General features: G+C 37.2%; 1 protein-coding gene and 1 non-coding gene across 2 annotated transcripts; both read left to right on the forward strand.

Annotated features, from left to right (window-relative positions):
- The first annotated feature begins 48005 nt into the window (after positions 1–48005).
- LOC118152539 (U6 spliceosomal RNA) lies at positions 48006–48112 on the forward strand. Its single transcript, XR_004741295.1, has one exon. It is a non-coding gene; the product is annotated as a U6 spliceosomal RNA (small nuclear RNA).
- Positions 48113–58105: 9993 nt separating this feature from the next.
- Positions 58106–120373, forward strand: TNIP3 (TNFAIP3 interacting protein 3). The gene is made up of 12 exons (XM_035293031.3): positions 58106–58234; positions 77055–77141; positions 81488–81568; positions 83832–83897; positions 85549–85680; positions 87805–87933; positions 92167–92283; positions 95267–95392; positions 99741–99791; positions 100638–100736; positions 103949–104009; positions 117736–120373. The coding sequence occupies exons 1-12, from the start codon at positions 58202–58204 to the stop codon at positions 117765–117767; spliced, it is 1014 nt and encodes a 337-aa protein (XP_035148922.1). The 5' UTR covers positions 58106–58201; the 3' UTR covers positions 117768–120373.
- The last annotated feature ends 1523 nt before the right edge of the window (positions 120374–121896 follow it).

Here is a 121896-nt window from a genome sequence, read left to right on the forward strand (position 1 = left end):
CTCTGGCCTGTTTGCCCCTTGGCTCTGGGTTTTGAGTTTTCCTGGTAACTTAACATCCTGGTTCAATGTTTTGACTGGGTTCTGTACTCACTGGCAACTCAGACATCCTGGCCTCCCACAGAGCACCCTGATGTCCACAGTTCACCCATACGACACTCTAACAGTGCTGGAAGCTGAAGCTCGACTTGGGCTGAGACATTTCCCATGAAGGCTTTAGTGACTGCTACAACAGTTGCTTTCCAATTTCTGCTTGTTTTGAAACTACTTGCTAACTTGAAGAAGTTATGTATATTTATAGAAAGTTATCTTCTAATTCTAAACTATGTTTGCACTAAGCCTCACCTCACTTTGTTTTTTCCCCATTTGAACTCTTAGTTTGGGTACATCCATTGGGAATGACCTTGGCAATTTATCCAAAAGGTGTATGCAGAACTTTAAGTGACGGTGTGAATGATTCACAGACTCTGAGGCTCTTTTATTTTTACTTATCAACCCCAGAAGGCTTTGCTTAGGTGATAAGGTGGAGATCTTTTTCTGAAAGAGCTTTAGGAGTTTTTCCCATAAGAAAAGCAATCAAAGTGAGAACGGAGCCCAGCTTTCCAAGGATTACTGGCCACAGCTCTCTTCATGAGCAAAGGACCAGAGGACATGCAGCTGCGAGTCTTCAGGCTACCCAAAAATGAGCAGGGACAGGTCTCCAGAGTCACTCCCTCAGAAAGGCAGTGTAGCATGGCTTTGTCAGAGATGGGAATTGAGGAGCCTGGGCGGGCAGGGTGCTAGGCAGAAGTTAGAGGAGTGGTTTCAGAATGAGGAAAGAAGGGCTTCAGACTTAACTTGAGAGATGTCAGAGCAAAAGAAAATAGGGGGTCATTTGCATTATTTGTTTATTTTTCTTAGAAGTGGGTCTGTGGGCTGTGAACTGGATATCCTTCAAAGTTTTCCAAAAGACAAAAGTAAAACTAGAATTAAGTTTTAATGTTTAATAGTTGTGCACATTTTAGTACCTGATAGGGCAGTCTATTAGTTTTGCTGTGTAGCAAATCACTCTAAAACTTAGTGATATAATATAATAACCAATTATTTAGCTTTCAATTTTTGCAGAGGCTGGTGAGGCCAGGCAATTATACTTTGGGGCTTGGCTGGCTTTAACTACGAGGAGAGTGATGGGGGTAGGGGAGGCACCTAAGAATATGTCTCTCCTCTTGATAGAAGAAACTAAAAAGTCACATTGCTTCTTTCATCAAGAGGTAGAATCCATTTCTCCAGGATTTGAATCTGGAATGCCCTTTTAATTTGCCTTTGGCCAATAAAATATGCAGGAAGCAGAGTTGTGCCATTTCTGAGCCTATGCCTCAAGAGTCCTATTCCCATTTTCTCTCTCTCTCTCTCTCTCTCTCTCTCTCTCTCTCTCTCTCTCTCTCTCTGTCTTTTCTTTTTAGAACTCTGCTAGTTACCAATGAAATATTAATGAAATTTCACTGAAATTTGAATTGCAATTTTGGGGAGAATGCATGGTTCAAAACTGGCTATTTCAGGTAGAGAACCAAACTTACACAATATTGGGTTGCTTCAATAATTTAAGGAAAACTCACTATCTGTCTTATGAAGTTGTAAATCTGTCATTTTTTATGCAACATCCGTAAAGTACTAAATTTCTTAGGAAATGACAAGAGTATAGGTTGATGTTATTACCATTATTATTATTATTATTGAGACAGAGTCTCGCTCTGTCACCCAGGCTGGAGTGCAGTGCCATAATCTTGGGTCACTGCAACCTCCACCTCCCAGATTCAAGCAATTCTCCTGCCTCAGCCTCCTGAGTAGCTGGGATTACAGGCAGCCGCCACCATGCCCAGCTAATTTTTGTATTTTTAGTAGAGACAGAGCTTTACCATGTTGGCCAGGCTGGTCTCGAACTCCTGACCTCAGGTGATCCACCCACTTCGGCCTCTCAAAGTACTGGGATTACAGGCATAAGCCACCATGTCCTGCCCTATTTTTGCTTTGATTATCACAGGCTTACTGCTCTGCTTCACTTTTATAACCCAGATTCCATATGGAGGTAGCTAATTCTATATGACTTATAATCAAGCAGGCTTTTGAACCATGTGCATAAAGTATTTTTAACATAAACTGGAGAAATTCATAGAAAGCACTTCTCTAAGATCCTAAGGAACTACTTTGAGTTTTGTTAGAATACTCGTGACACAGACAGCACGGAAGCCTCAGAGTATGAGAAAACCAACAGTCAAATATGAGATTCCAGACCCCAGCTCTGGGGTAGCTCTTGGTCTCAGACATACACAAATCATGTAGAATGGCCTCACTGCCCAAGAACAAGTGGTCTAGAGTAGACAGTGACCGAGATTCACATTATTTCCTGTTCCATTTGGAAAGCAATCACATGGATCAATTGGGAGAGTGACAAAAATATGCTTGAAGAAAGAGAAATAGCCCAAGTCCAAGAGGAAGACACTTATAGCCAAGGGTGGCTGAAAAATCTTGATATTCCCATACTAGGATGAAGTAGGAAAAGATGTTTCCAATGGCCCTTCAGGAGCAGGACAATGAAGGAGGTTCAATTTGAGAAAATGTGGACATTGAGAGTTGGAAAGAATGTAAGTTTGCCATAGTTTCTGTAGTCAGACCCAACAAACAAGAACCTGGGGGTAGAAATAAGCAAGTTCTCCAGTTCCAGTCGGAAACACCTTCCCTATTACTTTACTCTCCAACCCCACAATCCCAATCAGGCTGGTTCTCAACTTGTAGACCCCATTCACTAACTTGTCATCATCAGGATGAGATGAGTCACAAACGGAAGGGCCACTTATCCCTGGAATTCACAAACCCTGCCATGGATAGGTAATGAAAACACTAACTCCTTGATAACATTCTGCTTCTTGATGTGGGTGCTGGTTACAGAGGTATATTTAGTTATTGAAAACTCATCAAGCTGCAAATGTATATGCACTATTTCTATATGGCATGGATCAATTTAAAATGTAAAAGAGAAAAGGAAAGATTATCCCCTAAATGCTTTCAACATTGAGGTTTGAAGATAGCCCTGTATTTCTTTTAACCACATTTAAAAGGGACCATCTAGCGGTAGCTTGGCTTGTAACTGTGAGATGATGTTTTCCAGAGAAACAAATAGTCTATTTCATATTACCTGTGGCCCCAGCCCCAGAGTGCACTCCTTTGCCCAGTCCTAGGAATGAAAGAAGGAATCATCCAGACACTGCCCTGATGAATCTGGCAGAGGGTCCTGAGTGCAATGACACTGACCAGGAAAAACAGATTAGGATCCCTGCTGGCCTGTGAATAGAAGGGCTCTGGAGCGCAAAATGAATGTTGACTTTCTCATTGTGGAGGATGACATAGGTTTTACTGCAGTTTCACCAGAAATGCTTCATAACAATTTATTGTGAGAATTACAGTCAAGAGAAAAAAATTATTACATTCTTTGGAGGGTCCTTGCAGGTAAATGACCCAATCTATGGAAAGTCAGGTTCTATTAGTCCTGAAGAGGACTGGGCTGTGTTTTTATGGTGACTGAGACATCACACTACTTTGGTGGGGTCTGGATATATTCAAAAGAAGTAAAAGGCAGAAAGAATTGAAGTGAATGCAGACACTGAATGGGCGGAGAGAAATTGGAAACAATTAAATCTTTTAAGTTTAGCTTTGGATTGAGTTTTCACTCCAACTGACTTTAGAAATTCTTGGTTTGTTTGTATAAAAGTCATAATAATCACTGTATGAGATTGTGGGAAAAACATAAGCTTCTGAGACTCTCAAACCAGGGTGTGTTGGGCCTTAGATTCTACATTGCTAGCAATTTTCCTGGTAATACCAGTACTATTGATCCAAAGACTCCACTTAAATATCCAGTGTATAATAGATGATTAGAAATAATTGCTGATCATTATTTTTAATCATCATTGCCATCAAAATCACGTGTGAATTGCTTCCATTACAGTTAATTATACACCACAACAATGATAATGTTATTCAATTATACTATAATTGTAAAATACCGATTTCAGCAATAAACTCTGTCCATATATGCTTATTGCTTATATTACACACTCTTTTTAATATTCACAATTTTAAAAGCAGGAGACTATGAGAGCCTGTTGAATTTATGACATTATTTCATCTCTCTGTTCATTATAGTAGATATAGAAGATCGTGTGATGTATTCTTAGTTTTTCCCTATTAGACATATTATTACCAATAAGAATACTTGTTGGCTTCATGTAGTAACAAAATATTATGCCTTGTATAATATCAGTTATTATGTGTATAGAGAAGATAAATATTAGAAGAATATGCACCAAATTTTCTGAAAATCACTGTCATCTTTGGAAATCACAGCTAATAATAGGAGTTACTTCTCCCTTTTCTTCACATATATAGCTTTATACTGCTTAAATTTTGCATGATTCTTATGTTTTACATTTGTAATTTAAAATATTTTTAAATAATTATTATTTTGGATCTTTGGCTATCCTTGACTTTCTAGAATCCTAGCATCTTTGTAAAATGGAGAAAATTTTCTTAAGAGTGAAATATTTCCTCTTAATGTCAATGTTTTTACAGCTCAATGAAGTACACAAGAAGACAGCTTTTCAAAAGGCCTAATTACTCCTTTTCAGGAAATTAAGCATTCATTTTATTTTAGATTGTACTGGGAGTCACTCTTAGGTCTTTAGAACTTTGGTTTAATATTTGAAATCATTTATATTTTAATTCTGTAAACAGAATCAACTCAGAGTATACACACTATAGAACAATGTGAGTGTCATATTTTTGGGATATTTTTTCACAACAATACAAAGGACTTTAAGAAGACTATTGATTTTATGTCATAAAACCAGTCAAAATGGAAATTTATTGTTTGCTATTTGGGGTGATAACAAATTAGACTCTTTGACTGGGAAGGGGTTTTTAGGCACTATGTATACCAGCCTCATTTTTAGATAAAGGAATTGAAGCCTCCAGGGGTTAAATGAATCTGATATGTAATAATTATGTTAGAACAAATGCCCTTGGAGAATAATGCATTGGTTTAAATTAAACTTCTATATATAGATTTCTCTCCTTGGTGTATACAATTACTTTCTATACAAGCTTTAAAATTTTTGTGAGTTTCAAAGTGCTAGAGGTAAAATTTTACATTTGTTATGTAATCTTTTGGGTCTTTTGGAATAAAACAATGAGGACTCCTCTCAAACTTCAGCTTAGTGAATGACTTTACCTTAAAATATCCATAATCAGTTGAGTAGCTGCTTTTATAGTTCCAGAGTTCCTATCAATTCCCAAGTTCATAAACCCCACAGTACCGCAGAGTTGGAGTGAAGATCTGAAGATCATATGAAAACAACAGACTGTAAATGAAGGCCACAGAAGGTGGAAACCACAACTTAACATCAGAAGTTATTTTTTCCATTTTAGGTTCTCAGTTGAAAAAAATAAACTGCTGTAAAAAAAATGTCCCTTCAAATTAAGTTTAATTAACACCACTGTATAGGGCTTCTAATACCCAATCTCCATTTTCACATGGATGGAGAATATGTAAATTATTCAATATTGGTCATTCAGATTTGGTCCAAATTTGGTCCAGATTTGGTCCAAAACACCTGATTTCTAAGTTAACGCTCTTTGGGTGGTAAGATCAGAATGATCAAAGTCAAATTTAATGTTGAAAACAGGTACGGTTCCTGAAGTTGGATGAGCAAATATATATGTGTGTACTAAAGCCAGAAAAGGATATAGTGTTATGGTGAGGGTAGAAGTCGAAGGGCCCAAGTGTCAAAGAGTTTTCCGGGGACTTCTCTGTCAACACCTGGGGTTGCCTTTTAAAGATCACCATGTCTTTTGGGTATAACTGGACTTCGGTCCCAAACAGCTGCATTTCTGATTTATCCACATCCACATTTCATCTTCTTTTTGTTTTTATCCTCTTTAGAAAGGAGATTTATGCCCATCCTCTGTCCCAATAATTTGCATGATATATCCTCCTCTGGCAGCATTTTACAGAATAAAAGTTGACCACACTTCTTAGGAAAGAGCAGAACTGTGATACTTTAATGATTTAAATCATGTGTTGTTATATCTTTGCTATCCACATCAGAGTAAAGAACAAAAGCATATGTACAGTCATGGAAAAGAATGTAGCAAAAAGGCACTGAACTATTCATTTCTCTAAAATAAGAGTCATCAAATATTGAAATCAGCTAGCCATACTTCTAGTTTGATAGGAGTCTGAATCTGTGAGAAAAAAATGCCATTTTTTTTTTTATGAAGAACAGAAAGCCCAGACTAACACTAAGGTTTGTTCCTAATGAACTGAGCTAGGAGAGAGTAGAACACAAGCCCATAATATTACCCTTCTAGCTGAATATCCAGTCCAGCTGAGGCTCCTAGCACAACCACCTCTGTCCTTAAAGTTATATTACAGGTGATGTTCTGAGGTTGCCATGGGAATATACTCTCTACTTTGCCTCTCTCATCAAAACAGTAAAGACCAAAGTTTGGCAAGAGTCTATGGCCTCCATCTTGAAAGACTCCAGAGAGTCATTACATGTCCCTAATCCACAGAAAGCTCTCACCTAACAGACAAAATCTAGATGGAACACTTCCTGAGGAAACTGTATTTAAAAGAGACAAACATTGCCAGGTTGGCTTTACCACATTTTGTAGAAAAACCCTGCGGTGGTGAAGACTTTAAAAATAATTCCCTCAACTGTGACAACCACATTTATTGTCTCCACTCAATCTCCATTTCTTACCCATGATTTGGAACTTGGATGATGGGAGCCTGAGAGGAAAAGGAGCCTGAGTCTGTGATGAAGAGAGAGGGAGGAGAGTGCCTGGAATCTTGCCAGAAAGCAAGCATGTGGAAGCACTTTGCCTGTCTTCCCGAGGACACCTGCGGACAGCCTACACACCAAGCACACGGTGAGGTCCATGGGAGTTTACTCTTGAGTGATGCATTCAGCTCATCCTCAGAGACAAGTTGGGTTTGCCCTTTCTCAAGCCTAATGCTTGGAAATGTTCTTATCTTAGGCTCTTTAATACTCCTGCTGAATAAAAGAAGAGACATTGAATATGACTGCTTTTCCCCCGACAAACTCTAAATGGCCTTGTCTTACTTCACTCGTCTCATTTTCTCCTTTCCACTCCCCTTTCTTTCAGAAACTTGTATGCTCAGACATGTGAAATTAATTTTGGATCAATCACTTTAGACGCTAGTCTTCAAGTTTTATTAATTTTTTTCCTAACTCATTTCCTCATTTTTCCCTGAAGGTAAATCACTAAACAAATACTCTATTGTGAACAGTAAAAATCATTTAGTTGGCATGTTGCCAGTTTCTGCTCACAGTTGATGTCAAGTGGCTTAGATGTATACAAGAAGCAATACAGTGTTTTATGTTTGAATAATGTACTGATTTCATGATGGTGTTCAAGAGAGCACAGTTTCCCTTCTACAGCTAGAATGGTGAGAAGCAGTGATAACAATGTCTATCTTTCTGTTTTTAGACTCTCCTTCTCCCCCAATAACAGTTCCATGAAGTAAATAAATATGGTGTCTTTCTACATTTTCATTTGACTAGCATCACCATCTTCACCCATCAATCCCATAGTTTGGGGGCTTTTTGTTTGTATTTTTAGAGACAGAGTCTGACTGTGTTGCTCAGGCTGGACTTGAACGCCCAGGCTCAATTGATCATCCCACCTCAGCCTTCCAAGTAGCTGGGTTATCCTATAGTTTTTGGATCAGTTCTCTGAAATACAGTTCTATGCTTTCCTGCCACACTTTAATTATGTGATGGTCAAATGAAAAGACACATGGCTTAAGACAAGATGGTCTTTCAACACACTTCATGAAAATTTCAGTTCTAATAATAGCAATCACATCATGCATTTGCATAGCATTCTGTAATTTTAAAAGTACTTTCAGGAAAGGAAGACATTAGTTAGATCTGAAGATTCCAGTCTGTAAGGATGACTTAACTTTTAACCCCCTTGCTGTTGGCTGGTGAATTTCTCCTTGCTCTTTTGATATTGCACTAAAACAGCATATTCTTGTGAAACATTAAGTAATTAATTTTCTTACATGGAAAGAAACTAACAGGGTAAATGTCATTTTGTGTTCATTCAAAAGGCTTTTTAAAAGACATATTCAAATACTTTGGGGGACCTTGAAACAAAGGAATTTTCATATCAAATATATTTAATTTAATAACTCAGGTTAAGGGTGGGCTGTTTACCTCGTAAACTCTGTTTTAATTTTCTTTTTCAGTTGAAGGTATATGCAAACTACATTGTATAATAGACAATTTTTTAAAATGTTGAAAATACAGAAACATAAAACACTGTACAGAAAAAGAAAATACAGTAAAGAAAAATATAGAAAACACTTACAGCTTTACCAACCAGGATTGATATTTACAGCATTTTGTAATAAAAAAGGTAATGTTGAGGCTCCCTTTGTGATTCACTGACTTTCCAAAGCACGTTTGTAGAAGTGGAAGTCTGGAAGGGGATCATCATTGTCCCTCTGTTTTTCTGAAGTCACAATCCCTGTTGTGATGAGAGCTAAACAATCAAACTTTGAAACAATGTCTCCTCCAGCATATTGCCAGTATACTCTGCCATTTTCTTAATCTTAGCATGCCTGTCTGAAAACCGAATGCTTCAATACAAGAAAATGGTATAACTAATCAATAATAATCACTATTAGGCACTTCATCAGCAAACATTTTATTCCCAAACTGGTACAAGTTTCTTTATCACTTTGGAGAGGGTTGCCACTACTAATGATTATGCAGACTGTTTTCTGGTGTGATAAGAACAATAGACATCATTCCTAATGGTGTAGTGCCAGTGAAGCAACAGAGAGACTCTCAATATAATTTCCCCTCTAAGTAAGAAAACACTCAGCAAGTCCTATTTTTAAAAGGTAATGAACTTATTTCTAAATTACTTTAAAGGGGAACTGTTTAAATGTTAACCTGGGTGCTAGCTCTCTCAGGAAAAGAAATAGGAAGATGAAACGCAGGAACATTCCTAGAAATGAGTGTGTGACCTATGTGGTCCTTACAGTAAGTTATACTAATTCTAAATTTATGTTTATGTGTTGTGGCCCTATTAAGCTGATATGACTTTTCCATTAAGTGGGCAGGTAGATTTCCTGTAGTACCCCCGATTGCCTGAAGAGGTATATTGTTTTCTTGTGTTTCCATTACAACATAGAGACTAAGAGGGAATCCTCTGTGGTATTTTCACATAGGTTGTGAATCTTTTATCTGTAGGTTGTATTTGTATCTGAGAGGTGAATATTAATAGTCTCTTGGCAACAGAATGACTTTCTTAAAAAAGGGGTTTCCCTGTGTATGGGTGGATTAACCTTTCAAAATACATGTTTCTACTTAAACCACTTAGTTACTGTTTGATTCAAAGAGTCTTAAAGACAGGTCTTCGTATTAGACCTTGTAGTACACTTACCTACATCTGAGAGGGACTTTCAGGATAGAACATGGTGAGTAACATAATGTCTTATGCCTTTACTTTCATTTCGCTTACTTACCAGAGTTGGCTGTAACTTAGTTACTTTCCTAAATGCATAAAGTTCTCATATTAAAAAGACATATCTAATTGATCATAAGCTCAGTAATATTAACAATTAAGATATGGTTTTCTGTGTTCCAGGCGAGAAGTTGGACAGAACTTGTTGTAGATGTAACAATGCATGTTTTTTCTTTAAAACTTTTATTTTAGAGCTTTTATCAGTTGGCTCCTTTGTGCACATCAGATACAATAAACTTTGGAAATGACACATTTAATGATGTGAATGTTATCCTATTTGCTTTATTACTTCTAAAAATCCTATAAATAATAACTAAATGTAAGTACTTATATAAATAATTATGCTTTCCTTCTTGGGATATTCCAAAGTTGAACAATCTTGATTAAGCAATGAGCAGAGCAAGCATCCATTTAGTGTGTTCCTCTGCAAGGGACATTTTTCACTGTGTTCCTCATGGTGCTATAGAATCACATCGATGGGGAACACAAACATTCTAAAAGAATGCATTTATGAATATAAAGTTATTGGACTGTTTTATTAAAAAGTCAAATTTTCCAAAAGAGATTAGAAAATAAACTTACCTAGGAATAATTTAAATGTGAGCAGTTACATTATCCTGCAAGAGAGGTTAATTTTAAAAGCCAGCAGTGGACAAATGTAGACTAGATGCCTGCGGGTGCAGTGTCGATATTTTGTGAATCTGGTAACATTTGCTTTCTGGCTTAACCACAAACTCCCTGCTGTGCCATGCTGAGAACTTCATTCTTATTAGGGATCTCGGTCAATGCCCTGTGGCAGACTCCCAGAGTGTCCTTTCAAGTGGCACTGCGTGCACAGACCTGTCCCCATAGTGGAAGGCCCGAATCAGGCCTTAACCCAAGGAGCAAGCAGTAAATATTTGTGGAATGGATCAACATTAATAAACGATTTTCAGATATGGTCTTCTCAACTTTTGTAGTCTATTTTTTATATCAGAGTTTTAATAAATGTTTAAAGTCTAAAGGAGAAAAAAGATGCCTTTTCATTTTCTTTCCTTTTCACTCTCTCTCTTTCTGTGTGCCTCTGTTGCTCTGTCTTCTCTATGTGTACCCCTGCCTCTGTCTCTTTTCCTGTCACTCTCTTTCTCTGTCTCCCTCTGCCCGTTTCAGCCCCTCTCTTTTTTCTTGATCTCTGTCTGTGCCTGTTTTTCTTTCTCTCTGTCTTCGCCTTCAGCTTGTTCTTACTGTCTCTCCAAGTATATATTTAATTATCATTGGCTTCCAGTACAATTCTCTCATTGAAATTTGTGGCTTTTGTACCATTTCCCAATTTTAATGAGGCATAAATGAGGAAGAAATAATAATTTTTAAACATGGAAAATTAACTGTTAAACACAATGCCTCTGTTAAAGGAAGCTAAAGCACATAGCTGCCAAAGAGACTTGCGGCTCAGTGTAGAAGAGACAGGCAACGTTCCATCTACGTCATCAATCAAAGTCCCTGAGTCCTCTAAAGTCCTGGGGACCTTCTTGTCCAGGTGGGGTGGGGGGGTGGGCAGAGGTGGAGAAGGTGGGAGGAGGGGAAGGCAAAGGTGCTTACTAAGGTTTTGACCAACTGAATACTTCCTGCTGAGGATAAAACCTTAGACCTCACTTTAACAGTTAACTTTTAAAATTTACTCTTTAATATTTTACTCCTTAGCTCTTTTTCTAAACACTACTTTCTTATTAAGATCAGATAATGATGAATTCTTGGAGGAACACCTGTTAGTCACAGTTGTACTCCCATCTGTTTGGAGTTGTGATGGTTTGGACCTTTCAAATATTTGTTTTATGAAGGATAAAGACTGTAGAACAAGAAAAACCTTACTTTTCACATGTACATCCACAAGTCTTAAAGAAAAAAGTGAGAATAAAAAATGTCTTATGAAATTGCATAGAGAATGAATAAAAAATCAATTTTATTTGAAAACATGGCCAACATTAAATATCTCCATTGTTTTGAAACAAAGACACCACATCAGGGGAAATTATTCTAGCAGTTGCCAAGCACAAGCCAAACAAATGAATCCCTTGATTAAGCTAAGTATATGAAAAACCTTGGATGACAGTCACAGTGGGGTGGTTAGTATATAGTTAATAGATCATTGTGATAAGTAATAAAAATTAATCATTCTCTGCCTTTGCTAATATGACACGTTTAAATTCTGCAAGAAGAAATGACATAGTATATAATGCAGTATTAAGTGGTATAGTTAATAAAATACATTTGAAGGCAAATGATCCCTTTCTCAGTTTTCAATTACATGTTACATTTCAAATATGGTGAAATGTTTCCTTTTGATGTGAATAAATATCGATATATAGATTACAGTCAGATGACTCTCAGACACAGTGTATGCTGACACAATGTATTCAGTATGCTGTTCAGTATGTTGCCATGTTCTTTTTTTCAATATTAGGGAATATATTGTCATTTTCCCCACACTCTTTACTCAAAAATCTTCTGGGAAGATGGTTCACACTTTTTAAATTACAAAAGGCAAAACAATTATAGATATTAAAATAAGAGAAAATTGTTCAGCTTAACTTTAAACTATAAAAATCAAATTTTATTTATAATGAAAAGAAATACCTAAAATCATTTAATAGAAAAAAAGAGTAGAAAGATTATCAACTTTAAAATGTTTGTAGACAAATTAAAACCTGCCCACATACAGGGTAAAAACAGTAAGATGAATTTCTAATTAGAAAGTGTTCTGCCACTTGTTTAAAAGCAAGAAAAATATTTTTAAAATATCCATGGACATTAACATTAAGATATAATTAGTCTGAAAGGATCTTGAACTTTACAGGTAAAAGCCGAAGTGTGGATTCTGTGTCTGAACTCTAGTTCTCAGGGATCAAGTCTCATCTCAACTTTTTTTTTTTTTTTTTTTGAGACAGTCTTGCTCTATCGCCCAGGCTGAAGTGCAGTGGCAGGATCTCAGGTCACTGCAATCTCTGCCTCCTGGCTTCAAGTGATTCTCCTGTCTCAGCCTCCCAAGTAGCTAGGATTACAGGCACCTGCCACCACATCTGGCTGATTTTTGTATTTTTAATAGAGATGGGGTTTCACTATGTTTGCCAAGCTGGTCTCAAGCTCCTGACCTCAGGTGATCCACCTGCCTTGGCCTCCCAAACTGCTGGCATCTCAACTTTTCATTCTCAACAGAGAGTACTAATTAAAATCACAGAGCTGAGATCAGTCATTTTTATTCATTATTTTAATTGAACAGTCTTCCATTTATTTTCATCTGAGGAATTGAGACAGCATAGTTCTTTATACTGATGTTTGTTGATATGGGGATAATCAAAAATGTAGCCATGGGTGGTTAGATTTAGCACAACTCATTGATTTTAATAGTAATAATAATATATTTTTTGGAAAGAATCATCTCTGATATGGCTTCTATTGCTGAAAATTTGATGGAAATCGGAATTTATTATATTCTTTCCTTTTAGTTGCTAATGATCTGTTCTGTTGACAGGAGTAGAAAAACTGGTACTACAATTAACGCAGATACCCTACTGTGCTAGATGGATAGCGAAGCTAAGAAAAATATTCACAGACACAGCTTTGGCTTCTGCTCTTCATGCTCTGAATCTAATAAGGCAATGATGAAATGCAAGTGTGATAACAAGGCATTTACCTCTTCTTCCAGTTTCTGTGCAGCCCTGTAAGCTGTAAATAAATGTGGTAGAATTCAAATCTTATTTAATATTCAAAATCCACTTGAAGGCAAGTAGCAAAAGTGATTTTTTTATAGGACATGAATATTATTGAATGTTATTATTTATAATCATTTTCAGCTACTTTACCATGGAAATAATGAGAGCTTCTATACAAGACTAGGTTTAATTTGGTTGTTACTTGCTAAGCTGCATTCAAAATTAATGTATAGTTATAAAACGAAAATTATTACTTCAGAAGAAAATCCTGGTGTGCAAAGACTTCTGGTAAATTGGCTCAGGCTATCCTTTACTTCCAAGTGGGTGGGCATCTGCCCGGAGGAACTGGTACTGTTAGCAGGAGGTTAAGGATGGGCCGAGGCTGGTACACCTGTAATAGACGTGCAAGCAATCCATTCCTAGTTTCACCTGAAATGTATTCTCATAAAAAACACATCCTCCACATTTTCATGATTTTCAGCAGAACAACTAACTTTCATAAACAATAACATATATAGTAACATTCACGTCCCATAAAAAATCATTCTCCACAGGCTCTCCAGTAAGGTTTGAAGACTAAACAAAATTTAAACTCTGCCACATGTATTTGGAGCGTACGATTTGCCATGAAACTCTAGAAAAGTCATCTTATAGTGAAAGCGAAGTGGCAGTTGCTTGAAAATGCAGTGTCTTGTTTAATCACATGGACTTTTCTTTGAAGACGGGAAGTATTATCCTTAGTTTGCAGGTGAGGACATTGGGGCTCAGAGTGTTTAAATAATATGCCCAAAGACACATAGCTTGTTCAATGTGACAGACAGATTGGATGCCACATCTTTTGACTCCAAACCCAATCATCCTTCCAATACACATCTGAAAAAGCGAATTTGTAATCTGTGGAGTTTTGATGACATTTATCAGTAGAAATCTTCAGTACAGGAATATTCCCAAATAGAGCTGAATACTCAGGACAAGGCTATGCTCGTTTTTCTGCTAAATGAAGGAACATTCAGTGGAACACTAGATCGTCTTCACAGGGTAAAAATCTCACTAATATTTCACTAAGCTTCTAAGATACATAAAGAGCAATATAGCAATGTTGCAAAAATCCTTGGATGACCAATTTTTATAACACGTAAGTATCAGGAGCACTATTCACTACTATAATGTACAATCTGTTCCCATTTCAGAGTCAGTGAGAAACATTCAGGGACAAGCAAATATAGCGATAGCCCCAGTGACAGACAGAATCTTGGTCTCCTGACTCCTGATTCTGGAGCTTTTCCACTTTCAGTCTCAAATGTCAGTTTTGCGTGTAGAAGAAATGCAGGTGCTCTGATGCAATTGAGCTACAGAAAACCTGTGGTGGCAAAAACTTTATTGCTGTAAAATAAAAAGACTTCTTAGAATGAAATATCTGATGAAAGTCCCCTGATTTGACACCTTTCTAAGAAATATGAAATGGAAAAAAAAGTTACAGCTCTTTTGGGTTGTTCTTTCTTTTGGTTTAGCCAAACGATGTGTAGCCAAAAATCTCTTTCTTGTTCTCAATTTCCCTTGAGCCATTACTGTAAATGAGAGTGGTGTGTAATTTTCCTCTCTTCCAATTTCTTCCACACCGTAATCAAAGGTCCTTAAATACCTGCTAGGTGTAGGAATCTTATTTTCTAGAGGAAATAAATGAATAAAAATGTGTAACATATGCTTTTTTTAAATAGCATCATCATATTCTTAAAAACATTGAGCATTTGCCTTTAAAAAATATTTTAAGGCTGTTTTAGCTTTGTGCTTGTAAATTTAGGTTAGTTTTATAGTCACCTGACCTGCTTTACTGTTCCTGTTTCTAGGCTAACTGAATTCCTTTTTCTTTTTTAATATTTATGGAGATACAATGACTGATAAGGAGCTTTAAGGATAAAGCTTCTTGAACATACAGACTGGCTGTTTTATATATTAAGACTGACTTAGACTGAATATTAGAGATATTATTAGAAAAGTATAACCAAGAATTTATACTAAAAATATTATAGTTCTTTACATTTCTTTCTTACCAATAGTAGCAAGGATCTCAAAAAGGCTGTTCATTATTATTCCCATATTGGCAACCAATATCTCATGTTTGAAAATTACAAAAAGCCATGAGAATTGCTAACAGTAAACCACAAATTTTTAAAGAGGATTGTGTTTCATTTGTTCACATTGATTTTTTTAAATGGAATTTTAATACCTTTGGGCAGGATGTTTCTTCACTTATTCACCACAGCCCTTCTCACCACTGGTCACCAATTTATGTCAGCTTCCTGACTCTACAGGCATTTTCTCACTCTTGACTGAACCTATTGCTCTTTGTCATCTCCCACCCAGTAAACTCACGGCAGGAACGAATCCTGCTGTCCATTCGCCTAGTAAAATACACAGACTGGCACTCAAGGCATGCTAAATGCTCACGGCTAAAGACATTCACTTATTTCTGCCTCTAAAAGTTAAGTGGTATGTTTACCTAGGATCATCTTTGTTTATTCCCCCATGTTACTTATGACAATTTTGCTTTTTTTGCCATTACATATTTAAATAAAATTTATATAAGCCATTAATATACATGAGTACAAAAAGGTTAAAAAATATTTTTTCAATACAATTTAGTTTTAGCATCTTGGAAACATCCAGTAAAGGTTAAGTTATTAAATATGAGTTGGATATTGGTAATGGCAAAAACAAAAAAACACGTGGTTGATTATCATAAAAACCTAAAAGCATTCTGTTTTCAGATTGCTTTGTGTCTTAAAATTTTTGCTCCCTTGTAAAGAAACTAAAACTAGAATTCACCAAGGATTTATTGTGGGTCAGGGAGCACATGTGAACAACCATTAATAAATAGATCATTTCTTAGAAAAGAGAGCTTAGCAAATGATGTTCACCTATATATTTTCAGTGACATTAAATTAATATGGTGTTAATGTATTAGTCTTCATGAGTCCCAGTTTGAACCAATATTTTGATTAACTGACTACCTACCTGTAGGTCTCTCATGTGATCAATAAGAAAGCTTTTCGTGTATTCTTAAATGGTACAATGTCATTTCTAAAAAATTAATATAAGTGCTTTTATATCTATAAGAATGTGAATGTGCATATATGTATGGTTTTCAGTGTATTACCTTACAGAATCTTTATTATTTGTTATTTATGGATATAAGAATAGTAATTTTCATGGTGGTTTAGTATCCAGTGAGGACATTCATTATAAATGTATTGAACCTGGTTAACAATTCATTTTTAATTTAGTAAAGACAGTGAAATGAAACAGTTTCCAGGTAGGTATTATGAATTGTAAATTGTATGACCCAGAAAGAAACACATTTTATATAAATAAATATCCCTTGTCAGCTTCTAGTCCTTTCTACCTTAAGTAAAGTTTTAATGCCTTTGATTGTAAATTACATTTGGATACCTCTCAATGTATAACATAGACTTGACTAGCACAAATATATAGAATAGTACAAGAATGCTTTAGTAATTTTTAACGTAACATTCTCAAGGTCTGTAAAACCTATTTGAGAAAACTTTGACTGTGACTGGTAAACCAATACCCTGCCCTTGAATCTGACTTTAGATATCCAAGTATATTAAAAGTTGTCACCAGAAATGTAAGAAAGGTCATAAAACTCGGTTTACTTCCAAAAGTAAGTTTATCCTTGAAAGTTGGGTTATTTTGGAAGTATGGATTCTATAAACTTCTGCTTAAACAATCAAACAGCTTATGATTTTCACTGATGTACTAAAATGCATCCAAGAATAGAGCACATCTTTTGGCTAAGTTAAACAAAGTAACAGCTGCTTCTTTAGCAATATAGGAATTGCTTTAAAAAGAGGAAGAGGAGGAGGAGGAGGGAGGAGAAAGGAGAATTAATCAAATGATGGAAACAAAGACATGAGTTTGCTTTTAGCTTCAGATGATGCTATGAACCAGTTGAGTACTCTTACTTCTATGATTTTTAATTGTAAATATTTTCATTCTCAGAAATTGTATGTGGCTGGAGCTAGGGAAAGTAGTAGATACCTGTAGTCCCAGCAACTCAGGAGGCTGAGGCAGGAGAGAATTGCTTGAGCCTAGGAGTCTCAGCTACTCAGGAGCCTGAGGGAGGAGAATTGCTTGAGCCCAGGAATTCAGAAACACAATGCACTGTAATGGTGCCTGTGAACAGCCACTGAAGGGCAATATAGTGAGACATTGTCTCAAAAGAGAGAGAGAGAGAGAGAGAGAGAGAGAGAGAGAGAGAGAGAGAGAGAGAGAGAGGAGAAGAAGGAGAGGAAGGAGGGAGGAAGGAAGGGAAGGAGGGAGGGAGGGAAGGGAGGGAGGGAGAGAGAGAAAGGAAGGAAAAGAAAGTAAGAAAGAAGGGAAGGAAGAGAGGGAGGAAAAGAAGGGAGGAAAGCATGAAAGAAAAAAAGAAGAGAAAGAAGGAAGGAAAGGAAGAAGGAGGAAAATTATCTTCTCCATGGAAACAAAATGATAATACAATTTTAAGTGATAGTTTAAATTTGATTTTAATATCCTGGATATTAAAAAGAAGCCCAAAGCAAACCATTGCATATAATACACTAAAAATATCTGAGCAACCACTGTTATCCATAGTAAGACCTATTATCCCAAACTGTTCATTGTCAATGCCACTTATTTTTCATTTTATCTTCTGTCTTATACAGTTAGGTATTATTCGTTTCTTTTATTCTTAAAGTATTAGGTCCACACCATGAGCTAAGTGTCATGCTGGGTCCTAGGGCCACAAAAATAAAAAACACCTGTGTATTTTGCCTCCAAGGCTTGTCATCCTATTTTCTCAGCAGGATGATGAATTCTTTGATGGTAGGCAATTATATTTTTATTTGAAATCTTAGAGTCTAAAACTAGAATTATTTAGTTCGAAGAGGCTTTAGAAACAATAATTTATACTAACTCCCATATACCAAGCTTTTGTAATATGACCAAGAGTCAAGATGGTGAATTGACCACAGTTATTTGCCTCTTCCTTTCTATGACTCTCTTAAATGACATCTATTAATATATAGTGTACTAACGACATGCCAGGCACTACTGTGTGAATTTTACACACATCAACATATTTAACCCTCGTAAGAGCCCAGTGAGGCAGGAACTATTCTTATCTCCATCTCATATAAAGAGAAACAGAAGCATAGGATGATTGTCATCTCCCGGTTAAAGAGTCACTGGAGGAGCAGGAATTGGACTGGGCAGTCTCACTTCAGAGCCTGCTCTTCATCACTGTGCTGCTCTGTTTCTGTAAATGCAAAGAAAAGGAATTTTCAAAGGCCACTTATAAATGAGGGAAGGAAGCCAGCTCCACTATTTTTAAAGCTAACTGAGATTACCAAGATTGATTTTCTTTATCTTACCAAACTTCAACCTGATAATTTAGCCTATTCCAAAAATTTTCAGAAGAATGGATCATGGTTTCTAGAAGTTATTTCAGAAGAGGGATCTCAGGATTTAATTCGTAGCAGCTTGGTTGTAGTAGAGTGGATGTGTTATGATCATGCTTCTTATTAATAATGATTACATACAAAGGTTTCTTGTCCCATGGATAACAAACATGAATAAATATGGGCAAAATAATGGCTTCTTGGATGACTTTGCAGAGTAGAGGTTAAAAGCCACTGCCATGAGAGAAAGGGAAGATCTGTTGCTTTTTATCTCAAAGCTAACAAAAATAGGAGTATTGTAGGCAGACACTATGCAATCGTAATAAAGCAGTAGAAACCTGACTGGTTTTATTTTAAGTACTTTGGGATGAAGTATCTGAGAAACCCATCTTGAATGGGCAAAGGTTAAAAGGAGTCAGGTGCCCTGTTGTTCGTTTTTCTTTTCACTGCAAATGTTAAAAGGAATCAGGTGCCCTATCATTCCTTTTTCTTTCCCTGCTTAGTATTCAGATAAAATTTGCTTTTATGGAAGTCTACTGTGTTCTACATCTAAATTAGAATCTGTTTCAAATATTTAAAATGTTTAATAAGGTAGAAGTGTTTTGAATTACATTACACGAACAATTAATAAAGCACAAGCAAAGGTACCTGAAGCATGCTACTAGACTTGGGAGTTTAGACACAGCGTCGCCTAGTTTATTGTAACAGGTGTTTTGCCACTGCTTGTTTGCATGTCTCCACACCAGTCAATCAAAACTTAGGAAGTGCATGATCGCCTCACTAGATTGATTTTGTGGTTTTGCTCAGTGAAAAATTATAGGAGAAAGAACTTCAGCAGAATTCCTTATCTTATGGTTTAATGCCACCCTGACTCATAATTTGTGGAGACAAAGTTCAGAGAGGTACACAAATGTTTTGCTAAGTCCTATGAGACTTTTGAAGTCGTTGGTTTACTCTAAGATTTAAAACAAATGAGGCACTGGTATTGAAATGGCTCTGTGTGCTCAGGCTGGCTTGATTTAATTTATTTGCTCCTACTTGAAACAGAAGCCTTTTAATTGCTGAGTGTCTTTTTAAAAATTGTCTCCTTTGTCACTATTTGGTGAGGAAAACACCTCTATCTGTGGTAATGAAAAGACTTTTCCCCAAGGAAAACAAGAAAACAAGAGAGGAAGGGTAAGAGGAGGGGAGGGGAGGGGAGGGGAGGGGAGGGGAGGGGTGGAAGGGAGAGGAGGAGAGAGGGACAGAGAGGCAGAGGGAGGGAGGGACTAGATAAATAAACTATTTGAAGTTATAATTATGCCTGGGATGTTGACTTTTCTGATTATCACTGGTTAATATTTTTACTTCTTGGATAGAAATAATAACAAATGTAAAATTCTAGCCTAGGAAAAGGCAATTTAGGAAAGAAATACAATGCTCAGTAAAATAATGTCTTTGAGACAATATCCATCTTGACTCTTTCCAGTGCCTCGGATATTATTTACAAATCTTAAACTATAAAATTTTAAGTCTGGAGATTTCCCTTTGTACATGCCATTGTTGGGGTGTTTACTACCAAAGTCCAAATAATACAATGACATCACCTAAGAAATGTAGTTTTATGAGTGTGTATCTGTAATGTAAAAATTTTGTAGATTAGTTTTAAAATACATTAGTATTAAAAAAATTAGTGTCTAATTTTATTTCAAACTTAAAATTTCTACTTTATAATTTTCAGTTGTGAAACAACAATAGAAAATCATGACTAGGAGTCAGATGGTTTGGTATCTAATCCTAGATCAGTCATTAATTAGCCCAGTCATTTGTTTTCTCTGGACTTCTTTTTCCTCTATTGTAAAATGACGGCATTATAATTTCTAGCCTGCTCTCCACAGGCTCAGACTCTATGATTCCCTGATACTCCAGGACTCCATGTGTAATTTTGGATATGCCAGGAAATTAGCATTTTAAAGGCAGTTTTTGAAATAGTGAAACAATATAAGACATTTTTAAAACCTTACTACAAATGTGTTTATTAAATAAATATTTAAAACTTCGTGTTTCAGAAATGGGCACTCATTGCAGTCACTCTATGAGATAGCACATCACTCGGTTTCCTCTTCAGCATATTTGCAGAATTGTATAATGTCTCCAGTATGCCACATAAACCAGATGGACAGTTTTGCAATTTTGCATATTTAAATGATAGCTGTATTAGTTGGTGGTCCAATTCTTTCAACAGTCCAGAAATGCATTTGCTTTCATCTAGTAACTGGCTACCATGGTGGTAACAGATGACTTTTAAACAGCTGTCACCAGCTGCAAACAAAACAAAACTTACTCTCCCACACTATGTACAGCTAACTTGCCAATAGCTGAAATGAATCTTTCCTGGAGCATTTTAACAAACAGTTTTTTTTGGCGGGGAGGAGGGGTTGTTGTTACAATTAAACAGAAACACATGAAACTCAGACAAACTGGCTTCATGTTTCCCATAGGCCTACATCTTAAAATTTCTAATGGGTTTACAGCAATTGGTGGTTTCCAGATGCGTTTAAAATGTGTTAATTCCTATAGGAATTGGCTTTTAAAGCATACACAAATCTTCAAATTCTTCAATCTTAAAATTCTACTCTAAGTCCCATGAGGTACTATGTAGTCTGCATAATATTTGTCCACAGTTTGGTGATTAAGTTGCCAAACTTAAGTGCAACTTAATAATAAATTTAAAACATGAGAAACAAATTCTGTCTTAAGTACAATTAATTTTTTTCTCTTTTTTTATTGTCCCGTTATCACTTCCCTCGTTACCCTGAAAATTATAAAAATGATCAATCACTCCTATTGGAGAAAAAGCTGATATGAGTGGTCTTCCTAGAAGAAAGCTGCTGGCACCTGGGTCAGTAGGCACCCCTGGAGAACTCATTCCTAGACTGGGGTTAATTGAACTATAAACATGTCAGTCTGACAACTTTCACCATTCATGCTGTGTGTGTTGGAATGCCAAGCTTTCTTTTACTTAATCCTGGACAGTTTCTCCCTGTCATGAGACTCTTCCTTGACTCACTGAGCCTGTGTTTACACCTTGTGTTTTAACTTTCATCGAAACTAGGCAGAAGGCAGGCTTGTGGTCTGTCTTCTCATGTCTGGCAGGGTTGAAAACAAGACATGAGAATAAAAACATGGCTTTTGATGAAAAATGCATTTAACAGGTAGTTTTCTTCTTTGGTGACTGACATAGTTAACTTCCCTTGAGATGCGATTGAGCCTCATGCCCTTCATATTTTTTTTTTTAGATTCCATGTGGATGCCTCATAAACAAAAATGAAAAAAGTGATGATAAACTGATAATGTTCACCAATCAGTCGGAAGATTCTGAAAGGTAATAACAGTTTATTTGGAGATAATATGCTTCTAACACTAATATTCTAATTAGAGCACTTCTGCTTTGTGACAATGATAGTGTATTAAGAATAGAAGAGAAGCTGTCTGCATGGAACTATATAGAGCAGAAAAGGAAAAGATGATGGGTAACAGTATGGCTTATCTATCTCAACATATTTTCTTTTATTGCTATTCCAGGGGCAAAAGTCATGGTAGGTTATGAAGATTATTTGCTTTTTAAAGTATTTGTAAATTTCCTTTGACAAGCTTTGGTGGATGGTTTCTCTGTAATTGCACAAATTTTCTCCTCAGAAACAACTGTATTTCACCAGTGAGGTGGAGGAGTAGCTGTATCTTTTCTCTTTATTTGCTTCATCCTTAGCTCACCTGAAGGAGGGTGTGAAGTTTCACAAGTTCCTTATGAAAAAATCCCTAACTTAGGCACTTTCAACATTCTATCAATCTTTCAATGTTTTTCTCAAGCCTCATTCTATTTGTTGGTTCATAGAGTTATTTCTTTGTGGTTGTTGTTGTTTAATTTGGCACCTTTTATGTGCAAGATATTGAGCTTTCTCCTTGCAAAAGAAGAATCAGATTCAGACCCTATCCTAAAGCTGCTTGAGGCTGAAAAGTCCTGCACATGCCCATACATAATATATGGCAGCATGTTCTGCCTCATAAAAGAGGCACAAATGAACTGTTCTTGGAAATCAGAGGGAGGTGAGATTTCCAGAGATTGGGATAGAGATACATGAAGAAGTTGTTTGACCTAATTTCTGGCAAAGAGAAACTGGGGAGAAAGTTAGAAAAAGAGAAGGAAAGACTATTCCAAGCTGAAGGCAGAATGTGTGCAAAGACGTGGTGGAAGGAAAGTCGTGCATTTGTGTCAAGATCAACTAACTGTTTTGGCTTCCGCACGTGGTATGTAGTAAAAAGAAGGAAACTCGGTTGATAGTCTCTCTTGAGTGAGAGACTAAATAGCTCAGAGTTTATTCTGTAGGCCAATGTTTCCATTTGCAAGGTCAAAACTTCTATTTTGTGATACCTTTAAGGTGAAAGATAATTTAAAGAAATAATAATAATTAAGTTCTTAAGTCCATGTTTCTCAAACTAGGGTTCGCAGATCCTGGGCTTCTGGAGTCATATTCCTAGATTCTCTATGAGAATCTGTTCATTAAAAGAGCCTCATCTATACTTTCAATATGAAAATCATGACTGGACAAGGGGTACCATTAAGAATTTTGAACCAAGGATTTCCAATAGGCTCCTCTAGGAATAGTATTTAAAATTAATTGGCAAGGGAAAAGACCTGAAGCTCAAATAAATATAGAAACATTGATTTCTCCCATTCACCTCAATCAGTTACATTCAGAATCTTTAACAACATTTTAGCCTTTAATTTTATACAATTTAGCATTTTCTTGTGCACTGTACTTTATTATTCTATAACTGTGCTGGGTGTGTAAGTCTTGCCTCATCAACATGATTTTATCTACCTCAACAGAAAGGCTCAGCATACAGCAGAATATTCCTCCTGAAGACTGTGGGTCTACAGTAAGCACTGATCTATTTTATATAAATTTTAATAAAATATTAGTAAAATTGAAATTTACATCACAAGTCATTTGAGAATGAAGTTATTATATTCATCACCTCTAAGATACTATAGGCATTACAGAAGCAAAAGACATATGATGTTGAACAACTTCTAGGAATGATGACACCCGTCCTCCTTTGGTAGTGCAAGCATACACTTGGCAAAATTTCCCAGTTTAAAAAGTAAAGAATCAAAGAAAAAAGAAAGGAAAGAAAGGAAAAGGGAAGGAAGGGAGAAACCTATTGTTTCTAAGAGGTAAGGATTATCCTCACCCTGCCATTCCTCCACATGCACAAGCCATTTCCTTCCACATGGAGAATTCTAAGGACTTTGTGTAAGCTCCTGAGTCCCTTTCTCTTGCCTCCTCTCCATAGCCAGCAATGCATATTACTGCTTAGTTCTGTTTACCAATGATGAAAATTATGTAGAATTTAGTAGTTAACATATTTTTTTCTACAGTGGTTAAAAATTTGCATTTCTGAAAGAAATAGAGAGAGCTAGGTTCTTTGATAGTAACCTAAAATGTTCAGAAGATGGGTTTCAAGTTGCCAACTAGTGTATATATACCCGGAAGCACAGAGAGAAGGATGAGGGATGAGGCAGTGAGGCAGGGGCCATTTGTCCATATCTTTGTCTGAGGGAAGTGGCAAAGAAGAGTAAAGAAGAGAGGTGACAGCAAACTGGGCAGGAAGAGAATAGTGAGCACCTGAGTCATCTTTCCCTCTATCACTCCTGAACTGACTCCTTTATCATTGAAGTGTTTTAGGTCCTATAAAGGTTCTTGCCATCTCTCTAAGTATTCTACATTGATATTATGGTTGCCACACCAGGCTTCCTTTCAAAGGAAAATAAAAGAGAAGAAGAAACAACTTTGATGTCATTGTGGGGGATTGTCAAAGTAAACATGCTATTATATAGTTTTTCTAATTCCCTTTAACACAGTCCTGAAGCTATTGTTATTTAAAAAGCAGCCCCACTCAACCTGTATGATCCTGGGGTCATCCTTTTTTTGAAGTACTCTTATAAGGCCAGTTCCTCATTTTAATTTTTCTAAAGCAGATGCTTTCCTGTCCTAACATTTGTTGTAAGAAGAATGTTTTTTAAAAATGGATTATGCATTCAGAAAATTATAATTATAACCTCACCAGAAAAACTACTATGATTCATTTTAGCCTGAAGGAGAGTTCATCTCAGAAGAATGAGATGAATTTGTGTTCTCATGAAGTGACCCTTTTACGTGGCATCAAACTCATTCACAACAGCAGTCATTCAACCTAATATCAAACAGGATCGAATGCCATCAGTTATTCATGCCTTCTGGTAATGATATAGTGGCTTTCAGATGTACTTAAGGAGCTCTGTGTCTTTCTTCATATTCAAATCATTCAAATGTCTTTATGTAAAGTATTGGTGTACATTAAGAAAATTAAGTACTTTTGTCTTTTTTTCTCCATGTGACTAGCATCCTCTCTTCCAGATGCAGTATTGAGCAGCCAAACAGCTGCTGGCTATTAAAAGTCCCTTAAAGGTCCATTTTTTCCCCATAAAAGGAAGAGAAGTGTAGGAATGTTTATGGGGTGACAGGCAGATGTTTTACTTGTACTATGTATGTGGTAAGCAAAAACTAAAATGATCTCTTTTATGATATCATCAGCATTTTTACAATTCTTTTGGCCTCTTTATTTTTAAGCCCCTTCTTACCTGACTTTAAATTAAACTATTCTGGAATGGCGGAAGAAAGAACCATTTATACAGCTGTTAGAAATTCAGCTATCTCACACTTTTTCATAAAGACAGACATCCCCGAAAATGTACCTTCGGCCCTTTAATATTATTTTGTTAGTTAGAAGAGAAACTTATAGTTTGAAAAGCTGAATGAAAGTATTTTTCTTTTCACTAAACAAGCAGCAGAACTGATGAATAAGTATTTTTAATGACACGCAGAACATCATAGACCAATCATAATTTTTTTCATAAATTTTACTAATTTATTTATTTGCCATTCAAACTTGTTAGTTTTTCAGAAATTGCATGACTTCAAACTAATAAGCATCAAAGTCACATTGGTCTCTGGACAATAGACTAAGTTTGTTCTCTTTCCACACTAAGAAAATAGTCTCTCAACTTTATTTACATGTAATATGTTAGATGAAATTAAGTTTTATTGAATGGATAAATTCACAGAGATTCGAGACAAGGAGCTTTGGGACAACTTGTGCTTTGACCAGGCTCTATAAAGCACATTTCAGAAAAGCCTCTTCCACGCAAACAATGCCCACGGGATAAACACAGATTTCCATTTTCTGAGGCCTATCTTATACAGAAGATCCAAGAAGATATTTGGAGTATATTTTTTGTTCTGTCTTTAATATTTTATGCATCAACTCTTGGATTCAATGCAGAAGTCACTTGTAAAGCTATTACTGTAGAAGAGAAAGTGCTTGGGAGACACTGTTGGAAAGAATAGCAAATTAGAATTTTCCCAAGAATCGACTTAGCATTTTTATGGAAAGTGCTGGTACTGTCTTCCATCATGAAATTGTGTGTCTAGAGACTGGAAATCACCCAACTTTTACCTCAGTGGAAATGTCTTCGATAAAAGCTGTGGCAGCACAGAGCTTGCTTGGAGGTCTGTACTAGGCCCCAGGCAGGTCATAGATAACCTATAGCCAGCTGAATAAATTATAAGTCTGTCCTTTCTGTGTGTGGTGACTCTAAGGAGTTGCTCTCTTTTTGCAGAAGGCTTCAGAGTTGATGCTGAAGCCATCTCCTCCGAGTTGATAATTCAATATACAGACCCTCCACGGCAGTACATTCTGTTCCTGCGGCTCAAATTTGAAGCAGTTCAAAGCCAGTTAATATAACAGAAGGTATTGCATTAGCAAAATTCTAGTTTTCAGGGAAATTTGGAAATACCAAATTCACAACTCTCTCTGCTACTCTGACAGGAATTTTTGTAAATGCAATATGTGAAGAAACAGTGGGGGAAATGAAGGGACTGGAGTTTGGAAAATTCAATTAGGCTTTGGTTTGAATCTTTTTGTTTTTATTCCTTCAAATAAATTGAAATTTTAAATGTAATATCCTCAGTGAGTTGGGCTTTTTATCTGTTATAGGCTTCCACTTGGGGTACTAATTTCTCTATTCAAACAGGAGTTTAGAGTGTAGGCAGGTTATATTGAGGATTTGTTTCAAATACCTTTTTAGTCCTCTTTTTAGTAATTTATATCATTTGCTAGTATTTATATTAACACAAGACTCTAGCTATCACTTCATATTCTAAATATTCTGCTCTGTTAAATAGGATCATAATTATTTAAATCATACCTCACCCCTCTTTCTAAGCCAACTGAACTAGGGAATTATTTTTCTGATTCACATCTAGGAAATTTCTATGCCAGGGGTATTTCTACTTTCCAAGCCCAGTCATTTTCATTGTTCTAACCATAAAAATAGGTTCCTTCATTCTCTTTATATTACCAGATCAGGGTTTTCAATTATTACAGAAAATACCAGCACACTAAAATGCAAAGTAATATTTACTTTAAGATCCAAACTGGGGCCAGGCACGGTGCCTCATGCCTGTAATCCCAGCACTTTGGGAGGCCAAGGCAGGTGGATCATGAGGTCAGGTGTTCAAGATCAGCCTAGCCAACATACTGAAACCCTGTCTCTACTAAATACACAAATTAAAAAATAAATTAGCCAGGCATGGTGGTGGGTGCCTGTAATCCCAGCTACTTGGGAGTCTAAGGCAAGAGAATTGCTTGAACCTGGGAGGCAGAGTTTGCAGTGAGTTGAGATCATGCCACTGCACTCCAGCCTGAATAACAGAGCAAGACTCCAACTCAAAAAAAAAAAACCAAGGATCCAAACCATTTGATGATTTATATTTTTTGTTTTCATTTTTTGCTGTGCTACATCATACTTTACTTGTTTTAGAACACAACAGTGGGCTGTGTCCTGATACACAGAGAGTTAAATATAAATATTAGCAACACAACTTAGGTGAGTTTTACATTCCATACTGTTATTATTATTAATGCTTGATGATCACACTGCTGGGAGCACTATTATTTATAATCAGACTGTATATTTATGTGTGTAATGTTTTATACAATTTGGAGAGTCTTTTCACATTTTAAATCTAAATTTAGAGTGGGTTACAAAAAACCTAGAGAAGTAAATTGATTAAGTGTTTTTGCTTATTTCCAATTTTAACCATATCTGTTGATTGGTTAGTTGCTCTTATAGCAAAAGGGCCCATCACAGTGAGTGGCACATGGCACGTGCTCTGAAAACATTGAATGAATAAATAAGTGGAAGCTAATTTAGCTGTAAGGTAGCTCTATTCCTATTCTAAATAGAGCACTTCTCTGATCATTTTAAATTAACTTACCACTCTGCCATCTTCTAATCCTCTTTGCCTTTCTCTTTCTCATTCTTTTATTGAAAATTGTTTTTATTTTCTTATTATAAAATTAAAGGACGGGTTATTAAGTCAGTTCCTTCTGTGTGTAGTACCTCTAAAAGGTACTGTATTTATACAGATGGCTTTTGTGTTTGCAAAATACAGACGAGGAAGAAAATAAAACTAGGAGTTCAACACCACCCGGGGTAACATGGTGAAACTGTCTGTAAAAACAAAAACAGAAAGCTCCAGGATATTATCACACAGGCAAATATACAGGGAAAGTAAGCTGACAGAACAGGAATGTGTCAGACCACAATGGCAGGGCTGGGGGCAGGCCTGAACTCTGATCCTTCTTTACCATCTCTGCAACCATCATCTTTTGTTGCAGGTAGGATTGGGATTGGCTTCAAGTTTCCCTCCTATAGATCTGACTGGCTCTGCATTACAGAAGCGGAGGGCTGGGCAAACACCTGGCTGGGGGGCATCCTGGAAAGGGCCTACTCATCCTTGGGCCTCTGGCGGTCCACATCCCTAGACGAAGGCAGCCAGACATTCTGACTTTTATGGACTCAAGGCACTTTTGCCTTCATAAGCTCCTTTCCTCCATTAAATAAATATATTTAAAAAGAAAATAAAACTAACCTTTTGTCCCATCATCTAAGGTAACCACTGATAGAATTGTTCAGATCTTTCTCTCCCTCCCTTGATTTTTTTTTCTTTAAAAATGAGACCATAGTGAAAGATTTGTTTCTGAAACATGTTTTAGTAGGCATATAATGAATATTTTCCCAAGTAAACTTTTATCTGTAGAGTATCCACTTATATAGTTGTATCAATATTTATTTACCAATTCTCTGTTTGAGACATTTAAGTTAAATTCAGTCTTTACTATCAAGAACAACGCAGCAAGAAACATACTGTATTCAAATGCTTGGGCACATTCACTTTCTTTTTTTTCCTTAGGGCAAATTCTGGAAAGTATAGTATCAAGTTATATAGCTGTATCAAAACTTATTTACCAGTTTACTTACCAGGCACTGGCTGCCTTTGTTCTGGACTATATTTCCAAAATATTTATAAAATAAACACCTTTGGAAGTTAAAAATAATGTTTCTTTCTGTGACTAAAGGGCACAATTGCTTACAACCTCGGAAGATAGTGTCACCCTTTGTTGCAAAGGCAGACACATTTACGGTTCAATGAAAAATATCCAGATTCTCTAAGACCAGGATTCCTCTCTGGTAATCCAACTCACCATATAGCTAAGTGCCACCTGGCTCTATTTTCAGGAAACTGTGGAAATTTGGGAACTAGTCCAGTTTATCAAAAAATACTGATACAGTGGATAAGCTTTTGCTTTGAGCAATAAAGTCCTTTTTCTTTGACATAAAAGTCTTATCTCCTTTGCCAGTTTGCGTGAAACAATGATAGACTAAATTACTAGCTTGTATGTAGGGTAGTCTCAGACTCTTCACAGTTCTTGACAACTGCCTTTGTTTTCATACCTGGTCTTTGGGTCCTCAGGAACCAGTTCTCAAACATGTCTCGAGTATTTTCCTACTTAGAATGAAACTTTCTCTCCCCTTCCCCCTCAAAGAATATATAATATATTCTCTTTAAAAAACAACAACTCAATATTATGAGTATGTTTCAAATAAATACTAAAATAGAGAGAGCATAATGATGAACCCCTTAACCATCACAACCGCTTCTGTAACATTCAATAGACGGTCAATTCTATTTTCTCTATATTCACAGTTACTACCCCACCCTTGGATAAATTTGAAGAATATACAAGTTGCCTAGGAAAGGCAAGAAAAATTATTAATTTATTTACCTATTTTCAGAATGCTGAGGACTCTTTCTGGGGAGATTTTATTGTTCATCACCATTAGACCCCCACAGCTTGCTCATCTTTTCAACCCAGTCTTCACCAGGCCTTGCTCTGGCACAGTTTCCAGTCCTGGCCAAATTTATTGACTTGGGATTGACATTTGAAGTATTCTTCATCTCCTTTGCTGTGGACCAAATTGTGTCCCCATAAATTCATATGTTGAACTCCTAACCTCCAATGTGACTGCATTTGGAGATAGGGCCTTTAGGAGGTAATTAACGTTAAATGAGGTCATAAGGGTAGGGTTCTGGTACAATAGGATTAGTGCCCCTATAAAAAGAGATGCCAGAGACCTTGCTGTTTCTCTCCACATGTGCCCAAAGAAGAGGTCATGTGAGCACACTGCAAACCATGAAAAGAGGCCTTAGAGTGAAACCTACTTGCTGGCACCTTACTCACAAATTTCCCAGCCATCAGAACTGTGAGAAATAAACACCTGTTGTTTACACCCAATCTATGGTATTTCCTTATGGCAACTCAAGAAGGCTAAAACACCTATTTATGCTACAGGTGCTTATTAAGGATTTTATTTGCTTTTCTTATTGATCTATTTGATTTCAGAGGCTGTGTGGAGGGATTTGGCTTAAGCCGCTATTAATATCTATTAGGCATCTGGAAGTCCAGGCAATATATTGGAAAATATTCCCTTAGGGAACCACCAATACTTCTATTATTCAAGATATCATTACCAAACCTGGTTCAAATTAAAACTATTAAAAAATATTCCAGAAAACAAAAACTTGTTTTATTTCTATGTAATAGTAATTTTACTTTCTTTATTATAAATTATAATTCATTAAAGGACGGTGAAATACCTTTTCATCCGTGGGTTCAGGGTAACACACACCTGCCCTTCTAAGCAAAGTTGATAGCAAAAAATTTATTTAGATGCAAAGAGCATCCACTATCTCAATGACACCATTTAAAATCAGTATTGTGGTTAAGAGTGTGGTTTCTTGAGTCAGATTCCCTGAGTTCAAATCACATTTCTTAGGTAAGTTTAATCTAAAACCTTAAATATATTTCAAATTTTAATAATTTTCTCTTTTCTTAGAAGCACTCCTGTAAAATTCAAAAAATTTTGATATACATTACCAAAAAAAGTGCCACCAACTAGTTTTTTTAGAGTAAGAAAATATAGGAAGTACCTAGAATAGTTTTTGGCCTGGAGTAAACTTCAATAAATATTAGTTGAATGAGTGAATAAAAATTGCATAACTAAAATGATTAAGCCAATAAAATAATATAACTGATACTATCTCTTCCTATTTGGAATAAAAAAATAGGAGATCTTGAATCTTGTGCATTTGCTTACTGAAGCTTCAGAGGTACAGATATGTCTGGTATTTGCCATAACTTTATTGGTCTGAGTTAACAAGGCTAATCTGGAGGCTAATTATTTCCTCTGGGCTCATAATTCCTTCTAGAGCTAATGCTGCTTGCTTCAGTTCATTTAAGCATCCATTATACCCAGTGTGACATCTTTTTTCTGACCACAGATGTGTTTTTTTTCCCACAACAACTCTCCATGCCAGCTATGTGTCCAATAATTCAATTCCGCATTTACACTACCAGAAATTAGTACAGACCCCACAGGTTAAGGGCTCAGTTCCACAAAACTGCCCCCACTTAGGCGGCCAGTTGCAAGTCCAGTGACCACTCATACTTCTGATGAACAGGCTACAAATTCAGAGGTTACTACAACTCCCCCCTCAGGTTTGGTAATTTATGAGAAGGACTCACGGAACTCAGGAAACACTTATGTTGACAGTTTGTTATTAAGAATACAACTCAGGAACAGCCAGATGAAAAAAATCCAAAGGGCAAGGCACGGGGTGAGGGAAGGAGCACTTTCACAGAGGTTCTTGCCCTTAACAAACCTATCTTCCTAGCACATCAATGTGTTACCAACCTGGAAGCTTTCCAAATCTCCTTGCTCAAGAGTATTTACATCCATACAGAACTCAATAGACTTAAAGTTTTTCAAAAGAGTATTTATATCCCAATCTCCAGCCCCATCCCCTTCCTGGAGACCAAGAATGGGTCTGAAGGTTCCTACCTTATAATCACAAATTTGCTCTTTCGAGTGGCCCCATCCTGAAGCTGTCTTTGGACTCCACCCTAACAGACTTCATTAGCATAAACTTAGGTATGGTCCAGAGGACTTTATAGCTAAAATAACAAAAGATAGTCATTCATATCACTTAAGAAATTTCAAGGGAATCAAGAGCTCTATGCCAGGAACCAGAGACAAAGAGTATATTTTTTATTATATCACACCCAGTTGTAACAGACCAGTGGATATTTTTTTTGCCTGTTGCCTAGACAAAGCCAATTTATCAAGACAGGGAAATTGTAATAGAGAAAGGATTTATTTCAGGCCTAGCCAGCTGAATGGGAGATCAGTATTATTCTTACTCAAACCAGTCTCCCTGAAAATTCAGGGATCAGGGCTAAGGATAATTTGATGAGTAGGGAATCAGGAAGTGGGTACTGTTGATTGGTTGGGTTGGAGATAAGTCATATGGATTTGAAGCTGTCCTCTTGTGCTGAGGCAGTTGCTGGGTGGGGGGCACAAAATCAGATGAATCAGTTTATTGATCTGGGTGGTGCCAGCAGTTACATCAAGTACAGGATCTGTAAAATATCTCCTCCTGGGTTTTACAACAGTGATGTTATTCCTAGGAACAATTGGGGAGGTTTTGAATCTTAGTATCTCTGGCTGCATGATTCCTAAACCATAATTTCTAATTTTGTGGATGATTTATTAGTCCTACAGAGGCAGTCTGGTCCCCAGGTAGGAGGGGGTTTGTTGTGAGGAAGGGTTGTATATTAGTTTGTTTTCATGCTGCCGTTAAAGACATACCTGAGTCTGGGAAGTAAAAGAAGTTTAATTGGACTTACAGTTCCACTTGGCTTGGGAGGCCTCAGAATCATGGCAGGAGGTGAAAGATAATTCTTACCTTGTGGCAGCAAGGAAAATGAGAAAGATGCAAAAGTGGAAACTCCTGAAAAAACCATCAGATTTCATGAGACTTATTCACTACCACAAGAACAGTATGGGGGAAGCCACCCCCATCATTCACATTATTTCCCACTTTGGTGGCTCCTATAACATGTAGGAATTATGGGAGCACAATTCAAGATAAGATTTGGGTGGGGACACAACCAAGCCATATCAGGTTGTTATCATCTGTGTTTCAAAGTTAAGCTATAAACTGAATTCTTCCCAAAGTTAGCTTGGCCTACACACCAGAGTGAACAAGGTCAGCTTAGAGATTAGAAACAAGATGGAGTCAGTAGGGTCAGATCTCTTTCACTGTCTTAGTTTCCTCAGTTAAAATTTTTGTAAAGGCAGTTTCAAATTTTTAGCCTTCTTGTCTAAATTGCTGCCCTCTATGTGTCTGCCATGCCCTAAATCTGCAGGCTTGTTTTTATTCACTAATACCATTGGTTAAGTAGTTAAATAAAGCATTTAAACATCACTGAAATTATGAAATAATACAGAGTAAGATTTAAAGATATATAGAATCTACATAGCATTAATAGCCTAAACCATTACCATTTAACTACTATAAATCATTCATTGACATATTCTGGTTTCTATGAAACTTTAATAGATTTAAACTTAATGGAATTTTTCTTCATTTTCCTGGGATTGTTAGTTGCTCCTTTTAATTTAGAAGTTTCTGCTTTACAACTTGCAACACTTAATGTCTATTTTATGTTTCGAGTTAAAATATGTCATTGATCATTGTTTCTTACTGATCTTGAGGCTTTTTCCTCTGTACTTCTGAACAAGTCTCCAAATATTCAGGGCTCCTTCATCTTTATTCTTCAATTTCCAGTATTTAACAACAGCGACAAATAAACAGCAAACAAAACAAAACAAAGAACCCCGGATTACACACACTATATTTTCAATAATACGATCCCATGACTATTCTTTTCCAATGAAATTATTTTCCTCTACCTGATCACTTTTTTTTTTTGCCTTAGCTCTTTGCCCTTTGGAGTCAATATTTGAACTTATTTCTATTTTAAATTGAAAAGTTGACCTTTCAATTTATGTACAACTCCCATGAATTCAAAATTAGATAGCTCTGTACCCTAAGGAGCTTAGTGCAAGAAATTAAACATGGCTGGGCTCAGTAGCTTACACCTGTAATCCTGACACTTTGGGAGGCTGAAGCAGGTGGATCCCTTGAGTCCAGGAGTTTGAGACCAGCCTGTACAACATGGTGAACCCCCATCTCCACTAAAAAGGCACACACAAAATAAATTAGCTGAGCATGGTGACATGCACCTGTAGTCCCAGCTACTCTGGTCGTAGCTACTCAGGAGGCTGAGGTGGAATGTTCTCTTGAGTCTGGAAGGCTGAGGCTGTAGTGAGTCATAATTGCACCACCACACTTCAGCCTGTGTGACAGAGGGAGAACTCCAAAAAGAAAAGAAAAAAAAAAAACAGGATATAACAAATGTAACATGTTAACACCTTTAAATAAATTTATATTTTAGAAGTCAGAACCATAAATTTATGATAAAATTCCTGTGAGAATAATGAATAGTTTAGAGATTATTTTTCAGGAAGAAGTTGATTATCCTCATATATAACTTACCTGAAAATCAGGGAATAACAGCTCCTTCCTAATTGTGTTAAAGTGAGGATTAAATTAGGTAACACATGCAAAGTGTTTAGCAAAAGATTTATTTTGATTAAGGCTTGTGTATTCATCTACCTAATCAACATGTCTACTGGAGAAGCCTAAAAGACATTCCAAGTAAGAGTCTCCTAAGACTATTCTAAGTTTGTTCTTCTCTTGGTCTTCCCTGTCTGATATTGCTTGGTATGGTCCCCACTCAAATCTCATTTTGAATTGCAGTTCCCATAATTCCCAGGTGTTGTGGGAGGGATCCAGTGCGAGGTGATTGAATCATGGGAACGGTTACCCCATGCTATTTTCGTGACTGTGAGTGAGTTCTCACAAGGTCTGATGATTTTATATGGGGCTTTCCCACTTTGCTCCATTCCTCTCCTTCCTGCCACCCTGTGAAGAAGGTACCTTTCTTCCCCTTTGCTTTCCACCATGATTATGTTTCCTGAGGCCTTTCCAGCCATGCAGAACTGTGAGTTAATTAAACCTCTTTCCTTTATAAATTACCCAGTCTCAGGTATTTCTTCATAGCACCATGAGAACAGACTAATACATGCTCTCAATAAAGAGCAGCTTCATTATTTCCAGTTGCTTAATCTGAAAGAACTCAGAGGCATCCTTGAGCTTTTTCTCTCTTTCCCTTTTCCCTCCTACTGGCTAAATTCAAATTACACCCAGAATCTCACCTTTTCTCTCCACATCCCTCACTACCACTCTGTCCAAACCACTAGCCTGCATAATTTCAAGAGTTTCTTAAACAGTCTCAGTACCTTTATCCATGCTTCCCTACAGGCTGTTCTAAACCCAGCAGCCAGAGTGATTTTTCCAAACTATGTCACATGATATCCCTCCTTTGCTGAAAACCCCCATCCACTCAGAGTAAAATGCAAAGTTTTTACAATGCCTACCAGCCCTCCTTAGGATGCTCCCTTTTACCTACCTAGCGTAATCTGCTGCAACTCCTATTCTCACTACCCCACTCCAGTTGTACTTTCCTCCCTGCCTTATGTTGGAAAAACCAGGCAAGCTCTAGTCTTAGGGATTTTGCACTGGCTACCTTTACAGGGAATGCTTTTTCCCCAGTAAGCTGCATGGCCCATACACTTCCTTCAAGCCTTGCTCAGTGGTCACCTTTCAATAAGCCCCAACTTTGATCACTCCATTCAAAATTGCAATTCCTACCTCCCCAGCTAACACCTCATAACCCTGATTTCACTTACATTGCTCTGTATTTCTTCTATGACACCTACTACTTGTTAAAGTGCTAACTAGACAAATAACTACTACAAATGGAAAAGGGAAAAAATGCCAATAAAGAAAAATCAGCCAAAAACCAGAACTAACAATCACGGAAGAGCAAACCAAATGAATAATGAACATATTGAAATATGATTAATATCACTGGCAATTAGGAAAATACAAATTGAAATAATGGAATTCTTTGTTGGCAAAAACACCAATAACACCTAGGACTGACTTCAGTTGTAAGAAAATAAGAATTCTTACATATAGCTGAAAGAAATGAAAATTATTTTAACCAATTTAGAAAATAACCTAGAAGGTCCCAACAATCTAACTTTGGTAAATCTATTCTACATAAATAAAATACTAGGATGTAAGAATATATCCAGACAGGTATTTCTATTGTACATTGAATATAGTGACAGCAAGAGGAAAGAGTAAAAAAAAGCTTGCTATTCCATCATAGAGAAATGATTAAGTTGTGAACCTCTAAAATCTGAGACAGGTCTCAGTAAATTTAGAAAGTTTATTTTGCCAAGGTTGAGCATGCACGCCTGTGACACAGCCTCAGGAGGTCCCAACAGCATGCGCTCAATATGGTCAGAGCACAGTTTGATTTTATACATTTTAGGAAGACATGAGGCATCAATCAACATATGTAGGACAAACATTGGTTCAGTCTGAAAAAGGCAGGACAACTTGAAGCAGGGAGGGAGCTTCTAGGTCATAGGTAGATAAGAGACAAATGGTGGTATTCCTTTGACTTTCTGATTAGACTCTACAAATGAGGTAATCAGATACGCATTCATCTCTGTGAACAAAGGGGTGACTTTGAATAGAATGGGAGGCAGGTTTGCCGTAAGCAGTTTCCAGCTTGACATTTCCCTTTAGGTTAGTGATTTTGGGGTCCTAAGTTTATTTTCCTTTCACTAAGTGAATTTGGTCCGTTCATAATTTTCAAATACTCTTTGACTATTTAAAATGATTAGAGCAATACGCATGAAATGATGGAATAGTCAGAGATGTTTGCATGAATGCAAAATAACAAAAAAATCAGGAGAGGTATATATAATACATATTTGTTTTAATATTATATATTTAATTTATAAACTATATAAATATTTATATTTTAAAAACAGAAGAAAAATATGTTGTGTATTAGTATATATATTTGTATATACACATACATATTGTGGAAGATGTATCATGGAAGAGTGATGTTAATACTAATTATCAGAGAAGAGTGGAACTGAAGGAAGCATAAGAACATCATTAACTTTTTTGTGTTCTCTATCATTTGCTTGTTAAAATGAGTGTATTTCTATAATGTAAGATATCCATTAAAAAATAAAACAGGTTACTATTTGAAAGTATGTGGTCCAATAACCTGATAAATAAGTTTATGTATTATATCAGATGACCTAGATTTTTTAAAAATGTTTTATTTTAATAGTTATTTGGGGAACAGGTGGTGTTTGGTTATATGAATAATTCTTCAAGGGTGAATTCTGAGATTTTGGTGCCCCCATCAACCGGGCAGTGTACATGGTACCCAATATATAGTCTTTTATCCCTCACCCAGTCCCACCCTTTCTTCTGAGTCCCCAAAGTCCATTGTATTATTCTTATGCATTTGAGGCCTCATAGCTTAGCTCCCACTTATGAATGAGAACATATAACATTTGTTTTTCATTCCTGAGTTACTTCACTTAGAATATATTTTGTTCTTTTTATGGCTGAATAGTATTTCATTTTATATATATATATATATATATATATATATATATATATATATAAATATTTTATTATACCTATCTCACATTTTCTTTATCTGATTGACTGATAGGCATTTGGGTTGATTTCATATTTTTTGCAATTGTGAATTGTGCTGCTATAAACGTGCATGTACAAGTATCTTTTTCATATAATGACTTCTTTTCCTCTGGGTAGATACCCAATAGTAGGATTGCTGAATCAAATGGTGGAGCTACTTTTAACTCTTTAGGAATAGTCACACTATTTTCCATAGTGGTTGTAGCAGTTTACATTCCCACCAGCACTGTAAAAGTGTTCCCTTTTCATCACATCCATGCCAACATCTATTATTTTTTGATTCTTTGATTATGGCCATTCTTGCAGGAGTAAGGTGGTTTGCATTTTAGTTTTGATATTCATTTTCCTTATAATTACTGATATTGAGCATTGTTTCATGTTTGTTGGTTATTTGCATATCTTGTTTTGAGAATTGTCTATTCATTTCCTAAGCCCAATTATTTATGGGATTGTTTATTTTTTCTTGCTGATTTGAGTTCCTTGTAGATTTTGGATATTAGTCCTTTGCTTGATACATCGATTGTGAAGATTTTCTCCTACAGTGTGGGTTTTCTGTTTACTCTGCTGATTATTTCTTTTGCTGTGCAGAAGCTTTTCAGTTTATTTAAATCCCATCTATCTTGTTTTTTTTTTTCTTTTGCATTTGCTTTTGGGTTCTTGTTCATGAAGTCTTTACTTAAGCCAGTGTCTAGAAGGTTTTTTTTAAATGTTATCTTCTAGAATTTTATGGTTTCAGGTCTCAGATTTAAGTCTTTTGTTTATCTTGAGTTGATTTTTGTGTAAGGTGAGAGATGAGGATCCAGTTTCATTCTTCCACATGTGGCTTGCCAATTATGCTAGCACCATTTGTTGAATAGGGAGTCCTTTCCTCAGTTTATATTTTTGTTTGCATTGTCAAAGGTCAGTTGGCTGTAAGTATTTGGACTTATTTCTGGGTTTTCTATTCTCTTCCATTGGTGTATGTGTGCCTATTTTTGTACCAGTACCATGTTGCTTTGGTCACTAGGGCCTTATAGCGTAGTTTGAAATTGGGCAATGTGATGCCTCCAGATTCATTCTTTTTGCTTAGTCTTTCCTTGGCTATGCGGGCTCTTTTTTTGATTCCATATGAATTTTAGGATTGTTTTTTCTAGTTCTGTGAAAAATGATGGTGGTATTTTGATGAAAATTGCATTGAATTTGTAGATTGCTTTTCATTGTATGGTCATTTTCACAATATTGATTCTACCCATCCATGAGCATGGGATGTATTTCCATTTGTTTGTGAGATGACCTAGATTTTTATCTCAATGCTTCAAAATAATGTGACATTTGAAATAAATTATATGATTTTGATGTTGGAGTTTATCTAGGTAGTTTCTTTAATTTACACATGAGGAAAATGAGATCCTCATGTACTAATACATAGCACATTCTTAGTATGTAAATGTTGAATAAATGAATATGTGTATTAATTAATATACAAATGAATAAGCTAAGTAATTGCCCAGATCATAGCTAGTATTCTAAATCTAGAATACAACTCTTCTGATTTCAGGTCCAGGGCTCTTCCCACCATGACACAGGATTGGGAGAACAACATGCAGACATGTATTGCATGAAGCTCGATGGGTTTAGCTAGAAAACTCTTACAAACATTCTAGCTCTAAATTTGCCTAAGGCAAAAATTATGAGGCTCATGCTGTAGAACCATATTTATGTCTTCTTCTTAGAAAAGCTATTGTCTTTTATTTGGGGAATTTTGTTTGATTTTGAGACATAAAACAGAATGCTTTGAAACTAATTTTAAGCACATGAGATACAAAACAATGCCTTGTAACCAGATGATCCACCCAGGATCCTGCTGCTCTGTAAAAAGTCAGCCATCAGCCACATGCCATCTTGCATGGAACATCCTTGTGATTTCTGCAGTGAGTCCTCCTGTGATCATTACAAGCACTAAATAAAGCATCAGTATGGCCACCCAGTTGTCCCCTTTCATGGCATATTTGATTAACGTGTTTTCTGGACTTTCCTCACACCTCAAAACTTTCTTTCCTGCCCCCTACTCATTCAGACTCATCAGAAGCATCCATTGACATAGCTTAGAGTCCATTCATAAATTGATCATGGTTATTGTATCACCAAAGTTCCCACTTGACCTTCAACTCCTACTCTCTTCCCCAGCACACAGTTCCGCTTTTACTGGTATTCAGAGCATCTTACCAAAAAGTGACCTTTACTTTCACTCTCACCAAGCAGATCCAAAAATCCAGTTTCACTTTGTGACACTTCTCTCCAGGTTTAGTTCTACCCATGATAAGTGATTTTCCAGTACAGTTTTGTTTGTTCTCTTAACAGAGCCTGAACAGAGGACTTGAAATGGCCAGCTGAGCTGGGGTTCCAGAAATCTGCTGGATAAAAAGGAATAAAAAGCTCTCTGAGAAAATTGAAACAAAAATAAACAACAACAAAGAATCTGTTGAGAAAAAGATAGCCAAGGTGCCTGATTGCTGGCAGTAACTTCAGGATCACTAAACCAATAACTTTGGCAGTAAGTGTTAGCCACAGTTCTCTTTAAACTAGCTTGTTCTGTCATAGGAAAATACAGCAGTTCATTGGTAGCTACTAAAAGCACCACAGGAGACCGCTGGTCAGGGCATGTGTGCTCAGGGGTCTCTATGAATCCAGAGACTGCCAGGGACCCACAGCTGCCAACCATCAAAGCTCTGTGTAAAGATGAAAAACGTTGCTCAGAAATATGGAAAACCCCTTCAGCCTGACAAGTCCTAACTAGGTATAGTTTTGACACATTGCGTCTAAATAAAGTCTACTGAGGGCCCTACTATAAAGTTTTTGAGAAATCCTGGACTGTAAATATTCCTCTTCTTAGTGGATTATGCAAAAGGGAATTTGTACATTTTGTAGTATCGCTGTTGAAACTCTTCTGCAGTTTTCTCAGTTAACCCATTGTTCAGCATTCTCAGGTGTGGTTGGTGTTACCTGTTTGGGTAAGAACGATGGCAAGAGGAAGTTCCTTTAGCATGTCTGTGCCCATTTGGGGGCAGTAAAGGAACCAAGTGAAAGCAGTCAGAGTGTTGGCAACATACAAAAGAAAGAAATGCCAAATGCCATCTCAATTTTGACAGATAAGGGCTCTGCCTCTGACAGTGGTTTTTGAAGGGATGCAGTTCCCAGGTTAATGCTAGCTTGTGTAGTGCCTTTGTGTCATTGAGAAAAAGGCATGCTTTTTTCTGAGCGTATGCAGCCCCACACAAGGGCTCTTGGCTTGGCAGGTAGAGAATGGGCTGTGTCCCAGCCTTCGCTCCTAAGCCAGGTGCTCTTACACAGCAACCTACACAACTGTCCTCAGGTACCTACCCTGAGAAGTTACCTACTTTGATGCCACCTTGTAAAGATTAGGCTTCCTTGGTTTCCTTTCTTATCCGAGGGTACCAAAAGAATGATGCTTCTCTGGGCATTGTGAATTTGTGTTTGCATGATCAGCTTTCTCTTCTTCAAGCCATTCTTCTCAGGCTGTTGAAGCTTGGCACACACACTATTCTTAATTCCAGTTAAGAATAGAAGAATTTGGGAGATAAAGATCAGTTCAATAATAAGCTTAATCTCAGATCTCTCAGCTTGTCATGGATTGAAATGTTTAATCAATGGTTCCCGGGTGCCACTTCCTCCTCCCATTCATTGATCCCTGCTCGTAACCAGGGCCTTTGAAGTCCTTGTTTTTCCTACCCATCTACCTCTGCCAGAAAGGGGTATTCCTGGGCTAGAAAAGTCACAAGATTCTTTTCTTCTAGACCTCATGCCTGACTTCTCTGAAGTGAAAAGTGCTGTCTAAGTAACAGCCAGCTTTTTAGGTATATCTTTAAGCTTAGTGTGCTGGTAGATAGTATCAGTATTTTACAAACAGTTTTCCAGCTCTAGCATCCATCCCTTCCTGGCTCCCTAAAGTTGTATCACCACCATCTCCATGAGTGTGTCCCAGGTTTCCCTAGATTTTCTGGTTTTGTTTTTTGTTCTGCTTTATTTTTTGTTTTGAATTATCTACTCCTTCTTTCTCCTTGTTCAGTGCTTTCAGCTGGACTTGCCATGCCACATCTGTGTTTTCTCAAGTCCTTTGTTTGTTTGGTTGGTTTTAGGATTTCACCAAACTTTCCCTTAATTGTTTACAACTTTGTATCTCTGGCCATCAAAAAGGATCTATACCCCTTTCAAAGATCTCTTTGAAAGGTTTACATGTTAAAGACAGTCGCTTTCTCATTATCCTCTCTAATTCTTCATTTTTATTTAAAAATTTTAGATACCTCAGAGCTATATGTATATTTTATGACAGCTCAGGCCATCATCACTTTGAAAGAAGGGACTGTTCTCATAACATATTCTATGATTTTGTTAACACTCTCTTTGAACTTATATTTTCCAGACACATAAACCAACTTTAAACATTTTACCTTATGGCAACCCATCTTCTTGATCAGTTGAGTTGGCCTTCTAGATCTTTCAAGCCATATTTATTAAGAAACTTGTAGGTAAATTCACTAAGTGTGTTTAGAGGCAAAATGATGCTACAGTTTTTGTTGTTTTTAACAGAAATCTTAAAATGTGAGCTCCGCAAAAACAGGGATTTTTTTTTTTTTCTGTTTTGTTCATCGACATAACATGCTCACCATCAAGAAATGCATCCATAAGAGGTGCTCAGTGGTTATTTGCCAAATGAATAATAAAATCTAGTCACTGAAAAATTTTGCACTGTAGTTCTGTGAGAATGATTTCATAAGCAAACAATCTAAATGCCTTGTAAACCTCTTTGCAACAGAAAGTTTCAGCCATGTATATCAAATCCACATCTTTTGGGTTATTTTGTTCTCTAAATGCAATTCTTTCAGTAAAGGTCATGTGCTAATTTTCAGCCTATTGCTATACATTTGTGCATTTTCTCTGTAGTTTATTCCTTTTGCCTTAGCATTTTGGTTTGAAGAGTCCTAAGAATGTCGTTGCTTACTTGCTTTTAGAAGTAATTTCAAAAAAACAACAATAACAACAACAACAAGAATGAAACTTCTCCTAGCCAAGGTCCTTAAGAAAAAATAATATTTACACTCACCCAGAAATATGCTTATTATCCACATCCTTTAGTTCTTTTCTAGGATCTATTTTTAAAAACATGACAGAACATTTTCATATTTACTAAATGTTTAAAATTGTCTTTGCCTGTAACCTTAGTGAATCTTTCACATGTGTGTTTAATCAGTCAAGCAAGATTTGTCATTACAGAAATTTTTATTTCCATAGCGTAAATCATTTGTATAGTAGTGAATCCATGCTGTGACCTTCCACCGCTCGCTGATAAGGACTTTAACTTTCTTATATGGCTCTCCTTATTGACAAGAATCATATCAACAATCTTCATTTCTCTTTCATGGTGGCTGATGTATTTTGAGGAGGATTTCTAACTTTGTCCCCAAATTTCTTCAGAATTCTTGGGTAATTCCCAGGTTTTTGTTTATGTTTAGCTTTCCATCTAGGTTTGAAATAGATTTACATGTTAAAGACAATCTCTTTCTCATTATTCTCTTTGATTCTTCATTTTTCTTTAAAAAAAAGTTAAATACTTCAAATATGTATTTGAGCTTAAACCTGGGTGTTTTTTATTGTTTTTGTTTCGTTTTGTTTGAGACAGAGTCTTGCTCTGTCACCCAAGCTGGAGTGCAGTGGCATGATCTCGGCTCAGTGCAACCTCTGCTCCCCCTTCTCCCACGAGAAGCAATTCTCCTGCCTCAGCCTCCCAAGTAGCTGGGATTACAGGCTCCCACCACCACGCCCAGCTAAGTTTTGTATTTTTAGTAGAGAAGGTGTTTCTCCATGTTGGCCAGGCTGATTTCGAATTCCTGACCTCAGGTGATCCACTGGCCTTGGCCTCCCAAAACACTGGGATTAGAGGCATGAGCCGCAGTGCTGGCCGGACTTAGGTGTTCTTAAAGAGAACATTGGTTTAAGAGCATCCAAAGTCTTTAACAGTAAAGCTAAACCAAGTTTCTTAACTCTTAGCAGCCATCTGCTTGCTATTTATGAGTACAACTTTTATGTACCACCAATAAATAGCCTGCTGCTTTCTAGTTGATGTTTTCCCCTTTTTTGGTGTATTTAACACATTGTATATATATTTTTAAGTTCATTAAGACTTTGAATCAAGTCTCTTTGTGCTTGTTCTTGAATGCTTTAAACTGAATTCTTATTCTACCCCTGGATCTTTGAGTGAAAGGAGAATTTTATTTCTTATGTATTTTAATGACCTGATGAAACACTAATCAGAAAAAATAAAACACTATGTATCTCTGATCTCAATTTTTAAAATACATATATAAATAGAAAATATGAGCAAATCTATTATGTTTATTCTAAATTTTCTACACTGAAATTGTGTTATTGTAACAATTATAAATATATACAAAAGATTAAAGTATTTCTTTTTTCTATTTATTTATTCAGCATTTGTTTAGCCTTTGCTAAATATTTATTGTTATCTTGGGTATTAATGTATATTACTAAGGAATTTTTAATTCTTTTCAACTTCGAAACTGTATATACTTTATATCTCAGGTAATTCCATTAAGAAATTTGTAATTCCATTAAAAAAATAAATGTGACAGATTCTTTGGTTTTCCAAATCTCACTGAAATTTCACGTTTAATTGCTATGATTTCTACTACATAGCCAATCACACCCAGTTGCTTCCTGTACCAATTCCGGAATTTTAGCTCTTTAGAACCAAATATTGTATGCATTCATTTATTTTCTTACTTAAAAAAAACTATACTTTTTACAGGAAAAAACTTATATAAAGACCTGCCTCTACCATTATCTCTAGTTGTTCTGTTCTAATTCTTTACCTTTAGCAATTTACAAACACAGGTTTAAAATGGATTTTTATCACATTATTAGTTTTAGACTCAAAAGCTATAAAAAGAAAATATTACAGATCTTGTCAGTTTCTTTCTGTGTACAGGAAATGGATCATTTATTCCTGAGTAAATGCAGTGGTTAAGAGCTCACCTCGAGCAAATTACTTAATCTCTGTGAATCTCAGTTCCCTCAACTCTAAGAATAGGGAGAGAGTTTCCATCTCCAGAGGGCCTTCTGCTGACTGAATGAAATCAAGCATATGATGTTTAATGCAGTGCCTGGCTCCATGAATCTTGCCATCACTGTGACTAGCCTGGGCAGGAGGTCTGTTTGTTTGTATGTATTTCTACAAGCATCAGCAACCTGAGGGAAAGTGTCATTTCTTTAGCAGAATGGTACTGTTCCATCCTATCATTACTTACAAAACCAGTTCACTTCACCCTCTGCTGGTCCCTGTTCTTACTCCCCATGCTATCAGCCCTGGTCGGTTTATCTCTGAAATGCCAGCTCTATGTGAGACTTGCCGTTGCTGCCATCTAATCTAACTTACCCAGTCTTAGGAATTTGTCTTCTAGCCTTTGTATAGCTGCATTACTACGAATACTGGATTTGCTTTTATGTCAATCATATGAAGAGGATAATGATGAACAACAATTTTATTCTAGATAACTGTTTTAATTTCCTGGTCTTTCACAGTGTCATGACCCTTGTTAATTCCCATCTGAATTTGATTGTTGACATGCTACAATAAACAAAGAGAACCAGGTGTTTTTGGCATTTCACCTAGGAAAAAAATGGTTCACTCTCTATACTGAGAAATAAATAAAGTCAATAATTTTTTTATGTTTTATAACTTTTCCAGCCAAAAGTAATGCTGTGATATAATTCCATTTTAATCCATGTGTGGCTGTCTGATGTCAAGGCTCACACCACTGTTTTTTAAAAAATAATTTTTAAAATTCTCTTCTGTACACATTTATTTCTTCTATAATCTCATCCGAAATTATGAGCACACAGACAGTTGATTTTGAAGGTGTATGGGACTTACACAATGAGGTTTTTAAAAAATATTTATTGGTTTAATTAAAAAGGTTTTTTTTTTTTTTTTTTTTTTTTTTTACAGAGTTTTGCTTTTTCACCCAGGCTGTAGTGAAGTGGTGTAATCTTGGCTCACTGCAACATCCACTTCCCAGGTTCAAGGGATTCTCCTTCCTCAGCCTCCTGATTAGCTGGGATATAGGTGCCCACCACCACGCTCAGCTAATCTTTATAATTTTGGTAGAGACAGGGTTCATCATGTTGGCCAGGCTGGTCTCGAACTCCTGACCTCAGGTGATCCACCCACCCTGGCTTCCCAAAGTGCTTGGATTACAGGCATGAGTCACTGAGCCCCGCTGAGAAGAAGTCTTTGTGTGTGTGTGTGTGTGTGTGTGTGTGTGTGTGTGTGTGTTTCCTATTTTCCATGGATGTCAGCACTGACTCACATTTCCAAAGGCAGGCTTCTATAATCTGAGGATTCCAACAGAGCCTTTTTGCTTATTATGAGAAGTCCACAGGGAGATGAAATGCCAGCCATTAAACAAAACAACGGTGAAGACATTCAAGGTTAGGGTTTTGTTTGTTTATTTTGTGCTTTTTACTATGTGAACTTTAAGTATTATAGTGGGAGTATTTCATTTCATTTTCTAGAATCCTTGGGCTAGAACACACTATCACAGTAATTTGATGCACATAAATGTTCTTTCTCCACATCCTTTTAGAAAAACAAAACAAAAACTAAATCATCTTCGTTGCTTTGGTTTGCACTAATTTCATAAACCCCAAGAAAGATTTATTGTTCTGCATCTTAGTCCTGCTACATAATCAAATGCTCATTTCATTTTTATAAAATGATTCCTACATTGAGCAAGAGATAATTTTAAGTATCAAATCAGATCTCATTTTTTAGGTTTAATATTTTAATTGCTTTTTTGCACTTATAAAATAATTTAAAACTTACCAAAAATTTTTAAGAAGTGTACAAAAATAGTTTTTCCTCAGCCATTTGGAAATAAGTTACCACTAGAAGTTTAAAGTTTGTTCTGTGAGCAAGAAAAAAAATTAAATTAAAAAAGGTGCCACTGGATGATTTAGTATACATATCCTATAAACAAGGACATTCTCCAATAATATCATAAGATAATCCTCAAAATTAGAAAATGAACATTGATGCAGTACTACATCTAATCCTCAAACCCCATCCAGGTTTTGCCAATTATCCTATTAATATCCTTTGTATAAAAAAGGCTCCAATCCAGGATCTTACATTACATTTGGTTTTCATAGTTTTTAGTCTCTTACAATCTGGGTCAGTTTCTCAGCCCTCATTTAACTTTCATGACCTGATAACTCTAAAACATTCTAGACTTAACATTCTCTAGAATGTCTCTTAATTTTCTTTTGGTTAATGTTTCCTTGCAATTAGATTCAGGTTTTATATTTTTGGCAAGAATATCACAGATGTGATGCTTTATTTAAATCCATTTTATCATGTGGTCATAGTTTGGATTTTTCTCATTACAAATGATTTTAACTTTGATCATTTGATTAAGGTGATGTCTGCCAAGATTCTCCAATGTAATGCTATTCTTTTATATATCCCCTATTATTCACTACATACTTGGTGGTGGGAGTATGAAATTATGTAAAGATCCAATTTCTTATCAGATTTTCAGCCACTAGTCTTAGCTCTATTGATACTTCTTACTGAGATTATTACTACGATAGTTGTCAAGTAACGATTTTCTAATACATAATGTTCTCTACACTTACCAGTAGGCATTCTAACATAAAGAAAAGCCATTTATGTTTATTTTAACATTTTTATCTGTATAGATTAATAATTCCTACTTTATTTGATGAATTATAATGTATTCTTATTATATAATTTGATGTCAAAAGTATACCATATTTGATCAATTCTTTAAATTCTTCTTAATTTTTGGCACAAAAAGAAATTCCAAGATCATCAGTTTCACATCCATATGAAGATCACAAAGGAAGAGAATGAATATGAATTATTGCAATTTTTTATAAAAATCAGCTTACATATGACAATGTAATGTCTCTTCTCACTTCTCTGATAGCATGTCCCAATACTTTGGTATAGCTGATAAAGCAGAAAACACTTTTTGTCAGATTCCTTACATTCGTCTTTTTTAGCGATGGCACAAAACATTCTGAATCAAATCATAATTGATTGTTATTACGTATAGGGTAATTCTACATAGGTAATGAAAACTGTTTCTGAAAAGCTTCTACAGAGCATATAGGAAGAAGCTATTGGATGTAAGTCTATCATATAAATGTCCAACAATGATTGCAACTTTAAAACCAAAATAATTGTTCTCACTTCAGCAGCACATATACTAAAAGTGGAAAAATACAGAGGAGACTAGCACGGCCTACGTGCAAGGATGTAATGCAAATCTGTGAAGTGTTACATTTTTTAAAAAAGAAAATAAGAGAAATATTTTTTATTAAAAGTTTTAACATAAATGAAACAAAAGAAATGAGCTATAATTATTACTCACATGTACACCACACATTGTCTACACTCATACCCGCCCTCCTGAATTCAAAATGAAAACCTCAGAAACTATTTTCGACCTGAACTGAGTGAAGAGTGCCCTCTGGAGGCATCATTAAATCAATGCAATCTTTCCAATAGCAGATGCACCCTTTAAAGCTCCGTAGAAGCTTTTCAGAAGCAGTTCTTGTCAAATAGGTAGAATTCCCTACACAGAATAACAACTGATCATTATTTGTTTCAGCATATTTTGTAACATCTCTAACAAAACTAACGCAAAGTATCTGACAAAAATTGGCTTGTGCTTTATCAGCTACACAAAAAAATTGGGAACGTGCCATCAGAGATGAGAACGGACATTAATGCTGTTTTATAACAGTTTGTGATCCTCAGTAAGCTGTTATGACATATTCCAAATATTTCACACAGAAAGAATGTCTTCAATAATTTATTCCATTATTTCTTGACATTCCTTAACATCCACAGACAGGTCGGGCGTAGATTGAGATTGGCGAACTGTTTTAGCAGTCAGTCTTCACTTGGCTCTGCATCTTCTTTGTATAATATGCACACAAACTCAAAAGACAAAGGAAATTCCAATGCATATGTGAAAAAAATTCATATTTAAACTGTTGTTTCAAATAAATGTTATTTAATGATTACATAGAAAGTTAATGTATTTCTATTATAAAATTTTTAGACAGATATAGTCATAAAAATCATGTCTTTCTCACCATCTTTACCATAATTTCAAAGAATTTGAATAAAATTATTTTTATCAATTTCTGTGTCTTAAAGAAAAAAGTCCTTTCAAATATTTGTCCCTATGAAACTCAGCCTTCACAATATTGGTTTCAGTTAAGAGAATAATTTTAAGATAGTAGTGTTTTGTTATATGATAATAATCTTTACTTAAATACACAGTTAACAAATAACAGTGAGATACTATGGAAAATTATTAGACATGAATCAAAATTTAGTCCTCATCTTCCTAGAGAATGTCACATCTTGGAACTGTCTAAACATTCAGGTAGAGATTTGAGAGAAACATTTTGATAAGTTAAAGGACAACTATAGTTGACACAGGATGTGGTTACATGAGGTGAGTGTATCAGACATAACTTACATACTCTATTTCATTTTTCCAACATAGACACAACTGTAAAATACATCATTTAAATGTTCTTATTGAAATGCCTATTTCCAAGAATGTTAGCAATAAAATATATAATTTTTCTGTGCATGTATAGCCAGCTTAACTTTGCTCTTCTCCAGGTGTTCATCAATAAACCCATCTGGGTTTATTTCTACTGTAGGACAATGGCGCATTAACAGGTGATACAAATGTTAGCGCAAGTGCCAAGTTTTTCTTCACCTAAATATAAGGGCTCAGCCTTGTTCATAAAGTTGGTTAGGAGCTATGTTTTCTAGTCTCTAAATCTTCGATTGTACACTCTTTAGAGTCTCTGCTTCTTCAAGAAAATAGAATTTCAAATAAATAAAAAATAACCTTAATGATAGCGTGCCATACTAAAATAACAACAACAAAGGAAGCTTCCCTCTGTTGCCCATATTGCTACGAGGCTATGTTCTTTCTGTGTTCCTGTCAGAGAGTAAATTTTGTGTAATCTTCAACTTTGGAGTAAATGGTAGTGAGAGTAACAGTGTTTGACCCTCTTCTTAGATTTGTCCTTTTTCTCTACTAGGGTCCTGGGTCCCTGGATAGAAGATCATATCTTAGCATAACATGATCTTCCAGGCTTACACCACCCATGAAATCGAAGGTGGCATCATTTTTCTTTGAGCTTCTATTAAGAGGCTCTCTGAAAGTTTGTTAGGAAAGTATTGAGCTCAACACTTCTGAACTCCAGGATACCTCCAGAGCCCTGCTTACTGACGTGGACATTCTGTGCTCTGTAGCAGACAGGTGTGTCCCTGTTACACCACTCCGCTGTTGAGCCTTTGTCGGCCCTTTTTCCCAGAGGTGGATTTACTGAGGCTGAGAAGACATAATATGGTAATGTAGATAGAGTGCGTCTGAAGAAGATAGAGGACCAGCTGGCACAGGACTTTTCAATGGGAGTTCTCTTTCAATATTATCTTGTATTTGATGACTTCAGATCTAGTTCTTGTTAATTTACTCTCTTGTCAGATACTTAATAATCACTGTGAGGCTCTGAAAAATAAAACGATTAGCAGGTTAAACCCGTCTCTGCCTTCTTGTGGTTTATAATCCAAAAGATATAAAATGCAAGTAAACCTGACGGGCAAAAAGGACAAGATATGTGTGCATCAGAATATCTTCTGTTAAAATACTGTGTTTTTCCAAAGTTCTATATTCTGTTTTAACCTGTCGCTCTGTTTTGTGAATGAGATTGTGTCACTCATGCAGAGCAGTCCCAAGAAGAAGGCCAAACCTCTGTCAGCAGGATGCCTGTAGGAGGATGTGGTTTCTACAGAACTCTGTTCACTCCTTACCTCTCATGGGGCTTGCACCAGCACCTGCAGCCGCACTCTATCTCTGCTCCAAACTGGCTCCTCTGCCTGCACGGTCCTCCTGGGCATGGCCACAAGAGGTTTGGATCAGGTTTGCGGCATCAGTACGGTGACCTGGCACATCACAAAAGCAGAGAGGAAATAAACAGGGAGCCAGCCAAGAATGCAGATTGAGGGCAATAATGGAGCCCAGGTTTATAAGAAACATCCCCCCACCCCATTCTCTGGGCTTTCATTTCAGACATGCAAATACAATTCTTCAACATCTATTTACATTTTTAAACCACATAGCCTTGGGTAAAACTTTAGAAATGTTCCTTCTTGTCCGAGGACAATGCTACTTTCCAAATTCTCTGAGCAAACCCTTTCTCTTCTACTATGCTCTTAAGACACAACTATTAATATTTCCAATTACTGAAATAATTAAGACACCTGAACTCAGTCATCTAAAACACACATACACAGGGTAATTTATGGGCTACTTGTTTATTCCCAGAATCACCAGGGGCATACTTACAGTACTAATCATAATAACAAAAAGTAAAACCTAAAAATTGCTGCTTGATTAGGATCTTTTACACAACCCTTCTCATTCTCGGTCACCTGGATTCCTGAGGTTTGAATATCTGGAAGCATTTCCATTATAGAATAATCTACTATCAATTCTTTCTCTTCTCATATTTGAAGATGAGCTTTGTTCTCCAGGGTCTTTCCTGAAAATAACGGTTTATGACATAGATCAAAGTAGAAAATGTGACCTCGGCCATGGACTGGGAGGAAATGTGGCATTTGAGGTGGGTGAGTGTGTAGAGGAAGAAGGAATGTTACCGTCCTAAATTCTTGTCCTGACTTTGCTGTCTATCACTTAGCCCCGCTGAGCCTCATTTCTTTGTTATCTAAATGCAGGAGGCCAATTAAACAATTTTCAAGTTATTTCTAAGACTGGTTATCTGTTTTTTCTATTGAATGTAATTATTTTTCTCTAGAATTTTTATTACTTAGCAGTACTAATGAGGCAACCATACCATGTAACCATGAAAACCAAGTCTGGTGGTTTGGGGTCAACTCGAAATTCCATGGTCTTAAAGTACTGATGTCCAGGGCTGTTAATGCATAATTAAAAAAAATTTAAAACATCATGCTCATGTAAACACAAAATGACCCATATTCAAGGTTTTATTCAATGCATTAATTAATGACGTATCCTGAAATATAAGACAGCTCATTCCAGGAGCATTTGAGGAGCTGGATATTTACAGGCAATTTAGTAGAGAAATGTTAGAATATCATGATTAGATACAAAACTGCCATACAAGGCAATAAACCATAACCTTTTAGATTATCTTCTCTACTAGACAGGATTCTACAAGTTAACAGTATTTAGGCTCTAATCAACTAGTAAAATTTAAATAAACAAACATTCGATGAGCTCATTAAACAATGATATTCAAAAACATATTGTACCTTTAGATGATTTTTTGGAGACTTTTGTACTGGAGACCTTTGAACAAGTAACAAAAATATGAGGGCTCCAAATATACCTAAAAATCATTGATCTCTTTCTGTGTCCTCTCTTGTTGCTCACGGAAATTATGGGGCAGATTGTTATTACCCAATGTTAGTCTGGGAAAAACAGCTCATAATAATATAGAACTTAGGGGAAATTTCTTTTAAGTTTTATTGTCAAATTGGTGAAACCTGCTATCCAACTGATAAAATCTAATTCATATTAATATCATTTCTATTTAATTTCCATATTGATTTATTCTTGTGAGTGAAGAGCAGGAGGGAAGGACAGCAAGGAAGGAGATTTCTTTCCATGTAAATTTAAAATAAGCTATGAAGAAGCCAAGATCCAACAGGTATTTACTGAATTTCATTTATTTCTGTCACCCTCACCTTAAACTCTTAGCCTAATAATATTGCCTTCATAATTCTCTGTTCATTTATAATTTAGTAAAAATGCCCCTTTAAATCAAGATTTTAGTAATAGTATTTGGTTCAAAGAGTCATTTCTGAATTTTTATAGTTCCTGCATGATTAAGAAATAAAAATAAAGAAACCATAATAAAAGTATACTCTTAGACCAAAAAAAGTAGTCACTTTTGAAAGTGGCTAAAGTTGGATCAGGGCCTTTAAGCTTTTGAGAGATACAGAACTTGCTAGAGACCCTATCTTCAGGAAGAGATGATAAACACATAGCACACATATTATTTTGTATTTAATTTCATCGAATTCCATTCATTGACCCTGGTCAGAAATATAAAAGGCAGACCTGATCCCTGTATCTTATCTCCCAAGCCTCTTTGAACATCTGACTTTACAAATCAGCTCTATTTCAGTTGGAGGAACCTATAGTTGTTTTCTTTAGCACTACATCAGAAATGCCTGTCAAAATGGAAAACCTAAACAAATTCTTTGGAACTAACACAGCCCCCATAGTCCTGCTGTATTAACAATTGCTTTGGTCACTAGGATCCCAGATATAGAATAAAAAGTCACTGGCTTCAGCATGAATACTTACCCTCCTCTCCATGAGTCAAGTGACCTGGGAGAACGTGCTTAACCTCACTGATGCTCAAGCTTCCCATCTGAAAAATATGTGTGATTAAGAGGTAGGGTCCAGAGCAGAGACCACTGGAGCCATAACTCTCAATCAGTTGAGCAGATTCTGGGAACAGATCCCAAGGTGGGGACAACTATGTACCCACAGAACTAATGCAAGGATTATGTAGGATCTGTTCTACTAATGTTTAAAAGATGGGTAGGGTGTTTTGTTGTTTGTTGGTTTGTTTGTTTTACCCTAATGCAAACCTCAGGTCATAGTGTTATAATAAGAGCACAACACCGTTGGATGCAATTATTAAGTGATCTAAATAGAAAAGGAGGATTTTTCAACTATAATTAATTTTGCCTTTCAATTCTCAGAATGTTAAGCTTTATAGGAAAAAAATGAAATTTGATAAGTACTTTCTTCTGTGAAACAAATCTAGGTCAAATTGAAATTTATGAAACATAATGAATTTCACTAATCCACAAGAGAATACAAAATATTTTCATGCATAAATTCTTACATTAATTAAAGAATAATCTAAAAGATTTCCTAAGAATGCTATAAAACCCAAGTAGGTGACATAATTCTCTTTTATTTAAAGTGTTTCCAAACTTTTTGAGTATATTCTGAACCCAATTGAACATTTTTTGTGCTTTTCTTTTCTTTATGGTGGTATACTAAATTTATGACTCCTGCTTTCCAAACTCGTTTGTTAGAACGTTTGGTAACATTCCAGACCCTGAGAATAGTAACAATAGTATCAATCACTGAGCGTCTATGGCGTGCCTGGCACTGTGCTGGGCATTGTACATATGGCATCACTAATCCTACTGACAGCCTCACAGTGTTACATTGTTTTCCCCTGCTTACAAAGCAGGCCAATAAGGTTCATAGAAGCTAAAAGACATATACTAGGTCCCACTGCTACGTTCAACTCTAAAAGCATGTTTATTCTACTGCATCACAATTCTTCTTTCAGAGGCTTCGTATGTAAGTTCTGATACATATTCATAATAGTTGCATCATCTGTAATAATGGCAATGAGAAAAGACCGTGAGTGCAAGTCCTTACTGTGCTGTAATACCTGGAGCTCCACTCCTCCTGTGTCCTTTCAGTTCCTAGCTGGATTCCTGAGTGCTCAAAACCTACCCCTCCCACAGTGGTCAACACTGGCACCCACTCTCTCCATAGGTGTGATCAAAGTCCCCCATGTCGGATCACAACCATATGGTTCTCTTTTTCTTTGCTGCCACTTCTCCTCTTCCTGTAGTAGCCAAAGTCTGTGAAGTTGTAGCCACCACACTGAGTCTCACTGTACACCAAGCTCAGAAACCCAATATCCTCATGAGGGCCCATCCCTCTTTGATGGTGGTCTTGACAGGCGTGTGCTGAATCAGGTTCACATGAGAGGACCCAGGGCTCCAGCTCTGAGGCTGAACCTTCACCACTCTGTCCAAACGAAAAGGAAACAGTAACTGCTGGCTTCTAAAGCGCTCGCCACTGAAATTGAAACAATGTGAAAGTCATCACAGCATGTGATTTTTTTCTGTGAAAAGTCAGTGCCTTGCAAAAGTGGATACTCAACTGTTGTTTAATATTGAAGAACACATATAATACAAGTATAAAAGAACAAGGCAGCCGTGAAGGCAATACCAGCTGAGCTTGAGCGTCCATTCTGAAGCTGCTGCCAGTGTTTCCTTGCTTACTGCTCTGTGTTTCAACTTTATCAGTCCCATGCGTTTGAGGTTATTTACATATATTTTAGATAAGCACCTAATTTATTGGTTAGATTTTAGTTAATAACTAGGTATTTTGAGATAAATCTCATCCTGGAGTCATATTTATTCAATAATAAATCCTTATTGATGTCCTACTATGTGCTGAGAAAGAGCAGTGAATAAACACAGACAAAGGCCTTTCTTCTCTCCTGGGACAGATATGGGGCAAGGGAGGAAAACAGTAAAGAAACAAGAAACCAAAATAATAAAATAAATTCAAAGAAGAAAATAAAATAGAATTAAGGGAGAATAGTGATGGGGCTGAGAAAGCTAGTTCAGATGGGCTAGTCAGCAGAGGCTTTCATGATAAAATGACATTTAAGCCAGTACTGAATGAAGTGGAAGAGTAAGTTTTGCAGAAGAAGATCAAATGCCAAGGCCTGGAGTGGGAACTGTTTGGCATTTTCCATAAAGTTTGATGAGGCAAACGTATCTGGAAGAAAAATAGCAGAAGACAGTAGATGGTGAGATTCCTAAGAAAGAAAACGAGATCATCTGATGACTTGGATATCATAACAGGTTTTATCTCCAAATGATCCTGTCTGGGATTGAAGTGTCTCAGTAACTTATTTGTCACAAAGGGATGCAGTACCAGAAAGCCCTGTGACATCTTGGCAGGCAAGTCTGGTTCAGAATAGATTCTAAAGCTGCTTCAGGAGCTTAACATTTAGACTAGTCCAATTCTGTTGCTTCTTGGGGATCTAATTAATCTGAAGGATTTAAGGCAGTTAGTAAACAAATTTTGTGACTTTCCTCCTCACCAGTTTGAGGAAAACCTTGAAGATAGGTCCAAACTCAATGTTACGCATATGCGACATTTTGCACCATGAAGGATTTGCCATAGACCCAGTAGCCCATACTTTACAATGGGATCATAAATGGCACATGATGTACAGACATTTCACAGCCTGAAAGAAATAATATAAATATGAAAGTCAGCTGAGTGTGGTGGCTCACTCCCGTAATCCCAGAACTTTGGAAGGCCATGGTGGGAGGATCACCTGAAGTCTGGAGTTCCAGACCAGCCTGGCCAACATGGCAAAACCCATCTCTACTAAAAATACAAAAAAATTAGCTGGCATCGTTGGGGTGGGGCAGGGGCGGAGGTTGCAGTGAGCTGAGATTGCACCATTGCACTTCAGCCCGGGCAATAAGAGTGAAACTCAGTCTCAAAAAAATATAAGATAAAATAAAAATATGAAAGTCAAGATACATATATGGGGATTTTCAATTATAGATAACAGAAACCAAGCAAAGCTAGCTTTAAAAAATAATGAGAGAGAATTCATTATAATGACATGAAGTGGTTCACAAAATCCAAAGGTCACAAGGTAGTCAGGCCTTAGAAGGGGCTGATTCTGAACTAGAAAATTGTCAGGGCTGTCTCCATCTCGCAGCTCTGCATTTTTTGACCCATATGCTTCATTCTAAGCTCCCTCCACACAGAATAGAATCTCACTGGCCAAACTGGGATCAGTTGTTTACTCTTGGGCCAATCAGTTATCATCAAAAGGCAACTTCAAGTCATATCAATAGAAACATGGCTGTCAGAACCTCCTCCTGCAAGCCACTCTCAGCAAAATGGTGGATTGAGCAGACAACCCTAGCAACCTCTGCCATACAAGGCATTTGATTAGGCCTTTCATCTACTTATTTATTTTATTTGGAGACAACTTTGAGAAGTACTCTTGCAAAAACACTTCCAAGGGGTTATTTTCAGGTGGTAAGATATGATGAGGCAGGCTATATATATATATACAATGTAAGAAAAAAATCACACAATTAATGCATTTTTTATTGTGAGTTGTGTTTTTAATGAGAAAATTTCTCCATCATACCAACATGGTATAAAGCAGTAGTCACTAGTCTTTTTGGCACCAGGCACTGATTTCATGAAAGATAGTTTTTCTATGGACTGGGGCTGGGGTAGGATTACATTTATTGCACATTACATTTATTGTGCACTGTATTGGTGTTATTACATTGTAATATATAATGAAATAATTATACAACTCACCATAATGTAGAATCAGTGGGAGCCCTGAGCTTGTTTTCCTGCAACTAGAGGGTCCCATCTGGGGATAATGGGAGACAGTGACAGGTCATCAGGCATTAGAGTCTCATAAGGAGCACACAGCCTAGTTCACAATAAGGTTCACACAACCTAGACCCCTCGCATGTGCAGTTCACAGCAGGGTTTGTGCTCCCGTGAGAAACTAAAACCACCGCTAATTTGACAGGAGGTAGAGCTTAGGCAGTAATGTGGGCGATGGGGAGGGGCTGTAAATACAAATGAAACTTTGCTCACTTGCCTGCCTCTCACCTCCTGCTGTGTGGCCCAGTTCCTAACAGGCCCCAGACTGGTGATGGGGGTTGGGGACCCCTGTATAAAAGAAAAAGAAAAATTTGATTTCTGTAGGAAGCTCTGGTTTAAATCTTGGTGTTATCAGCTAATGGTCATGTGACTGTGAGCGACTCCCTCTGGGAAGCAGTTGGACTAGATTCTCCTTAAGGGGACTTCCAGAAACTCTTCAGCTGTAATATATTATTTCCATTTGATGACAAGTAGCTTCTTAGGGATTTGTTTTCAGGTTAATTGAAGACAAACAACGAAAATGGTGGTTGTTTCTAGAATTCTACAGATCTGAGTTTGAACTTGGCCCTGCCAGTGCTTCACAGTTTGACTTCACTTAAGTTAGTAAGTTAGTTAACTTCTAAACACAAGTTCGCTTGCCTGTCAAATGCCGGGGACAGTAACTACTTTAATAGGTTGCTGTACACATTGAACAAGAAAATGCATGAAAGAACCTGGCTCACTGTGAGTATTCAATTCAGTTTGTGCCATTGTTCTCAGACTGTAAAAATTTCTAAACTTTTCCCTATCTTCCTTTATAAGTGAGAATTAAACTCTAATGCTCTTTCAGAGTGCTCTCACGGCATGGACTAATGAAAACATAATGAGATTGGAGTTTGGGAGATCATGCAGAACTATCATACACAAATAACACCTCCATGTCATCCGTAAACTCACTCTACGCCTGAATAATTTTTTATTACCTTTGTATAATGTGACTTTCCCATGTCTTTCTGGGCAGATGTGAAAGCATAGAGCTGGACAAAAAAATCCAGGATCTGATTGAGAGAAATGCTTCTCCTCATCCAAAACGGGTCACCCCCGAGGCTATGCCAACTCACAGAAATCCATGTTCTCCAAAGGTAAGAAAGCACCTTTTTTCTCCGTATCTCAATTGCCCTTCAACAGCTTATTCACCAAGAAGAATTTGCAGGGACAGTCCCCAAGTCATTTACAGTCAGCCATGTACTTCCTTGTCAGCTGAGAGGATAAAGTGAAGCAGTGTAAAACTTCTCTCACACAGTCATTTCCTGTTACTAAAGAAATTCTTCAGCAGAAGAATTTGCCGGCACTTTCCAGTTTAAAGTGTCCAGGCAGCTGTGACTACAAGAAGGTGAGGAGCTCATGCTACTAGAAAGGATGTTTATTGCAGGGGCAACGCTTTTCTGGGAAGAAATAATACGTTTTGAGTAACCCCATTTAAATTGGGTTACCAAAATCAGCATAAACCATGTCGATGATTTTTTGTAATTTTTTTTGTTTTATTTTGTATTTTTGCAAGAAAAAACAAGGTTTCACAGATTAAAGAAGTTGTTTGACTTTGAACTTCCACTTGTTTCAGGATATTTGTCTATGGTGCTTTATATAAGCAAATCAAGCGTAAGCTCAAGCTAGGAATTTTACAGATGACTTTCTAGACATGCATCCTATGACAATATGCACTCCTAAACTCTGTAGTCCTCTCAATTAAAAACTATCTTTCATGATTCTTATTAAAATGTGTGTGTGTGTGTGTGTGTGTGTATATATATATACACACACACATATATATATATATTATGAGTGTGTTTGAGGGCATGGTTGGCATTTTAAAAAGTAATTTATACTTCCGCTTAAAAATAACATTAGTTCTTCTTTCCAAAGAAGTTCATTCTCAGTGTGGAAAATGTATGTGGATAAACACAGAAAAGAATAAAAGTCAGCCAGAGACAGATTCACTGTATAGATAATGGATCTTGGGCTCCCTTAAACAAATATTTACTTTTATAACTAATTTTCATCCATAAATTTGTTTCTTTTTTCTTTTAAAGGAAATCTCAGAATTGTATAGGCCTCAGGCCTCACTAAACATGAATCTGGCTTTGAAACCACCAGTAGGCTCACCACCTATAAAGAGCATCTCTCAGCATTTGGAATGCTCTGTGTTTTACCACACACATGTATGCCCACATCTGTCTTGTTAACTTAACTCTTTTCACTTAATATGCTGTGGATACTCCTGCACCTCTTTCTTTCATTCATGTCATGAATGGTGTTGTGTGCTTTCTGTATTTAGGCACTTTAAAAACTTACTTCTTCCTGAACAGGTTGTCTTTATTTCAGAGTCACGGATGAATGTGTACTAATGGTTAAGAGGTCAAAGAAGACCTCTTTCTTCCATTTTCTTCTGTTCTCATCCCAATTCCAAGCCCTCACATATGTACCTCTGACTCCCAACTAGAAATTTATTCCTTCATGGAAATGTGTGCTTTTTCTAGCCACATTCTTGTTTAACCCCAGAAAGAAATTTCATGGTCTTAATTTTAATTTTCTCTCATACCCTCATCCTCATATCCTCTCATTACCATTCTCTAAGACCCATTTGATCATGACTGACCTTCCTTGCAATTCTGTTCATTTGTCTTCTTGTTCCTTCTTTACATGATAAAAACCTATTCTACATCCTTATTACCATCCTTTTAAATACAGGTTCTGCCTCCTTCTGGGACTTCACTGAAACTTGTGTCTCTCTCTCTCTAAGATACTGATTCTACTATGATCTTATTGAGAAAATGTGCTCATTCTCCTACACTTCACACTTCCAGGCAAAGGTCAGCAGATTCTTAGCTGATGTTCCTTACTCCTTGGGTAGGGGGTGAGACCCAAGGAGTAAGGAAATTGGAAATTGGGGAAGCTATGAAATGACTGTTGGAAGGCAGGGAGACAGAAGAGAAAAGTGAAACTAAAATACATTGCACAGTAGTAGTGAGGACCGAGTTGAGTTTGAAAACCACCACTGTATGATAAGACCAATCATTTAATAGTGTGGGGATTCCTATATCTTCAATATCTCCATCACCTCTCACCAATTTGAAATATGTACAATTCTTCACTTCAAACATATATGGGACCCCATCTTCTTTTATGGATAATGTTTGAACTCACTCTTACACATCATAGCCAAGCTCATTGTTCACAGCATCCAAAATTTTTCCACTCCTATCACACCATTCGTAACCTCTATCTGTATAAATCCAATGGTCATTTTGCATTTTACTTCTCTCTTGTCTTCTCATTTGCATCTGATGTTATTTAGTCATTCAGTTTTCTTAAAATGTCTTACTCCATTGACATCTATAGTATGAATCCCTGGACATCCTCACCACCCCTCCCCACTTTTTTTCTCTTGTTTCTCCTTCTTACTCACCTTCACTGGCTTCCCTTATATCACCTCTTGTGCCATATTAGTGTTTCTCAAGAATCTGTCCTAGGCTCAATAAAGTACAAAATATATAACGATGACTCCAGACACATGTACTTACTAAACATGGAGTGTTTTTCTACATGTACTCTCTTTCCACTCAGTATTTCCTGAGTGAATTCAATATATTTCCCACTGTATCTGCTTGTCGTCTCTCCCTGCCACCATCACACACACACACTTTCTATGTTGGTGAATGAATCACTAGGTGCCCAGTCATCCAAATTTAAGGGAATCCCTCAGGGCCACCATGCTGCACAACTCAGGTGGCACCATTCACAGAGTAGTGCCATCTTTCCTTCACTCTGGACCTTCCCTAAGGGCCTTGTTTAATCTGCTTTTATTACATCTCTGGACTTTTTTCCTTTTTCTTCATTCTATCAACATAGATCTTACTAAAGTACTTAAAACCTAAAAGTGCTTAAAACTTAAAAGTAGATCTCTTTACATACATCATTGAATTCAAATGCCTTTGCATCATCTATACAGTCCTTCAAGATATACCTTCTGTCACGTTTAGAACCAAACATTAGAAGAAGGATATAACACTAGTTGGGGTAAACACGTATTGGTGTAAATGCTTTATTTTGTTTGATGCCTACAACAACACTTAAACAACACTTTAATTTCCAAATGAGAAAATTAAAGCTCATGGAAATTTTAAAACGTTGCCTAAATTCACAAACTTGTATCAGGATAGAAAGCCATGTTTGTGCATATTTTTCTTATAGTGTTTTATTGTCTTCTATATATTCTGCTACTTTCCAAAGTGCACCCTGTATTCTAGCTACCCATAAGCCTTTGACAAACCATGAAGTTTCCTGTGCTATCATTTCACTTGCTGTTTACTCTTTCTGGAAATCCTTGCTTCCTTGCCCATTTGATGAACTGCCTTTTTATGGCAATTCAAACTTTCTTGTTTTGAAACCTTTTCGTCCTCTCTAGTCCCACAGTGTTACTCAGTCCCCTCCCTGCTTTGTCCTACATCTTTATTTTCTTTGTATGCCATTTATAGACTTTATCATTTTGCTTTTGTAATCACTTACATATTTATGTGTTTTCTTTCATATGGATTATGAGAGATTCATAGATTTTTTTGAGGATGGGGTGCAAAGTGTTCCATGAAGGTCTAAAGTATTACAACATAGAATTTTCTAGAAATCAACAGTAGTAAACAACTTGTTTGGTTTCATGAGACATGCTAACACTGAATATACAATCAATTTACCTTATAATGCCTCTACAAATAGTTCTCAGCGTCTGCAGGGGAATGTCAAATGTATACTCATAAGCTTAATCTCTCAGTTCTTGTATGGAAGCTACCATTTAGTCTTGTCCATCTTGGTGTCATGAAGTTATCGACTGCCAAAAGTTTTCAGATGCTCAAACTGTCCTTGCTTCTCAAAGTTTGCTGTACCACTCTCAGGAGCACCATTGGTTATCACTCACTGTGTCAAGTGTCCTCAGTGTGGAATATGTCTTCAGGAACTCAAATGCAACCAAACATTATTGCTTTTGCGACCAACGTGGAGAGACTTCTTTTCCAACTTTAGCTTGCACATCCAGTGCTTGCCAGAGGGTCACAGTCCTTTCAGTTTGTCCTTGTTTGAGTTTTAGCTGCTGTCTATTGAGTGCCTACTCTCAGCCAGCATTTTGCACAGTACTTCCATTCATTAGCTCATTTAATCTTTAACCCTCTACAGATGGGGATACTGGAGTTCAATGAGGCTAAACAATTTTCTCATGATCGTACAGCTAACAGGATTTAGATTCTGGACCTAAACTCAAATCTGTCTAATGAAAACAATTGCCCTGTACTTCCTAGATTTAATTTTCCCTCCCTCACATCAGAGTTATTTGAAAACTAGGCCAGAGCTCTGGCTGGTGTCAGGAACAATACTGTCATCAGACTAACTCCTCTTCGAGCTTGAAGCACCACACTTGGATTAAGCCACTGTGACTTGATTCTTAACCAGCGTAAATTCTCCCAGAACAACCCCCAGGAGTCTCCCATCTCCATCCCAATAGACCACTGGCATAACCTCCTTAGTTGTCCTCTGCAGGTATTTCAAATATTTGATTCTTTTAGTAAACGTGGCTTAGTTTCCAGGTGGAATCTCTGCTGAGCTGCTATTTACACAATAGCACTCAGCAGAAAGAAATCTTATATTCAGAACAAAACAAAGACATTCACATTTTTGCTGTGATATTAATAGAAAGGAAAAAATATAAGAAATTTCTATTTAGTTAAGATGAGAGTGAGCCAATCATAGGGACTGTAGTTTTCACACTGAATGAAGTTAGCCTTCTCTCATTTTCACTCTGAATGAAGTTAGCCTAAGAACAATAAGATAGATTCCCTTTTCAGAAGCAGGAAATTAGTTTCTTTATGATTTTGTGGGATGTGAAGGGTGTGACTGAATGAAAGAGATATGATTTAATGAACAAGCCTGAGACGTATGTCAAGTTCCCTTTCTGATCAACTACTATTGCCAAGAATACGTAAGGAAGAAGAATTACCATAAGAGAAATGAACAGACTGACTCATGCTTTGAGGAAACAGAAAATTGCTATTGATGAACATAAGGAAGTCCATGAGCATGAAAGAGGCTTTTATATTCTGGGAGAGTTGAAGAAGTAGAAAGTTAGTGATTGAAGGTCATTTAAAGTCTTGCAGGCAAAGGAAAAATAATTGCCTAAGTGAGAATGACATTAAGATTCCAAAATAAATGTTAAATGAAAGTTATATATAACCAAGTTTTAGTCCAAGTACTATGTGAAAATAATGTATGAACCTGCAGTTGTATATCTTCAAATACAAAAGAAAGCACCCTATTGGGTGCTTGAAATGTATTTCTTAGATAAACAAAATTGGAAACAAGGATGAAACCTGGGAGTGAAAGGGAAAAGTGCCAAATTTTAAGTAAACTTGCCAGAATTGAATTTATCTAAAAGTCCCATCCTGTCTTTGGATTTTATTGCTTCTGACTTTAACTTGGAGGCACAACTACAAATGGGCTTTTAATGACTTAAGGGAGGAACTCTCAGTCAATGGAGACAAATTCTAGACCTGGACACTCTTCCCAAGGGAAAAAGCCTCCAGAAATTCCTTTGGTTGGTTATGAGATTGATATGTACTTATGACACTTCAAAAGATTATAAGGGAAAAACTTCTTGCAAACGACCATAAATTGACATGTGTCTTCTGTAATCACACTGTTGAGAAAAAAAATCTAGTTTTCCTTTTCTTATTTCCCTTTTTTGAAAGCTGTTAGTTATTTTTTATCAAAATCTTGTTTTATCATCTGTACAATGGGTTGTGATAATCATACAAAGTAAAAGTGCACTCTGTATATGTAAAGTGCTAAACCAACACAACACTATCATCACCACCACCACCACCACCACCATCATCATCATCATCATCATCATCACAATGCTAGTAGGATGAACTTGAGCCTCAAAATTTTCTTTAATCATTTTCTCATACAATTACTGACTTCTTTGAATCTCATTATCTAATTTCAAAGGTTGTAGCTGTGGAATGCTTTGTTCTATTTTTTCTGCTAGAAAAAAAAAATGTTGCATTGTTGTGGGAAAATCTGTTTAGCTTTCATTGAGAAACCTTTGGATAGCTGGCTGAAAAGCCCTTCCTGCAAGTTCTCAGGCAGTGAGGAGCCTGCCAGTTCAGCTGCTGCACCTTATGGCATTTGAAGCTCATTACTGGCAATGTGGGTGAAGTCATTTAAATGAGCCATGTATCTTTCTATTATTTGTAAAGTTTGGATGTTAATGTTTAGTATTCTGATTCTGAAAATATTATAAACCCTTCAAATTAAATAGATTAGTGGATAAATAGGCCAGATTATATTTCCCAACATATCAACATAGAGTTAATTTGATTCCATAGTTAATTTATGACATATTTCTCCTTCCATTCATTACAGGGATTTTTAAAGGATTCCACTGTACATGAATATCAGGTATACATCCAGATAAGGAGATCTTGTGCATATGACCAGCTTGAAATCTGTTTTCTAATAAAGCCCACTAGCAGGCAACCCAGGAAACAGAGACGCTGGTCTGTAAACTAAAATTGGACCCTAAGACAAAATAATTAAAACTCATAAGAATTAAGGGAGAGAAAAGCTTTCCCTAACTTTTGAAAGCCATCCACCTGTTGGGCAGGACAGAAGTGGTGCAATGGGAATATAAACTGAGGCTCCATTCTTGTTGGTAAATAAGACACACTTTGAGTAGGATGCTTTCTATTTACTCAGACAACATCTGTTCTATCACTGAGAAAATTCCACAAAAGAGGGAGTTACAGAAAACTGAAAGATGCAGATTGTCTTTTGTAAGATATAGGAAGTAGGTAGAGGAGGATTCTCTTTGCCTCAGTGAACACAACAGCCTTGGCAGCTCTAGTGTGGGTCACCAGGGTGGGCAGGGAAGCAAACAACAACACTGGGGGGCTTGGTGGAGGAAGCCACCAAGACTCGAAGAGAAAAGTGGCATCTGTGTGAAAATTATAAATATTGATTAAAAGAATATAAGCCTTCCTAGAACCCTACAAAGAGAAGGAAAGGAACTTGAGGTCTCAAGTTTCTACTGAATGGACACTTAAAGTCAAAGGTATTATGCTTACTTTTGAAATTGTCTCTCTACCTTTGTCTTTTTCCAGAATTGCATGACTTCAGCAAGTAAATTTGAAGAAGTTTTGGATAGGTATTCCTTTTAATGTAAGAAGAACAGCATTAGCCTGTGCATTAAGAAATGTGTAAACTCTTGGCAATGTTAAGGAAGCAAAATATTGGGCCTGAAAGATACCATGAATAACCAGTTTACAAGAGTTGTTTAGCAAACGTGTTCATTATGTTATTGATCTGTTTAGCTTTGTGACAGGATATGGATGTCTCCTAGGGACATCTCAACCCAAGCTGGGTTTTGGCATCTAATGTATCAATAAGCCTTCTTTCTCAAATAAGCCTTCTTATTTCTGGTTTGATTGAAAATATTTTTGAATGGACATGGGAACAGTACTAGCAAAATGGACACTGTAAGCTCTTGCTGAAGAATGTTCACATCATTCCAATGTCCACCTTCTAGATAAAATGTAACAAAAACTCTTTTGTTATACTTTAAATTCTGGGGTACATGTGCAGAACGTGCAGGTTTGTTGCATAGGTATATATGCGCCATGGTGGTTTGCTGCATCCATCAACCTGTCATCTACATTAGGTATTTCTCCTAATGCTGTCCCTCACCTAGCACCCCCACCCCCTGACAGACCCTAGTGTGTGATGTTCCCCTCCCTGTGTCCATGTGTTCTTATTATTCAACTCCCACTCGTGAGTGAGAACATGTGGTGTTCAGTTTTCTGTTCTTGTGTTAGTTTACTGAGAATGATGGTTTCCAGTTCATCCCTGTCCCTGCAAAGGACATGAATCCATCCTTTTTATAGCTGCATAGTATTCCATGGTGTATATGTGCCACATTTTCTTTATCCAGCCTATCACTGATGGGTGTTTGGGTTGTTTCCAAGTCTTTGCTATTGTAAATAGTGCCTCAATAAACATACACATACATGTGTCTTTATAGTACAATGATTTATAACTCTTTGGGTATCTACCCAGTAATGCAATTACTGAGTCAAATGGAATTTATGGTTCTAGATTCTTGAGGAATCACCATGCTGTCTTCCACAATGGTTGAACTAATTTACACTCCTACCAACAGTGTAAAAGCGTTCCCATTTCTCCACATCCTATCCAGCATCTGTTTTTTCCTGACTTTTTTATGATCACTGTAATAACTGATGTCAGATAGTATCTCATTGTGGTTTTGATTTGCATTTCTCTAACGACCAATGACGATGAGCTTTCTTTCATGTTTGTCGGCTGCATAAATGTTTTCTTTTGAAAAGTGCCTATTCTTATCCTTTGCCCACTTTTTGATGAGGTTGTTTGTTTTTATCTTGTAAATTTGTTTAAGTTCTTTGTAGATTCTGCTTATTAGCCCTTTGTCGGATGGGTAGACTGCAAAATTTTTCTCCCATTCTGTTGGTTGCCTGTTCACTCTGACGATAGTCTCTTCTGCTGTACAGAAGCTCTTTAGTTTAATTAGATCCCATTTGTCTGTTTTGGCTTTTGTTGTCATTGCTTTTGTTGTTTTAGTCATGAAGTCTTTGCCCATGCATGTGTCCTGAATGGTATCACCTAGGTTTTCTTCTAGGGTTTTTATGGTTTTAGGTCTTACATGTAAGTCTTTAATCTATCTTGAGTTAATTTTTTGCATAAGGTGTCAGGAGGAAGTCCAGTTTCAGTTTTCTGGATATGACTAGCCAGTTTTCCCAACACCATTTATTAAATAGGGAATCCTTTCCCCATTGCTTGTTTTTGTCAGGTTTGTCAAAGATCAGATGGTTGTAGATGTGTGGTGTTATTTCTGAGGCCTCTGTTCTGTTCATTCATCTATATATCTGATTTGGTACTAGTACCATGCTGTTTTGGTTACTGTAGCCATGTAGCACAGTTTGAAGTCAGGTAGTGTGATGACTCCAGCTTTGTCGTTTTTTTCTTAGGATTGTCTTGGTCATGCAGGGTATGTTTTGGTTCCATATGAAATTTAAAGTAGTTTTTCTAATTCTGTGAAGAAAGTCAATGGTAGCTTGATGGGGATAGCATTGAATCAATAAATTACTTTGGGCAATATGGCCATTTTCACAATTGATTCTTCCTATCCATGAGCATGGAATGTTTTTCCATTTGTATGTGTCCTCTTATTTCCTTGAGCAGTGGTTTGTAATTTTCCTTGAAGAGGTCCTTCATGTCCCTTTTATGTGGCATTCCTAGGTATTTAATTCTCTTTGTAGCAATTGTTAATGGGTTTGGCTCTCTGTCTATTATTGGTGTTTAGAAATGTTTGTGGTTTCTGCACATTGATTTTGTATCCTGAGACTTTGCTGAAGTTGCTTATCAGCTTAAGGAGATTTTGATCTGAAATGATGGGGTTTTCTAAATATACAATTATGTCATCTGCAAACAAAGATAATTTGACTTCCTCTTTTCCTATTTGAATACACTTTATTTCTTTCTCTTGCCTGATTTTCCTGGCCAGAATTTCCAATACTATGTTGTATAGGAGTGGTGAGAGAGGGCATCCTTGTCTCGTGCCAGTTTTCAAAGGGACTGCTTCCAGGTTTTGCTCATTCAGTAGGATATTGGCTGTCGGTTTGTCATAAATAGCTTTTATAATTTTGAGATACATTCCATCCATGCCTAGTTTAATTGAGAGTTTTTAGCATGAAGGTGTGTTGAATTTTGTCAAAAGCCTTACCTACATCTATTGAGATAATCATGTGGTTTTTGTAATTGGTTCTGTTAATGTGATGAATTACGTTTATTGGTTTGCATATGTTGAACCACCCTTGCATCCCAGGGATGAAGCTCACTTGATTGTGGTGGATAAGCTTTTTGATGTGTCGCTGGATTCAGTTTGCCAGTATTTTATTGAGGATTTTTGCATCAATGTTTATCAGGGATATTGGCCTGAAATGTTCTTTTTAAATTGTGGCTCTGCCAGGTTTTGGTATCAGAATGATGCTGGCCTCATAAAATGAGTTAGGGAGGATTCCCTCTTTTTCTATTTTTTGGAATAAATTCAGGAGGAAAGTACCAGCTCCTCTTTGTACCTCTGGTAGAATTTGGCTGTGAATCCATCTGGTATTGGACTTTTTTGGTGGGTAGACTATTAATTACTGCCTCAATTTCAGAACTTGTTATTGGTCTATTCAGGGATTCAACTTCTTCCTGGTTTTTACTTCCGAGGTGTATGTTTCTAGGAATTTATCCATTTCTTTTAGTTTTTCTAAAACTAAATCACATTTATTTCATATACGTGATTCTTCTCTCTTCTTTATCAGTCTGGCTAGTGGTCTATTCTGTTGATCTTTAAAAAAAACAGCTCCTGGATTCATTGGTTTTTTGATGGGTTTTTTGTGTCTCTATCTCCTTCAGTTCCTTGCTGCTCTTAATTATTTCTTGTCTTATGCTAGCTTTTGAATTTGTTTACTCTTGCTTCTCTAGTTCTTTTAATTGTGCTCTTAGGGTGCTGATCTTAGATCTTTCTTGCTTTTTCTTGTGGGCATTTAGTGCTATGAATTTCCTTGTAGACGCTGCTTTAAGTGTGTCCCAGAGATTATGGTACATTGTGTCTTTGGTCTCATTGGTTTCAAAGAACTTCTTTATTTCTGCCTCCATTTCATTATTTATCCAGAGTCATTAAGAAGTAGATTGTTCAGTTTCTATGTCGTTGTACAGTTTTTAGTGAGTTTTTTAATCCTGAGTTCTAATGTGATTGCACTGTGGTCTGAGAGACTGTTTGTTACAATTTCCATCCTTTTGCATTTGCTGAGGAGTGTTTTACTTCCGATTATAGAATATAATCAATTTTAGAATATAGTCAATTTTAGAATAAATTATAGAATATAGCCAATTTTAGAATAAATGTGATGTGGTGCTGAGAAGAATGTTTATTCTGTTGATTTGTGGTGGAGAGTTCTGTAGATGGCTCTTGGGCCCACTTGGTCCAGAGTTGAGTTCACTTCCTAAACATACTTGCTAATTTTCTGTCTCATTGATCTGTCTAATATTGACAGTGGGGTGTTAAAGTCTCCCACCATTATTGTGTGGCAGTCTCAGTCTCTTTGTAGTTCTCTAAGAACTTACTTTATGAATCTGGGTGCTCCTGTATTAGGTGAATATATATTTAATATTTAGGATAGTTTGCTTTTCTTGTTGCATTGATCACTTTACCATTATGTAATGCCCTTATTTGTCTCTTTTGATCTTTATTGGTTTAAAGTCTGTTTTATCAAAGACTAGGATTGCAACCCCTGCTTTTTTTTTTTTTTTTTTGCTTTGCAATTATTTGGCAAGTATTCTTCCATCCCTTTATTTTGAACCTATGTGTGTCTTTGCACATGAGATGGATCTCCTGAACACAGCACACCAATCGGTCTTGGTTCTTAATTCAATTTGCCAGTCTATGTCTTTTAACAGGGGTATTTAATCTGCTTACATTAAGTTTAATATTATTATGTGTGAATTTGATCCTGTCATTATGGTGCTAGCTCATTATTTTGCATATTAGTTAATGCAGTTTCTTTATAGTGTTGATAGTCTTTAACATTGTATGTTTTTGCAGTGGCTGGTACTGGTTTTCCTTTTCATGTTTAGTGCCTCCTTCAGGAGCTCTTGTAAGGCTGGCCTGGTGGTGACAAACTCTCTCAGCATTTGCTTTTCTGTAAAGGATTTTATTTCTCCTTCACTTATAAAGCTTAGTTTTGCTGGATATGAAATTCTGGGTTGAAAATTGTTTTCTTTAAGAATCTTAAATATTGCCTCCTACTCTCTTCTGGCTTGTATGGTTTCTGCAGAGAGATCCACTGTGAGTCTAATGGGCTTCCCTTTGTGGGTAACCCGACCTTTTTCTCTGGCTGCCCTTAACATTTTTTCCTTCATTTTAACATTGATGAATCTGATGATTATGTGTCTTGGGGTTGTTCTTCTCAAGGTGTATTTTTGTGGTGTTCTTTTTATTTCCTGAATTTGAATGTTGGCCTATCTTGCTAGGTTGGGGAAGTTCTCCTGAATTATATCCTGAAGTGTGTTTTCCAACTCTATTCCATTCTTCTTGTCACTTTCAGGTACACCAGTGGAATGTAGGTTTGGTCTTTTCAGATAGTCCCACATTTCTTGGAGGGTTTCCTCATTTTTTTTCATTCTTTTTTTCCTAATCCTGTCTTCTTGCTTTAATTCATTATGTTGATATTCAATCTCGGATATCCTTTCTTCTGCTTGACCAATTTGGCTATGAAACTTGGGTATGCTTCATGAAATAATGAAGTTCTCATGCGGTGTTTTTTAGCTCCATCAGGCCATTTATGTTCTTCTCTAAACTGATTATTCTAGTTAGCAATTCATCTAACCTTTCTTCAAGATGCTTAAGGTTTTTTTGCATTGGATTAGAACATACTCCTTTAACTTGGAGGAGTTTTTACTACCCACCTTCTTTCTGCAGGCCACTTCTGTCAATTCATCAAACTTATTCTCTGTCCAGTTTTGTTTCCTTGCTAGCGAGAAGTGGTGATCCTTTGAAGGAGAAAAGGCACCCTGGTTTTTGGAATTTTCAGGCTTTTTGTGCTGATTTCTTCCCATCTTTGTGGCTACATCTACCTTTGGTTTTTGATGTTGGTGGCCTTCAGATGGGATCTCAGAGTGGACATCCTTTTTGATGATGTTGATGATATTCCTTTCTGTTTGTTAGCTTTCCTTCTAACAGGCAGGACCCTCTGCTCCAGGTCTGCTGGAGTTTGCTAGATGTTCATTCCAGACTCTGGTTGCTTGAGTAACACCAGCAGAGGCTGCAGAACAGCAAAGATGGCTGCCTGTTCCTTCCTCTGGAAGCTTCATCCCAGAAGGGCACCTGCCAGGTGCCAGCCACAGCTGTCCTGTGTGAGGTGTCCGTCAGCCCCTTCTGGGAGGTGTCTCCCAATCAGGAGACAGACACAGGGATCAGGGACCCTCTTGAGGAGGCAGTCTGACCCTTAGCAGAGCTTGAACACTGTGTTGCTCTTTTCAGAGCCGTCAGGCAGGGATGTTTAAGTCTGCTGAAGCTGCGCCCACAGCCACCCCTTCCTTCAGCTGCTCTGTCCCTTATAGATTGGGGTTTTATCTATAAGCCCCTGATTGGCGCTGCTGCCTTTTTTTTTTCAGAGATGCCCTGCCCAGAGAGGAGGAATCTAGAGAGGCAGTCTGGCCACCACAGCCTTGCTGAGCTGTGGTGGATTCCATCCAGTTTGATCATCATGGTGGCTTTGTTTACACTGTGAGGGTAAAACCGTGTACTCAAGCCTTAGCAATGGCAGATGCCCCTCCCCCCAGAAGCTCCAACATACCAGGTTGACCTCAGACTGCTGTGCTGGTAGCGATAATTTCAAGCCAGTGGATCTTAGCTTGCTGGGCTCTGTGGGGATAGGACCAGCTGAGCCAGACCATTTGTCTCCCTGGCTTCAGCCCCCTTTCCAGGGGAGTGAACAGTTCTGTCTCTCCAGTGTTCCAGGAACCACTTGAGTATGAAAAAAACAAACAAACAAACTCCTGCAGCTAGCTCACTTTCTGCCCAAGTGGCCACTGAATTTTGTGCTTGAAACCCAGGGCCTTGGTGGTATAGGCACCAGAGAAAATCTCCTGGTCTGCTGGTTGTGAAGACTGTGGGAAAAGCACATTATCTGTGCTGGATAGCACAGTTCCTCATGTCATGGTCACTTATGGCACAGTCCCTCATGGCTTAGTCCCTCACAGCTTCCCTTGGCTAGGAGAGGGAGCTTCCCAACCCCTTGTGCTTCCCAGGTAAGACAATGCCCCACCCTGCTTTGACTCTCCCTTCATGGGCTACACCCACTGTCCAGCCAGTCCTAATAAGATGAACTGGGTACCTCAGTTGGAAATGCAGAAATCATCCACCTTCTGTGTTGATCTTGCTGGGAGCTGCAGACCAGAGTTGTTCCTATTCATCCATCTTGCCAGCAATCCACAACAAAAATTATTTTATCTTGTTTACATTATTGGGAGAGAGGCATAACTCACAAAGCATATAAATATGTTTTCTTAGAGGACTTTAGAATAAGTAGCAAAAAAATAAGGTGTGGTGGTACATATCTGTAGCTACTCAAGAGGCTGAGGCACATATCTGTAGCTACTCAAGAGGCTGAGGCAGCTGGATTTCTTGAGCCCAGGAGTTAGACGTCAGAGTGAGCTATCATTGTTCCACTGTACTCCGGCCTGGACTATGAAAATGTATCAGAGCAGTAGCTCACACCTGTAATCCCAGCACTTTGGGAGGCTGAAGCGAGTGAATCACAAAGTCAGGAGTTCGAGACCAGCCTGGCCAATATGGTGAAACCCCGTCTTTACTAAAAGAATTAGCCTTGCATGGTGGCATATGCCTGTAATCCCAGCTACTTGGGAGGCTGAGGCAGGAGAATTGCTTGAACCCAGGAGGCGGAAGTTGCAGTGAGCCAAGATCCCACCACTGCACTCCAGCCTGGGCAGTGAGAGAGAGAGAGACTCTGTCTTAAAAAAAAAAAAAAAAAAAAGGTAAGTTTATTTCACCTTGCCACTTGCTCATTAAACTGAGAAGTCTCTAGACTCTCATGGTAATATGCTGAGCCTCTGTCTGTATATATTTTTTTAAATGCTACAAAATGTTCAGATAGATTGGATACAGGATGTAAGAGAAATAGGAGTCCAAGATGACTACCAGATTTTCGATCTGGAGAACAAAAGGTGTTATTAATTGTAACAGGGAAGGCAAGTTTTGCAGGGAAAATAATAAGCTAAGTTTTCATGATCAAACAAAACAGGTGAAGAAGGAGGTAACTATTATGCATATAAGCATAGGTGACAAGTAGGCAATTAATATAGGAGTCTGGAGTCCAGATAGGGCTATGGTCCATTCCTAGTGCCCCTGGTGCACTGATTGCTAAATATTTTGATTGTCACAAGCTGTTAAAATAAACATTTTGAATATTACTTTCGCTAATTTATATTAACTGCATTGCAGATTCCAATTTCTCCTATTTAATTCATGGTGTACTCAAAGCACTTTAGAAAACACTTTGATCATGTAATTCCTTTGCCCAAAGGTCTTTAGTAACTCCCTATGGCCTGTAAGGTCAACATTTCTTTATCTGAAATTAAAATATTTTATGATTTTATCCAAATCACCTTTAGCAAAACCACATGGACCCCACTATAGTTAAACTAAACTTGTCAGAATCCTTCATACTTAGATTTACCCGGCTCTGTTCTGTTTCTTACATTGCTCCCTTGACAGCATTTATATCTCAGCTTTCATTCTCTGTCAAAATCCTATCTACCCTTCAAGGCCCAACAGAAACTCTGACTCCTTCCATAGCTGTTAAAGCTGAGAGTGAGCACTCTCTCCTCTGAATTCTTACAGGCCTTATTTTCTCTACCACTTATTTACTGGTTTTCATTTACTCTTTAATTTTTCAAATATATAGATTGACATACACACGTATGTATGTGTGGTACATTTCATCATAAGCAGGGACTTTTGCTTTTGTTTTCTTTTGGAGCCCACACAATGTCAAGTACATAGTGAGTGATGCATAAATTGTGGGTTGTCCTTTCCTTTTGTCATATTATTTGTTCCCTAAATAATTTGATTGATGGTCCTATCTTTAGAGCCAAATTATTATTACCATCTAAGCTCAGATAGCAACCATAGGAGGACACTATTACCATCCCACTGTATAGATGTGGAAATTGAGCCTTAGAGACCTTAAGCATCTTAAATGTTTAGGTAACCAAAGTCACAAGCAGTAAGTGGTAGAGCCAAGATATGAATCCAAATGATTTAATTCTAGAGCTTTCCTATCTACATAGCACATACACGTAAAAATTCATGCAAATCGATTCAGGAAGCAAATAAGGGTTTTCAACTCCCATTCTAAAAGGATATAAAAGAAGAAAACCATGTTTCTTTTACCTGCCAAACAATGCTTCCAAGAATTTATAGAAATGTGGTCCTCTCTTCTTGAACTAATTTTGAGATAATTATTGTCCACTAGAATGATGGTTACAGACCAGTGGCTGGTAGTCTTGGTTTCTTTACCACATTTCTCTGTGTTAATTTTAATTTTCTTTTTTCTATATAATATTTTAGTGACTTCAGAAATAAAGACTCTTCACAATAGCCTTGGAAACAGAGTGACACCTCTGTTTCTCTGAAAGTAATTTCAGCTAGTGAGACTTGTCATGAAACAAAGTTTAACTAAAAACCAGACTCAAAATATACAGGATAATGTGAGAGGGACGGAGGTGAAGTGAAGAGAGCATATGTAACAGAAAAGACCCATTTCATTCTTAGGGATGGGCTATTGGAAGTCTCATTTTTCTGAAACCAAACTTGTGGTTCTTCAGAAGAGTTATTATTTATTCATAAATAACCACATGGCTCTCTTGAGCTAATAGAAAATTTGTTTGTTTATCTGCATAGCAGAAGAGGCAAAGTAATTGTAATGAAAGATGCACAGGGATAGAATTTCCATTTAATAGAAGCCATCACACCCAACAACGTATGTGCATCAGTGATACTTTACGGGGGAGACTCAAGAGGCACAATGCTAAGAATGGTATTTCCTGGCAAGAAAATGTTCTTCTGACCCACTTTTCTAGGTGCATGTTACTATTTCCACTAGGTTATTACTACCAAATGCAAAGTTAAGGCTAAAGGGAATCTTAAACAGTGTGGGTATGTTTCAGAAGAAAAATAATTTTTTGATAAAGTTTTTTATTCTTCTTTTTTGATGAGCAGATTTTAGTGTTGATAAAGTGTCAGTTAAGAAAATCGCTGCTTCTATACCCTAAAGTCAGATCTTATGTGAGTTATAACTTCTACTTTCAGTACTCTGAATGAACAATTTGATTCCCATTTGTATTTTTGGATTTTGCTTTAAGGCAGTGTCACTCCTTGTCATTCAAGTATAGTCCCAAAACAAAACAAGAAAACAGAAGAAGTTAAACACACACATGCACACTAGCAAAAAGTTCATCAATTTGGTATATCATTATATAGATATTCATCCATGTATTCATGTAGCAAAATGTGTTGAAAGCCTGCTGTGTGTCTGACAGCTCCGTGTCTGGGTGCTATAGATACAGAGACGAACCAAGGAAAATAGAAATATGTAAGTGTAATGCATGGTGAAGTGCTCTTCTTAGCTGATTAGAGAAGGTCAAAAGAAGGTCAGAAGGAAAGAGAAGCATTAACTGTAGGTTTTCCTGGTCACAAGGTTGGATGGAGGGCCCAGAGAGGAGACATCTGAGGGGGTGAGAACAGCATGAACAGGGATCAGGGACATAGAAACCATATCATGAGCTTCAGGAAAGGGAGGTTGGTCAGGATGGCCGGAGCACAGGGGAAAGCTGGAGAGTAGGGGGAGATATTCAGGAGAAATTGAAGGGCCAAATGTTGAACACTCAATCATTCCCTTTTGAAGAGTTGGAATTTTAGGCTTTATCCTTTATATATACATGGATATCTCATAGGCAGGTCTAATGAAGTTAAATGATTGACTGTAAATTTTTTTCTATTTTTAGTTACACATTCCTTCCTTTTTTTCTATCCCTCGCCTCTTTTTTTGCTCTAAGTCAAAAAAGAGGTCTTCTGTTCCATCCGGGTCCATTTATGTAGCTCCAAGTATCTGCTATTTCCATGCTTTTTTTTTTTTTTTCTGAGACGGAGTTTTGCTCTAGTCACCCAGGCTGGAATGCAATGGCGCGATCTCGGCTCACTGCAACCTCCGCCTCCTGGGTTCAGGCAATTCTCCTGCCTCAGCCTCCTGAATAGCTGGGATTACAGGCACGCACCACCATGCCCAGCTACTTTTTTGTATTTTTAGTAGAGATGGGGTTTCACCATGTTGGCCAGGATGGTCTCGATCTCTTGACCTCGTGATCCACCCGCCTCGGCCTCCCAAAGTGCTGGGATTACAGGCTTGAGCCACCGCGCCCGGCCATTTCCACGCTTTTATCTGTACTACCCAGCAGTGTTCCCTTACCTCAAGGCCCCTAAAATGACAGCAGTCAACTAATTAAAACTAAACTGTTTCTCCCAAAGATTTCATTTCAAATGAGTCATGGAGACAATCTAGACTTGATCTATAGAAAAAAAAAGTCTTAAACTTGAAAGGCAAGTTTAATGTTTCTGCCAATATAGAAGATTAGATTTGTAAACAATGCCCATTTTTTTTTATAATGAATTATTTTCCCTTTTATTTCCATAAGCATTAGTGGCACTTACAGAATTATATATGACTCATTAAGGTCTACCAAGCTACACTCACACTTAGAAGGCATTGCCAGAAAATCTTGCCTTTAGGGAAACCGAGCTATTAAAAAGTCAACAGTTACCTAATTGCTCTGGGAAATACAATGAATTTATAGCAGTTAGGCTACTGAGGAAAGACTTGGATTGCCCAGGCTTTCTGTGGTGAAGAACTTCCTCTTCCAGTGGGAGAAACTGCCAGTAAAGGAAGAATGATGATTTACATACCATAGGAAGGCTAATCTGCCCAAGGTCTTAGTCACAGCCTGTCTTTTTGAGACATCCTGGGAAATCCCTATTTGGAAGAGAAGAAAAGTTAAAATCACCGTTGCTGTGCTTATCACTTAATTCTGTGTAATTCCTATCCACAGTCACTTCTGTTCATATTTAATGCAAATCTATTTCTATTATTTTCTATTATGAGTTAATGGTGATGTGTGATGTTTGAATTTTGTATATTTGCTCTCACCCTAAAATATATCGTAAGATACTTTTTTTTCTGCTTTTTCTTTCTGCTTTCTAAGACTCCAGGAAAAACAGCTTCCATGGCACATTTTGTACAGAACACATCTAGAATGCTTGCTGCAGAAAGGTCTACGAAGCATGAAGAGGTAAGAACATACTTCTAGATGAGTTGATCATATCTAGCATCAACAGCATTTCTAGTGGTTAATTGTGCACGTATTAGTAAAAACAGTTTGCTTTCTTTAGCTAAGATTTGCTGTATATTTTTAACCAATATTATTTAACATAGAAAAAATATCTAAGTAACTGGTACATCGCCTTTAACCCCACTGGACTTAAATTCCTTTCAGCCTTCCAATTCTGTGGGTTCCTTATTTTGTTCTTGATTTAGAGGTATTTGGTTCTACATAAAATCTAAGATAGAATACTATATTGGTGTGGTTAGAAATAGGACATATTGGCCGGGCGCGGTGGCACAAGCCTGTAATCCCAGCACTTTGGGAGGCCGAGGCAGGTGGATCATGAGGTCAAGAGATGGAGACCATCCTGGTCAACATGGTGAAACCCCATCTCTACTAAAAATACAAAAAATTAGCTGGGCATGGTGGCGCCTGTAATCCCAGCTACTCAGGAGGCTGAGGCAGGAGAAATGCCTGAACCCAGGAGGCAGAGGTTGCAGTGAGCCGAGATCACGCCATTGCACTCCAACGTTGGTAACAAGAGCAAAACTCCTCAAAAAAAAGAAAGAAAGAAAGAAAAAGAAATAGAACATATTGTAACAATAGAGTACCTGTAGTAACATTTTAATTTATTTACAACTGGTACCATAGATTTTGTTCAGCAACAGAGACTACTATTAATTGAATGAATGCATTCAAATATTTTCTAAGTTTTATTTTAGAGATAACCAAGATATAATGGGAAACTACGTGGGATCTCCTATTCATTTAGGTTTTTTAGTAGTGTCAGACTTTGAATACATTGGTAAGGATGTTATTATAGAGAAAGAAATGCCCAGATGCTCTGAACACAAATTCTACTTTAAAAGGAAGAATTATAGAAAATTATTTATAAGAAATAACTATTCTGTAAGCAGCCCTTACTAGAAACAATGGCTGAAAATCTTTGTAGTTACTGTGAATCAGATGCCTTCATTAGAAACTGCAAAGCAAAGCAAATACAAATGAAAAGGTCCCCCAAACCTTTGTATTTGATTAATTTTGCTTTATTCTATAGAAACCTGAGACATATGAACTATGGCAAAATGTTGATTAATGTCCAGAGAAAGCTCTGATGATACATCTGTGACTTTTATGCCGTTTCTATTCACTATGCTTTCTATCTTTCCTCCCTCTTATCCTCCCCTACTTATGACTGAATATTACTTATGAATTTCAAAACTAGTACTCTTGCAATTGCAAATAGATTCTCTTGCCGATTTGGTATCTAGTTTTTCAGTAATTTTTATGTATAAAAGAAAAATCGAGGATGAAATGTATTGTAATTTTCTTCCAGAGAAAATTTTTTATGGGGCAAACGAAAATCACACTGTCTCATTGTCCCACATCTGGATTCCCAGAAGGCAGGGACATACAAATGCTTGCCAATCACAGACTTGTCTACATCACAAACAGAGAGGATCCACTTTTGAGGACCCATAATTTATTCCCTAAAATGGGACTGTATTGAACTTTAATATTAATCAGGATTACCTAGGAAATGTGTTAGAAATAGAGGTGCCCTGTCTGCTCTTCTAGAAATTCTAATCCATTGTTCAGGATGCTTTGTTTAGCAAGCTCAATGGGACTTTGATGTGCTCTTGTGGTAAGAACCACTTTGCTAAAATACAGTCTTACTGTGCCCCTACATTGCTGATGAACTCAAGATGCACTGAGCAGGGCTGGGTCACAGCATTTTCCAGATCAAAGGCACTTAATAGTCTGTTCTAATCCAGAATGGGTCCAGTTTCTTGGAAGTCTTCCCCCAAAAAAGAAGGTCCAGTTACAGGCCCCAACATACTTGACACTTGGGTTTCCATGTCACACTTGATGCTCAGCCAGACCAGCTTCTTGAGGTCAAGAGCAAATATAATCATTCAGAGTTTATTGACCCACAGAATACTGTCTCTTTTTAAATGTAGTCTTAATTATAACATGTGGGTAACCCCCCGTATAGGTACCAAGGAAGGAGAGCTAAACAGAATCCTGGCACAATTAGTGCCTGAAGAATATCTCAATTTATAGTGTTACTACTCCATTATTTTCTTTATATAACCCTCTATGTATAATCATATATTAGTTCATAGAATGAGTGACTAAAGAATATCTTATCACTCAGTTATTTCCATATATATATATATATATATCTTAGTGTGTAATTGGAGGAATGCCTAAAGTAGAGATGGTACAGAGCATGAATTAAGGAATAAGCAGCTTATGGTCAGAGGAATGTCTGGAGCAGACACAGTGCAGAGCATGATTTAAGGGAAAAACAGTTATACCAGAACAAGAATCCATGGCCCAAGTGGCGGCGTTCAGTATTGTAAAGATACCTGCTGTATGGCAGGTTTGGGGCAAGAGCCACTCCTCCTGATAAAGGAGGACCTTGCTTCAGTTCTTGTGGAAGGCTGCCCTCAGACCGGAAATCCCTCTAGCATCCAAGGGCTCAAAACACCCCCGGATAATCACACCTTGGTGACTGTGAACTTTATCAGCTCTTGTTACTGTGCTAGCTCAAAAAGCATCCTCCTGTAGAACTCATTGGAAGCTGCCAGGAGGTGGTTGTAGACCCTGACAGCTCTGTCACTGCTGTGTGACTTAAGCATCCTCCTATATATCTTCTTAGGAGTAGCATGCCCATAGATAGAGGTATTGCACACTGCACCCTCTTCACTGGGCATGGCCCACCTCCATGCCTTGGTGACCTAATAGGGCTGGACCCCTTGCTGTGCACTGTCCACCTCCTAGCCTAGGTGACCTAAAGGGGGTGGACCCTTTGTTTTATTGCTCACAACCCTATCACTATCCTTAAAGATGACTTCACTCACTACCCTGCCCCCTAACCTATGCCCAATAAATACAGATGCTTCTGGACATTTGGGGCCTCGCCTGTCTTTACTTATAGGTGGTGTGGCCCCCCTGAGCCCAACTGTGTTTTCCTTGTACTTCTGTGTCTTATCTCTATTTCTCAGATCCTGCACCTCAGCACAGCATAAGGGACACCCCACAACTCTGTGAGGCAATTAGCCCTACAATAACATAGGTCTAAATAAGAAGAAGCTAAGAAAACAAAGAACAACATCTATGCTTACATAAAATATCATCAAACTATAAAATGTTGAAACATAAGTAAACAGAGAAAAATATAGTAAATACCATTTTATAAATAATTTCTAATGAAGAAAGTTCCTTGGAATCCCATGAAGATTGCAAAAGCAAGATTTCCTGTACATATTTCTGGCAAAGATCAACATGTTTTGAAAATATTTCTTAATTGTTTATGGATAGCTTTAAACAGTTAAGTGGTTCACAATAACTACTAAGCCTGAAACTGATTACAGATTTAGTAACTAACCTCATCACCCAATTCATTGTGTTACTTATATGACTCTGAGACGAGATTGTAATAAGACTCATCTCAGAAGGACTATAGAGGAACCAGTTCTTCATTAAAGTAAATGTTGTTCTTAGTTGATTTAGGCAGACAGCAGACAGCTTCCATAGCTTCTGTGTTATCTTTAAATGAATACTCTCACTCTTGGAAAAAAAATGAAAAGAAAGGTGGTAAACTTTTCACTCTGCCAGTAATTTATCATTAATCTAAACTCAAAATCTAGTGACTTTATTCAAGAAGCTGGCTAAAATTACACAGTACCAGATAATCTATGCCCATCTCTATAACATCCTCATGTCATGGTCATTGAAGTAGTTAACTTAGTTTAGGTGTAGAATCAACTAGCTGCATTTTAGCTGTATGTGTTTGTCTTTATTCTTGATGATTCTGTTGTTCCTCTGACTTTTGCTGGGTCTACTTTTCAGAATATTACTCACATACGTGTTCATGGGCACAGCTACCAAAGTGACTTTTTTGAAATGTTTACCATAAAAATATCTAAAATGTATCCATAAAACTTACCTGATTTCTGAATTGTCATTTTTAGAGAAATTATTAAAATCCAAATTCATAAAATTTTAATCACTGACTTACCCATTACAGTATATAGATATATTTATAATTTATTAAAGAATTATTTTGGTAACTAGTTTACATAAAGGATTCTAAAACATAATATGAAGCTGATTCATCATCCAGCCACTATGAAGGACATACAGTGTGAGGATTATTACTGCTAGAATCAGGTATTTTTATAAATTGCAACAGAGTTGGCCAAATGCATAGGGTTTGTGAGGAACAGTACTTCTGTTTATTTTGTAAGTAGTTTTGTTTCAATTTTCTTTTCTTTTTGTTTTTGTTTTTTTGTTTTTCTTTTAAGTGTGCTGAATCATCAACAAGAAAGAACTTGACAAATTCTCTTGAACAAAAGATAAAGTGTTTGGAAAAACAGAGAAAAGAGGTAACTAGAAATATTCCCTAAAACTATACATGCCATGGATTAATGCTGAGGATAAAACAATGTATTATCTTCTGCCTTTTATTTTTTGTAATCAGGTCACAGTAGTTATCTTTGAAATACTATTTTGAGAGAAAATGCTTTTTTTCTTATTCACCTGTATGTCTCATACTTGGTGTCTCAGGGTCTGTGCAGTGATGAATGAAAAATGACCAAGTCATAAGCCTGGTAATATAATCCTAATTTTCTCAAAACTTAGATGTGTCCTCCACACAGATCACGTGACTTTATCACATTTATCCTTTTTGCCTTGCTACTTGACACACCTTGAAACTCAAGCTTTCTTGAGTTACTTGAAAAGTCTTTAAGTATAGTTGATTTAGGTGCTATGACTTCATGAATTGGGTGTCCAAACACATGGGAGTTAAGAACGTTATCATAAATAAAGTTTCTACAATGTTTCTGGGAAAGAATCGGTGTTATTTTGAGTTTCATTTTTCTGAGCTTAATGAGTGCTAGAATCTCTTTGCTCTTTTTGACAGAGGAAGTAGTGAAAAGTATAACAATTTTAGCACTGTGTATATTGTCAATTTTGTAATTTTATTTGAGACAGTATTGCTCTGTCACCCAGGCTGGAGTGCAGTGGCACGATCTCAGCTCACTGCAGCCTCTGCCTCTGGGGTTCAAGTGATTCTTGTGCCTCAGCCTCTCAGGTAGCTGGGATTACAAGCATGCACAACCTTGCCCAACTAATTTTTGTATTTTTAGTAGAGACAAGGTTTTGCCATTCTGGCCAGGCTGGTCTCGTACTCCTGTCCTCAAGCAATCTGCCCACGTCCGCCTCCCAAAGTGCTGGGATTACAGGAGTTAGTCACCACATCCAGCCTGTAATTCCTTTTCTAATTCATTCTGTATATTACATTTTTCATGTTCTCTTCTATGGTGCCTTCTAACTTCTTTGATACTGTGAAGAATATTGTGAACTTCTGGAAAGTTACTGAACTATGGCAGAGTAATGTTACTGTCATATACAAATGGGAATCCCTAAAATGCCAACAGAGCAATTCCCTTGATATAATAATATTATACAGTCTCATACTAAATAATGACATGTATTTCTAGCTTAAGAGTTACCTACTAACTGCCAGTCTAGATTCAGCAGTTTGCTTTTTAATTAGGAGAAAGTCTTGCTATTTATTTTAGTCATTGTGACTATCTTCTCAGTGTCTGTTCCATATCGGTAAGTGTTGGAATTTCTCTTAATGTGGAAAATTACAAACTCCCCAACAAAAAGCTAACCACAGATTATAGCATTTCTTCTACTTCTAATTAGCAGATAGTTTTAAGATCTTTAAATTAGTCTTATGGCAAAATTATAATTACTTGAAAATTTAAATTTTCAAAATTGTGATACTATTTGTTGAGTATTTATTATAAATCATGTTAATTTTTAAAGCACATTATTGCAAGAAAATCATTATCAGTTATTGGAGTCTAGGCTTTGTTAACATAAATTTTGCTGTAAAAGAGCTGGAAAAAACCATTTTATTATAATTAATGTAAGTACATAGAAAAATACGAAAAAATTTGGGAAAAGAACTTGCATGCATTAATAAATCTTGCAAAAAATCATCAATACTTACACAGTATTGAATAACTTTTATCAGATTGTGGTCAGATTAGACAAAATGTAAATTCAAATAAATAAGAAAAGTTAAAAGTTACTGATAAACTGTTCAGCTGACTTATCAAGATATACCTAAGACTTATTCTTTTTTCTTTTTCTTTTTCTTGAGACTGAGTCTTGCTCTGTCACTCAGGCTGGGGTGCAGTGTCGTGATATTGGCTCACTGCAACCTCTGCCTCTCATGTTCAAGTGATTTTCCAGGCTCAGCCTCTTGAGTAGCTAGAAATATAGGTGACTGCCACCGTGCCCAATATTTTTAGTAGAGATGGGGTTTCACCATGTTGGGCAGGCCGGTCTCAAACTCCTGACCTCAAGTGATCTGCCTGCCTTGGCCTCCCAAAGTGCTGGGATTACAGTTGTGATCCCAGCTAATAGTTTTTCATATACAAACCAGTTATGAAAAGGTGAGAGTGTGTTCAATTTAATCATCCCGGCCCAATCAGACCTTGCTGAGAAAAAAACAGTGTCTTCATTCTTGGCTTCTTAAATTTTAATAAGCTCAGAAACTAATTTCTTTTTGGCCAGATTTCCAAATGGGCAGAAATTCTTTGTTGATTCACCAAATTTTAATAATTTCAGCTCCTGGAAGTTAACCAGCAATGGGATCAGCAATTTAGAAGTATGAAAGAGTTATATGAAAGAAAGGTAAATCCTCTCTATTTGGTATTTTCTTTAAATCCATTATCTTAGTGGGGCCAAGTGTGTGAAGAGTTTCATTGACGTCAGCTACAAACAGTTTTGTGGACAGCCGACTGTTGGAAATGATGGGAAAGGTGCTGAGTGTAGTATTGGCCTCGTGCCACTGAAGATTAATGAACGGTGTCAGTGAGTTGCCTTGAACATAGCTAAAGAAAGGTGCAAAAATAGCCCCCAGTGAGTTCTCAGCACATTTATCCCGGCTCACAGAGTATCCCAGCCTTACCTTTGTTACTAGAAGCTATAAAAACACAAGGTTATATGTGAGGTGAGAAATGGTTTAAAGTCCGTGCTGTTTATGCCAGGTTAGCCCTAATTCTTTAATTAGAGAGGGTGAGCTATTTTCCACAAATAAAGACGCAAAGGGTGGTAACAGTGAAAGTGTGAAAGAAACTGGGGCAATCCTTTCTTCGATCTAAAGCACATTTTCTCTCAAGAAGCTTTGGTGAGAAAGGAGCTTTTGGAAGAAACCCTCCTCTAATACACAAAAGACAATTTAGAATTTAAAATTATTATATCTTCAAAAAGAGAAAATAAATTCCTCTAAATCAGTGTTAAGAAACTTGACCATAAGTATTATAATATAGCAGCATTGTTCCTTTCCTCCTCATTTTGTTACCCAGAAGCATTGAATTTAGAAGGTGCAAGAGAATGCTCCCCTTGTAGCAGGTGATGGTCAGGCAGCCTTGCAATATTCCTGCTGGGGCAATCCAGGTCTCTAAATGTTAAAGAAGATGATCCCAGAGAGAATGCTTACATTGCTTTCCCGAAGGCTTGCAGGTGTATGAAGACAGGGTGTTAATGATGGCTATAATCCCCATCTGGGAAGAAGTACCCATCTCCAAGATTCTCCCTCTGGACTGTGGTCACTCTGAGGACATGTCACTCTGTCATCAGAGTGATTTGACACCTAGTCGAAGGTCAAGTGCTGCAAATTACTGATAAATTAAAGGCCATGTCTGTTTTTCTCTGGTGTAGGCATATTCTACCTAACCTGCTGCCCCTCGCCACCTTTTCCAGACCAGGTCAGGCTCACCTGGATTGTTGAGACTAGACTAACCAACCTAGAGAACCCCCTGGGTGTGGTCTAAGTCTTTAATTCCCTCTGAAGTAGGGGTGGTTTGAAGAAAAGAAGGAAGAGCTGGAGGCTGTTTTGATGCAAGGCCGAGCTCCCTTTTATTTTATTTTATTTTTTATTTTTATTTTGTATTGCATTTTAGGTTTTGGGGTACATGTGCAGAGCATGCAATACAGTTGCATAGGTACACACATGGCAGTGTGTTTTGTTTGCTTTCTCCCCTTCACCCACATTTGGCATTTCTCCCCAGGCTATCCCTCCTCACCTCCCCCTCCCACTGGCCCTCCCCTTTTCCCCCCAATAGACCCCAGTGTTTGGTACTCCCCTCTCTGTGTCCATGTGTTCTCATTTTTAAATGCGAATATCCCTATCTGCGTTAGGGACGGTGGGAACTAGAACCTCTCCTTAGGGGAGGTCCTGGAGAGGCGCGTTTCCGTTCAAAGTGCATAGCCTGGGAATAAATCCGGGGCCGTATGAACTTCAGAGAAAGTGTCTGCAGCTCTCTGTGAACGACCTCCTCAGGTAGCAGAGCTGAAGACGAAACTGGACGCCGCAGAAAGATTCCTCAGCACCCGGGAGAAGGAGCAGCAACAGAGGCAGAGAGAGGACGACAGACAGCGCGACTTGACCCGGGACCTGCTGCAGCGGGAGGAGGTGGGAGGAGGTGGGGGAATCTGAGTAAAAGCTGGGGACGAGTTTTGGGGGGTAAAGAGGGGGGTTGGTTTCCTGTAGATAACCTACCGTTTTATTAAAAACAACTCACTACTGAGCAACGACCGATGTGCTAGGGAGTACGGGTTACGCAAGTCCCCCAGAGCCATGAACCAGGGTCACTTCTCTAGAATAAGAAGGAAGGAGATTCTCTGCTGGCTTCCTCCTGGGTTGCATAAATAGGCAGGCAGTCATTCAGCAGTCCCTTCTAGGAAGGAGGAAACTGATCCACAGATTTGTTAAAATCTCTAGAGCATTTCAGCCTAAGAGAAAATTATTTTTTTCTTTTGCTTTTATTCATTATTTGTAATTTTCATTAGTAGTGTTCATGATAATAATATGGCAATACTCGTATCTGTGCGGTAGCTTTCCAGCTTACAGAGAGATTTACATATGGGGTTTTACTTCTGTGACCATAAATTTATGACATTTTTAAAAGCCTTCATCCTCATTATCTCATTTAACATTCTCAGCCCACCAGTGAGCAAAATAGTATTTTTGCTATATTAAAGATGAGAAAGCTGAGATGTAAGCAAATTGATTTGCCAACGTTGGTTAAAAAGAAACTTGAACCCAGCCTCCAGATTCTAAAGCTCCATCAGTCCCTTGCTGAGAACTGGATGGTGACAATTGAGATGACAGTTTTTCCTAAAGAACACTCTTTTCTTCCTGGTTTTACTTTCCACTGTTGGACTTCATGGATATTGTAGAATATGGGAGGAAACCTTGAACTCTAATGGCCTCTTGTTATTTTAGGTATAGCAAGAAAAAACAAAAAGTGTTAGACTCTGAGGGCAAGTCTTATCGCTGATATCATGAGGCACTGACAATATTTTAACACGTGCAAATTTTAAGGTAACGTCTAAAATCACCGCAGACAATGCCAGTCCAGATTTTCCTACCTTGCTAGAATGTCTTTGTCACAGTGAGTCAGGGAAACAGAATTTAGCAACACTCCCTTTCTGCCCTGTAGCTGTCATTTCCTTTTCCAGCTACACCCTAGCCAGGAATCTGAGCAATTTTTCTCTCATGCAGTTGAGACTATTTTCTCATTGGGGATAATTTTCTCCAAAATTATGCTAAATTGGAAAGTAATGGTTTATTTTCTAAGTATACAGGTTCTTTCTATTTAAATAAAAGCAAGTAGAAATATTTTCCCTTTTAAATAAAGTAAATGGCCTAAAGTGGATTTCTTAAATTTAATAATTGTATTGGGAAATATTACTTACTCAAATAACACACTTTAACACATATATTAGCTATTTTTGCATCTTGAGTTACCTATTTTCTGCAATATTTATTTTACCGTGTTAAAGTCTCAATATCATTAAGAATCCAATTTACTGCACAAATTTTATTACACAAAATTAAGAGAGAGGATATACTGTCTGAATCTAGAGCCCATTGGTGTTTAAGCAGCTAACCTTCAGTTGTTTAAAACTCTGCACTTCTGGATGATAATCTAAAACATGCAGGAGTGACGGCAGTTGGACTAGTTGATTTCTACCTTTTAAAAATGATAATCACAACAATATAGTGCTCTAAATAATGATCTGTAGTGATGGGTGTTATTTGCCTAAAAATTATTCTCTTTTCCCTCTTTCCAATATGGAATGATATAGGACTGAGCTTTGAGATATTCAGTATTGTTTACCTACAATGACAGTTTTTTCTTTTTAAGATTTTCAGCTATTATTCTTAATCACTTATCCATCACCTAGTAACAGTACATAGGAACTTGCTTATCCTGCAGACCCATTTATTTGACTGTTTAAAGTAAGAATTAGGAATTTTGATTTTTTTTTGTCCTAGGGTCATAAAACCTAAGATACTTCAGTAGATTCTGATAAAAATAAGATTCCTTTAATCCTGATCCTAGCCTCCATCCAAAGAATATTGCTCAAATTGAACATTAAGTTAAAATACTGCAAGTTCTGTTTTTATCGTATTTCAGAAGGGTGACTCCTCAATCTGCTTGCCATGGTCGATACGTAAGGATTCATACAATATCATCTCATTCAACTTGTACTGTCTTTTTAAATTTTCTTTTCTTGGTCTTTACTTCAGAAGGAAAAGGAACGCCTAAATGAAGAATTACATGAATTGAAGAATGAGAATAAGCTTTTAAAGGAAAATAATGCTCTTGTGAACAAGGAGAAGGAACATTACGAATGTGAAATAAAACGCCTCAATAAGGTATCAGGCAGGTCAAACAAGGGAGATGAAAATGAGAAGTCCCTGTATAAAACATTCTTACTGAGAGTCACAACAAAAATCTAGGTTTCATTGTGGGTCCCAGCCTTGGAGGCTTGCACAAGATTTTATCCTTGATTTTATAAATCACTCCTAGCTGCCCCTTTCAACCATACTTGACTAGGGAGACTTTTGGAAATTTATGTCCCTACAAAGATTCATCATGAAAAACAGAAATGAGGAGGAATTATAAAGACAGCAAGAAATTTTCTTAGGTTGAAGAACCACATAAAGCAAGTGGGTGTTTGTGAACAATAACATATCTCTTGGTCAACCGCAAAAGCTTCCTCAGGAAACAAACTGTTCTTTAAAATGATCACTGTGGAATTGGGTGTGAAGCACACTCTAAGGAAGCATGCTAAATGCCGAATCCAAGGCTGAGATGGTAGCTTTCTCAAGTGCCAGCCTAAAACCTACCTTTCAGGTCAGGAGAGGAAAGGGGTGTGTGTGTGTGTGTGTGTGTGTGTGTGTGTGTGGTGTGTGTGTGGTTTTATGGACTAGTTGCTTCATATTCTGGAGGAAGGGGTCACTAACTAGTTCAGGAAAAATAATCCTATACTGTTGACTTTTCCAAGAGCCAACCGATATGTGGAACATGGTTGAGTTGAGATATGCATCTCTCAACTAAAAGCAACAGAAATTGTCTTCTGAAGTAAGAGTAGGTGATTGGACTTGAAACAGGTGCTCAACTCTTGTATTTTGGACCACATGCTCATGGTTGGAGTTAACTAGTGTTCAGAGATGTCATTTAAAGAGTCTCAAAGTATTATGTGCCTACATATTTGTTAGGATGCTTTGCAAATGTGATTCTGTAGTAGATTTGTTTGTAGGGCAAGTTATTCTTCAGGAGAAAATGGGAAGGTGAGGATAAACTTCACAAACAATATGCTTTATCTTCTGAAGAGAAAAACCATGCTCAGACATACAAACGCGGGGCAAAATCTATCGTTTCCCTTTTTTTCTCTGTCAGAAAATGTTGCACAAATGCATTAAAGGAACTATAAATAACTGAGATTATATTTAAAATCCCTCCCATTTTTGATGCCATATTACGAGTTTTCTTACATTATCTAGTTCATTTCCCTAAATATAGACACAAAGATATAAACCTCGTAGATGTTAGAACAGCCAAAACTCTGTATTTTTGCTCATATCCATGTGCACTCTTCATGTTTGTGTATCTGTATTTATAGTTCACAGAAAATTATTTAAAGTTAGAAAATTTTTATTTTTTCATAATTCTGGAGATTATACAATTTAGTAATTCTATATAAAAATTTATATTTTAAATTTTATAATTATAAAATCTTAATGAGAAAAAATCATTTGAGTAAAATCAGATCTTTGAAATGTCACCTCTCAAAGACAACTCTTCTGGCTATCCTGATTAAAATTATATATGATACAACTAGTTTTTCCTGCTTTAATTTTTCCTTGGAATCTATTATTATCGAATATATATTTAATGTCTAACTTTTATGACCTTATTTGTTTTCTAGCTACTAATCTTGGTTGTAAGCTCCATGAGGGTGGGATTTTCATGCCAACTCCCCCATTAGGCATGAGAGGCACAGTGTCCAAGCCCATAGGACTTTGGGGGCCCATATGTATGTTTATGTTTAATTTCTCTTTAACTTAGAAGAAAAAATAAATTTGGGGTTGAAACACATTTTCATATATTATGTATCCATTTTTATAGCAGTACATTTGTAAAATATCATTTTAACATCTACTTTTAGAGATGGAGGGACTCAGGCAATGTCATACTGTGGTTCTGAGTTTTTTCTGTTTTGTTCACTGCTGTACCTTGAGTACCTAGAATAGGACCTTGCTCAGAGTAAGTTCTTAAATATTTACTGAATGAGTGAATGGATGAATTGATGAATTTAATTAGCTAGTATATAATATGTTTGGTAGCCGATTCTGGACCCAGGATTCATGCTTTAACAGGCATAATACATTACTTGTGGGTAGTGAGAAAAAAACAAAAGGATGCTTAAAGTCAGAAAAGATTTCATCCCATGTATATACCTTAAGCTGTCCCTTAAAAGTATAGATATAAAGTGATGAGTTATGAAAGTAGATTTTTGTCTTCTTTAACATGGGTATTGGCACCTAATAAAATGTAAGATATTATTCTTCTTCTATTCTACAATGAATATTTTTCTTCTTCTTCTTACCATTGTGATAAACAGAAGTTACTCAAAATGTTGGTGTTGGTGGCTGATTGTGCACACCATCCATCCCAGCATGGAATCCAGGGCCTACCCTCTGTCTATAAGTTGAATGCCTGCTGTCCCATTTACTCAGTAAAAATGTGTAATATGTCATCTTAGTAATTAACACACTGTTTTCAGAAGTTCACACAATTATGTGTACTCAATTCAATTTATTTGCTTTGAAGAAAATACCCAGGGGTTTTGTTTTTATCAAGCTCCTGAAGGGAAGCCAGATGTTTAACCAAAGTGAAAACAATTACATAAGGCTATTCAGCCCGTGCCACCCATGGGCAAAATTTATTTGTCTGACATCTCAGTGGATCTGTTTAATATAGCTGTACTAATCGTAAGTATTCTAGAATAGGTTATAGGTGTTTTACAGAAAACCCCAAAATGGAATAAATGTCTATCAGACTCATCTTTCATTTATGACTAATTTCCAAAATTTCTAGGATCCTGAATAGTGTGAAAAGTAGATTAGAAAATTTAAATAACAAGATCTACAAAAGTAGTCTATCCCTAGGTATAAGATAAGGAACCAGCATATTCAATTGCCATAATCCATTTGGCTCACCCCACCCTAGATTTTCTCTACTACTATTCACAAATTGAAAAAAAAACTGAACTATTCTGGCACTTCCTAGAGCTTAACACAAATTCTCACAAACCATAAATTATTAAACTACTTTTGTTATTTCTTTAAATTCTTCCTTCTTACAACTTCCTGAAAAAAAAATATTTCTATCAGGCTAGACAGTATGTGTATAATTCGAAGACATTCTATTAGGAAATTCCCAGTCTGTCCACGTACTCAGAACCACACATTTGCTTTTCTTTATCTAGCTTTATGACCATGTTAGTAATGCAGTGGAGTAAGTTGCCACTAGTATCATCAAACCGACACTGTTGAAGTTACTAAAAAAATACAGAAGTAAATTCTTCTTAGATCTCTGAAAATGAACCTTTTCTATTTGTACAAAGGACTCATTTGATAATGAGCAAGTAGTCACATTGTGGTCGCTGAGGCCACACCAGGGTGAGAAGTGTTCTGTCACAATATTTGGAAGCCATTTTTATTGAACTTATCATGAATGAAAGGTCTTCAAAATAGAGGTAATGTCTTTCATACGTTACCAAACATAACGTCATGATATGACCATCAGGAGGTAATGACAGAGGATGATAATCTTTCTGGTGAATATAGGTATTACTTCTTTCTTTTCTCTCTTCATGCCCTGCTAAAACCATGAACTTATACTGGATGTCAGGAAAGCAGGGCACTCTCTTCACTCAGTAGTGAGTTAATGAATGTTTTAACAGAAAATAAATAGGACTGTGCTAGGCCAGGGCAGAAGAGCAGCACAACAGAGATAACAGATAGTGAATCTGCATGGACTCTCATTTCTGTGGATGTCCCTCTCTCCTGTTGGGGTCGTGTCATCGTTGTATAGCAAAATATAAGTCAAAACATCACATGGGACCAGCAGCACCAGCTTCTGAGAAATGCAAATTCTCAAACCATACCCTCTATCCTACTGATTCATAATCTCTGGGGGTCAGTACCAAGGGATGGGCATGTTTGCTACCTCTTAAGCTCCCCAATTCCTAAGGATCATCGATAGGGTATATATTTGATTGAAGCAGATAATCTGGAGAAAATCTATAGATATGCATTTTGTTTTCATAGTTGGTTAGGTGAAGGAGAGTCCAACATAAAAGCCTAAATAATAATGAGGATTGAATAATATAAGCATCATCATGGAGAAAAGACAGAGATTTCAGAAAAATATATATATATATGAGAAAATCAGAAAAAAGAAAGTTACTCGGTTATGCAAACAGCATTAAACATGAAATGCTTCTTTGTGGGTCCATTTGAGTTGATTGTAACAATTACAAAAGAATTCATTTCATGTGGTGAATCTTATATCAACAGTGTACTTATCTTATAACATAGGCTCTTCAGGATGCCTTGAATATCAAGTGTTTATTCTCCAAGGACTGTTTGAGGAAGTCTCAGGTGGAATTCTGCAATGAGGAGATGATAACAGAAATGGAAGTTCTGAAACAGCAGGTAAGCAGCTGGAAGTGTCATGGTCCTGTGGAGAGCATACTGCCCATTGTTTGTGCTTCTTTGGGCATTTTTAGATGTCTTGATGCTGGAAATATGTCAAAGGTTTCTGCACTTATTTTAATTAGAATTCTCTAATTTTCAAGCTTGATAGAAAGAATATAGATCAGATAGTTCTGTCCCACTTTTTAGAACATAGAGAACTGATTTTCAGATGAATTAAATGGCTTATCCACGTTCACACAGTTAAAAGAGAGGCATACCAATTAACCTTTGGGTGAGGTTCTATTAACACTGGGGCTAGATAGTTTCATGTAGACATGATTTATTTTAAGAACACTGTTAATACCAACTCTGGACCTTTTCAGAAAATGGTAGCAACTGAGTGGTGAAAGGCGAGGCCTTTGTACAATAAGAGTAGTTTTTTTTGTTTCTGTTCTTGTTTGTTTGTTTTTTTTTTTTTTTTTTTTTTTTTTGAGATGGAGTCTTGCTCTGTCACCAGGCTGGAGTGCACTTTTGTGATCTCAGCTCACTGCAACCTCCATTCATCTCCTGGGTTCAAGCAATTCTCCTCAGCCTTCCCAGTAACTGAGACTACAGGTGCATACCACGATGTCCAGCTAACTTTTGTATTTTTAGTAGAGATGGGATTTCACCATCCTGGTCAGGATGGCCAGGATGATTTCTTGACCTTGTGACCCATCCACCTTGGCCTCCCAAAGTGCTTGGATTATAGGCGTGAGCCACCGCACCTGGCCAATAAGAGCAGTTTTAAAGAGAATACTTTGAACTGATTATAATCACAAAGAGCAAGTTCTGCTCAGCTAGTCCTGTGTATGGATGGCACCACTTAGCAATTCACTGATGCACAACAGCATTTTCCTCTCCACTCACCTAATAGTAACCTCACTTACTATTGCTAAGCGAAGAGTGAGAGTAAGGATGCCCTCTCTACAACTTCTTCATGCATCTATCGGCAGCATAGGGCTGCGGAGATACAGTGCTGCTTAAACTACTTGTGTCTAATTTAATCAATCTGCTGGAATTCACTTAGCTGAAGGACCAACCAGGCATATCATGTCTCTTTTTATGTTAGAGGTTAAATAAACTAATCTAGAGAAAAATCTGGAATGGTTCATGGCAATAATGGTACATATAGGATACATAAAGAAAACTCAATCCCTGAGGCACACATTGTCAGTAACATATTAGAATTGGGAGAGAGGGCGTCATAGAACAAAGGGCTGGAAAGCATCATTTTTCTGATGTCCCTGGGTATGATTTGCTGACTGCTTTTGCTCTGAGCAAGTACTAATTACAACATGGAAAAATTGAGCAATTGTGCAATTGTTATTTATTGTTAATACTTCATATGAAGTAGGCTGTGAATAGATCTAAAAATTTTATAGCATTTGATCATGAAGTTGGACTTCCTCTTCTGTCAATTTTACTTGAATAATCTGCTTCATTACATTCAGGGTAAAATACATAGCTGAAAAATAAACCCATGAAGAAAACAAGGGTAATATGCACAGTATTAAAACTCTGTTACAGTGACAGGTATTTCTTTTTCATAGTCCCTGTGGGAAAACCAAAATCATTCTCTCTAGTTTTGTAGTGTCTCTACTCCTGACTTTCTCCATCAATATTTTAACTGTGCACGTTTCTAATCAAACACCCACAATCGTTACATCACCAAGTGCGATGTGAAACACAAAAAGGGTTTAAATGCACAAAGAAATTGAGTTAGAATCTTGGCCCCTACCTGACTAAAGTGATGATGTTGCCAGTGTTTAATTCTCATCAGATGGGTTCCTCTCATTTAAAATGCCTCGGGTAATTCTTTACAGAGCATTAGTCTAACTGTCTCTGGAACTGAATGCCAGTTCTCAAGCAAAAAGATCATCAAAATATCAGTGTGGCTGGATGTAGTTTCCTTTCAATGCTTCTGGTGTATAAAGCCATAAAAACATAATATGTATATCTGCATATGTGTAACATCTATAAAAAATGTGTAATTTCGTCCCTTGCACATTTTGTTCGATTGCTGTCAACTTAGAACAATAAAATTGATAAACCTCTAGTTAAAATTTGTTGCGCTGATAGTGATGTAAGTGTAATGTGAATTAGTTTTAATAGATAAAAATCTAACTACTAGGTTCCAATATAAGTATTAATTTAAATCGGTCTTAGAGGAATGTTTATGCTTCATTCTCTAAGTTTTATTGGTTTTCATAGCCTTATATGCCAGTCTCCTAACCATCAGTCAACACTGTCAGTTAAAAACAATAGCAATAATTAAACCTGTTTTGTTTTTAGTTTGGTCACTTTTCTGGAATATTTAGAGTGTCTCTCAAGAGGCGTTCCACTCAAATATTGCTGTTATTTATGATATACACCCAAAATAACTTATAAAGGTAAAATTTGTGAATATCTTTTAACAATCATGCTCTCCTTTTCCACGTACATAAGAGTTTCATTTCTATTTTGCATTCAACGTATAATGTATGTCTGGAAACTTGGGTATGTCAGTATGTTGTGGCATCACCTAACAGCTGTTGTCAGTAAATTGTCTTTTAGACGTGCAAGGAGTATTCATACATCAAAGCTTTTGTGTTGGGGATGGATGACTTGCTGAAAAACAGTGACACTGAACACTAGTTGGGAGAGTTCTTTACAATAATGGAGTAGGCAGTGGAATAATGAGTGATGAGATTCTTTCAAAATACACATGTTGTTATTTTACTGCTGAATTCCTGATACAGGCTCAAGGAGGAAAGAGCTGAGAACCGCCACTATAAACAAAGTGAAAGATAGAATTACAGTCACATACATTTCTCCAACCCGTCATGAAAGATATATTTGTGAATAGAGGGTAGGAATGCCTCAAATTTTTGGAAAGGTCCAGAAAGCACCTTTTCTGAAGTCCTTTAGATGGCTTAAGAGAAAAGGAAGCTAACAGTAACAGCAAGTTAATATTTCTTAGGTGCAAATATATGAAGAAGACTTCAAAAAGGAACGATCAGATCGAGAGAGACTTATTCAAGAGAAAGAGGAGCTCCAGCAAATTAATGAAACTTCCCAATCCCAGCTGAACAGGCTGAATTCCCAGGTACAAGTCAAAACAAAATGATCTTTGCCAGCATGTATGTATTATTTTTTTCATTTAAAAAATTCAAGCCTTTTGACTTCTGTTAATTGACATTGATTTTTTTTGAAAGGTCAGCACCTGGGATGAAGTCATTTTTAAACAATCTTGTAAAGAGATGAAAATGACTGGGAATTTCTTTTGACTTAAGTATATTAAGGAATTACTTAAGAAACTGGATTCCAAAGTCTTTTATAAAATACAGTCTTTTGATCTTTTTCTCATAATATTTATCTTGTTAGAATGGGATTTGAACTACCTAGTACTCAAATAAAGTGAAGTAGTTTTAAAAATTCTTTTCATTTTCCTTGAAGGGCTATGTTGGAATGTTCCTGTCTGCCAAAAACATACATATTTCTAAATGTCACTTACATGTGAGACAGAGGATTTTTTTGAGTGGTTCCCAGATGTAACGTAACTGGAGTACTTTCAAGGAAACCAGATAATGGTCACCAGTTTATTAAAATAGAATATATTAAATGTAAGAATACTAAATGTAATTGAATATATTAAAGTAGACTCAGGAAGTTGCCACAACGGGTAAATAGTGATGTTAATGAAGGAAAATGTAGCTCACATAATTTTGCCTTAAAAAAAAAAACTGCAACATTTATTTATCTTATAAAATACTGCAAAGCTTTTTTTTTTTTTTTTTTTTTTTTTTTTGAGAGAGAGAGAATCTCACTCTGTCTCCCAGGCAGGAGTGCAGTAGTGCGATCTCGATTCATGGCAACCTCTGCCTCCTGGGTTCAATCGATTCTTCTGCCTTAGCCTCCCGAGCAGCTGGGACTACAGGCACGTGCTACCATACCCAGCTAATTTTTGTATTTTTAGTAGAAACATGATTTCACCATATAGACCAGGCTGGTCTCGAAAGCCTAATCTCGTGATCCACCCATCTCCGCCTCCCAAAGTTCTGAGAGTACAGGCCTGAGCCACTGCACCTAGGCAATACTTTTAAATAAATAGGAAATTGTTATGGGAATGCTGCGGCAGCTCTTAGCTTCAAGATACTTAGTCATAGAAAAAAATTTTAAACAGTTATTCATCATTTTCTTCCAAAAACAAAGTGGATTGTAAATTAAATTTTATTTTAGCTCTGATTTTCTTAAGATTAACTTGAAATTCCTAATTTTTCATGAAAAAAATTATTTTGTAGAACCATTTTCTCAGTGAGAAACTAGAAAAAATAAAATAGTAGCAAACAAATCAAATAATTTTATGGAAGTAATTCAGGCAACTTAACAAAAAATTTGTACACTAGGTAAGACAATGTTCCTATTAATCTTGGTTTAAAAAAAAGTTCATTTCATTTTATTTGTTATATGTCCAGCTACCCTAGTTTCTTTTAAGTTGTCACTGTACAAATTGTTTTACTTGCTGCCAGCAAAACAGCAAGTAAAACAATTTTAATTTTAAAACAATTTTTAAAAAATAAAATTATATTATATATGATAAATTATATATAATTAAATAATTTTATTTATTCTACTATTTTAAAATTGGTAATAGATTAGCAATGTCCTTGCCTTTGCAGAAATTTTAGTCTGATCAGGAACATATATCTTTCTATTTAATGTTATATACTATGATCTACAAGTTCTTTCTTGTGTCACCTGTAAAGTTGATTGGTATCAACAAAATAAATGTATTTTTTAAATACAGTATGGTGTAATTGTGCCTAGAACCTAAAGGATAATCTTAATGATACCTAAAGTGATAGCTTGAAACTATGAAATTTTTTCTTTAAAATAATGAAAGCCCAATCATTTTTTCTAAAGTCTCATTTATTCAGTAGGAGAATGATAGAATTCACACAAGGGATGTAGTAGATGGTTTGATGATCTATATTAAATGTACCAACAGCAGATTAAATGGTATGATATTTAAAAAAGAACTGACATTACCTGAGTTGAATATATTATTTGTTGTTCAAGTGGACTTTTAGAGAAATTTTTAGGTCAAATCATTCTGTCATGAGTTGCTTTCTTACCAGAATGTATTCATTCTGTCACTGAGGATGTGTTAAGCTAGTGGCAGTGGTAAAATAAGTAATGCGGTAAAGTGAAAGATACTTAGGGTACTTAGAAATAGGAGGAATTTAGGGGAAAAAGACTTGGTGTTGCTGTCTGCTCTAATACTCCGTTGGTGGTAACCTTGAACAAGTTATTTAACTTTTCTATGCTTCCCTTTCTTCGTCTGTAAAATGACAAAGTTGAAGTAGATGATCTCTAAAATGTTTCTTACTACTCTAAAACCTCTCTCTAAAAAATAAGTTACCTAACCTCTTTTAGTATACCTGCCTGTAAAATATAGATAACAAAATTTACCTATGACTTCACAAAGTTTTTCTCAATGTTAAGTGAAAAAAAGAAAAAAGCATGCCAGGCATGGTGGCTCATGTTTGTTATCCCAGCATTTTGGGAGGCCAAGGCAGGTAGATCACCTGAGGTCAAGAGTTCAAGACCAGTCTGGCCAACATGGTGAAACCTTGTCTCTACTAAAAATACAAAAATTAGCCTGGCATGGTGAAACACACCTGTAATTTCAGCTACTCAGGAGGCTGAGACAAGAGAATCACTTGAACCTGGCAGGTGGAGGTTGCAGTGAGTCAAGATCGGGCTACTGCACTCCAGTCTGGGTGACAGAGCAGGATTCTGTCTCAAAAGAAAAGAAGAGAAAAAACAAAAAACCCTTTAAAAAACATTTAGGTCAAATCAAGTCATGGCTCAGAGGTATTTTATAAATCATTTTAGTCTGTTAGAAGAGGGGCATGTTTAATAGTTTCATTTAGTTGTATAATTAGCATGCTACTTTCAGTTTCTTGTAATCTAATTTTGATGCTTTCTTTTTGCAAGGCATTCTGCTATATGCTGTGAGAAAATGAAAACTGGTTCTTGCTATTAAAGAACTCACAATGTAGTAAAAGATACATGTACTATCTATCCTCATCGCTTGCAAATTCTGCACATGTGAATTTCTCTACTCACTAAAATGCATTTGTCAACCCCAAATCAATACTTGTAGTGCTCTGTGGTACATCCTTACATATGAGCAGAGCAGCAAAGTTGTTACCTCATATACACACATTCATAGTGTCCTTTTGTGGTCTACTTAGTGCCATTTTTGCTCCATTTTTGTTCTTTTCTTTGGTGATTTCATGGTTTAGAATTTCCCACGCATATATGATGACATGCTCTCTAGTATTCCTAAGCACGAGAAAGCTGTGATGTGCTTTACAGAGAAAATATGTGTTAGAGAAGCTTCATTAAGGCGTGGTATAGTACTCTTGACTGTGAGTTCAGTGCTAATAAGTCAACAATACCTATTAAATAAGTTGTCTTTAATCAGAAACACACACAAAACAAGGTATGTATTGCTCCGTGGACACAAATGTTGTGACAAGAGGCTAGCAGTAGCTTAACCCTACGTTTCTCCTAATAGCAGTGGTTCAATATTCACTAATTCAGTGTCTGTGGCAACTTTATGGAACATGACTACCACAAGTAGCAAGAAATAAATAGTGCACATAAATAGTGCACATTGGTCTAAAAACTCCCACAGTAAATGTACAACACGATATGAGAGGACAGAATAATTCCGATAAGTGGGACTTGGAAAGGTATCATTCAGGAGGGAATATTTGACCATGCCTTATGGGAATGTGGGACATGGGGTACAGGAATGATAACAATGTGACTAAATAGTCAAAGAGAAAGCAGCTTTCTCTAAGTGTGTCTTATGTTAAGGGAACCCAGGGTAGGTATGAGGCTGGGGCTTAAGTACTGAAAAGCCATAGAATACAGCAGTGTGACTTTGAACAAGTTATTCAGCATCTTATGTCTTAGTGTTCTCATCTATAAAATTGAGATAATATTAAGTATCACATAGAGGGATTGGGAGGATTCAGTGAGTTATTGTATGTAAAGGATTTAGATCAGTTCCTGACATGGATTAAGTGCATATATCTTCTAAAATTTATAGTGGCAGCCTTTGAATGTCAGGTTGACAATTCCAGTGTCATTCAGTAAGCAATGAAAATTGTTTCTATATCTACATCTAAATAGATCTACCTAAAACAGAATTGTAATGGCCTCAAAACACTGGAATAACAATTTAAAACTATCAAATTTTCCACACTTCCATTCAGAATTTTAAGATAGTATCAATGCGTATCTGGAAAAACTAAGCTGTGATTGCTTTTGTTGCTATTGCTGCTGTCAATGCCTCACACTTGAATAGGACAAGAGTGGCTTTGGAAATAATGATTTGAACTTGTCTTGATTAACAAATGCCATCGTTTTGCCTTTAGATAAAAGCTTGTCAGATGGAGAAAGAAAAACTAGAAAAGCGATTAAGACAGGTATGTTGAGCCAATTTTCACCCATACATTCATTCCCATGCACAGCATTTCTCTTTGTCCCAGTTCAAGACATAGTCAAGCTCTGCTACAGGTGGCCTGCAACAACCCATGCTTTTCATTACTGACTAAACCATCAATTGATAGACATGCTTAGGCACCACCAAGGCCTTTCAACCCTAACACTCATAAAAACCATATGCTTTATAAAACATGTTACCAGTAGCACAAGACTTTGTGCTCCTTAGACCCACCTGGGAAATATATTTTGTTGTTATTTCATGCAATGACTCACATAATTAACGGTAGAAAACTAAATCAAATACTGCCTCTTTTGAAAAATTAACATGTCTTCTTGAGCACTGAAGCATTATATCCCATGGGTTCTCTAGTAGTCTTAAAGAATGAATATTATTTGTCTTAATTCCTAATTTTTTTCTGGACTTTAGTTTTCTCTGGCTACAATTTAAGAAAATATATTTCATGACTCAATAGAGAGATTTTCTTCATTGAGGACCCTCAGTAAAGATAACTTAAAAACATAAAGTTAACTCTATATACTTTTCAAGTGTGTCTAATTTCTTCAAAATGGAGAAATGATTATAATTTCACCTTGGATAAAACTTGACCTTGACCTGTGAGCCTCATCTGTATCAGTCCGGAGTCTAGACAGTACTTAGGCACCACCAAGGCCTTTCAACCTGTTTACATGTTTACTCCTTTTAGTTATAATTATGCCAGATTAGGGTGATCCTTGAGATTGAAACCAAGCTTTTTGTATAAAGCAGTTTCAGTGCGACTCCCCAGTCTCTCCCCCTGGCAGTTAACTGACAGCTTTGTTCTCCTCAGATGTATTTCTCAACCTGTAACTGTGGCTTGGTTTTTCATCTGCGAGATTCATGGGTACCAACAGGCCCTGGGGCTGTGCAGAAGCAACAGGAGCACCCAGTAAGTAAAAGTGCATTTGGAATAAGTGCTTAGTGTATTGTTTTGGTAGAAACTATGTGCATCTCTGGAATTTAAGCACATTATGTTATCTACAGCAAGAGCCTCTGTTTCCTCTCAGCCTCTAACTTGCAAAGTTGGAGTGGTCAACGTACACTAGAATTATCTTTGGGACACTGAATCCACAGGACACATAGATATGAATAAATTAACTGAAAGGTATCAAATTGGGCTATAATTCCTTGAACAACATATAACATTTTAGATGGGTCATTTTCAATTGGCATACCTCATTCTACCCCAAGGACATTTTATGTATATAGGAAAGTGGATAGGGCAAATCAAAAAAGAATGAGATGCTTTTTTTCAGTTTTAAATTTATATTGAACTACCGTGGATATTGCTACATACGTGCAAAATAGTTTTTGGCATTTTCTAATTGAAAGGATTTTCTTAAAGGATCCAAGAAAAAGTGACCCACTTAAGTTGTTCTTCATGGCTGTGTCTTCCCAGACAAAATGAAATGCACAGCTGAGCAATTATTTGTGAGGGGAATTGATTTGGACAGTCAACCTGAATAAGTCAGACCCAAAGCAGCCTTCCTTTTCTTCTCAATAGCGTATTCCACCCACCCTCCTCTACCCCCTATTTTGCCAACATAGATAGGAGTTTAAAAAACATGCATTTTTCTGCATTTCTGATTTATCCAGACAAATCCCCCCACCCTTTAGATTTGATTAATTGTGTTTCTCATGGTGTAAAGAATCTAAGATCTTTAACTGGGATTTTCCTAGCAGAATGCTTACAGAGAGCACAATTCTCTTGACTTTCTGAAAGCTCTCATACTTTTGTTTAAGTGTGACTCAAAGCCCTTTTCCCAAGGAAGGAGATAATGACTCTTTGGGTGGCAGAAGGATGTGAGGATTTAATGAGCATCTCTTATTTGACCCTAGTATGACACAGCACACTGCTGAGAATTGGGGTCTTTTTGTGTTATTGCTGGTTGCTAGTTTCATCTGCTCTCCCTCTCCCATATTTTTTTTCTTTACCTGTTTGCTTACTTTTAAGTTTTTATCAATAACATTTAAAATTTTTTTTCAAGAACGTGGAAGTCGACTCAGATTGTGAGAAACATAAAGAGAAATTTACTGGAGGAGTGAATTATCATATAGGAGTTGGCTTCTACACGTTGTGGGAGTTGGAGACATATTCTTATGACAGGTTAACTATAAAACCAATCAGTCATTCAAATTTACCTAGTAGTACAAATGATTGTTTCAGTCAAGTTTTTATTTATGGAAAGAAGGAAGGAATTCACCTACTACAGCTCCTCAAACATTCCCTGTCAATTAAAAAAGGTAAGGCAGTCCAGATCACATATCATTTTCACCAAGTAAAGGCCTATATTTGAAAAAGGACTCTAAGCCATGTAGAATGGCCTACATTTCCCAGCAGAATTCAGATGAAAAAAATCTCAGTGTAACAGTAGAATTTACAACCAAATCCTCAAAGTTAATTTAAAAATAATATTTCACTGGGTGCAGTGGCTCATGCCTGTAATACTAGCAGTTTGGGAGGCCAAGGCAGGTGAATCATGAGGTCAGGATTTCGAGACTAGCCTGACCAACATGGTGAAACCCCATCTCTACTAAAAATACAAAAATTAGCTAGGAGTGATAGTGTGTGCCTATAATCCCAGCTACTCAGGAGGCTGAGATAAGAGAATAGCTTGAACCTGGGAGGTGGAGGTTGCAATGAGCCGAGATCACACCACTGCACTGCAGCCTGGGCAACAGAGCAAGACTACGTCTCAAATGAAATAAAATAAAAATAATATTTCTTGTTTCTTGCCGATATTGAAGGCTGAATTAAGTCACAGGTAATAGTGTTAGTAACATTGCAGGATATTTAACTTCTTTTGGCAACCCTCCTGGAATATAAAACCGAGGCTCATGTCACTTATCCTACGTGTTATTTGAGACATATAAAAATAAACGAGAAGATAAAAAGCAGAGGTGATCTCATTTCCTTTTCTAGTTTTTTCATGGGCCAGAGGAGCCAAAAGCCTAGGTGTGTAGAGTAGGGGTACACTGGGGTCAAACTGTACTAAAACCAGCATTTCTCAGTGTCTTGTTGAGTAAGTGAACTTTCCGGACTACTTCTAGTGACTTGTAAATTGTCCCTGTCGGCTCATGTTAGAAAAATTTTCCTCAAGTTATTTTTAGGAGATAACTGAATTACAGAACAAATATATATATATATATATATATATATATATATATATATATATCTGTGTCTTGTGGAGAAGTAGGAGGCAGGGGTGAGCATTCAGAGCAGAAAGACAGATGTGCTTTGTTGACAGGTAAAGCTGAGATTGCTGTATAACTGGGGGTTAAGTACAGAGATGCTGGCCTTGGAGCTATCTTGATAATTTAGGCATATGGTTTATTATTTATTCAATGCCATTTGTTAGACATTAAATATCTAGCTGTTCTTAACTGGTGTAAACCTAGGAGAAAAATCCCAAAAGAAAAAATCTCATCTCTGTAGACTAAACTATATGAGCTCTTTAGAGCATAGGTTCTGCTGAATTGGTTCTTCAGAATAGCAGAAAGGGAAAGATTTGCTCTTCTTCAGCATCCTGAACTTCTATCAATGCCACATCCCCATTTAAGAGCTTAGATTTCTTCCTTAAACCATTAAAAACTTGTATTAAACTTTTTTTTTCCTGGCCTTCTCATTGCTTCTAGTGTGAGGGTCTCAAAAAGAGTATTTGTTGAAGGTAAGTTGCTTTGTTTTAATGAAGGGCTGTAGTAAGTTTTACAAGTGTTTATACTTCTGCAGATATTCAAAACACATCTGTTAGAAAGAGAGAAAGAAAAAGAAAGAAAGAAAGAAAAGAAAGAAAGAAAGAAAGAAAGAAAGAAAGAAAGAAAGAAAGAAGAAAGAAAGAAAGAAAGAGAGAAAACAGGTCACAACCTCAAAGTAGTAGAAATTCTGGCCAAAGACAGAGTGGATTTAAGAGGGGACAGGGAGAGATGATGGCAGTGAGTTGGGGGTAAGCAGGATGAGTGAGGTTTGCAATAGGCTTGAATAGAAATTACTTTGTGTTGCCTGCTTAATAAAAACCACATAGCCTAATTGTATTTTTGACTTGCCACTATGTTTGGTTTGAAGTCCATATTGCTATAATAATGTTTTATTGTTCCACACAGCCAGACTATCAGTGGTATGCTCTTGACCAGCTTCCGCCAGATGTACAACACAAGGCAAATGGTAAGCCCACAGCTGTATTGAGCATCCTTTCATGTTTACATCTTAATGGGATCTTTCTGGGATGTTTACTCAATATACATTCATTCGTACTTGGGAGGACTTACTATAAAGTTGTGTTACATACATAATTTTAATTTGATGCATCTGGGGTTAAATTGAACTCCTTAAGACAAAGAAAATGTACAAATGCAGAAACACATGAACCTCAATTCTGGCTTCTGTTCCTTTTTCAGTCTCAGAGTCAGAATTCCATCTGGGGTTAGAAACGAAAACTGTAAGCAGAGCTGTATTATAAGAACAACAAAGCTCTGCAATTGTACTACAAAGCGCAGATGCACACCCACTATTCCAGGTTGAGTTTGCTAGACAGATGTTTTAAATGTCACTGGCAGGCAGACAGAACTGTGTTCCCTTATGACTAAATGTCAGACTACAAGGCAGAGCTCTTAGTTTAGGCCAGGGTTGCCCACATGCCCACCTCAAAGTATGCTGGGAAAAACTAAAGTCACTTATGAAGTACTCACAACTAAGAGTATTTTTTTAAATCTTATTTTTCATTGGTTTAACGTTTTCTTTTTTCTTTCTAGAGTCTGTTTCTATGGTCCCAGGAGGCCACTCAGAAGCGGGCTGTATAAACTGAGCTATAATCAAAATCCCACTCCTGGTCTCATCACATATACATAATCAAAAGTTAGACATGTCTGCTACATGTTTAAAGTCTCATATAACGCACACCTGGGACTCCAACTCGTTAATGTTCAGAGATTTGAATCTATTTAAAAATTCTGAAGATGAGCTATAGTCTAATTTCAGGCTGTTCTTGAAATTTGATCTCGTTTGAAGTCAGAGCTAAGATTGTAGAAATCTAGTGTTTAATACAAGGAGTCTGTTATGGAGTGTAAACAGGGAGCCAGGGATATCACATGTAGTTTTGCAGGTTGTGAACTTTACAAGTTAATGGGCTCATCACGGGAGGCTATGTGAATGGAGCCTGCTGACATTCTACAACACAATCTGGACAGTTTAACACAGCAGCACTCGGAGGGCACAAGGCCATAGATTATAGCAGCATCATAGAAAATAACTATGAAATGTGAGAACTCCATAATAAAATGTCCAGGTATTTATCAAAACACTGTAGGACTATTTTTTCTTTGCTGTCTACTACAAATATAATCAGTGGTTTTAATGAGGTTCTTGAGTTCCAACCACGATGGAGTCATTTTATTAGAAAGGCATACCGTTAACCAGAATGAGTGTTGCATAATATCTGCAATTTTAAAAGCTATTATTGTATAACAGCAGAATTACTACCCAATTATAATTTTCCATTTTACATTGCTTCGAAATGACTATTAAAGATATTTTTTTCTCAATTGGAGTTTAATCACTAGAAAATACAATTACTTAGTACGGAATTTAATAATACCATAAGGTCATTTGTATATCATTATTGGATTCTTCCTGGACCAATATTACGGAAGCTAATGATTACATAAAATAGAAATAAATTGTGATGACATTGAGAAACTAAACAGAGTGTGCAATAATGAAATTTTGTAGTCAGTATATGAGTCTTACTCATTTTTGTCTACCTAGGAAAAATGTAGTGAGCTTTGTGATGTATAAACATACCATGTAATTGTGTCTACAGATGTAAAACTACAACCAAAGAATCTCTATGATGTAGCAACCTAAGTTTTGTTTTGCTTTCTGAGATAGTCTCACTCTGTCACTCAGGCTGGAGTAGTGCAGTGATGTGGTTAAAGCTTACTTTACCCTTGAACTCCTAGGCTCAAGAAATCATCGCACCTCAGCCCCATGAATAGCCAGGGCTACAGGCATGAACCACCATGCCCAGCTAATTTTTATTTTTATTTTTGTATTTTTGTTCAGATGGAGTCTTGCTCCATCCCCAGCCTGTTGCCCAGGCTGGTCTCAAACTCCTGGCTTCAAGCGATCCTCCCTCCTTGGGCTCCCGAAGTGCTGAAATTTCAGTTGTGAGCCACCACACCCAGCCTGTTTTTAAAGCATTGTTTATTTTAATCTTCACAATGCTATAACGTGGGTTTTGTTTTGCACTATTTTACACACTAGGAAACTGAGGCTTAGAGAATTTAAGTAACATGCCTAAATCACACATTTAATAAAATTTAGTGTGGGATTAGATGGTTAAACATATAGGATTCTAAAACCTGTGTCTTCAATTACATAGTGCAGTGTCCCCCTTACTGTATCCCTCTCACTTTATTAAAATTTTCTAAAATTATAAAAATGAGAATGGGGCTCTAACATAGATAATAATATGACTAGCATTTAACCGTCAATAATCTCATCTTCATATGAACTCACAGCATGCTACTCATTTGACATATAGAATATCACAAGTACCAGGCACAGTACTATATAAGAGTAAGTGTATAATAAATATGTGATGAACTAATCTGTGCATGGACAGCCCTGGTGGAACCTTACCAGGGGTATGTTGTCATTTGAAACCTATTTCTCTCTGTACCAACACAGTTCTGTGCTAACTATGGCTGGCCTGCAGCAGGGAAGAGGGCCGATCATGGTTAGAGCACCACCAAAAAATTCCTTATTCAAAAATCTACCTGTTTGGGATTCCTGTGGCTCCTTTACTAACTTCCACAGATAATGTATTTCATAGCTCAAGCCATGTCATAAGAGTTGTCAAGAACTCTGAAATCACTTTTGTCACAAATGACGTTTATGTCATTATTTAATTTAACTAGTGGTTTTTGCTGGTTTGGGATTTATTTAATTAGAAAGGTCCTTTTATTTTTTATTTATTATGTATTTTTTTCTTTTTTCTTTTTTATTGCATTTTAGGTTTTGGGGTACATGTGCAGAACGTGCAAAATAGTTGCATAGGTACACACATGGCAGTGTGTTTTGCTGCATTCCTGCCCCTCACCAACATTTGGCATTTCTCCCCAGGCTATTCCTCCCCAGCTCCCCCCCACCGCTGTCCCTCTCCATTCCCCCCAATAGACCCCGATGTGTAGTACTCCCTTCCCTGTGTCCATGTGTTCTCACTTTTCCTCACCTGCCTATGAGTGAGAATATGTGGTATTTCATTTTCTGTTCTTGTGTCAGTTTGCTGAGAATGATGTTCTCCAGATTCATCCATGTCCCTACAAATGACACGAACTCATCATTTCTGATTGCTGCATAATATTCCATGGTGTATATGTGCCACATTTTCACAATCCAGTCTATCATCGATGGGCATTTGGGTTGATTCCAGGTCTTTGCTATTGTAAACAGTACCACAGTGAACATTCGTATGCATGTGTCCTTATAGTAGAACGATTTATAGTCCTTTGGATATATATCCAGTAATGGGATTGCTGGGTCAAATGGAATTTCTATTTCTAAGGCCTTGAGGAATCGCCACACTGTCTTCCACAATGGTTGAACTAATTTACACTCCCACCAACAGTGTAAAAGTGTTCCTTTTCTCCACATCTTCTCCAGCATCTGTTGTCTCCAGATTTTTTAATGATCGCCATTCTAACTGGCATGAGATGGTATCTCAATGTGGTTTTGATTTGCATCTCTCTGATGACCACTGATGATGAGCATTTTTTCATATGATTGTTGACCTCTTATATGTCTTCTTTTGAAAAGTGTCTGTTCATATCCTTTGCCCATTTTTTAATGGGCTTGTTTGTTTTTTTTCCTGTAAATCTGTTTGAGTTCTTTGTAAATTCTGGATATCAGCCCTTTGTCAGATGGGTAAACTGCAAAAATTTTTTCCCATTCTGTTGGTTGCCGATTCACTCTAGTGACTGTTTCTTTTGCCATGCAGAAGCTGTGGAGTTTGATTAGGTCCCATTTGTCTATTCTGGCTTTTGTTGCCAATGCTTTTGGTGTTTTGGTCATGAAGTCCTTGCCTATTCCTATGTCCTGAATGGTTTTGCCTAGATATTCTTCTAGGGTTTTTATGGTGCCAGGTCTTATGTTTAAGTCTTTAATCCATCTGGAGTTAATTTTAGTGTAAGGTGTCAGGAAGGGGTCCAGTTTCTGCTTTCTGCACATGGCTAGCCAGTTTTCCCAACACCATTTGTTAAACAGGGAATCCTTTACCCCATTGTTTGTTTTTGTCAGGTTTATCAAAGATTGTATGGTTGTAGATATGTTGTGTTGCCTCCAATGCCTCTGTTCTGTTCGATCGTTCTATATCTCTGTTTTGGTACCAGTACCATGCTGTTTTGATTACTGTAGCCTTGTAGTATAGTTTGAAGTCTGGTAGTGTGATGCCTCCTGCTGTCTTCTTTTTGCTTAAAATTGACTTGGCTATGCGGGCTCTCTTTTGGTTCCATATGAAGTTCATGGTGGATTTTTCCAGTTCTGTGAAGAAAGTCAGTGGTAGCTTGATGGGGATAGTGTTGATTCTGTAAATTACTTTGGGCAGTATAGCCATTTTCACGATATTAATTCTTCCTAACCATGAACATGGAATGTTTCTCCATCTGTTTGTGTCCTCTCTTATTTCGTTGAGCAGTGGTTTGTAGTTTTTCTTGAAAAGGTCCCTTACATTCTTTGTAAGTTGTATTCCTAGGTATTTTATTGTTTTTGTAGCAATTGTGAATGGCAGTTCGTTCTTGATTTGGCTCTCTTTAAGTCTGTTATTGGTGAATAGGAATGCTTGTGATTTTTGCACATTGATTTTATATCCTGATACTTTGCTGAAGTTACTTATGAGTTTCAGGTGTTTTTGGGCTGAGACGACGGGGTCTTCTAGATATACTATCATGTCATCTGCAAATAGAGACAATTTGGCTTCCTCCTTTCCTATTTGAATACACTTTATTTCTTTTTCTTGCCTGATTGCTCCGGCTAGAACTTCCAGTACTATATTGAATAGGAGTAGTGAGAGAGGGCATCCTTTTCTAGTGCCAGATTTCAAAGGGAATGCTTCCAGTTTTTGCCCATTCAGTAAGATATTGGCTGTTGGTTTGTCTTAAATAGCTTTTATTACTTTGAGATACGTTCCATCAATTGAGGTTTTTAGCATGAAAGGCTGTTGAATCTTGTCAAATGCCTTCTCTGCGTCTATTGAGATAATCATGTGGTTTTTGTTTTTGGTTCTGTTCATGTGGTGAATTACGTTTATAGACTTGCGTATGTTGAACCAGCCTTGCATCCCCAGGATGAATCCTACTTGATCATGATGAATAAGTTTTTTGATGTGCTGTTGCAGCCGGTTTGCCAGTATTTTATTGAAGATTTTTGCATCTATGTTCATCATGGATATTGGCCTGAAGTTTTCTTTTCTTGTTGAGTCTCTGCCGGGTTATGGTATCAGGATGATGTTGGTCTCATAAAATGATTTGGGAAAGATTCCCTCTTTTTGGGTTATTTGGAATAGTTTCAGAAGGAATGGTACCAGCTCTTCTTTGTGTGTCTGGTAGAATTCAGCTGTGAACCCATCTGGACCTGGGCTTTTTTTGTGTGGTAGGCTCTTAATTGCTGCCTCAACTTCAGACCTTGTTATTGGTCTGTTCATAGTTTCGGCTTCCTCCTGGTTTAGACTTGGGAGGACACAGATGTCCAGGAATTTATCCATGTCTTCTAGGTTTACTAGTTTATGTGCATAGAGTTATTTGTAGTATTCTCTGATGATGGTTTGAATTTCTGTGGAATCTGTGGTGATTTCCCCTTTATCGTTTTTTATTGCATCTATTTGGTTGTTCTCTCTTTTCTTTTTTATCAGTCTGGCTAGTGGTCTGTCTATTTTGTTGATCTTTTCAAAAAACCAGCTCTTGGATTTATTGATTTTTTGAAGGGTTTTTCGTGTCTCTATCTCCTTCAGTTCAGCTCTGATCTTAGTTATTTCTTGTCTACTGCTAGGTTTTGAGTTTTTTTTATCTTGCTCCTCTAGCTCTTTCAATTTTGATGATAGGGTGTCAATTTTGGATCTCTCCACTTTTCTCATGTGGGCATTATTGCTATATATTTTCCTCTAGAGACTGCTTTAAATGTGTCCCAGAGATTCTGGTATGTTGTGTCTTCATTCTCGTTGGTTTCAAAGAACTTCTTTATTTCTGCCTTCATTTCATTGTTTATCCAATCGACATTCAAGAGCCAGTTGTTCAGTTTCCATGACGCTGTGCAGTTCTGAGTTAGTTTCTGAATTCTGAGTTCTAACTTGATTGCACTATGGTCTGAGAGACTGTTTGTTATGATTTCAGTTGTTTTGCATTTGCTGAGGAGTGCTTTACTTGCTATTATGTGGTCAATTTTAGAGTAGGTGTGATGTGGTGCTGAGAAGAATGTATATTCTGTGGTTTTGGGGCAGAGAGTTCTGTAAATGTCTATCAGGTTTGCTTGTTCCAGGTCTGAGTTCAAGCCCTGGATATCCTTGTTAATTTTCTATCTGGTTAATCTGTCTAATATTGACAGTGAAGTGTTAAAGTCTCCCACTATTATTGTGTGGGAGTCTAAGTTTCTTTGTAAGTCATTAAGACCTTGCTTTATATATCTGGGTGCTCCTGTATTGGGTCCATATATATTTAGGGTCGTTAGCTCTTCTTGTTATATTGGTCCTTTTACCATTATGTAATGACCTTCTTTGTCTGTTTTGATCTTTGTTGCTTTAAAGTCTATTTTATCAGAGATGAGAATTGCAACTCCTGCTTTTTTTTTGTTCTCCATTTGCTTGGTAAATCTTCCTCCATCCCTTTATTTTGAGCCTTTGTGTATCCTTGCATGTGAGATGGGTTTCCTGGATACAGCACCCCAATGGGTTTTGACTTTTTATCCAATTTGCCAGTCTGTGTCTTTTGATTGGTCCATTTAGCCCATTTACATTTAGGGTTAATATTGTTATGTGTGAATTTTATACTGCCATTTTGATGCTAGCTGGCTGTTTTGCCCGTTAGTTGATGCAGATTCTTCTTTTTGTTGATGCTTTTTAGCATTTGGTATGTTTTTAGAATGGCTGGTACTGGTTGTTCCTTTCTATGTATAGTGCCTCTTTCAGGAGCTCTTGTTAAGCAGGCCTGGTGGTGACAAAATCTCTGAGTACTTGCTTGTTTGCAAAGGATTTTATTTTTCCTTCAGTTATGAAGCTCAGTTTGGCTGGATATGAAATTCTGGGTTGAAAGTTCTTTTCTTTAAGGATGTTGAATATTGGCCCCCACTCTCTTCTGGCTTGTAGAGTTTCTGCTGAGAGATCTGCTGTGAGTCTGATGGGCTTCCCTTTGTGGGTGACCCGACCTTTCTCTCTGGCTGCTCTTAGTGTTTTCTCCTTCATTTTAACCCTGGTGAATCTGACGATTATGTGCCTTGGGGTTGCTCTTCTTGCGGAATATCTTTGTGGTGTTCTCTGTATTTCCTGGACTTTAATATTGGCCTGCCTTGCTAGGTTGGGGAAATTTTCCCGGATAATATCCTGAAGAGTATTTTCCAGCTTGGATTCATTCTCTTCGTCACATTCTGGTACACCTATCAAACGTAGGTTAGGTATCTTCACATAGTACCACATTTCTTGGAGACTTTGTTCATTCTTTTTTGCACTTTTTTCTCTTATCTTGGTATCTCGTTTTATTTCGTTGAGTTGGTCTTCAACTTCTGATATTCTTTCTTCTGCTTGGTTAATTCAGCTGTTGAAACTTGTGCATGCTTTGCAAAGTTCTTGTGTTGTGTTTTTCAGCTCCTTCAATTCATTTATATTCCTCTCTAAGTTATCCATTTGTGTTATCATTTCCTTGAATCTTTTTTCAAATCTTTTTTCAAGGTTCTTAGTTTCTTTGCATTGATTTAGAACATGGTCTTTTAGCTCACAGAAGTTTCTCATTATCCACCTTCTGAAGTCTGATTCCATCATTTCGTCACACTCATTCTCCTTCCAGCTTTGTTCCCTTGTTGGTGAGGAGTTTTGGTCCTTTGTAGGAGGCGAGGTGTTTTGGTTTCGGGTGTTTGCCTCCTTTTTGCACTGGTTTTCTTCCCATCTTTGTGGATTTATCCACCTGTCGTCTGAGTAGTTGCTGGCTTTTCGATTGGGTCTCTGAGTGTATGCTGAAGTATTTCTGTTACTTAGTTTTCCTTTTAACAGTCTAGCCCCTCTGCTGTATGACTGCTGAGGTCCACTCCCGTCCCTGCTGCTGTGGGCTCCGCCCTGATGCTGTGGGCTTCACCCTGCTGCTGTGGGCTCCGCCCTGCTGCTGTGGGCTTCACCCTGCTGCTGTGGGCTCTGCCCTTCTGTCCTGGACTCCACCCTGTTGCCCATGGGCTCTGCCCTGCTGTTGTGGGCTCTGCCTTCTTGGTGGAATCTCTCTGTTATGGCGAGTTGCCTTGGCAATGGCAGGCTGCATCAGCAATGGGCGTGTACCTCAGTAGGGGTGGAATGATTTGGTAGTGGTGGACGCCCCTCCCCGATGGAGCTGCACAGTCCTGTATTCAGCTGTGCCTGCAGTGAAACTCTCAACCCTGAGCGTTTCAAATCGCCGTTTTGTTTGTCCCTGTAGGGGTGGGACCTGCCGAGCCTGGTCACCTGGCTCCCTGCCTCAGAGCCCTTTCTCCCTCTTTTTTTTTTTTTTTAAGTTAAATGGATGACTCTCTCCCTGGTGTTTTAGTCGCCTGCTGGTAGGGCACCGGGATCTGTGTGATTTCCTGTGCAGGGGCCCACTGCACCGGCTCAAATGTCACTTCCCAGGAATCTCCTTGTCTGGCTCACTGTCCAAGTCCCGTTTAATCAGATGGATATGCTAATCTGCCCTCCCAAATATCAGATTGCTGGTTTAACAGGGCACCCAGATCAGCGCGTTTTGTGCGGGGTGTCGCTGTGCTGCGGTGCCGGCTGAAACCGCCAGGGCAAGCCAAGAGGGCTGCGCTGGCTTCCCGTGACTCTCCTACACCTGGGAATTTCCCCGTTCTGTGGGCAACAAAGATCCATCTGGAAATGCGGCTAGGACTCAGCCTCTGCGCCTTCAATGAGAGCTGCAATCCCGAGTTGTTCCTACCGCGCCATCTTGAAAAACTCTCCTAGAAAAGTCCTTTTAATCTGTTGGTGTAACTGAATTGCTCAGAATTCTCATAAAATAATTTTGTGGTATTGATAATTAAGAAATCACTGGTTTAAGGCCAGGCATGGTGGCACATGCCTATAATCCCAGATCTTTGGGAGGCGATGGCAGGCTGATTTCTTGAGCCCAGGAATTCAAGACCAGCCTGGGAAACATGGTAAAACTGTCTCTACAAAAAAACTATAAAAATTAGCCAGGCATAGTGGCATGTGTCTATAGTCTCAGCTACTTGGGAGGCTGAGGTAGGAGGATGGCATGAGCCCGGGAGGCTGAGGTTGTAATAAGCTGAAATTATGCCACTGTGCTCAAGCCTGGGTGACAGAGCAAGACTATCTTAAAAAAGAAAGAAAGAAAGAAAGAAGTAACTTCATACATTTTAAAAGATATGGCAGACAATGAGTGATTAAATTTAAATGATACCAAATCCTCCTCTAACATTTCTGGGACCTGGAGCAAGAATAAGTGGAGAGCTACATTCTATATGTGTAAATCTTACGAATCAACTGTTAAAATATAATCTATCCTTCTGCCTTGATAAACATGCATGGAAAACCAAAATATAATTTACAATGCTCAGATTCAAAACCAGTCTGTGACAGGACATGGTGGCACAGAGAGACCTAAGCCCTGACCTGCCTGGGACCCTCCACTTTTTCTCCCCACCTTCCCACCATAAGGACTCTTGAGTGCAGACTTGAAGACTGCCCAGCTGGCACATCCCAACCTTGTTCATACACCCCTCACTACTATACAATCAGCACTCTTTTGCCAGCCTTCAGGCTGGAAAGAGGACCACATGAGTCTTGGAAGCAGGCCCAGAATCACTTGGGCAGCGACTTTGGGGGTGTGCATTTGGGTGCTAGGACCTTGTTCTGGAGGAAGTGTTGCTCACATTGTGAGGAAGGGTATGGCTGGACGAGGGTCACAGCAGAGTCCTCTATAATGTAGGGACCCTAGTGAAGGGTTTCCTGACTAGGAACTGAGGGTGGTAGGTGCTGAGTTCCATGTCACACAGCGTTCCAGTCAACTCATTTCCAGCTTTTCTCTCAGTTACTGTCTGGTTATTTTAGAATGTTTTGAAGACACATTGAAAATCAACCCTTCTTTCCAAAATTAAGATTTTAATTAAAGGGTTTTGAATAATTTCAACACATGTGAGATTCACTTTCTCTCTGCATAGCATTAAATAATGGGGTTTGAAATACACTGAAGTCCACAGATACTAATGGGTTACAATTTTTGTTTAAAAACATGTGGTTTTACAAAGAACATTTTCATCTTGTTTCATCTGTTATCAGAATGAGATGCAAAATGACTTCCATGTTTCTAGAACAATTATGGCATAACAGAGTTAGTATAACCTTGAAAAGCATGTTGTTTGCTTCTTCCTTTCTGAAATGTTAAAAAACTAAGGTTTCTGATTGCCTTGCATGCTAGTCACTTCTGTACATTCCAAATTTTTCAAAGGGTGTAGAGTTAGGCTTTGTCTAATGAGCCAGAGCTGGATTCTTAATGTATGTATCTAGAGGGGCATAAAATGTAGGCATGTGAATTTGTGCTGTGAAATTATTTCTTTACAATATAGAAGATCAAAGCCTAAATACTATAATTATCTTTTACTAATGTCTAGTAACAACCAATTGAATGAATACTGACAGGATGTGTCTCCTAGGATTGCCATAACAAAATACCACAAACTGGGTGGCTTAAAATAGAAAACCTTTTTTTTTTTAATCGCTCTAGAGGTTACATATCCAAAAATCAAGGTGTTGGCAGGTCATGCTCCCTCCAAATCCTCTAGGGGAGGAGACTTCCTTGCCTCTTTTAGCTTCTGGTAACTCCTGGTGTTCCTTGACTAGTGGCAGCATCACTGCCATCTCTGCCTTAGTCTTCACATGGCCATCTTCCTTCTGTGTCCACATTTTCCTCTTCTTTCACGTACACCAGTCATAGTTGATTAAGGCCCACCTTAATCCAGTATGACCCCTTCTCAACCTGATTACAGGGCTAAGATGTAATCAGACTTCCAAGAAAAACATATTTGCAGGTTCCAGGATTTAGGGCAGAAATACATCTTTTGAGGGAGACACTATTCAACTTATAACACCAGCCATATGCCAGAAATTATTTTAGGTGCTTTATATCTATTACCTTATCACAACTTTATGGCACCTTATTAAACAGTACTAATGTCATCCTTGTTTCATAAATGTGAAAACGGAGGCACAGAGAAATAATATAACTCATCCAAGTCCATACAACTAGTTATTGACAAGGACATAGGCAAGCCCAGGCAGTCTGGCTCCAAAGCCCAAATTGTAATCACTAAGAAATATGGACTATTCTCAGCTATATATTAAGTAAAATGTAATTGTATTATAGCTGGCATGTACTTTATTAAAACACATTCTGATGGTGCTGTCCTGAAAGCCAATACTCTATCTTTATTTCTCAGTTTATGTCTTTTTATAACTGCCTTTATATCTTGGCATTACAAATAATTTTTATGTTAGCAAAATGGCTGGATTAGTTGAATTTTTTTCAAAATTCAACTTTATTTTTTCCTGTCACTATGAAAAAACAAAGAAACCCCTGTAAATAGTAAATGATACTTAAGAGATGTAATAAACAGAAGAAATTTAGAGACAGTGCTTAGTATAATTTTCAGTACAGATGGCTAAAGTATTAAAAATGTTTTTCTTTTATAAAATTTATTTCTTAACTATTTTCTGAGTGGTCAATACAGATGATTTATCAACATTTAGCAATTGATAATTTTATGCCTGTTTCTAATTATTTTTAATTGCAGCAGAAATGTTTTTTTATCCATATTACAATACTATTAACATATAATGGGCAGCTTATAAGGGAATATTAAATAAAATATAAAAGTCTGTATATAAATGAAAATACTGGTAGTAAATATGTTTCCATTCAAACTTGGATTTTATGAGCAAATACTAAACAGATAGATAGATAGACAGATCAATAGATAGATCCTAGACCAAAAACATGCACATAATAAGTCTAGAATAGCCACAATTCCACCAGGTAAATAAAATTACAGTCTTAAACAGAAGATAAAAACCTATTAGAAGGGAAACAATACATATATATTGCATTCCAACTGGAAAGAACATTTTCTTCCTGAGTTGTCTTACTGGCCGTGCCTAACTGTGCACATTCTTAGAGGTAACTGGGCAAGTAGAGAGCAGAGCCAGCTCTCCTTCAGCCCATTACGACCATTTAGCCAATTTAGCCCTTAAGACCACCTGAGCTTCAGATTTAGCTCATCCTTGATGTGGAATAAAGACTGGGCCTCTGCCACCAATGTCTCTGGGCTGTATTCAGATCACTTCAGCATCAGGCTGTTTAACCTGAACACTTGTGAACACAAAGGCCCAGAAAGTAACGTTAATAAATAATCAAGTGCACAGTTTGCGAGTAGAGTTCTTCACCAGCCAATAAGGCAAAGCCAACTCTAGGGCTGTAGGGACCCATGATTCACTTGTGGAGTTTCTCTTCCCTTGTCATTGTAGCTGTGGAGCCAAGTCTTAGGAAGAAGTTTCCTCCCACCTTCACTGTACATATAGGGGAATTCTGCCTTCCCTTCAAGAAACTAAAGACCTATCTTTGTTTTTGTTCAGATTTCCATACTGCTGTGGATTATCCAATGGGCCACAGCCTCTCTATCTAAAGTACGAGGCTCTTGATCCTTAATTCTATACCTGTTTCACAAGAGCACTGTACAAATTGCAAAGGAGTTAATTTCAAAATATTTAAGCTACCTAGGGAGAGGTATCATTAACGGATTAAATGTTAACTTCAGATTGTTTAGGTCAGTGAATTTATGCTTCAGCGTTCAAATTTATGATCTCAACATATTAGATACCTTTTTAACATAATGACCACAGTCTTCAGCAACCTAATTTTTCAGCCTGGAAAAGTAACTTATTATCTTCCTATTCGCTTTTTTGTTAGCAAAATGTTAATTTAGCATGTCTTTGGTATACCAAATGCAGGGCAACAAGTATAAAACATTCAGCATATTTTTAAGTTATCATGAGTAAGGATAACACTTTGTTTCTTGGCATTTCTATGATTAATTTTTCCTGTTGCCATGAGTAAACTTCTTTGACTTTGTCTTTCATATAGTATTCATTTGTGGCATTCTATCCCGATCCTATCAAAATATTCCAGAGTTTTCATACTGGTCTTCATTATACACCAACAAATCATTCTATATATTTTCTATAGCTTTGGCAATAATGTACCCAGTACCCATATCTTAAAAGATCACATATGGCAAGTTATCTTTCTCTGGGGTAAGCACTGAACCTAATCTAAGTCATATATATGACTTACTTTCATATGCCCAAGCCACCAGAATGCCAGCAAGAATGAGAATTAGTAGAGAACATTCCTCTTCAGGCATAATTAGAATGAGGCCACAACTGATTTCACAAAATGATAAGCATATGTCAATGCTCAAAAGAATAACCCTCCATTTCCCGCTTCTTGATTTCTCAGTGTAAACTTGTGGGGAGCTCATGAATATAACATAACTCTTTTTTCTTTTTGTCATCCTGGAATGTTATGTTAGCCTTAAGCCAGAAGAAGAGAAATGAAATGTTAATTTTTAATCTGAAATATTTTCCTACTGTTTTTTACAGGTTTCTCCTCAGAAAAGAAAGTCAATCAGTAGAAGCACACACTAACAGAGAGGGACAACAGGCAAGAGGGGAGCCGTGGCTGAGGACCCTCTTCTTTGTTTGTACTGTGGCTTGTTTCTGCCCCAAGGGCACATCATCTATTGCGTTATTTGTGCCTAGTCATGTTTCCCTTTGGCATGCATACAGGAAAAGGCTTCCGACAGCTGAGATCCTAATCAAATCTGAGGAGCCAGTTATTATACAACAAAATACAACTTCCAGTTTCCTTGAAATGAGACTTGGCAGATGGATGATGCATGACTCTTTGAAACTCTCTTCAGCATATTGCTCTTGGATCCACAAAGATGATTCTATGATTTAAGCAACTCAGTGTTTGGTGCAGGGATATTGTATGTTGATTTAAAGTGCGTGTGTTGCGTGTGTGTGTGTGTTTCCTTGGGTAAAAACTTCTGCAGTTGTAAATTTTTAACATTGCTCCCCTTCTTTTTCTACAGCGGCTTAGTTCTTTAGCCATTTGACTAGATATTGTTGACTTCAGTGAACCTAAACATAGAACTGAAGAAGTATATATACCTCTTTAAGTTAAACAAGTGGTTCACTCTAAATAAAACAGTACATTGGAAGCTATTCCTTAAAGAGATCATTTCTTTAAGATGATGAGAAATTATGAGCCTGCTTCACAGGAATTGATTATGAAAAAGTCTTGGGCTGGGTGTGGTGGCTCATGCCTGTAATCCCAGCACTTTGGGAGGCTAAGGTGAGCAGATTGCTTGAGGTCAGGAGTTCTAGACCAGCTTGGTCAGCATGGTGAAGCCCCATCTCTACTATAAAACTAGCCAGGATCATGACACACGCCTATAATCTCAGCTACTTGAGAGGCTTGAGGCGGGAGGATCACTTGAACCCTGGGAGGTGGAGGTTGCAGTGAGATCGTGACTGCACTCCATCCAGCCTGGGAAATGAAGTGAGAAAGACTTGGTCCCCCCAACCCTCTACCCCACAGTGTCCCACACCCCTAAAAATGGAAGACAAAGTCCTGATGGGATTGTGATGACTATGTGGTTATGTTGTGACTATATATATTTACAGAAGTATTTCAGACATAGGGATTTACAGTTAAATCTGTTTTTCCTTCCTATGGATTTGAGTAATTATTAATGAAAAACCATAATTCTGACTTCGCAAGCCAATTAAAATGAAAATCGAATGTATTAAAATTTTATTGCAATTGAATCTTATAATGATGTGACAGATCGCTAAAGATTAAGCAGATTTAGAAGTATTAAGTTTACCCATTCTATAAGAATTGTGCTAAGAATTCTGCTAGGAATATATATATATATATATCTCATAAATGTGAGACCCATGGATGTCTATACTTCTAGAAGTAAACCTAAAGCAACTGCGAAGCTGAAAAAGCAGTTGAAGAAAACAATCCAAACATACTGCTGAAATGATCCAGTTTCAGCTTCCAAATATTATGCTACTTTATTCCAGCTCAAAGTATTATTATTATTCCAGTTTCTGGATACACTTGAAACTCCATATAATGGGAAGATGAAAGAACCTTAGGAAAATAAATATTTTCAGGTTCAGCCCTTTGCTACCCTAGAACATAATTCTTGAGAAAGAATTATCCTTCTCTTACATTAATTTTCTGAAGCTTGCTTTTGCTACTATTTATCAGAGACAAATCATTCCTCGGTATTACTTCAGTGTAAGTGAATTAGGAAGACATCAGTCAGCAACTCAGCTGTTAACTGAAGTAATACCCATGAATGGAAACATTTTGGCATATTTCTAAATTTCCATTTCTTCAGATTAGTGAAAAAGTCATTGTAATGTCAATTTCTTGTGGTGGATTAAATTTGCCAACTGAGGTATACCAACGGAATGAAAACTGAAGGAACATCCAAGAAACTACTCCTTGAGAGGCCAGGCCTAGGCCTATTCAGCAGCAGAAAATCGTGATTTAACTCTCCAGTCCAAAGTCTTCCTCTTACTAATTAGCAAGTTGCCAAACCTTGGCAAGATTGTGGAAATGCTAATGTAATGGGAGAAAATCCAATTTAAGTGAGACCTAATTTAATTTGAACTCCAGCAGGGGACTACAAATGTGGAAAGAGGACTCCTTGCTCAGGGCAACTGCCATTCCCAGAAGACGGATTTCACAACCCTGGCCTGAGAGTGAGCCGCCTCCGCGTGTCCCTCCACACATACCATTTATTTGGGGATTTTTCTGCCTCACCTTATTATAAGAGTTATACCCTCAGCTGTGACTCTTACTTTGTTATTAATAATACACAGCTTGTGGAAATTGTGTGAGGGATAGCTATGTCCCTTTGAAAGGAGAGGGAGTCACAGGATCCGTTCTTAGGAAATGTAAAACCAAGTGAATTTTAGGTTCTTGGTAATCAGGAGATTTTGATCTTTGATTCAAGGCAAGTAAATGGTAGAGCCAAGATTCAAAACTGTCTTGAACCTGGGAGCGCCTAATTTTTGGCATGCTACAATTCTGCCTTCTGGATTACCTTGGCAAGTTCTACTTATTTTTGTGATTCTTTTGTGTTTTCATCAAGTAGCGTTACAGGAACACGCTTCTTAAAAGAAAATATTTTATTAAAAATACTATACAGAATGAGATTTGTAAGTGGCCTCCTGAATTAAGAGAAGTATCATCTCATTTAGGCTACTACGTGGGAAAATAAAAATGTATACTTAATGTTAAAGTGCACTACGTAATGCAAGCATGGGCATAAATGATCAACATTCATGTACCAACACTTTTAATGTGGCTCAGTCACTAACAGAATCAAATCTAAAAGATATATGAATTACCAATTTGGTAATCAATTAAACAATTACTATTTAAATACCAACTTATTTCTAAAAATGTGTAGGTAGCCCACATCTCCTAGTGCTTCTGTCTCTATGCGCTGTTCTTGGTTGAATCCGCTTTGAGAAGGGAGGACAGAGTTGTTTACCAAACATTATTCTCCTAACTTGAAGGTCCCCTTGCTCTTTTTTAAATTTCTAGTACTTTTCTTCTCATCTCCCTGAGGAATCCTAAAAGATTGCATCCTAGAGAGATAAAATCTGTTGCATTGCTATTGCGGCCGCAGCCATACTCTGATCCTTCCTTCTCTGGCTTCAATTTGCTGAAGTCCCAATGACACAGCTCAAAAGAAAAGAAAATATTTGCTATGATCCCTACTTTTCAATAATTTTAGTAAGAATTTCCTTTGTCTACTTTCTTTCCTACATATCTCCCTCTTTACTTTCATTGGTCTTTTGCTCTAAGAGCAATTATGCTCACTATCTTTGCAATTTCATAGAAAAGGAAGCTTCTGTCAGCACACGCACGCACACACACACACTTCGCATACTCATACACACCACAGATACAAACCACACTCATCACACATGCTTACACACCCCAAATATACACACCAGGCACATACTCTGCCTCTGCCTCCCCAGTCTTGGAGACAACGCTACAGGTTCCTGGGTTCTCCATTTGTGACTGGGTAAGTTGATTCCAATGGAAAAAATTGCATAGCAAAGCTAATATTTTTTCATTTTATCTCAAATCCTCATGTGTATAATATATTGGCAAGAATACTGACTAACTCCATGCTAAGATTCCTCCAGAGAGTAATAATGTTGAGTTCTAGAACCAATTAACTTTGCCAGTAATTGTTAAGTAATGTGAGGGAACTTTTAATGTGGGGATGGGTGGTTGTGAATCTCACTGTTTTGTGTACTGCACTCAGAAGTTAAAATATTTCTGCCTGCCCCCCCTTCACTTTATTCCATACCAGCATCTGAAGGAAGAGTACAATGAATGAGGCTGCTGACATGTTTTGGTAAACCAAACCCAACTCTTGGGGCTTCCTTATGTACTTTTATCCCTCAGAATTAATTTTCTGGAAGACAACATCTTGTTAACTGCTGTTCCTGAGACTGCTCTTTGCTGGTACAAGTGAGTGTGCTTAGATGAAATTCAGACTCCATTTCCCCATCCGTAGGGAAACTTCTTAGCCTTAGGATAATGACCCACATCCATCCACCAAAGCCACATGCAGAGCCGGCAAGAATGCAGCTACTCCACTCACAGCTGCCTCTGCAGGCAGGGGCGTGGGTGAGGCTGAAGCAGAAGAA

This window comes from Callithrix jacchus, chromosome 3 (assembly GCF_049354715.1).
Source record: "Callithrix jacchus isolate 240 chromosome 3, calJac240_pri, whole genome shotgun sequence".
NCBI lineage: Eukaryota > Metazoa > Chordata > Mammalia > Primates > Cebidae > Callithrix > Callithrix jacchus.

Bases quoted from the DNA above. Each gene is read 5' to 3' on its own strand.
- TNIP3 (XM_035293031.3), top strand. From the start codon at position 58,202: ATGCCAACTCACAGAAATCCATGTTCTCCAAAG. The intron at 77,142-81,487 runs GTAAGAACATAC...TTTTCTTTTAAG, and splicing joins GGTCTACGAAGCATGAAGAG to TGTGCTGAATCATCAACAAG. The intron at 99,792-100,637 runs GTATGTTGAGCC...TGTTCTCCTCAG, and splicing joins TAGAAAAGCGATTAAGACAG to ATGTATTTCTCAACCTGTAA.